The sequence below is a fragment of the Fringilla coelebs genome (genome assembly GCF_963513975.1).
Source record: "Fringilla coelebs genome assembly, chromosome: 10".
Lineage (NCBI taxonomy): Eukaryota > Metazoa > Chordata > Aves > Passeriformes > Fringillidae > Fringilla > Fringilla coelebs.
In genome coordinates this window covers 5,357,680-5,500,603 of record NC_140036.1, presented here as the reverse complement: position 1 = coordinate 5,500,603, position 142,924 = coordinate 5,357,680, and positions in this window count along the sequence as shown.

The window sequence follows — 142,924 nt, the reverse complement described above, 5'->3', positions numbered from 1 at the left end:
TGTTTTATTTTTCTCCCTGGACCTTATGTGAACTTTGGCACTTGGGAAATACCCCAGGATGGGGATGGCCCTCATTCCCAGCTGGACTGTCCACATCTGACAGCAAATGTTCCCACCAGCCTTGGCTGGGAACCAGAGCTCTGTTTCCTCACCTCTGTTTTACAGGACAGTGAACCATCCCCTTCTTCCATCCCCACACAATCCTCAGCCTGCCCACTGAAAGCCAGGAGTGGTTTCATTCTTGTTTTCTTGCCCTTTTGAGCTCTTCTGGTGTCACCCTTTTCTTCTAAAGGTCTTCTAAGCCTTCTGATGTTTACATTTTTGTAATGGAGTTTCTCATGCACTTTTCATGTAAATAATGATTGTTTTGCGCTCCTCTCTGGAGGAGGAGAGAATTGATGGACTGCTGGTTTGACCAGTGTGGTTGGAGAGGTGACAATTTCACCCTCCAATGCAGGGTCACTTTTGGAACTCTATAAATATCGAGGTCCTGAAATAAACGTGCCTTTTTTTGCCTTGGGCATCTCAGGGTGTGAGTGTCGTTCCTTTCGTGTCCTGTTGCAACTTCCTGGGAGTGTTGCCATCCATGATGGAGAAGGATCCCAGTTGGAGCTGGCTAGGACTGGGAAGGATGGGCTGGTTTGATGGGAGCACCAGGAAATAAGTGTGCATGGATGTCCTTGTCACCTCTGGGGGCTGGAGAAGGAGATCCCTGCCCTTCATTTCGGGTCTGCTGAGACTGATTTTGGGGAGAAAGGTGTAAAAGAGACCAAACCTGCTGTGGGAGGGCTCTGCTGGTTCACCCAGGATCTCTCCTTCCTTCCTTGTTTGCAGCCAAACTCCTGTGCAGTGGTGGACGCGTTCAATAACACCCTGGAGAAGGAAGCTGGGATGAGGCACTCCTCATGGCTGGGAGGAGGTCAGGAAGGAGGAGCTGATGTGTTCAAACATACGGGCTGGGATTCCTCTCACCTCCCCAACCACAGCCAAACCAGGTGTGGGCTCAGGCTTTAGCGCTCTCTCTGCTCCATGCAGAAGCAGGTTCCTTCCAGAAGAACATTTTTCCCATCCCAAAGGGTGAGATGGGATCAGGAGCCCTTGAGAGATTTTGCAATCCTGGTGAAAGCACATGCAACTTTGAGCCTAAATACCTGACTTTTAGTTGGGGCTGTTAACAGAAACAAGCCCCATTCCCTTCTGGAAAAAGCACAAATAACTGTAATTTCCCCAAATTTCTGACAGTGAGCCTTCATTTGTTCAACAGCCCTGGCTGGCAGGAAGAGCTGCTGCTCTGGGAGGAGATGGGTGGTGTTGGTAAAGTGGAGTGAGGGAACAGCAGGGCACTGCTGTGTCTGCCTGAGAGCAGGATTGCATCTTGATGGCCTTCCCTGGCTCCAGGGGCAAGGTCCAGACCTCTGGAATTGCTCTGTCCTGCATTGCAGGGCAGGCTGAGCCTTCCTTGCATTTTCCATGGAACAGCTTCAGTCTTATAAAAAACAAACCACCGGGATTTTGTCTGCTATGCCCTCAAATAATGCAGGCAAACAGGTTCAGGAGGCAAGGATGGGTGGGCTGAAAACATGGAGGGCAGAATCTCCTGGAAGAGAATGTAGGGAAATCTTTCCCTGTCCATCTGCCTGATCCATGACTGCTGCTTTGCACAACTGCCTGTCCCATTTGTTCCTTTTCATTCAGAGGAGAGTGCAAACGTGCTGCACATCAGCTCTTGAAGCCCCTGCACTGCCAGCAGCTTGCAGAGCCTGGAGCTGGGCTGGGTGTGGAAGCAGACACAGTTTTGGGCTGGCCCCAGGCTCTGCTGCCACCACAGTGGGATGAAAGCAGCCCTTACTGGGAGGTGCCTCTCCTCCAGGCTGGGGATCCCAGCAGGTGCTTGCTGAGGCTCTCAGTTGGCTGTCTTGCTACTTTTCCCTTCTATTTGGGAACAGAGGAGCAGGGAAAAGGCACAGATGACAATATTTAGCCATTTTTTACTGCTGGAAGCAAGGATGAGCAGCTTTGTTTGAGCAGCAGTGCCTCTGCAGGCTCCTGGCAGGTTGTCCATGGACCATGGTCTGGGATGGTGGTCCTGGGGACTGGGAGGGCTCTGGCTCTACAGGGGAGGGAAAGCTCATCCTCCCCTGGCTTCCAAACATGGATTTGGAAAGTCTCCTCTGTAAAGGAACAAGGGGTCCCTAGGTAGGACAAGGGGGAGTGTCTCTAAGCTGAAAAAGGGCAGGATTAGGTGGGATATTGGGAAAGAATCATTCCCTGTGAGGGTGCTGAGGCCCTGGCACAGGGTGCCCAGAGCAGCTGTGGCTGCCCCTGGATCCCTGGAAGTGTCCAAGGCCAGGCTGGAAGGGGCTTGGAGCAACCTGGGACAGTGGAAGGTGTCCCTGCCCATGGCAGGGGGTGGCACTGGGTGGGCTTTAAGGTCCCATCCATCCCAAACCATTCCATGATTCCATGATTCTATTCCAAGCCCTCATCCTGCTCCCAGGCATGGCCCTCAGGACAGCCTGCTGAGCTGAGGTCCCTCTAGGGAGATGCAGGTCAGGAATCTGGGGCTCAGTAGCTCTCCCAGCTCATCTTGTCTCATTTGTAAACGTGTTTGAATTTAGGCTGCCACGCTGCCAGTCAGACCTGTCACCTTTGGACACCTCCTTTTGAGTCATCAGGGAGAGGCCACCATCCTTGGGTGAGTACAGGCTGGGCAGCTCTGCTGGCACAGCATGGGCACCTGATCCATATCCCAAACCCCCACAGAGTCCTAAAAACCCCCACAGAGGCTCCAACCCCCCTTTTGACTCAGAGCCAGCAGCATCTCCCCTTCTCACCGGGAGCTGCAACCCAGCAGGATTTCACTGCCTGCTCAGCCCTTGCACAGGGCTTTTTTTTGCTTTTTTTTTTTTTTTTTTCTTTTTTTCCCCCACCCTAGGGGTTTAAGCAGCGCAGCAAGTCCAGTAATGAACTGTTACTCTGGAAAATAAGGCTTTCATTAGGTTAGGATTGTGCCGGGGTGTCTGCGTTCCTCGATAATGAACCGTGAGATTGCGCAAAGCCCCGGCGTGGAGCAGGGCTGAGCTGATCTCCTGCTATCATTTACCCACTTATCACCAGCACAGGGCCACTGGCACCGGGGCTCCTGCTCCCTGAGAAGCTTTCCTGGGGTCAAACAGGGGTTTTAAGTGTTGAGCCCAGCCCTGCCTCCTTGCTGCTGATGGCCTACAAAGAGATGCTGATGTTTCCTCTGGTTTTCTTAGGTGTTCATTATTCATCACTCACGGGTCCGTGTCTCCTCTGGTGTGAAAACATTAATAACAGCTTTGGCTAAGCACAGAGAGATCATTTATTTCACAAATCCACTGAAAATTCTGCCAGGCTGGGATTAAAGCTCAGCCTTCCTTTGTAGGTGGGGCTTTCAGGGCATGTTTTACCAGGAGGAAAGATTGAAGGATTGGTTTTCCATGGATCTGCCCTTTCCCAAGCTCGTTGCTCACCCCCCTGCCACAGCCCGAGCTGCTGGTGGCTGGTGGAGAGCAACAGGCATCAAAACTGAGCCCGAGCAAGGCACAAACACAGGGATCTGGAGTTATTCCTGCCCTGTTGGAGGGTCTGGAGCAGCATTCTGATTTTTTTCTGGATCTCCCCTTTGCTGTGATGTGAGGTTGGAGCAGGATCTGTGCCCTGTGGCTCTGCCTCCCCATCCCTGCAGCAGCCCCTGGCACTGCTCACCTCCACCAAGGACAAGGAGCAGTAAATCCCAGCAGCCTCTTAAAAAACATTTTAATTAAAAAAACGACATAACAGGAGCTTTAAAGGACATGAAAGACAACAGCTGTGGAGCTGCTCCCTGCTCCCCCTCCCCTGCCTCCCCCTCCTCTCTGCAGCGCTTTTCAGAGCCATTTTCATGTAAAGCTTCTTGGGTTTCCTGGTTTCTGGCCTCCATCTGTGGTTTTGAGCACGGGCCAGCCCCTGGGCTGGCAGGAGCTGGGCACAGGAGGGGACAGCCTGCTCACCCAGCCCAGAGCAGCAGCAGAGCTGGTGGAGGGGATTGTCCTGGGGTCCAGCTGGAGCTGTGACACCCGGGCTGCAGGGCAGGGTGTCCTTTGGAGATGGCCAGCCATCAAAACTGAGCCCAAAATGGTCCCAGCTCAGCTGGCCCACCCAACCTGGGGCCAGCTGCTGATGTGTCTGAGCCTGGGTTTGCTGCTGGCTGGATGGGAGTCCCAGCTGGCAGGGCTGGCACAACACAGGGGCTGCCTGGATGGGCTGCCCTGGCCCAGGAATGCCCTGGCACAGTGGCCACCGTGGCTGAGCTGCTGCGGCCTGAAATCTGCCCCCAGTGACTCTTTACCCTGTTTAGATGGGAAATTGGGCAGGAATTGTTCCCTGGGAGGGTGGGCAGGCCCTGGAAAAGTGCCCAGGAAAGCTGTGGCTGCCCCTGGATCCCTGGAAGTGTCCAAGACCAGGTTGGACAGGGCTTGGAGCACCCTGGGATAGTGGAAGGTGTTCCTGCCCATGGCAGGGGTGGCACTGGATGGGCTTTAAGGTCCTTTCCAACCCAAACCATTCCATAATTCCATGATTTTACTTAAAATCTATTTCCTGGGACCAACACTCTAATCCAGAGTTGGGGATCAACACAAGGTACCCCCAAGACCAGCTGTTCCAGCTGTTCCAGAGGGGTTTCCCAATTCTGTAGCCAACACTAATACATGATTTAGGTAAAATACAATGTGGCTTTAGTGATTACAAGGAATATTTGGATTTTTTTTAGGAAATCTGATGAGAAGGAAGAGCTCTGACACCATGTTGAAGAAGGAAAGATTTTGCCACGTCCTTCCTTTGATGTATTCACCCCCTCCCACCCATCATGTCCAACATCTCAGGCCTAAAATCATCAATCAAACCAACAGAGTGAAGGCAGGAGCAGGGCCAAAGTCTTCCCACTGGGATCCTCCACGCTTTGCATTTTGCAAATGTAAAGCCCTCGCCGGTTCAGGGCTTCCAATTAGAGCTGGGCAAATGAAAACCTTCTCAGCTCACTGCCCAATCCTCCACCAGAAATTTAAATGAGGAATGGTTTGGATCAATGCAAAGTACAGACCCTTTCATTTTATTTTTTTTTTTCTCCTCCCAAAATAAACCCTTCTCCTTCCCACCCTGATTAATTTTAGATCCCATGAAATGTTTTATTCAATTGCAGAATGAAATGTCATTTCAGAACATTAGCTGGAATAATATTCCTTTTTAAAAAGTGCCAGAGCAAAGAAGTTCAACTTTTAAGACCTTTCTTTTCCTCCCTGCATGGGTGTAGGAACAAATTTTTTTTTTCTGATGACAAAAAGACGAGATTTTTGAATTTTTTGGTGAGCACCCAGTGGGATTTTAAGCCCCTGGAGAAGGGATAGGACCAAACCCCACTGGGGCTGATTTTGCTGGAAGCACAGGTTGGCCAAAATCATCTTCATTCCCAAGAGCTCTCCCTTGCTTTCTCTGACTCTGCTGACTGCTCTTTAATCAAGCATTGAAAACCCAGCTCCGAGACTTCCCATCAATTTCCAAATCTCTCAGACTTTGTGAAAAAAAAAAAAAAAAATCAAATAGATCAGGAAAAGGAGCACAGGGGAGGCTGGAATGAGCCTGGCTGGAGGGATGGGATGGGATGGGATGGGATGGGATGGGATGGGGTGGGATGGGATGGGATGGGATGGGATGGGATGGGATGGGATGGGATGGGATAGGGTGGGATGGGGTGGGATGGGATGGGGTGGGATGGGGTGGGATGGGATGGGATGGGATGGGATGGGATGTTCCTGGCGTGGGGGGAAGAGGGAGGTCTGGGGAATGGGCAATAAATTGATTTTCCTGTGTTCTGGGGCCACGCTGCCGTTTCCAGCATCGCAGGCGGATCTGGAGGCAGGGTTCTGAGGGGATTAGAAAAGATTTATTTTCCTTTTTTCTGGAGTGAGATGAAAGGGGGGAGGGGGAGGGAGAGGCAAGCAAGGAGTGCTACGGAAAGGAACTCATTATTTTTTATCTTTTCCAATGACCTTGTTTATTTTAGTCCTGCTTGAAAGCAGCTTCTTTCCTTGAGAAAATTTGGAGGTATCTGGAGACTGAGGCTAGAGAGAAAGGGAAAAAAGGGAAAAGGGAGCTGGGTGAACTGAAGAAATGTGGAGAATAAACATAGTAAATGTAAACTGAGCTGGAGAAATACCCACATGGGCTTGGTGCTGTGATGAAATTCCATGTCTAGGGGAAATGTTCCCCCTATCCAACCTGGCCTCAGACTCTTCCAGGGGTGGAGCAGCCACAGCTTCCCAGGGTAACCTATGCCAGGGCTTCTCCACCCTCACAGGGAAGGATTTCTTCCATATATTTAACTTAAATTTTCCCTATTTCTATTTGAACCCATTGCTTCTCGTCCTATCCCTACAGATCCTGATAAGGAATCCCTCTCTGTCCTCCCTGCAGCCAGCTCAGGTCCTGCAAGGTGCTGGGAGGTCTCCACTTCTCCAGGCTGGCCAGAGCTTGTAGGGAACAGAGGCATCAACAGTGGACTCCCTGATCCTTGCCCAAGCTGCATCTCCTGAAGGAATTCCCTCAGACCCATTGCAAGAGGGATTTCATTTGGTTTTTCCCTCTCTATTTCAGTGGGCTTTGATATTGGCTGGGAAGCAGCAGAAGCTCACGGACGTGTATGAATCCCTCCTCAGCCTCCTGGGCACTGGACATTCCCATTGCTCAGGGTTTGAAATGCAGCACCCCATTCATTTCACCCTGCTGGGTTGGTTTTGGTAGATTTTCTGGTTTTTTTTTTTTCCTTGAGCATCCTGTTCTGTTCTCCCATTATCTTCTGCACTGGGATCATCCCCTGGGAGGAGATGGCTGCACCACAGAGGGAACGCCAGAACTTGTGGGGTTCCAAACCCAAGGACCAGCCCTGCCCCAGCTGATGCTGCCTTTGAGGGGTGAGCAAAGCTCCCCAAACCCTCAGGAGATGCTCCCCAATGTCCCCTCGTGGTCCCCATAGCCTCCAAAGCAGCAACGTGTCCATGTCCAGCTGATCCTGGAGCTGCACCCACAGCCTCTCCCTCTGCATTACACCAGGGTGATTCAACCTCCAGCTCCTGGTGCTGGAAAAATCCACCCTGGAAAACTCCCAAAGTGCAAGGTCAGCTGGGCAAAAAGCCCCTGGACCAATTTGAGATAAAACCAAGCTCTGCTTTAAACCCTCGTCTCGGGTTGGGCTGCGCCGGTTACTCAGAAATGCTGCTGAAAATTCTCCAAGTGCTCAATTTGCATAGCTGTAAAGGATCATAAATAATTCGAGGTGCAGGGATTTAATTAGTTGACCTATACCAGGGAGGAATTCTGGCCTCATTTATGGAAATCAGAGTTGTCTGGAGGGAGCCCAGGGCGTGAAGTGGCCGTGGAGCTGCTGTGGGAGCAGCCACGGTGAAGGAAGGGATGGGCCCAGCCCAAACCTTTACCTGCAGCTCCTCATCCATCCCAGCACTCATCAAGGATAATTGAACTGCAATTCAGCCATTGGGACCTGCTTTTTCTCCGGGAGAAGTCCCAGGGAAGCCCATTTACCGTCAGGGTGGTGCTGCCCAGGAAAGCTGTGGCCCTTGGGATGTGCTGAAGGCTCTGCTCTGCAAGCTCCAGGACCCTGTTACCTCCAAATTCTGGGCTTGCAGAGAGGATCCTGGCTCTTGATCCAGTGCAAAAGCCAGCCAGGCATGCCTGGGAAGCTCCAGCTAAACTCCAGGGGCTTTAGGATGGCTTTGATAAGTGTTGTGTTCAGTGGGAAGGCTCCTTCTCTAGATTTAACCCTCAGACTTCAAAAGCAATAAGAAAAAAAATCCCATTTTTTTTGTATTTTAACCCACTGCTCTGAGCTGGATCTGAAGCCGACTGAAGAGAAAAGGAGTGAGTAAAGGTTGGGCTGTGGGGAGCAAAGGCAGGCAAGAGAAATGCGAGATGAAAAGGTCTTTGTAGTAACTGTGCTTCCACAGGAGACTTCCCAGCTGCTGGCTGGGGTCTTGTGTGATCCCACAGATCCTCCTGGGCTGCCTCTGCTGACAGGGATGTGTGGATAATCCCAACCCCTGCCCCAAACCACAGCAGCACCGAGAGGCTTTTAAACAAAATTAGCCCTCACGCAGGAGAAAACACTTTTTTATTCCTAGGGGGAAGCGGTGCCAAAGGGCTCCGTGTGGATCCAGCCCTCACTGCGGGTATTTCACCCTTGCTGAGGCAGGCAGGGCTGTGCCCAGGGCAGTGCCTGGCGCTCCAGAGGGATCCCGGCACACTATCCCACATTCCAAGCCGTGTCTGAGGCAGCAGGGCTATTATAAATAATTTATTCTCTGGGCAGAGGAGGGAGGAAGAGAGAGCGAGCTTTTAATTAAAATGATATCTTACAGATCAAATAAATATGAATAAGATGCCAAAAACAACTGTATAAATCCCAAACATTCTCCTGTGTTTTAATTATTTGTGTTGATAAAACAAGAGCGGAGGCATTTGGCTCTGCTCGGAGGCTGCGGAGGCGAAAGGTTACCCTGGCATTTTTTATGTTCTGTGCAAGGAACAAATGTTTCCAAAGCCCAGATCTGACAAACTATAATTCATATCAGGAATTAAATTGGAATTTAGAGAACAATTGTTAATATTTCAAAGTAATTGTTTAAGAAATTATCATTTTGGTATCTGCCGCAAAAATAATTACCCACCGCTAATTTTTCTTTTTCAAAGGCTGCTATTTGCTGGGATAATGTTGGAAAGATGAGGAGTTTGTGCTGGGAGCTATTTATGTAGTTCAAATGAGAAGATAAATAGGAAGGGACTTTCATGTTCTCAGGCAAATGAGTCTGACTAATGTACAGCTTCGAGCTCAAAAGTGGGCCTCGGATTTATCTGGAAATTGGGGGGAATTTTCTGTGGATGGGACGTGCAAGAAACAGCAGGTGAGAAAATAATCAGAAGCTGTGCATATTAATTAGGAAATGATCCTCAAATAAACGCTGAGGGCATGGAGAGGTTGGTGAGAGGTACCAGCATCTTACCTCCTGCCTTGGCAGGATTCTGGGGTGCAAAAGGACCTGCATTCCTACTTCTGCCCTTCACAGGGCATCTGAAAACTGGAAAGGGGCTGAGAATGTGAATGTTTAGAGGATCACAGGGAAAAAAGTGGACTAGAAGGGATCTAAAACAGTTGCATCCCACAGCTAAAGGATGTGGTTATCCAGATCCTGTCACATCCTGCTCCTTCCCTCTGTTGTGCTGGTGGAAAATGCATCCCCCTTCCTCGGAAAAGGGCTTTCCTCAAGGGATGGAGAGAGGGTGGAGCAGTGGCAGCCCCAGGAAAGGTCCAGGAGTTCCAAGGAGTTGCTGTGGACTTCTCTGTTCAGACAGCATCTGGCGAAGGGAAGTGATTTCCATGAAAATAGTTTCAAGTGCAAAAGGAGAAATTATTTTCTGGGGTTTGTTAAATTTTTTTTTTTTTGCAAAATTATTACTCCATCTTCAGTGGGAATAATCCCCAGCTGCATTTTGAAATATCTCCCTTCCTGCCAGACTCTTTTTTTAATGGGTGACTTTTTCTCCAAGCGATGCTGATGTCGATGGCGACTTTTAAAGTGCACAGGGAGAAGCTGCATTTTTTACCAAGTCTTCTGGGAAAGGCTTTTTGTCACCTCAACTCCCATTTTTTTCCCTCTGAATGGTCACCTCTGGTACCCTCTGGGCCTGCCCAGTTTTGCTGTTGGCCACTGGGATGTTTTGGCTGAGCCAAAGGTTTGTCCCTCCAGCCTGAAGGACCCAATGAACCTGCCCAGCCACCTCCAGGGTGGGGGAGATCCTTGTGGATGTGTCTTCCAGCCCCTCCATGCCACACCTCCCCTTCCCTTTGACCTCCACACCCCCACGAAGACATTGGTCCCTAATGAGGGACACACTTGATGTGGTGCTTAGAGATCCCTGGAGAAGGAAATAATCCCCCTTGGATCCATCCTCCCAGCTGGCTGTGAGCACCCCAAATCCAAAGCAGATCAGAGGAAGGTGCTGGTTATCAGCAATAACCAACATCTTCCTGTTGGTTATTGCTGATAACCTGTTGGTTGTGCAGTATTTACCCTGGATGCGGCTGTCACTCTCTGGGAGCTTTCAGATCCGGGGTCCCCTTGCACCCCCAGAGTTTGGGATCCTGCTGTGTCCAGCTCTGGATTGTCCTGTCCATGCCATGGACTTTGCTGTGGCTCAGGAATGATTGGTGGTGGTTTCAGGTGCAGGACAAAACACAGACAAAACACTCCTGGTTTGTGTCATCCCACTGCTGCTGTGCCCCACCGAGGGACCTGTGAATCCCAGCTGAGGATGGGTGGGAGAGATCAGAGAGGGAAATGTTCTCTTTCCCCATGGGAAAGGGGGAGGATGATGGATTCACACCCTCCCAAGCCTCCTGCTCTTGCAAGGCAGAGGGTAAGTCCATGGGAGCTCTTGCTGGAGCAGAGAGGTTGTGGCAGCTGCTCCTGCATCCCTGGAAGTGCTCCAGGCCAGGTTGGACAGGGCTTGGAGCAAGCTGGAATAGTGGAAGGTGTCCCTGACCATGGCAGGGGGGGCACTGGATGGGTTTAAGGTCCCTTCCATCCCAAACCACTCCATGGGACAGTTTGAAGGATGTGGGGCAGGAATGAGCCCTTTTCTGTCCTGGCCCCCTCTGTTGTGGAATGCTTTTAGTGGCTGAGGGAACAGGGTTTGGAGCCCTTCCTTTGGGAAGCTCTTTGGTAGCATCGATCTGTTCATGGTATCAGAATAACAGATGTCTCTGCCAGCGAGTTTATCCTTAATATTAAGCCAAATTTTTTCTATTCTTGGTTTCATAGAATGGGTTGGTTTGGTTGGTGGGACCTCAAAGCCCCACCCCCTGCCATGGGCAGGGACACCTTTCACTATCCCATCCAACCTGGCCAGGGACACTTCCAGGGCTGGGACAGCTCTGGGCACCCCGTGGCAAGCCTAACCACCCTTTGAGTACAGATTTTCTTCCCAATATCCCACATAACTCAGGCTCACTCTCCTTCTTCTGCATCTGTGGAGACATTAAAAAAAAAAAAATCTCCTTTTCCTGCTGTTTATCATCCCTAAATATCAGAACTAACAACCCAGGCTTCCTTTGCTCTTTCCAACCTGCCTCATAAATCATCCCTACACCACTGGGAGCATTTCAGAGCTCTTCCCTGCCTTCCCTGGCCATGGGAATAGGCTGCAAATTTCCATGTGGATCAGATCTGAATTAGTTGCCTTAACCCAGAGGCTAAAGAAGGAGTGATTCCTCTCTCCTGCAATGCATTGATTTCACAAAAGTTAAATGCTGTTGGTTTGGGTTTTTTTTTCCTCTGACACAACACAATAAATCGGATTTAGTGTTTTCCCTCCCATGAGGTTTGTTATGGGAAAAATAAGGGATGGAAGTGGAGAGGGAGAATCCAATCCCCTCCCAGGTGAAGCTTGCCCCATCACATCCTGGGGTACAGGGAGTGGGGTGGTTTCCTCTCAGAGTCTGCCCATCCCACAGATGTTCCCAGCAGGGTTCTGAGGCAGGATTTGGCCCCTCACAGGTTCCCAGCCTGTTTCCCCAGGAGCACAGCCTGTGCTGGGAGTCCTCTCCAGCATTGTCCTGCTGCCCAAGGACACGTGCAAGGATGCCAGGACACATGGCAGATGCCCAAGGAACTTTTCCCACTGGTTTTCCAGCATGAAACATGCCCAGCTTTACCTGAGAGGACTCCTTGGCATGACCACCCAAAGCTCTCAACTTCTTGGTGGGTTTTTTTTTGTCTTTATAGGCTTTATAATAATGCTAATAACTATATATAATAACTAAATTACTGCTCATAATGAACTGATTTGATTGGTGCCATGTTAGACACAGAAAATCCCCCCAGGGAACAGAGGCAGGGCAAGATGAGATGACCTCAGGTTGTTCCAGGGGAGGTTCAGGTGGGATATTGGGGAAATTTCTTCACTGAAAGGGTTGTCCAGTCCTGGCACAGCTGCCCAGGGCAGTGGTGGCATCACCACACCTGGGAGTGCTCAAAAGCCACGTGGATGTGGCTCCAGGGGACAGGTACCAGTGGTGGCCTTGGCAGTGCTGGGGTGATGGGTGAGCTTGAAGGTTTTCCAACCCCAATTCTTCCACAATTCTAAAGCCAGGTGGAAAGTGAGGGATCGTGGTGTGATGAAGGGAGGAATAGGCACAGGGACCAAGCTTTCCCTGCTGGAAAAGCTGTGTATTTGCTCTGAGAGTACCCCAAAGGAGAGCTGGGTGTTTGTCTGTGCTGCAGAGGGTCCCAGGAGGATCTCTGGGCAGCCAGGGGGGTGTGGAGATATTTTTGTATCCAGGGGAGCTGCTCTGAGGAAGGAGCTCTAATTAGAGGAAAATATTTGATCTCCATAGGCCTTTGGTGAAATATCTCAGAAAGGCAGCAGATGTTGCTGAAATTATTTTGTTCAACTGTTTCCCCCCCTTTTTCTCCTTCTTTCTCTTTTTTTTCCCCAAGGCACATTGAATTAAAATTCAGTAAACAGATCAGGGCACTTTGTTGAGGGGTGCCAAAAACTTGCTCGAAATCAAAGCTGATGCCTCATGCAAAGCAGAGCACATCCCTTTGCAAGCCAGAAGTTATCCTGGGAGCTGCCAAGGACTCCCCAAAACATGTGGTGGCACAGCAAGGACAGGCTCCTGTTCCTGGTGTCACCCTGGCTGGCACAGCATCCAAGTGGTCTGCACTCTGCATGGTCCTGCCTGGAACCACTCCTTTCCCAGGAATTCCCCTTCTTTGATGAGGCAGAAGGGTCAAATCTGACTCCTCAGCCCCAAAAGAAACTCTGCATAAATAAAGGGCTGCCTAAAGCTCCTCCAGAAGGTCTCGTGGGGGCTTCTCCAGGGTGGGTTCAAGAGAGCCACTCTTAGAAGACGGCATCAAACCAGGTCTGATCTTCGGTTTAAGGAGGTTTGGGACACTAAAAGCCCCATTTTAGAATATTTTGCAGTCCTCTCACTGGCAGCATTAAACCAGTTCTGAAGTGGTGTCGAGAGAGCACCAGCCATGAGCTCCACTGGGCAGGTGCAAAAGTGGAAAAAATTATTGTCCTGGTGCAGGGGAGGAAATGCAGTGCGTGTAGAATCATAAAATCCCAGAATTTCCTGAGCTGGAAGGGGTCCATTAGGATTGAATCCAACTCCTGGCCCTGCACAGGGCGCCCCAACAATCCCACACCCTAAATACCATCCTCTAAGCACAGGCAGGTGCATTGAAATTGGGATTAATCACCTTGAATTGTCCAAGAATCCACAGAGAACCAGCTACACAGGAAACATCACCAGAAACTTTGTTTGGATTAGAGAGTCAAAACAGGGGCCTCGATAGTTTTGCTTGTCTGGTGTTCTCGGGTTTCTGTGGTTGAAATGACCCCTGAGCTGTTAGAAAGTCTCTTTTTTCCCAGCCCCATGATCAAGGGAGAAGTTGAGATTCCTCAGCTCTGCTTTTCAAGGCTGTTCATTTTCTCTTCTCTCTCACATTCTTCCTCTGCCCTGCTGAGATCTGTCCAGCAGGTCGGGTTGTGGCACAGTCCCTGCCCTTGGGGTGGTGTTGGCTTTTTACACTAAGAACTACATGTGCTTTATTTACAATAATTTTCCATTACCTATCACCTATGTCAGACAGTCTGTCTCTACCTTAAACCAATTCAAAAGTGTCACCACCACAGCAGAAGATGGAGGAGGAGGAGGAGAGAAGAAGAAGAAGAAGAAGAAGAAGGAGAAGGAGAAGGAGAAGGAGAAGGAGAAGGAGAAGGAGAAGGAGAAGGAGAAGGAGAAGAAGAAGAAGAAGAAGAGGGCATGCTCAGATTACTCCATCTTTCCTCCTGAACCCCCATTCTAAATCCCCAAAATTCTACTTTTTCACCCTGTGACAAATTCACTATCATCCTACACAAACTCTTGTGGCTTGTAAATCTTCTCACAAGGTTGGTAGTTTTTTCCATGGGCTAAAATGGAAGGCACAGGTGTCTTTGACTCTGTTCCAAGGTCTCTGAGCCCCCTGCCAAAGTCTGGAGCCATCCAGGGCAGCCAGAGGAATGTCCTGGGTTCTGACACGGCGTCACCCCAAAAGCATCTGCAGCACTCCCCACTGAGCCCCACAGGACAGGTCACTTTGTGGCACTGAGGCAGCCAGGGCATCGATCCGTTCAGCAAACGATGAGCAGGGTTTTGCTTTCATCAGGGCGGTGAATATTAATTGGTTTGACAGGCTGCAGCTTGGTAGAACACGAGCAGGGGCATCGGGGCATCGCTGTATTAATTAGCAATGGTGGAGCCGCTTTTAGCCGCTTCCGAAGTTTAATCAATATGCTCCATTGGAGTCCCCAAAGGCTTATGGAAACAGCCTTTGAAATCCTTTAAATTGTTGTTTCTGTGAGGTTTCAGGCTCTTGGCGTGTTCTTGTTCTGCAGATTTTCCTCCCTCCCGGATCCCACGGTGACCTGCGAGGACTGGTGTGGGAGGGGTTTCTGATTTGGATCTCTCATTTGCCTTGGCCAGGAATAGAAACAAATGAAAGAGATGTTCTGTTTTAATCCAATAATAATAATAATGGCAGACACTAATGAGCTGCCCTCTGCTCCCAGCTCCTATCTGCAGTAAATTACCTCCGTGGGCTCCGTCTGATGTGAACGGGCACGGCACCATTGAAACCGGGTTTGGCTGAGCCCTGGCGCACTGCTCAGGCTTTGATTTAATACAAAGCAAGGCTTGAGCTTGTTAAGGCATTTTACTGAGAGGGAGGGAGGGAGGGAGGAGGAGGAGGCAGAGCTCCAAATAAAGCTGGGAGTGAAATTGTGGAGAGAAGGGGATGGAGGAAACACGACGTGGGAATGGGGAGGGAAGATAGGGAAGGCAGAGATGGCACTGTGCTCTGAGTGCTGGTGTCTTCCAGGAGGTGAGAGGAAAGACAGCTGGAGAGGACAGCTGGAGCTTGGGGAGCAGGAGGAGGAAGGCAGGAAAGCAGGGCAGGACTGGAAGAGGGCAGGAAGGCTGGCCCACCACTGATAAGGCTGCTGGGGACACCAAAAAGGAAAGGCATCCAGGGAAGGGGATCAGGGCTCATCCTGTAGAGTTTGGGAAATTTCTCTGACCTTCAGGATCTAAGACAGCCCAGGGAGGACATGGTGTCACTGTCACCAGTGGCTTTACAGGGAGGTGTGAGGAAGGGAGGGCTGTGCACCCCTTGCAGAAATGTCCTGGTGTCCTGGTGTCCTTCCTTCCTGAAGCCTTTGCCATGGGTTGTGATGAGCTCAGTGCCCGTCCCAGAGCCCAGCTGAAGCTGGGACAATGCCTCTCCCAGGGGACACCTGAGGCCTGAAATCTTTGTTATGTCACAGAACCACAGAATCACAGAATTGTGGAATCCCAGACTGGTTTGGGCTGGAAGAGACCTTAAAAATCATCCCACCCCCTTCCACTATCCCAGGTTGCTCCAAGCCCCATCCAGCCTGGCCTTGGACACTTCCAAGATGAAGAGTCCCAAACCTCTCTGGGCAATGATGTCTCTGTTTTTAGTCACCCCTCCAGCAGACCCCGGTGCCTGCTGAGACCTGAAATGCATTTTCCTTGAGTTTCTGACTTTATAATTTGTTGCACTTTTGGCTTCTCATCCCTCCTCCAGACAAAACCTGCCCAGCTGTGCCCACAGCCGCTTCCCCAGCACGCTTCCCCCCGTTCCTTCAGCAATTCCAGTTGTGTGACATCCCGAGGTCACTGCTCCAGATGTCACCCCAGCGAGGGGACACGGGGAGACCAAACACTGCTCTCAGGGCCCCAGCATAATTATTGCAATCCCAGAGCCAGCCCTGAGCTGTGCCTGCTGCTGCTGCCACACAGATTGCTGGCACGGGCGCATCCTGCTGTTAATAAAGGAAGATCCCCAATCTCTCTGTGGGCAACGCTCCTTGCTGCAGGCAAGGCACTAAATCACAGCTGAAGTTTCTAGGCCAGAATATTTTCACTTTTATTTTTTGAGGAATGAGCTTCCTAAAAAGTGTGAGGTGGATTTCCAGGCCTGCCCACCTTGGCTCAGGGGGCAGAGAAGGACCCAGCAGGAGAAGGCTCAGACCATCCTAAAAAGATGCTGCACAGGTGATCAGGTGAATTAGGGGAAAATAGGGCTGAAAGGGACCCTGGGCTTGTGTGCCCCAGCCCTTCCCTAGGCAGAGTTAACCCTTTCCTTATCACTACCAGTGCAATGAGAAAACTTCCTGCAGCAACATCTGTGGAGGCACCAGGCACTCCCCAGCTCTTTCATAGGAACCTGGAATGATTTGGGCTGGAAAACACCTTAAAACCCATCCAGTCCCACCCCCTGTCACGGGCAGGGACACCTTCCATTATCCCAGACAGCTCCAAGCCCTGTCCCACCTGGCCTTGAACACTTCCAGGGATGCTGGCTCCAACACTGACCTATGACAAACCCTTTCCAGTGCTTGACAACCATTCCAATGAAGACATTTTCTGTAATTTCCAATCTAAACCTCTTGAGGCCATTCCCTCTCACCCTGTCCCTGTTCCCTGGGAGCAGAGCCCGATCCCCCCCAGCTGTCCCCTCCTGTCAGGAGTTGTGCAGAGCCACAAGGTCCCCCCTGAGCCTCCTTTTCTCCAGGCTGAGCCCCTTTCCTGCTCCCTCAGCTGCTCCTGGTGCTCCTTGCCCACCTCTGTTGAAGATGAATGGGGGCACTCTGATGATATCCAGGCCAGTGAGCCTCTTCCATTCAGATCCCTCATTCATCCCTTCCCTCTATGCCTTAAGCCAGAGAATCAAGGATCTTGAGCACATCTCAGACCCCTCCTCACCCCCCCAGCCTTGGGCACCATCCAGCTCTGCCTGTGATGGGTGGCAATGTCCCACCAGGTGCCCCTTTCAGACACCCTCAGGTTCAGTAAAATGGCAAAACCTCCCTTTTCTCTGTGGGATGGGGGTTTGGGATTCAGTTGTGCCTCCTGGCTGTGGTCATCAACACCTCTGTGGGTGCTGCCCAAGGTCAGGACTCCTGCTGGGGCAGGGACAGGGCAGGAGCCAAGGTCAGTAACTTCTGCTGAGGGGGAGGCAGTGTGTGATCTCTGCACACCCAGAGATCTGCTGGTCTGGGACTCCTCCACAGCCCCCCAGAGAGGACAACGCAAGGACAGAGGTGTCAGGGTGGAGAAGGACACAGAGGAGGAGAGGGGGCTGGAAATGCAGGTCCTGCAGCCAAGGGAGCCTCTGCTGGCTCACTGGGATTTCCCTGGAGGACTGTGGAAGGGTTGGGTGGTTCCCTGGCTCCCAGCCCCCAAAGCAAGGGGTGGGATGAGTGGGACAGGGGATGGAGAGCCCGAGGCTGTGCTGCAGGAGAACATGAAGAACATGAGCCCTGTGCAGGCACATTGCTGTCTCCATCACTCCTCCCTCTTGCAGGAGACCTGGGAGTGTGAATCTGATCAATAGCTGGGATTTGTCCAGGAAAAAGAGCAACAAAATACAGGTCCCTTGCCAGAGGAGCTGGGGTTTATCCTGGGGAAGCCTGGGGAGTTTCTATGGATATTTAGGTACACTCACCTGCCTTTGCTCTGCAGCACTGGGGGCTGCCTGCCCCACACCCTGCTCATCCCAGCATCCAGTGATGCTCTTCCCATGGGATTGGTGCACACAGAGACCCACCTTGACTATGGAATGAGGGATTCCTCTGCAGGAATTTGCTGAAGGGGAATCACCCACACCTCGTGCCATGGTTGGTCTGAAAACTCCAAGGGAAACCACAATCACCTCCCCATCTCCCTGCTCCACTTCATTACAAGGAAAATGTGCTAATTAAGGCACGGATGGGAGGAGGAGATGAAGTGCATTGATGAATTGGCACTTAGACAGGGGGTCAGAAATAATAAACTCTTCTCAAGAGCCACCCTGCAAGGGAGGCTTTCTTCTCTGGGGGTTTTCTCAGCTGGTTTTCCTTCCCTGGTGCTGAGGGTCCCTCACCCAGCAGTGTTTGCCATAGGAACAGAGTTTTCTTGGTGCTGGCACTCCCAGAAAAGGAACAATTCCTTTCACAGATAAGGAGGGGGTTTTAGTGTGCACGGGGTATTTAAGTGGAATTTCACATCACCCACTTTTAGTCCTGTATTTCAGTCCCGTTTCTTTCCTTGTCAGTCGTGGCTTTGTTCTGACCACTGCAAAAACCCTTCAGGTTCTGATTTCATTTTTCAGGTCAGGTCCCACTGTGTGAACAGAGAAGTGAGTAGTGAGGGGCAGGAGAAGGGATGTTCCCATTCCCTGACCCCAAATCCCTTTTGCTTTGGGATATCCTAGTGCCCTGGGCCACCCCAGGAGTTACCCTGGGCAGCAGGGAGCACCTTCAGTGAACTCACTCAAAGCCAAAGCTGCTTCAAAACCAGCAGAACAATGCCTATAACCCACACATCCCAATTTTAAATGTATTTCCATCCAATTTCCAAGCTTTTTTTTCCCTGCTGGATGGCCTTGAGCCAAGACTCTGGGCCTGCCGTGCCCACAATTGCTACAGAGTCAGTAAATCCCAGCCCTCCTGTAATGAAAACGTCACTAATGATAAATATTTAAAGGGATGTGATGCTTATTTTTATATTTACTACCCTGACCTTTATGTATTTGGATTTTATTTTATGTTTTATGGGGATTCCCTGGGCCTTTTCCCAGCCACACACACAAAAACCCCACAAGGGCTCCTGGAGTGTTGTTGCATTATAAACACACATGGTCCCTACAATTACTGAACTTTAATGCTTGCTGTAATTACTGCCTGCACTTTGCATTAATGGGTGATGGAGTGAAGAAGTGCTCAGACACCGAGAGATCCACATCCTGAGGGAATTTCCAGGGGGAATCATTGCTTCCCATCCTGTGATTAATTGTTGTGCCTCCTGTGTGGGGGCTGAGGCTTCCCCGAGCTCTTGGCACCCAGGGTGGATGGAAAAGCCACCATGGGAACACTCAGCTGTGCACAGCCTGCTGTGTCAGCAGGGAAGAGCCTTCAGTTTGATTCCTGCCATTCCACAGGGGAAAAATCAAGGAGAACAGCAGGCACAAGGAGGAGAATGTGAACATTTACCCACAGCTCTTCTCCTCGCGCTGCCTCTCCCAGGAGGGTGCTGGGGGCTCATCCTGCTGCAGAGGGACCTGTCCTGGGCTCCTCCTCCTCCTCCTCAGCCCCAGGAGCAGGGACAGGATTTAGGGATGCTCAAATATCCACATGGACACGGCTGCCCAGGAACTGGGCATCATCTCCTGCAGCAGCACATTTGGCAAGGCTTTGCCTCTGGCAGCCTTGGCTGAGCCCCACATCCCGTTTTCCCTTCAAGGAGTGGGGGAAAAAATGAAAGGAGGAGTTAATTGGCCTGATTGGACTTTGCTGAAAAAGTTTCAAAGGAGAGGAAAAGAAAATGCTGAGGCAGCTCCTTTCTGTGTCTTTGAACTTTAGGCTTTGAAAAGAGATGGGGAAAATCTTAAGGAATTAACGAGGACTACAGGGAAATTATTGAGGAGGAACTTTCAGTGCTCACAGCTTGGAAAGAAATTTTAAAAAAAACCCTTTATATAGAAATATATATACAGATACAGAGATATTTGCATGCACGTGGATGTGAGAGTGTGACCCCTTCACCCAGTTGTTCATCTTTGTCTCTCTGATTTGATTTTAATGATTTTTTATGAACTATTTGATTTGCTTCCACGGTGCCTGGGAAGGGTGAGAGCTTCCCTTCTCCCACATCAGGAGCTGTGGAAAGGCAGAGGCAGCTCAGCAAAGGCCTTGGGTTTGCCACCACTCTGGCAACGTTTGTGGAATCTCAGCCTGGACCAGAATTCACCTCTTTCCAGGAAATATAAACTCCTTCTTTTTTTTTTTTTTTGGTCAAAAAAAGCCTCAAGATAAATATTCTTAGATGAAAACCTATAAAAAGCTCAGACTGACAAACTATTTTTTTAGGCACTTCTTTTTCTCCCAACAAGAATATATCTGTCAAGAGAAACAGATGTTCTCAATGAAAAACCCTCTTTAATTACAACTCTGTCAAAAAACCTGCAGACAGATTTCTCTTTTTCCCCCCAAGCCCATTAAAATGTGTGCAAATGGCCAAGGTTTGAAAGCCACAGCTCCTCTTGTAATATAATATTTAAATAAAACACTTCCCCATTAAGCTAAGAACCAGCAAAGCCACAAGGCAGAACTCATGGACAAATCCAAGCTTAACGTTTGCTTTTACAAAATGAGGTGTTGAGCTAAAACCTGAGCTTTGCACTGAAGCGCTGGGGTGGTTTTGGGGCCCTGAACAACCTGGGTTTCTTCTGTGATCAGGTGAGCTGAATCCCCCTCTCCAGAGTTTAGGACTTCTGCCAATCAGGCCAAATATTTGCATTAAAAACTCGGAGTTGAAGGTCTGGCCATTAGCCAGGAGTTCCTTCAAGCCTCTCGTTATTTCATCACTAAATCTTGCTGTGTGCCCAGTAAATATTTTCTTTAGTAAATACATGAAAGCCTGGCTGGAAGCTTTCCCTCTCCCCCCACTCCTTGCAGAGGATGGCAATGTGACATAAATGTTAAAAGAGGTTTCTCCAGCACAGCATTCCCTGAGGCTGACACGCCACGACTTATCCAGGGGAATAAAGTTCTGCTGGAGAGACTGGCAGGAATGCAAGGTTGATATTTCTTTATTTATTGGTTACAGTAATTGGCTAGAACATGGCTGAGTAGTTGGAGGAAAATAATCAATAGTTCTTGTCCGCTAATGAATGATTTTTCAGCAGTCGCTGGTGTAAATAGGTTTCATTAAAACAGCAAATCCTCCCAAACAAGAAAATTAACGAGGGCTTATGAAACCTATGAAATTGCACAGGTCTGAATGGCTGACAGCCATGACAAATATCTGCTATTGTTGGGGTTGGGAAGCAGCTTTTCGCTTCAATTTTCACTCTTGTCGCTTAAATAATATCAATAATTAGCAAATCCATTATGCCTTTCCCAGAAATCTTCCAGAGCGAAACGTGTTGGCCCCAACTCAAGACAATGTCCTGTTCCTGAGCAACCTCCACGTGCCTGGGCTCAGCTCCTGCCAAATCCATGCCCTGAACTGCACCAATAAACTGGGAATTTTAGGGGTTGAGCCCTCAGACTCACCCATTTAAAAAGAAGGGGACAGGGCACGATGCACTCATTGCTTTTCTTGACTTCTGGGAATAAAGGGATGTGAAACCAATCTGCCACTGAGGGGCTCCAGCCCAGCAAACTGTGGTGTAGGGCAGATGGAAAAACCTGGAAACCTGCAGCAGTGCTGCTGGGGGATCCAGGGGTCAAAAGGGGGTGGGATATAAGAGCTTGGACTGGGGGGTACAACCAATTTTGGTATTTGTCTCAAACAGTTAACTCTGTTTCTTCCATCCAAAGAGGAAAGCTCCGGAAAATGATTTGTTTTGGCCAGCCTGGAGCAGGACTCCCTATGCTCCAGAGGAAAGGGAAACTCTTCAGCTGCAGCTCCAAAGACCAAAACCCCAAAGCCACTTTCTGGAAAGTTTCCCAGCACCTTTCCTCAATTTCCCAGTTACTGCTGGAAGAGTCAGGGGCTCTCCGGAGCACAAGGGAGATTTTTGCAAGTGGCTAGGCATCCTTCCTCCTTCTCCTTCTCCTTCTCCTTCTCCTTCTCCTTCTCCTTCTCCTTCTCCTTCTCCTTCTCCTTCTCCTTCTCCTTCTCCTTCTCCTTCTCCTTCTCCTTCTCCTTCTCCTCTCCTACCCCTTTACTTCCTCTTCCCAGTGTCCTTCCCCTTCATCTTCTCTTCCCCTTTCCCCTTTCCCCTTTCCCCTTTCCCCTTTCCCCTTTCCCCTTTCCCCTTTCCCCTTTCCCCTTTCCCCTTTCCCTTTTCCCCTTTCTCTTTCTCCTTTCCCCTTTTCCCCCTTCCCCCTCTCCTCCTTTTCTGCTTCCCTGCATCCCCCTGGATCTGTTCCTCCCCTTGCCCTTCCCTCCCTCTCCCTTCCCACCCAGGAGCACCGACCAGGATCTGTGATTTGATGGCAAATTGTGCTGGTAATCTCCCTCCGAGGGAGTTCCTCCCATTTTTCATGGTGGTGAGTCCTTTAGGGACGTGGATGAAAAGAGAAAGTGTTTCATTTGCTCTTTGGGAGCTGGAGCTATAGATCAAGGCCCAGCTCATTCCCCCAAGAGCAGAAATGGGTTTTTTTCAGGCAAGAACTGAGGCTCTCCCCAGTGCAAACTAAAACAGTTATCTGCACTTTCATCCACAGGTCAGCAGCAAAGATTTTTCTCCCACAGCTGGATAAATCCAGGCTGTTAGTGCCTTTCCTTCCCACTCTCCTTAGTTATTGCATTTTATTTCATGAGAGGTGAGGCTCAAGCAAACAGTTCTGACTTTGTCCTTGTCTGCTTGTGGGCACTGCCCAAACTGGGGGCTGATGCTCTGTACCTGAGCAGCTTTGGTGCCTGGGATGTTCCTCTGAGTGCCACAATCTGGATGCAAATACCCAGGCAGAATAATCTCTGGGAATTCAGAGCACACAGCCCAGGCAGAGATGGACACTCTCCTCTCTCATTAAGCTGGTGTCTTCTCCTTCAGTCTCCTGCTGCCTTCATTTTCTGCTTCCCTTGGGCTGATTTTGGGAGATATTCATCATCTTCCATCTCCACCATCCTCTTACCCTGGAATGCACATGGAACTGTAGATGTGCTGCTGAGGCACATGTTTAGTGAAGGACCTGGCAGTGCCAGGTTAGTGGTTGGAATCAACAATCCCAGAGGGCTTTTCCAGCCCCCAGGATTCCATGGGAGCTCCCCAGTGCCCACCCAAATTGGTGGGCAGCCAGCAGAGCTCTTGGGCTGTGTTGGGGTACCAAGGAGATGTGGGTGACCCTCAGCTCCAGCTCTGGGAGGAGATTGCTTTGCCATGAGCCCTCCCAGATCTGGCACTACCCAGCATTGCACAGGAAGTTTAATTCCAGGCCTGGGGGATTGGGAAGGTGCAAGACAAAGCTGGACAAGTATCCCAGCCTCTTTTCACCACACCAACCCCAGCACCTGGCAACCCAGCCAGAGATCCCAGATGGAGCTGAGGCATGGCTGGAGCACCAGGAAGGCTCTGCTGCAGGAAGCCACTTCCCAGCTGCTTCCCAGCTCCTTCCCCTCCACCTCCCCAGGGCACCATGAAACATTTAAGACCAAAAAACACCATTCAGGTGACCTCAGCCAGAGCCCCATGGACTTAACTCTTGACTTTATTGACCTTGCTTTGGTTTCACCATCATGGACAGTCTTGGCTACCAACACTGTCCCTGTCCCTGTCCCTGTCCCCCCTCCAGTCACCTGGCACAGGTGCCATGGGACTGAGCTGTTGGTGTGGTCTGACTCCAGTATCTCCAGAGATAAGAGCTTTCCAAAGCTGTGCTGCCCTCCCTTGTCCGTGATCCTCGTGGACATAAATCCCAGGCCTCTGCCACCAAGACTGATTGAGCTTGTCTGGCTCAATCTGGAATAATTTATTCCTTCTGAGCCCAGGAATTCCTGGCAGAGATGATCACCTGCTCAGGAGCCGTGCTCAGGGGGCAATCCTCCCCTTTGGAAACACTCAGCAGTGTCCATAAGGCACCAGCATCGGCTTATCCTGCATTCCCATGTTCCTCCTTCCCTGTGATGCCCCCATCCCAATTCTAACCCTTTATCCTGACACCACGTCTCTTTGCTCTGCTGCAGCTGAAGAAGTGCAGGGCTGGACTGAATTTTGGGGGCTCAGCAGCTCTGCTCACACCTACAGCCTTGCCCTTCCCATCCCATCAGGGAGAGCTCCCAAATTCCCATGGCTCTGCAGGGCTTTCCCTGCCGGCACCTGGAGAGCTGCCCTGCCCAAACTGTGAGATCAATGAGCTTTTCCTGGGAGAAAGCCCCTCTGCAGTGTCCCTGCTCCCCCAGCCCCTCAGAGCCGAGTGTGAAGTGTGTTTTATTGTTTGTCACCCGAAGCACTTGAAAAAATTACACAAATCCATCAAAGTAATGAATCTTCCCAGCAGAGGCAAACAGACAGAGACAGGCAGGCGCTGAGGCGAGCCCAGGCAGCTCTCAGAATTATTACCAGAGAAATGGTGTCCTTTTGCTCTCCTTTTGGGGCTGGCTGCCTGCTCTGGGTGAGGGGACCTGCAGGTGACAGCTTTCCACAGGGGATGTGTCCTCCTCCAAGCGCTGTCACCCTCCTGGTGTCCCGTGACAGCAGCATCTGGCAGCCCTGGGGATGATGGAGCGGCACCACGGGTGATGCTGCCTTACACTGATGAGTGCAGACAGGGCACTTAGGGAACAGCTGGATTTTTGGGAGTGCCAAAGCCTCGTGCCCTTCCTCCAGCCAGCCTTAAGTGGCTCCCTGCAGCCCTCTGGGCTCTCCCTCCGGTTTGTCTGTGCCTGAGCAAGCTCCTGAAGTCCTGAAGGGGGAGGCTGCTGCTGCTACTGCCAGGCCTGTGCATGGCTTGTCACATCCTGGGCTCCATAAATAATAAATTGTGGTGTTCCTGGCTCCTCCAAGCTTTCATTTTGTTTCCAGGGGCGATATATCTACCTGTCTGTCTATTTCTAGATGTACATTTTGTGTGTGTGTCTAAAGACAGACATATATATACATAGACACAGATTTGAAGGTTGGGCTTGGTGATCTTGGAGGTCTTTTCCAGCCTTAGTGATTTTGTGCTTTTTTGTGTTTCATTTATCATGTCTCATTGGTTATATGAATTTCAGGCATATATTACCAATGTATGGGATCAGAGGGGACAGGTCTGAGACCGTTGTGCAGGATGGTTTTGCACCAAGTGCATCTCAGCTCCTCTGCTCCTGTTCCATCCCTGCATCCACACCCACATCCCAATTAAATCCCATCACCCTGCATTTGCTCCCTCCTCCAAAGCCCTCCTTATCTGGATTTTTTCTCCCCAAAAAAGGCTGACATGGGAAGAAAAAATAGGAATGTGGGATTTCACCAAGGATCACAATCCTGCTCCAAGCACAAGGAGGGAAAGCAGCAGATTGAGAAAGCAAATTGCTCTGGAGCACCAGAATCCCTCTGTTTTTCCAATCCTGAGGGGTTTTTAATATTTATTAGTCCACCAAGCAGTGGCTGCAGCGGTGCCTGCAGGGCCTGGCCTTGTCCTGAGGAGAGGAGAGGGGATGGAGAGTGGGAAGGAAGATGGATGGTTCTGGAATTGTCTCCAATTTACGGGGCTCCGTGATTCCTGCTGCTGTATGTCTCCCAGAAATGACACCACTACTTCAGGAGCAGAGATTCATCTGAGCCAGCAGGAGAAGGACAAAACAAATCATCCACTGCAGGAATCTCGTTCAGGGCCTGTTGGGAAGAGCCCTGGGATGAATGGCTGTTGTGAAGACCGCACCAGCACATGGATTTTCCCCCTTTCTCTGTTTTCCTGCGAGTTGAGGTCTATGAGGTGTGGGGTGGGGGCAATCCTGGGGTGCTTTTGGCTGTGCAGGAGTTGTTGCTCCGCACAAAACACCTGGGAGCTGCATGGGGCTGGATGAAACTCAGAGCTGGGGTAGGAAAGCATGGAGAGCTGGAAGGTGAAAATCCACAGTGATCTCTGTGTACAGGGAGAGGTGGGATCACCCTGAGGGCATCAAAGCCCTCCTTATAAACCCTGAGTTAGGATCAGGTTGGGAAGAAGGGGTTGGCATCCTCTGGAATTGCAAAATTTCTGGAGGAGGTGGGTGCACACCCTGTACCACCAGAGGGTCACAGATGGGCACCCAGCCATCGGAATTGGGAATTCCAGGACCAGCTGCTGCCCCTTCATCACCACAGCGATACCTGAGAGAGCTCCCACCCCCCAGATTTGGGTGCTGAGACTCTCCTGAAAGGGCCCCATCCAACCACAGAAAAGTTCACCCTTTAGGAAACAAAAAAAAGAACAAATCCTGGAACTGGGAGAAGTGAGCAGGGTGATGGCAGGCTGCAAACCCAGCTGGGGACCTGCAGCCTTTCTCCATCAAATCCAGCCCAGTGCCACTGCAAACAGCCCTCATCCTTCCCAAGGAGTCCAGCAGGTCAGGGAGCAACACCAGCACAATTCCAGCTGTATCTCAGATTGATACAGAATCGATTGGATTGATTTTTTTTTTTCTTTTAAGGTGCAGCCTCGGAATAGCTGAGACTGGAAGGAGCAGCTCAGCTCGTACTTCCCCAAAACAATTTGTCAGGCCCCACTGTAGGAGCCTAATGACGGCTGTAATTTATGGCTGACACACCGTATTTATCACCTCAGCATCCTCTCCTCTTCCTTCTCTCCCTCTGCCTCGTTAGGGATGGCATCAATAATGTTTATTGTAGCTTTTAATTTTTTATCGTTGCTATTCTTACCTGTGCTGCTGGAGATGAAGAAAGGCATCGGAGCAGGCACAGCCTTGGGGATGTGTTCCAGGGGAAATGATGGATTTAGGATGTGGGAAATCCTCCTGGAATTCCAGGTGCAGTGAGCAGGGGGAAAATCAGGTGTTCTTCCCAAAAACTCACCCTCCCATCCCCACTGACTCTGTGGAAGCTCAGACCTCAGCTCTCCCACATTGTGGGATTTCCTCCCAAATCCCCCAAAATTGTGCTTCTGGCCCTACCCTTGTGCCAGGCAGCTCCCATGGCTCCCACAGGCTGGTTTTGCTGCTCAGTTTGCAGACACAGGAGACACCTTGGGGTCAGTGGGGTTTCCTTGGTTTTCCTGCCCCGTTTCCCTCTGCCCCTCACCAGCAGAGATGCCTTGGGAGGTGTCTGCATTCCACAGCCTCTTCTCACACCTGGTAAATGATGCCCTGGCTGTGCTGGATCCTGTGTGTGTCCGGCAATTCCTTCTCTGCAGGGGATTTCTGGCTGCCTCCGCTTGAATATTCTGGTGTTTGGAGTGGCTGACACATTCCTTGCGAGGGATGAAGGATTTATCCCGGGTACTTCACCCATACCTGATGCCCAGCAGCATCTGTTTACCCTAAGAAAAGAGGTTGCAGAGGGTTTTGAAGCTCCTTAAACTGCCAGAACCAGGTTTTGGATGGGCTTGGAGCAACCTGGCATAGTGGAAGGTGTCCCTGCCATGGCAGGGGGTGGAGCAAGACAATATTTAAGATCTCTTCTAACCCAAATCATTCTGGGATTTTACGATCAACAGTTCCCAAAGGGGAATTTTTCCCCCCCACCTCCTTCCAGACATGAATAATTCCCAAGCCAATGGTTGTTTTAGCATCATTACAGGAGCCTCTCAGACGAGTTGGTCGTTTACAGATTAGGCAGACATTGCTCACATTGTTCATAACCGATTATGGAATTGACAGTTTGGCTCCCACCCAAAATCCAGAGTCCCAGTTTAGCCTAATTGGAACAGAACAGCAGAGCAGGCTGGGGGAGGGGAGAGTGGCTGCTGACAATTTAGTTAACGTTGATTTTATTGATCCCTGAAAAGCCTCTGATGTTGCAGGTTCCTCTTTATAGGGCAATAAAGTTTATAGCTGGGATTGTCCCAGGGGAATAACAGCTCCGTGTCTCCAGCTGCTCTCAGGTGATCACTGCCAGCTCCAGCCCTAATTTGCTGAGGAATAATCAGAATCCAAGCAAAAAAAACCAACCCACAAAATTCTGTTCAGGTCTTGGAGTCAAAATGCCAGAAATACAACGATGACCAAATTAAAAGACAATCCCTCCCAAATGCAGGACTATTGCATTGAAAAAACCTTTTAATTATTCTTATTCTACTCTAATTCTGTTTTTCTAGACTATTATTATTCTATTCTATTCTATTCTATTCTATTCTATTCTATTCTATTCTACTCTATTCTATTCATTCTGTTTATTTTATATCCTCTTCTATTCTATTCTCTTCTGTTCTATTCTTCTTTTTTCTTCCATTCTCTTCTATTTAATTCCCATTCTTCTGTTTGCTTCTTCTATTTCTTCCTCCTTGTTTTGTCCCACAAAACGTTGCGATTGCTGCTGTCCACGTTTAATATATTCCCAGCCTTTCCTATATTTATCCTCATGAGACCTCTCTGATGTCGCCTGGGATAAAAGCACAAAATGCTCACAAAATTTTCCCAGAACAATAAAATAAAAACATGGAAGGTCCAGGATAGATCCTGGGTCCAGCACTAGTGGTGGAGCACTGAAGTTTTGGTCAGATCTGTGGGCCCTGGCTGCTAAAATTCCAATTAAAGGCACCTCCTGTGGCAGGGGAGGGGCAGCTGGAGCAGAGGCAGCCCTCAGACATGCAGCAAAGGCACCGGCACAGCCAATATTTGAGCAAGTCCTGAGCAGGCAGAGTGGATCTGAGTGGTTTTCCCCTCCCAACCCTTTGCTCCGAGGCTCTGACCGCTGGATTCTCCCTGATGTGCTGGCAGAGCTCTGGTTCCAGGCCTGTGGCTTTGAGCTCATTTGTCAAAGGCAGGGATCTCTATGAAAGGCTGTTAGCAGAGCATTTACTTCCCATTCCTCATCCTCTGCTGTCATCACCTCCCAAGATTAATTAAGGAAAAAAAGAAAAGACATCTTGTCTCTCCTTTGTTTCCCCATTCCTTGCATTTTTTAACAGCCCCTTTCTCTCCATTCATGTCCTGGATACTGCTGGGGAGCAATCCAAGCAAAACCCAATCCTTCCCTCTTCCTTCTTGTGGTTAACATATCAATTTCTTCTGCCTCTCTGTAGGTGGAAGGGATTGGTTGAGCTTTGTCCAGGACATCAATTCTCTTCCACGGCCTCAGCTGCTAAAGCTAAGCCAGGAAAGATCCCAAATCCATTGATTTAAGGTTGTTTGAGGTTCTTGTTGCAGACTCCCAGCCCCAGTGCTGGGGTTGGTGTCCTGTGCCTGAGTCCCTTTGGGGGTCACACCATGCCATCAGTCCTGCTCCCCGTGCCACAACTGGGGGCTTTTGCTGGTGTGTGTGTGCTCCTTGCCCCACTTCCCTCTGTCAGGAACCATAACCTGTGCTTATCCTGGTGCCATGGGCTTTTCCATGGCCATTGCCATTGGTCCTGTCTGATCTGCTCCCAAGCCCATCCGAGTCCCACTGTGTGTGTGAATTATGGATAAAACCAGAGCCCCCCTGGCCCTGCCACCTTCCCAGCCCTGCTCCCTCCTTCCCTGCTTGATCCCCGTGCTCCCCTCAGCCCAGCCCCAATGATTTCCATCCTAGGAGATCCCTCTCCACCCCTTTATTCAGAGGTTCAGCGTGAGGTTTCATCCTCCCGGTCTGACCAGTTCCCCCAGTTCCCTGGCTGATCCCGAGCTGTGGGTACCAGGATGCTCCCAGGGATGGTGCCGCCGGTCCCTGTTGGTGGCAGGTGGGGGAGGCTGGCTCCTGGCCGTGTGTCACCGCTGATCCATGAAACCCGACTGGAAACCTGCGGGAAGGCGGGGGAGCCGCCGGGCAGCCGGCGCTCCTTCCCTCGGGGCCTCGGGGATTTGCCATCTGCTCTCCGGAGCATCCCCAAAGCCCAGCCCTGATGGGAGGCAGCCCTGGAGGAGGAGGAGGAGGAAAACCCCGCCAGCTCTGGCTCTGTCCTTGTCACGGTGGCTCCCAAGTGCCACTCGCTGATGTGTGTGACAGTGGGAGACGCCCCCGCCCCGTGTCACCGAACCCATGTCGCAGGAGCCACCGCTGCTGTCACAGGCGTGGCGCTGGCTCCTTGCCAGAGGAGAGGATGAAAACCCTTTTTTTTTTTTTTTCCCTTTCTCTTAGCTCTCCCAGCAATTCATCCTAAATTCACCCATCCCAACTGAGAGGAATAGAGGATTTGTCTTTACAAACGGTCTGTGGTTCTGCTGGTAGATAAAACCAGCACTGGGGGATAAAAGAAAAATTGGGAAGGATTCCACTGACTGATGAATGGAAAAAGATATTTGCTTTTACAAATAAACTTTAGGTTTGCTGGTAAATGAAATTAGACATTGAGAGATGAAAGAAACAATGGGGAAGAAAAAACCCTAAATTCTGTAAGAATTAAAAATGAAAAGGGAGGGTTATACATTAGAGGAGAATCTTTGGGATCAGGTGTTTTGGGAAGTCTGTACCTCTCAAGTCCCTCAGCCAATGGGGAAAGAGAGAAGGGAAATGTGGCCGGGAAATTGGGATAAAAAGGGAGGCTGCATCCTCCAGAAATCCGAGAGACCCCAGAGGAATGCCCCGTGGCCTCTCCCTTTATTCAAATAAAGTCAAAAATGACTCCTCTGTCTCCTTTTTGGACATAAATCTCCGGTGTTTGTGGATTAATTTCCCCAACCCAGCTGAAGTCTGTCCCTGCTTTTCCAGGGCTTCCCCGCCCTGCAGGAGCACGGCCCCGTGGTTTTTGGGGCCATCCATCACCGCCATCCCCCGAGGCACAGGCGGGATGGGGACGGAGCAGCGCCTCCTCAGCTGGCCTAAATCAGCTCGGATCTCCCCCCCTCGGCCGAGCCAAACTTCCACCCAGCCGGGGAGGGAACCCAAGCCACGCTGCTCATCGCAGCAAAAGAAATTTCGGCGGTAATTAGATCTGGAGCGTGATTACCCAAAGGGAAACGCAAAACAAATGTGGGTGACAGATATTTCCAGGATAACTGGAGTTATTAATGCTTTTCTCCAGCAGTGACAGGCACAGGGGATTAGTAGTGCCTGAAAAAGTCTGGTTTAGTGTGGGAAAAACTGAGGGCTGGAAATGAAGCAGGGAGGAGGCCATCTGCCGCTCGGTGAGCTCGCGGGGCCCTGCGAGGAAAGCTGCAGCCAAAACAACAAAAGGCAACGATGGGAGGCATATGTGAGGAGAAACACCGACCTGTTGCTCCTAAGTTTCCAGTTAAAAAGGAAAAAAAAAAAAAAAGAAGGAACCTGTTGTTTGTTGCACAAGCTCCCCTGGAATTAGTGGCACTGCTGGGCACAGCAGAGCTGGGGATGTTTCCAGCTAAAGCTTTTCCTTCCTGCTGGCTTGGGTTGGGTTGTTTGGGTGGGAGAGGGAAGGACCAGCCCTCCCTCTGTCATCAGTGAGGGGTTTAGGGCTGCTCAAAGAATCACCATCATTAGCAAAAATACTTTAGAGATGGATTTATAAAAATACAACAAAGCGCAATGGCAAAGTTGTTCCGTTACACGGATATAAGGGAAAATTGGTGTAGAAATGATTTACACAGAGTCTGAAGGTGCAAAAGGGTAAAGAGACCCTCCCACTGAGCCATGGGGTTCAGAGTACAACCCCTCACTTTCTAAACTCCTGATGGGGCTAAAACACAGCTAAGCCCAACCTTAGTTCCAGACTTGGACAACAGTTTAGGTCCGCAGGAATGAACCACGTGGATTTCTGTGGCGCTGAGTCACCTGCTACGAGCAGCTTACCGTGGATATGGAAGCACAGAATCTCTTTGCCTGGGCTGAGGAAGGATTTCTCAGTCCAGGCAGGGAACCCTGAGAGGTGTCCCAGCTCCAGGGGAGAGTCACTGGTGTGCAGTCAGAGAGGACTGGAATTAGACCCATCCAAAGATCTGCCATTAACAGAGAGCTCTCTCAGCCTCAGCAAACAACCAGGAATGTCCCATCCCAAGGGGAGATCCTGGCCATGCTGCCCAGCAGAGCCCACGAGGGCTCACCCAGACAGCCAAAATTGTGGGCCAAAGTGGTTGGCTGGTGGCCAGATTGGACACAGGGGGAAGGGTGTCCATGAGACTCCTAGAACCCTTGAGAAAGGAATCTTGGAAAAGTCACCGCTGTTCCTGTGCTAACCACAGGACTGGGGATCCAAGCTCTAAAGCACCAATGTTCTCTGCGTCTTTCTCCCCCTTTTGGGGGCTTCCTAAAGGAATCCTTGGCCCCCTTTGGAGCCTGTACCAAGGTACTGCTGCTTGGGTTGAGGGGGTTGAGTGCATCTCACGCCCTGCACACCCCAGAGGTGCCCATCCCCTCTTCCAGACCTTCCTCTCCACTGGGGATCTGCTCCTTCCAGCAAGGGAAGGGGAGGAAAAGGCACGAGCTGTCCTCCTGCACAGCTTGGGCAGGCAGCCATGGGCTGTGTGGGCTGGGAATGGCTTGGGAATGCCATGGACTAACCCACCTTAAGGTTTATTTTTGGGTGTGTGTGCACTTACAAACTGCTCCAAGAGCATCCCTCAGCAGTCTGGATACCCCGAACCAGATGTGGTCCCTCAAACCCATCCAACCCTTCCTTAAATAAAAATTTGCAAGAAAATAGGGCTAAAACAATATTCCAGTGAGGGAAAGGATGACTTTCTTCTTTTAAATATAAGGAGTGCTGACACCTAGGAAGTACCAAGATGAATTTCTAACAGGGTTGTTCGTCAATATACATAAAACATTTTCTCTTCTGCTCTGTGCTCCCCTTGGGTGTTGGAAAGAGCCTGGAAAACTCCACCCAGTCCCAGCCAGATGCTTCAGGGGAAGCTCAAAGACCTTTACAGCAGAGTGATAACCTCACCATAATTAAAGCAGAAATTTTAGCTAAAATTCAGGTATTTAATTGACAACCCAAAGTACACGGCACCATCAGGGCTGCTGGCCACAACCTGCTGCAAAGCCACTGATAAATTCATTTTCCTGCGGGTTTGACACACTGGGAAGCTCCCCAGGTGGGGTACAGACCCGTGGCTCTGCTGAGACCAGTCTAACTCAGGTTCAAAGCCGAATGAAAGCCCATCTGCACAGACCCAGCCTTCCCCAGGGAAGTGGGAATGCATCCCCGGGTGGAGGGAGGGGAGGACCCCCGTGGCTGGGCTGATGAGGTGATGAGAAGGTGCGAGGAGCTCCTGGGGAGGTGGGAATTGCCAGGGCTCCAGGCAGCACCAGCACTTCCCATGTGGCCCAAGGCAGGGAAGTGCATAAATGAGAGGGAGGGAACATCCCACCGGGCTTTGCAGGCGCCACCTGGAGCTGGATGTCCCTTCAGATGTGTAATTTTGGGTATTCCTAACTTCCTCCTTGGACTTTACCACCAGTAGCAGCAGCCCCACATCCCACAGGATGTCTGTGATCCAGCCTTTTCAGGCATTTAAGGGTATTTGGCTTTCTTTACAACAAATTACAGCCTGCCACAAATTGTCACTCTTGATGCTCTGGTTCTCTGCAGGATTCCTGGCCTGGAAATGAGGGAAGGGAAGAAAGCACCAGCGGGTTTCCACCTGGCAGCTGGGTTGGCTTTCACAGGACATCCTGGATGAGACAATGAGCGACACTTTTCTGCTCTCTGTGCTTTAAATGGGCCCTGGAAATCCCTCCAGGGATCCAGGAGATGCCAAAGCCTGGGCTGAAGGAAAAGCAGAGCCCTCTTCTGCTCAGTAGAAGCCAACCACCTCATGAGCAATATCCAGGAATTCCCAAACTCCAAAACCACGATGCTGAGAAGGACAGCCAGAAAAAGTCCCCTTCCCCAAGTCTGGGAATTGCTTTTGTACATGGCTGGAAAAATCCTCCCGTTGTTGCTTCCTAGCAGAGCATTCCATTAAACTCAGGAATCCCTCCCTGACTCCACTTTGGAAAATTGTGCTGTTCCTTTTTTGACCTGAACACCGAAAGTCTCTGGCTAGATGATAACCAAACACAGAGGATGGGGAGTGCAAACCTCCAGAATGCTGCCCTGGGTGTGGCTCTGCCTGAACCCCCCAAAAAATCCCCCCAAACCTCTCCCTGTTTCCTCAACATCCCGACAGAGACAACTCAGCTGGAAAGATGTATCCCGGGTAGGAGCTCCTGGAATTCTTCCCATGAGAAAGGCAGCTATTTATTTAAAGATGGGACTGAATCAAAACAGACATGGGGAAATGTCAAAATATTCCATAAGCAGGAAGAGGAAGGAATACAGTTGTCTCTCTACCCTGTGAGTGAATAACTTCCATCTTGGGAGAAGCAGGAGTGGGAATGGAGCGAGTGGAATCGGTTCTGCTCCGTCAGTGTTGACAGAAGGGAATAGCTCCTCCTGCCTCGGCCAGAATGGATTCAGGCAGAGTAAACTGAGAACTGCAGGGGCAGGGAGCAAAGGAAAACAGAGGAGATTGCTTGGAAAACATGAGGAGGGAGAATGAGCACTGAGGGGACGCAGGTCCCTGAGCGTGGTCACGAGGAAATGGAGCAGCCTGATGAAGCGAGAGCAGAAACCAGTGCTGCTCTGGAATACAAGGGAGCCACTGAGTTTAGTGAATTTACTCCTAAAGCCTCAATTTTGAATGGCTGAAATCAGGGGAATGACTGTGGAACAGGGCTGGAAAAAGATGATCTTTAAGGTCTCTTCCAACCCAAACCTTTCAATGGTTCTGTGCTGTGGGAATGACTTGTGGCAGACCAGGGGGATTAAAGTCTTTTAATTCCTGCTCGACACCATCCAAGAACTGCTTCCCAACACAGGGTGCATTCTGGGGAGGATGGCAGCATTTAGGATTTGTTTGCAAATCACAGCTGAAACTTAGGACTGAATTTTGCTGCATAAAGATTTGGATAGTCCTGCCAATTCCCATGATAATGCCTTGATTTATTAGCTCCTTCCTAAAGACAAATGTGAGATAACTTCAATAGGCAAAGTTGGCCTCGACTGCCACTTTTAAAAATACTTGAAAAGAGACTTAAATTAGGGGGAGAAAATGCAGAAAGTTCTCTAAAAAAGGACGGAATAAATTTAGAAATCAGCTTCAGAACTGGCTGGATTCTGCAAATGTCTAAAACTAAAAATAGAGGGGAACAGATGATTTTTTTTTTTTTTGCCCTCCTTGATCACTTTCTCTCTTTTTTTCTCTCCTCACATCGGGGTCCCCTCTAAGTTTACACTGAGCCCACGAGCCAGTGCCTGGTAAACAATTTTGGTGTTATTTTTGTCTAAGTGACAGCCCTGGGTGGCATCCAAGCACAACTACAACAAACTCGAGTAAGCCAGAGCAATGTGAGCACCAAAAAAACCTCGGAGCAGATTGGGAGCAATTGGGAGCAATGTCCCTGCAATTCCATCCTGGGGGACTGCCACCTGCATGAGGTCCCCAAACCACAAAGCCTCTGCAGGCTTCTTGACTGGGATGTGGCAGGAGTGAAGCTCTGGCACAGGTGTCTGTTCCTGCTGGAAGTAGGGACTGGAAAGGGGGAAATGGGCTCCTCACTTCCCACCTCCCTGTTTGCACATTTTGGATCTCACACAAGGGAATGTTGCTGCAGCACCACAACCCAGACCGCAACCCCTGGAAGATGGGGGGTGGAAATTTTGTAAATTTTGTGACCCTTTGACTTCAGGGATGAGGATGACAATGACAAGAGCAGCAGGGTCTTGGCACAGCCTGGCTGCTTCCTGGCGCCTCAGCAGCTGGAAAGGTTTCTGCTGTAGACTCACCAGATGCTTGGCATTTGGGAATAATTCAGCGTCAATCAAAGCAGGATGGATAAAAAAAAAAAGGAAAAAAGGAGAACCCATGATGAATTCATCCTTCACTGTGGCATTAGCACAGCCCAGCCCTGTCCCCCTCCTCCGTGTCAGTGGTGAAAAATGCCTCCTGTTCCCCAGCAATTACCTGGCTGGGCTCACCCTTGGAATGCCGATCCTCCGGGAAGCGGCAGCGGCCGCCCCGCTCTGTCGTGCCAGTGATGGATGAGCCCCGGCTCAGCCCTGCTGCCATCTGCCACCAGGGTCCCCTCCCCGGCCCCCAGCAAGTGACATCCCCGTTCCTTCACACGGATCAGGGGCCAGCGGGAAAAGTGGCAGTGATGAAAGGCTCCTGCAAAAGCGCGAATTCGCTGCGGAACGGGGGAGGAGAGGGAAGAGGCGTGGGGTGGGAGGGAAGGAGAAGATGGAAAATGGAAGGGGAGGAAGGGAGGGATCACCTGACTCCTTCCCACCATGGACCCCCTGTTCATGAGGCTCCTGATGGTTGGGTTCCTTGCTCATGGCGAGCCCTTTTTGCTAGGATGTCCCTAGGAAATAGGACGTGTCCCAGCTGGCACGCCACTCACATCCCACCATGGTCCTCAGGGCACGGCAGAGCAGGGAGCTGGGTTAAATCAGACAAGGGGCAGTTGTCAAACCAAAATGAACTGGATGGGCAGTTAAAGAAAACTCCTCCTCTGGGGCCAGCCTGACCAAAGGTAAAGTTGACTTGGGAGCCAAACCACCTCTGGATGTCACGGGATGCAACGCAGCGTCTGAAGGTGGGAAGCTTCACCTGGAGTAGTTTGGGAAGTCTTTGGAAACCTCCCCGCTTCCTCAAGGGAGATGCAAAGCTCAAAGAAAGCCCTGCCTTGCTGATGGCATTTTCCAGGCCAGGTGGATCTGTTCCACTTCTGGAACAAGCTGAGAGGGACCTGGTGGTCAAACCCTGCCATATTTCTCAAGTTTATCCTCAAAAACTTCAGCTGGGGCCACTCTGCTTTCAAGCACAATCACTTTGCAGAGTACTTGGTTATTGTCACCAAAATCTCTCAGTTAAATTTATTTTGGTAATAAACCTGTTTCACTTCCTGGGTTTGATCCCAAGTTTGCCCCAAGCTGCTCAGGTCAAAGGAAGCTGGAAGTTGGAGCTGAAATCCCTCCTCAGGCAGGATTTACAAGGGGAAAACAAGAGGCAAAAGAGGCTGGCACTTCTAGAGATGCTCTGAAAATGCTCACCAAGCAGAAAAGGACCCACAAGAATTATTCCCCCCACTCCAGCTATCCCAAACTCCAGGACATTGTCCTTGCCCATCTGTCAGCTCAGCTCCAATACAGAACAAATCTCATTAACAGGCACCAGAGATTTAGGGAAGGGCTGGAATATGGCAAAGCTTTTTAAAACAGGAGATAAACCATCCTCTGCTCCAAGGAACAGAGGTGGTAGGAAGATATAAACACCAACAATCCTCCTGGGAATGCTGGAGAAAGGCCAGGACAGCAGCACATCAGCACAGCTACGTTGGGATGACCCCACAGCAGTGAAAAAAATTCATTAGGACTGGTGGGGGAAATAAAAGAAAAAGCTTTCCCCAGCCTAAGGGTACCACCAGGATCAGTGCAATAATAATAAGTAACAATCAATAAATCAATCAATCAATCATCATTGTCATCATCAGGATCCTAGCTAGCAGAGTTCATCCTTTTTGGGAGTGGGAATAGCTGAGTTTACTCTGCATCCCATCAATTTCCAAGTGGATTTGGCAATAAAGCTGAAGGCAAGGTTTCCAAACCTGTAAAGTCAGGACAGGTAATGGCTTAATGTCTTTTGAGGAAAAATATCAGTGGGAAAAAGAAATCACAATCACAACGTATTTCTTTATTTGTAATATTAACTTAGAATAATATATGAGGATTTTTCTCGTTCCAAAACTACATATTGGAAAAAAAAAGGCAAAAAATTCGTCCTAATGTTTTGCAGGTTTCAAGAATTTTGTCTACAAAGTGTGTTCTCCAACAGGCAAGAGTTGGGAGACAGACAGAAAATGGTGCCAACGAGGAGAAAGTGACATTTCCCTATGTCACTCTGGGTTTTTACACCCCTGAATTTTTGCAGCCACCTCAACACTTGTAAGCTGAAATAATAATTTTAAAATAGAGCAAACATTCTCCCCCTCCTTCCTCCTCTTCCGCCAGTGCTTTTCTCACACATTTTTCTCCAATGGAAGGAGACAGATAATCTAATTTGACGTTTTGGGATAAATTCCCTGCAGGAAGTGTGGAAATGCCACCTGCTACCTGCGTGTTAGATTTGATCATAAATCACCAGCACCCAGCATTCGACAGGATCTCCTGATATTTTAATGGCCACGAAAGGTCTGGCCACTGCTGGAATTAAAGCCTAAATCGCAGGTTTATGTTTTTCTGCAAATGCCAAATGCTGCCTTGCTTCCTGTATCACTCTTAATTGCCCTTCCTTAATTACAAGGAGTGAAATCATTAATTATATTCAGTGGAAAGGGACACAAACGCTTCTGCTTCAGGCTTGGCCCTCTTGGAAGTTCAGAATGAGCCCTGGGAGGATGCTGGGCGCTGGAACAGGAATATTTGGGCAATGCTCTCAGCCACAGGGTGGGATGGGTGGGATGTCTGTGTGCAGGGTCAGGAGTTGGAATTGATGATCCTTGCGGGCCTGGCTTGGGATATTCTGTAATTCTACAGTGCTTAAAGCACCAGGAGAAAGTCCACACCTTGGGTGGCTCCTCTGGTCTCCTGAAATCCAAGGTCAAACTGTTGGAAATCTCAGAGCAGGTTATGGGTCCAGCTGCAACATCTCCACCAGAGACCTCCCCTAACCATGGGCTACAGCCCCTATGTTTCCAGGGGGTTCTAAAGCACCTGACACTGCAAGGAGGTCAGAGATTTTCTGCTGTTCTGCTGGCGAAGCCAAGTGGCCAAAATGTCAGAATCTCTGCTCAGTCTTGCATGGATGGGAGAAAAACAGGTTCAGCTTCCAGCCTTCAAACTGGGAAGGAAAAAAGAAAAAAAAAAAGAAAGAATGGGTCGGGTAATGTTGGTTTAATCTCAAATTTGAGCACCACAAACACACCCAAGCAGCCCTGTTTGACAGCAGAGTTGTTGGAAATATGTCCAAGAGGGACACAACTGCCTGGGGCTGCAGGAAGATCCCAGACAGGAGATCCACTACAACACCTTGGGTTTCCACTACTTTTCTGTCACCCCAGTTCCCTGAGGACCAGGAGGGAATGGGAAGTCCTGAGTACAGCTCTCAGTGCCCAGCACTGACACTGGGAGAGGAGCATCCTGACTGTGTTTGGGCCAAAGCTGGATCAGGAACAGAGCCAGAATCCTCTGCAAGGCTTCAAAGTTTCCGCACGATTATGCGAGCAAATATTTGGGCTGGAAGTGCTGTTAGTCATTATTTGCAGTTCATTTTCTCTTATTTGTTCTCTGTCTTTTAAATAATAAAAGAGAGAAAGCCAAGATGACAGCTCACAGCATTCCCATCCAGGAGCGGAAACAACAGCTGGGTTTTTCTGCTGAACACCTTTGGTTGTGCACAGCTTCCCAGGAAATGCTGTGCCAGGGAGGAATTTGGGACTACAACTGCTGTGGCACTGATGGGTCCGGGTCATTCACCTGGAAAATCCCCACTCCTGGCCTGTGCTGCTTGCATGAAGAGTTTTTCTGGGTTTACACCCTGGGGCAGCACAACAGGAACCAGGAACTTGTTACTTATTTCCAGGCCTTCCTGGGTCTGGGGGCTTCCCTGCTTCGTTGCTCTTTGGCACCTCATTTGGAGGTCTGATCATGGCAACAGCTGTTCCTCAAATTCAGGGCTCAGCACCATTAATCACATCAGTAGGCAGCGGGGTTTCCTCCAGCAGGAAATCCAGGAACAGCTCCAGACTCGCTCCCAGTCAGGGAAGGGTTTACACTCATCCATGGAAGCACAAGGCTCCCTGGGCACGGAGGCATGAGGAGAGGAGCTGTGCCACAGCAGAGCGGTGTAACTGGCATCAAAAATGACTTGAGGTGCAAAAGCACCTCTCCAGGTCTCACATTCCAGTCCCAGGTGTCTCAGTGCCTCCAGCCCATCGTGCCTCTGCCGTGCACAGAGTGGGATGGGAAGGTCTGGGCAGCAGCACTTCCATGTAAACAACCTGGCATGGAAAGAGTGGGATTGCTCCCTTGGTTCTCCGTGGCAGAGGCCTCGTGCCTTGCTTGACAATGGGCTCCTCTTCCAGGGACCCATGCTAAAATCTCCTAAAACCCCAGAGGAGCTGCCCTCGTAGCAGTAATTTTGGACAGGATGAGCCAAATCTCATGAGTGTCCCAATTCCTTCCCCCCAAAGATTTCAAAGTGGTGCCACATGAAATGCTTGGATTTTTTAAGGGATAACATTCCATTGACCCAGCAGATCTATCAGGGTGGAGGGGGTGGGGGGAAACAGTAGGCTTGGCATTACAGCTGCAATTTTACTCAGGCCATCATTTTGGAGCTCAGATTTTCTCATTCTGGGGTTCAGGGCTATCCTTGAAATAAATTATTGCTGCCGAGAGCTCCTACAGCTTGCACGCTGCATCCAAAGGGTGGAGAGCAATCCATTAACATCACTGGGCAAAGAGACAAGCAGCACCTCAGGGGAAAAAAGAGTGGAAAAAAAATCACAGTGCTGCTCCCAAGATATCTCCAGATATCTCCAGTCAAATCAGAAAATCAAGGAGAGAAGCTGGGAAAAAAAGATAAAGGAGAAAAGAAATAAAGGTAATTATTAAGTGCTGCAACTTCTTTGCTTTGGGATTTTTTTCTGCCATTTTGCTCATGCTTTCTAAGTCCACACACGATATTTAAAAGAGCTGAGTCAGTTTAGATGGGTTATTGGGAAGAAATTCCTCCCTGGGCACAGAGGAGCTGTGGCTGCCCCATCCCTGGAGGTCCCAGTGCCTCCATCCTGCAGCCCTGGGAGAACCTCCTCCCTGCTGGAGCAAGCATTCTTTCATTAAATTGCTCCACACTCTCTCAGGAAAGTCTCTTTTGCCCCAAACGTGCCTTAATATCAAACAAAACACATGCTCTGAGTTTGCAGCCTGCTCTGTTACCATCCTTGATGAAAGGAACACTTTTTCTTCCACCTTTTGAAATGGTTTTCCATCCCCTCGGCAAGACCTTGGGCTAGAGATAGACTGAAAAAAGAACAGCTGCTTTTTTTTTTCCCCTTTTTTTATTTTTTTTTGGCTTGTTTTTCTTTTTTAGAGAAAAGATTTTCCCCCCACCTGTAGAATTCTTTCCCTTCTGCTGCATTTCAAGTTTTGCAGCTCACTCTGATACTGATCAGTGCCAAGCAGGGCTGCCTGAGCAGGTTTTTAAAGATAACTGGGTGATCTCAGCCCCTGTTTTACTGCCAGCCTCCCAGCCCAGTCTGGGATCAAGGCTGCAGTTGGAATTGTGCATTTCCCACATGTCCTCCCTACACTGATCCAACTCTTTGGCTTTTAGAGCATGCCCTCCTTTGCTTGTACCAAGGTGATGTGGGTGAGAGGAGGGAGAATGCTCCCAGCAGGATGGGCTGGTCCCCATCCCACACCCAGCCTTGCTGGGCACCCCCAGACACCCTGGAGCCAATCCTTCAATCACAGCCTCCTGGAAACCCAGAGCCACCAGCAGCCCAGGAAAAACCATCCTGGGTCAAGCAGGGGAGGTGAAACCCCAGACATCTCCCACCCCACTGCTTTACACTTTGTCTCTGGTGTGCTTTAACAAGTGTAGGTGATTTCTTTGTTCTTTCAAAAATTATCAGCAGTGATTGAGTATGAAAGGACATCAGGAAAAAGAACTTGGACCTGCTCAAGCAAGATACAAGCAAGACTGGGGACAAGGATGGAGGGACAGGACACAGGGAATGGCTGCACACTGCCAGAGGGCATATTTAGATGGGATATAGGGAAGGAATTCCTGGCTGTGAGGATGCTGAGGCCCTGGCACAGGGTGCCCAGAGAAGCTGTGGCTGCCCCTGGATCCCTGGGAGTGTCCAGGACAGGCTGGACAGGGCTTGGAGCACCATGGGACAGTGGAAGGTGTCCCTTCCAACCCAGACCAGTCTGTGATTTCATGGTTCCCAGTCTTGCAGCAGCAGGACCATGGTGCTGCCAGCAGGACTAAAGCTCCTGGTGGGGACAGGGGATGTTAGGGACACCCAGGAGGTCAGGGCAGGAGCTGCTCCAGCCAGGCCAGGGAGCAGCAGGAGGATCCAGGCTCACCTGGGTGCACCCTCAGCTCCCCTGGCTGGGGCAGGATGTGCAGATCAGCATCAGAGCAGCTCTGGCAGGGCCCTGGTGCTCCTCTGTCTGCTGTCCCTGTCCCTGCCAGAGCTGCCTGAGGGCTCAGCTCAGAGCTGCAGCTCTGAAGGGCTGCCAGGAAACCCTGGGGCTCTCCTGCTCCACTGCTCCAGCAGCCCTGGTGACACCAGGGACAGGAGCCACCTCTAGTGACCACATGGCAGACAGCTCCATAGGGCACTGCTGTGATCCCTGCTCTGCTCAGCCCAATTCCCACACTGTGGCAGCTCATCTCCCTCTTTCCTGTTTCCCCTATGGGATGGAGCAAGAGCTGGCAAAAATCCATTTTTTCCCTCTGTGGGCACTGGGATTGCTCCAAGCTTATGTCTTTATCTCTCCATCACGAGCTAACATCAGTGTCTCTGAGTTCTGCTCTCTCCATCTCTCTTCCCCAGCTTCATCCAGGCATTGGGATTCCCTGCCATCCCAAGAAACATCCCATATCCCCTACATCCCCTTTGGGAATGTGTCTGGAGAGCCAGGATGAAGAGGAGGTGGGGGAAGGGGTTCTTCAGCATCTTGGGGACTCCCTGGCTGCTCCTCATCCCACCCTGCCCCAGGAACACTGCTGGAAGTGCCCAGGAGCTGAATTCCTGTCCTGATGGAAGCTCAAGCTTGCCCTGCACCGATCCATGGCTGTGTGGCATTCCAGCTGCACCCCTCAACAAACTGAGCCATCAAAATTCAAGGCACCTCCAAAGTGTTTCCCCCATTAAAAAACCCCATCCCTTCCAATTCCTAACATTTCTCCATTTTCATCTGTTTTTCAGTAAAGCTCTTTTTGGTAGGACAGTTGTGGGAAGACAGGACCTTAAACCAGCCCACCACTGATGGCAAACCCTTTTGGCACCCTGAAAATAAGATTTTCAATAATCAAGGAAATTTTGAGCTTCTCTGCTTAAGTCCTGGCAGCTCCACTCACGCTTTCTATGGAAAGCCAGAATTGGGTGGGTTGATCCCTGAAAATATTGTTTGTTGAACTTACTAGCATCTACTTTTCTCCTAAAATAATGTCTCCTAAAACAATGCAGCAATAATAATGCAAAAATAAATCATTTTTTTCTAAAATAATGCAGCAAAAGGACCCTTCTGGGGAGCACAGAAACAGCAGCACCAAATAATTACCTGGGGTAGGGAAGGGAATTTTTGTGATGATGCTGCAGAAGTGTTCTGCTACAGGTGAAGGCATCACTACATTTCAACAGGGAAGTCAAAGAATTCCCATTGTTGTGCCCCAGCAAGGCCTGGCTGAATTCCCAGCAGCAAGCAGAGACCCACGAGTGAAAGAAAAATCCCCTATTTCATGTCCTCACTGTTAAAATTACAGATACAGGAGTGATCCTGGGTGTTCAAAAGCCAAGCAAAACAGCGTGAGAGATCAAAATAATGCATGTGGCTGAAATCCAGGGTACATGAGGCAATCCTGGTGGGATGGAGCAGTTTATCCTGACAGAGAGGGGGAGGCTGGATGAGGCAGCCACAGCAGAAGAGGGTGAATGGTTTTATGGGCTTTGATACTTAATGGTCCAACTGGAAATGACATGAAAGTCCCCGATTTTCAAGGTGACTGATTTGAGCTGTCTCAGACCCTCTGTTATCAGCAGCCACTCCTGAAATCCTCCCAATCTGTCCCTGGAGGCCCCTGAGCCAGGAGGCAGCAGGACTCCAGGGCTGGCCCTGCTCCAGACCCTGCAGGCAAAGGCTGATCTTGGCAAAGTTTCTGCTCTGCAGTTTGAAATCCAAGAGCTCCTTCATGCCTCCTGACCTAGGATCAGAAGCAGTCTCATTCAGGAGCTTCTTTTGCTGCTTAGTCCCAGCTTTTGGGAATCTGCGGGATTTTTATTTTTTTTCCTAAGAAGTTTCTGTTTAACTGGAAGAAAGTCTACTTATTCCATGTCATGAAACCTAAGGATTGAGCAAAACCTGTTCTTCCCTGCTGGGAGGACAAAGCAGATTCCCACTGGGCTTTGCTGTGATGTAGCTGACAGACTCCAGGGATAAGTGGGAGTCACTCCTGGCTCATCCTTTCTGCAGGGATGTTCTCTCTCAGGAGGGTACCCCGAGCCTCTCTGCACCCAGGGGCCTTCAGACCTCAATCCCTGGGCTCTCCAGTGCCCTTGAGTGAGGCACAGGGAATTCTGGGCTCAAACAGCTCAGCCCAAAGGCCAAAACACCCCCAAAGCAGTGGGATGGAAACCACTGGAAAGGCCCTCTGGCTCCTCCTGTGCTAATTGCCAGCAGTCCAATTGATGGGCTTAATTGCTGAGTGCAGAGGAGACAAGTGACCTATTATGGATCATTGTTTACAGCAAATTAGTTCAGAAGTTCCCATCGTTCTGCCTGTCATGCTCAGGGGCAAACTCCTTCTGCTCTGCTGCTGAGCCAAGGGCTTCCCTGGCACTGGAACGCTCAGCCATGAGGAAAAGCTGAGCAAAGGCACGGCCAGGGCACTGCACAAGCCTGGCTGGGCAGCAGGAGGAAGCTCCAGGGTGAAAGGGGTCAGAAACCAGCAGCTCAGAGGGGAAAATGCCTGTAAGAGCCGAAATGAGAAATGCGGGACTCCAGGCGGCTCTCCAAAATGCAGTTTATTGTATACAAAATGCAGTTTATTGCATACAAAATGCAGTTTATTGCATACAAAATGCAGTTTATTGCATACAAAATGCAGTTTATTGCATACAAAATGCAGTTTGTTGTATACAAAATGCAGTTTATTGCATACAAAATGCAGTTTATTCCATCCAAGATGTCACAGCAGCCCAGTGCCATGGGTGACAGAGCTGTGCCCACAGCTGCCAGCTCCAGCTGCAGGCAGGCCTGCAGACCCTTTGGTTTTGGTCACAGTGCATTCTAGACTTTTCTTTGCTGGGCATCTTCATACAGTGGAACCAATCTATCCCTTCACTTTTATCTCCAGCCCATCATAACTGCTGTCATTACCATATTCATGTTACTGCTCTCCAATCACTAAAGTCAGTACATTGCAGTTTAAGCCAGAAGTTGTTTTTCAGTTTTCTTGGCAGTGGAAAATTCTGAGACCTTTTTTCTACTTGCCACATCGGCAGGCTTGTTTGCCTGTGCTGTGTTTCTGCTTGGTAAAAACATCTTCTTGTTTGGGGTGGGTTTATCCTTTGCTCTAAGCCATAAAACCCCTTCTAACTCACAGACCCTTTGCCTCCTTGGTTATCCAGTGAGACTGGCTCAGCAATTCTTTTCTTCTCTATCAAAACTTGCTTCCATCTCTATTCCTTCATCAGACTCTACATTTAAAAATCTTTCTGCCAAGCACACATAGCTGTGAGACTTTCTTGTCCAACTTTCATCCTTCCCAACAAATGCCCAAGGAAAGGCACCACAGGGGTCCTGGAAGAGCAGAGGGGAGAGGAGGACACGGAATTCCTCAAGCACGGCTCAGACATGGTTAAGTGGAGCTGCTGGGGCAGTGGGTGGAGGATGGATGGGGATGAGGGGTTCCCAGGTGAGGGCAACTCATCCCTGGAACCTTTGGAGAGGGGAACTTTGCTTCCTCAGGAGTCTCCAGAGCAGTGTCAGAGAGGAAAGGTAAAGGATCTCTAAGAGCTCTGGTATCTGGGGGTAAATAAAAGGAGTGGGGAGGGAGCATCAGCAAGACACAAATGGGGCTGGGCTGAGAAGATGCTCGGGTGAATTTTGCATTTTTCTTGGAAAACAGGGTTCTCCCCACCCTGGGGACAGCAGGGTTGATTATGGACATGGTTCCATTGTGCATGGGCAACATGGAACACCAGGACAGCATTATCCAGACTGTTACCTGGAGATAAAGGGAATTAAAGCAGGGGAGCGCAAGAAGATTAAAACCAGGCCTGCCCTTGACTTACACAATATATTTCAACAGCCCCATAAAAAGATCAGGGAATTCAGTCAAGCATGAATAGTTACAAGCATAAAAGAATGGTGGTATTATATTTATTATTAAAGCCCTTTGAAAGCCCCCTTATTGCAGATGGATTCGGAGCCTCTGGGGAAAGTCAGGGACAGGATATTTAGCAAAAATGTTATTAAAAATAGAAATTGTTTCCTATGACTTAACCTTACTGCCTAGGGGGAAATCACTTAGGTGGTGTTAGAGGAGAGCACGCAGTTATGAGGCTGGGGCTGTTATGGAAAACTGTGCACAAGGTTTCTGGAGCAGCACCCATGGTCCTGCTTCCAGATTTACCTGTGCCCCCCTCCCACTGCCTGCATCCTCAGCAGGGGGAGGATGGCTTTCCCTTGGACCAACCTGTGGAGCCCTGAGCTCCAGAAGGTGCTCCCAAGGATCCACACTGTGTGAGGAATGAGCAGAGGGAATGTGGAAGGGTGGCATCCTGCCAGGCCAGGCTGGATGGGGCTTGGAGCAACCTGGCCTAGTGGAAGGTGTCCCTGCCCATGGCAAGGGGTGGAATGAGGAGACATTGAAGTCCCCTTCCACCCCAAACCAGCCAGAGACTCTATGACATTGTTCTGTGAGTGGAATCAACACCCAGCAGAGTATCAATTTCTCAGTTTCTCAATTTATCACCGTTCTGTATCAATTTCTCAACACCCTGCAGCTCCCAGATGCCCCTGGTTCCCCCTCCTTGGTCTGGGGGGGTTTGGGACTGGCAGCACATGGGATGCCACCACATCTTGCAGGAGCTTTACTTCCAGCCTGGATAACAGAGAGCCTTTTTCCCAACTGAGGCTGTTCAGCACCTGCAAAAAGGTTCAGTGATGACAAATTGGTGTTTTCTCTCAGGAAAGCTCCTCCATCCCACAGCCAAAGGCTGCTTATCAAAGCAGCATCAGGTGTGATCCCCCCTGCAAAGCTGGCCTGCAGCTCTTTGAGAAACGCAGCTCCAGAGGCCATGGAAATGCCAGGGAAGCGTTGAGCTGATCCCACTGTGTCCTGTCCTCCTCGTGGGATCCATCTCTGGGAAGATGGGCAGGTATCAAACATTCATCACAGGCACTTGTCCCTTTAGCAGCTGGCACTGGTGCAGCAAAACAGTTTTTGATCACTTGAGCGTAATGTCACTGCAATCATTGCTTGGAATGTAATTTTGCCTTAAAAAAAACCAAAAAAAACCAACAGGGAAGGAGGAAGAAAAATGTGACTCAAAGGTCTCCATGCTTCAGAAAAGCTCTGAAGCTGTAAGCATCAGCCCTCAGCAAATTCTGTAAACTTCCCCCCTTCCCCCCCCCGCCTGCATTTGGACATCTTCCTCTTCCTTAATGATATCCCATCAATTACATAACTCCACGCATCCCTGGGATCAGGATGAGGGAGTTCAGCTTCATTATCAGTGCGGTTATTGTCCTTTGGAGACGGAGCTAGCGGCCATTTGTCTTCTTCAATTCAATTAACAGCAGCCCTCTCTGGACACCACATCAGCTGCACTCGGTGACACTCTGGGACATCCCCTCCTCCAGCAGGACCTGACCCCCATCTCCTCAGACGAGCTCTGGCTCCTCTCTTGCCAGCTCCCTGCTGCACATTTCAGCAGCGCGTCAGGAAATGGCACAGTAAATTACCCAAGAATTAAACCGGGCAGGGTGAGAGCCAAGAAAAATCCATTTATCGATGGCCATTCCCACTCTGAAGTGCTTGAGGAGGTTGACAAGGCAGGAACATATCTTCCCTGACCAGCCAAGAAGACTCTTCCCAAGAAGGACAAGGTCACATCTTCCTGCAAAAGATGAAGGTGGGCACAGACTCTGGGAAGAGTTTCAACATTTTCAGAGAACAGAGCAGCTCCAGAACATCAGCTATGACATTGGGGCACAGTTTTGGAGCATGGAGCCTGCATTTCCCCTTATCCTTGGCCTCTGCTCTAGGAATGCTCCTGTCACTAAGTTCAAGGACCCCCAACACATCCCTCTGTGGCATTCCAGCATGGAATAACCCCCTCACATCTGCAGAGATGTGATCCTTGGGGGTGGGGGTGAGGGGTGGACCTTGGAGGGGTTTTCCAGCCCTGATGATTCCACGTAGCTCTGCAGCAGTGCTCCATGCAGAGCAGAGGGTGGAGGGCAGCCCACTGCCATAAGTCCCTCTCTGCTCCTGCCATGTGGTGATTTTAATGGAAAGCATTAATTGCTGGCAAACCTCTCTGGTAGCAATAGGACCTGACAAATGCCTCTTTGGAACAACTCCTGCACTCAGGGGAGGTTGGCTGATAATTCATGGATGCAAGGAGCACCTGGATCGCTGGGAGTGGGCAAGAGGTTGGGGGTGTCTCCTGACCAGAGCTACCAAAGCAGGCAGAAAAGGTGGCTGTGAGCTGAGGACCTGCGTCCTTGTGGGACTGAGTCTTTCCTTGGAAGTCTGTCCATCCCCCCAGGAGGTGACCATCCAGACCCACTGATGGCACCAGCAGCCCATGGTCAGCCTCCCTATGGTTTATTCCTGAAGGGATCCAGTGGAACCCAGTGTTTGGTTTGCCAAGGTGTCCTCCTGCTTTAACCACAGCAAAATCCATCCTCGTGCCCCTGGAGCAGCGATGGGATGGCTGGGATGTGACAGGATTTATCACCTGCTCCTGCAGAGTGATTGCCTGCTCTGTGTCCCCAGTAAATAATGTTCTGCTGGAGTCACCTGGGACAGCATGAACCAGGAGAGAGAGTTTAACCCCCCGTGGGCTGCCCAATGTGTCTGGGTACCCAGCCAGTCCCCCCAGGGACAAGGTGGGGCTGGAGTGCCAAAATCCACCTGGGAGAAGGAGGAACATGGTTTGGTACCCTGCAGAAGGTGATGCCATGCTGAGGGGAAACCCTGAGCAGCTCCACCTGAGCGGCCTTTGGAGGGAACCTGTCACTGTGATATTTTCTGAAAAACCCCTTTGCCAGGATTTCTTCTCCTGGGAAGCTGAGAAGCCTCAGAGGAAAAAGTAAATAATAATTACTTGATTCGCTTCTCCTGTTTTTGGCTGCTTTGGAATGTGCTCTGGAGATTGTTTATCCAACATGTGCCTGTTTGATTGGTTTCATGTGAATTGTTTTTACTTAATGACCGATCGCCATCAGCTGTGTCAGACTGAGGAGTCAGTCACCAGTTTTTATTATTCATTCTTGTTAAACCTTCTGTCTGTATCATTTCTCTTTTTTTAGTATCATTTTAGTATAGCATTCTTTAATATAATAAAATACATAAAATAATAAATCAGCCTTCTGAGAACATGGAGTCAGATTTTCATCTCTCACCTCATCCTGGGGACATCACAAACACCACAGCGACCTGGGGCTGGCTGGTCACTCTGGCACCAGCAGGGGTGGCAGGTCACAGGTTCCAGCTGTTCCAGGGGCACATCAGGCTGTTTCCCAGCTCTCATCCATAGCCATGGCTGCTCACAGGGCTGGAGACAAGCAGAGCTCTCCCCACGTGTGATCTCCTCCCTTCCCAATCCACCAGCACATCCACCCCAGTGACTTCCTCAGGGAGGGCCTGTGCCAAGGGCTCAGGACTTGGACTCCTCTGCTCCTGCCTTCTCACTCTGCTTAATAACTCCTGACTGCTCCTTCACCGCGTCCGTGCCTGAAACTTTGGATTTATTAATGCATTTTTAATTAGCAAACTCATTCTCCAGGGGAAGGTGTCTTGCATCTTAACCACCCTTGCCTTGAACTTTTGCCAGAGAGAGTTTTATACCATGAACCTCAAGCTGCCACCAAGTTTCCTGGCCCTCAACTCACATGCTGAGCAGCCAGGGCAGGGATTTGCTCGTGGATGCAGTCCCGAGTTAGACCAAGCTGGTGGGAAGCTGCAATGCTCACGGGCAATAAAACCCTAAAAAAGCCTGTGCACAGTTATAGAAGGGCTGCAGGAAAGGCTTGCTGGACTCAGCAGCGGGGTTTGGGTGGTCCCAGGAGATGGGGACAGGTCTGAGCACGTGTGTGGGGACAGCCAGGAGCCAGCCTGACTGCTCCCCCCAGCCCTCTGCTCCTCAGGGTCACAGTTTCCCTTCCCTGGAGTCTCCTTCCAGCTGGTTCCTGACCCAGTTGCTCACTGAGTTTCTCCAGGAGGTGCCTCTTTTCAAGCCCCACCTTCCCACAGCAGTTCCTTCCATTAGGGGCCGGCAGAAAGGCCTGGCTCTTCCTAAGAGTTTGTGACATTTTAATCAACTCTTCTGGATAGAGTTACACATTTAAATGCTGCGCTGTTCCCTCCGGATCTCCCCAGGCATTTCATGGTTCCAGCATGGTCTGGGTGTTCTCTGTGCTCCTGCAGCCCCAGATTTCCTGCCAAACCAGCCGTGACAATTGAGATGTTCCACGTGATCAGTGCTGCAGGAGCCCCCCGTCCCCAGCCCGGTTCAGAATCCATTCCCCACCTCTGGGAGGAGCAGGAGCTGAACCCATTTCCTCCCCTCCCGTGCTTTGGGAAGGGTGGGAGAGCTGTTGACAGCTTGGTAGTTTATTTCCACACAGCTCCATAGATCCAGACCTTCCAAAGGCGTTCCGCAGCGCCAGCTGTTCCTGGGTTTTCTGGCTGCTCTGCCACACAAGCTGCTAGTGATGCCATTTGTCTCCAGCCTCCTCTGAAAGCACATCCCAGTGGCACACGAGTCCCTACAGCAGCTCCTTCCCTGCCCTCTCCCACCCTGGAAGGGAATGACACAGTCTCCAGAGGAGCAGGACCTGGCATGGCAATCCCTTCCTGGGAGAGAGTGGCAGATGCTGAATGTTCCTGCAGCTACTGCCTGTGCAGGAGGCATTTAAGCTCCACTGAGTCTCCTGGTGAACATCCCATCCTCAGCTCCTCTGGATCACCATGCAGAAGGAGCAATGTGTGTGTGGCTCCCTCCCACAGCAGGACATGCATTAATCCTTTCTTTCTTTCTTACCTACCTACCTACCTACCTACCTACCTACCTACCTACCTACCTACCTACCTACCTACCAGGTGCCCCCCTTGCCATCCCCCCAGCCCCTGGATCCCCTGCCTATTGTATTTGCAGGGTTCCCAGATGAAGGGAGGAATGATGCATCTGACTCCATGTTCTCAGAAGGCTAATTTATTACTTTATGATACTGTATTATATTAAAGAATACTGTACTAACTCTACTAAAGAATACAGAAAGGATATTACAGAAGGCTAAAAAGATAATAATGAAAACTCCTGACTCTCTCCAGAGTCCCCACACAGCTTGGCCCTGACTGGCCAAAGAGTGAAAACAACTCCCAGCAGAATACAATGGAACAATCACCTGTGGGTGAACAATCTCCAAACACATTCCAAAGGGGCAAAACACAGGAGAAGCAGATGAGAGAAGAATTGTTTTCCTTTTCTCTGAGGCTTCTCAGCTTCCCAGGAGAAAATTCCTGGGTGAAGGGATTTTTCCAGGGAATGTATATGCCACACCTGCCAGCCTCTGTTTGTCAGTGATTCCTCCTCGTGCTGCTGGCCTCGCTTCACTGCCCTAAGCTGTGCTTTAAGGACTTGGGAAGCAGCTTAGGCGCTGTTGCATGACTTGATCCTCCCCTTCAGCTCTTGCCTCTTGGAGGAGAAGCCTGAGCCTGGCCCTGACCTCGAGCAAGGTCCCTCACTTTGTGCTGCAGGTCCTCTGAGGCAAAGACCACAGTGTTAAGGACCAGGGAACAGCTGGAGCTGTGTCAGCGGGGTTTAGGTTGGAGATCAGGGGAAGGTTTTTCCCCCAGAGGGTTCTGGGGCACTGCCCAGGCTGCCCAGGGAATGGGCACAGCCCCAAGGCTGCCAGAGCTCCAGGAGAGTTTGGACAGGGATCTCAGGGATGCACAGGGTGGGATTGTTGGGGTGTCTGTGCAGGGCCAGGAGTTGGATTGATGATCCTCTGGGCCCCTTCCAGCACAGCCTATTCTATGATTCTATGGAAGAAAGTGTTTTCAGAAGCCTTTTCCCTCCCCTCTTCCTCCAGGCAAGGGGGAGCAATCATTTTACAGCTCAGTTTCCCGGGATCTCCCAATCCTTCATCAACCATGTCACTCTCCACCTTGTCCCAGCCCCACTGACCAGCAGCATCCCTGGAAATGGCAGCAGGTGCAGGCGTCCTGCAGAGCCCAGGCAGAGGCCACAGACCAAACCTCAGGGCCCAGAGACATTTCCCATCTCCCTGTCCAGCCTGGGCAGCACGTGGTGCAGAGGCAGCATTGCCAGGCCTCTGAGAAGGAGCCATTTATTATGCCCCTCTCCCTTAGCACAGTCTCCCTGCTCTCCTGCACCCCAAGTGCAAGATCCCGTGGTTTTTCTGATCCAATTTTTCACTGGGCTGTTTCCCCCAGTCAGCAGATCCCTGTGCTCAGGCTCCTGACGGATCGATGGATGCCGAGCCCTCCGAGGCGCCCCTCGCCAGGTCCCTGGGCTCCAATCCCCCTCCTGCCCCACAGAGATGAGGGAAGGGGAGGGCAAAGCCCAGAGGGACAGGGGCAGCTCAGCCCTGAGAGAAGGGCTGGAAGGGCTGTCAGGACAGAATTCCTGAGCTCTGCATTCCTTAGGAGTTTGGCACCATGGCAGCTGCCCTCCTGCTCTACCCACCTGTTGGGATTGAGTGGATCCCCGTTCTGAGCTGGCCCCACAGCTCCCCCAGCAAGTCCCACTCCAGCCCTGCAGTGATCCCACCCTCAGCCTTGTGTCCCCACACCACATGCAGTGGGAAATGCCTGCAGGAAATGCAGGAAGGTCTTCCCACTCCTCCGTGCCAAGAGATGCATCTTTGCTGCATCCTCACTCCACTCTGAAAGGGGAAAGGTGCCCAGTGAGCCCAGGGGAGCCAGGGAATTCCCCACCAGTGACTGCCTGGAGAACCTGATGGGAGTTACTGGCATCTGAACAAACAGCAAGGACAATTAGCTCTTTTCTCTCTGGAGGCACCGTGGCAGGCATTCCAGAGGAGGAAAATACCTGGGGTCACAACGCAGCAGTATTCTCACTTGGGGTCCTTAATGGATTTCTTCCCACCCCACTCACCCCCTGCACACACAGTTGGTCCAAGCTGTTTTCTCAACCTGCAAGAGCCTCACTGAATCCTCAGTTAAGTACAAAACCTCTTAAGGAGTGAGACAAAGCTCCCAGAAGAGGTTTTATGGCTTCCAAGACACAAAGCTCTCCTCCTCCAAAGCACTCTCCTGACAAACACTCCTTCCCCAGCTTTCCAAGTTCATTTTCAAATCAAAGCTGCAGGTGTGAAAGGTGACCTGGATCTAGGACTGGCCTCCTGCCCCACTCTCCTGCTCTGCTTGGAGGAGACCTTCAAGGGAAACAAAAGGAAATTTATGTTTGTGTTCCTTCTCCCATAATGAAAATCTCCTCACTTTTAGGGAGGTGAATATGTGGAGGGGCAGGATACCTCAGGGGTGGGAGAGATTTCCTCGTCCTTGTCAAGGAGGAGGAAAGAACCAGTACTAGCAAGGTCTCACAGCTTAGTCTCTTGTTGAAGGACAAAACACTCATCTCCAAAGGGAAGTAGCAACGAGGAAGAGTCAGGAAGGAGACAAAAGTTCAGCTTTGTCATTGGGAAGATTGGGACAGACTTCATCAGCCCCGTGCTGGAACTGCCACCTCTCAGCAAAACGCGGGGAGATAAAGAGCCTTAGTTATGCACTGTCATGGTGCATTAAATAAAGGTGGCTGCCCTCGAGCCCTCCTTCCTCGAGCCCTTCACCCTGCTCCCCTTGGGAACATCATTAGAATGGCACAGCAGCCTCAGCCCCCCAGGGTCAGGGAACCCAGAGTTGTGAGCTCAGCAGAGTCCGACAGCGCTGCGGAGACGCGGCAGAGTGACAGGTGAGGTCCCTGCCCTTTGCATTAGCTGGATTTTAATTTGGAGCCGTGCTGTTCATTACTTCCATCACATCCAGGCTCCTCTGGCTGGCTCGGAGCTCTGGAGTGCTGCTGACCCTGGTGCTCCATCCCTGGGTGTGTCACAGCACAGACACCCAGGCGCTGCCTTTGGCCCTGTGCAAATCCCAGGGATTTGCTGGGACACGGATCGGATCCTCCACCATGGCCAGCCACACTTGTGCTGCTGGGGCTGGGCACACTCGGGCATGTTCCACCCATTCCCATTCCCTGGCATGGAAATGGTTTAATTCACTGAAGGATGGAGCCAGTGGGATGTGGACAGGGAGTTTGCCACCAGAGAAGTTTCCAGGAGTCAGTTCAGCTTCTGGAAGTTTATAGAACCATGACAGTAGTACCTAAAAGTAGAACCTTATAGAACGTATAAGTAGTCCAAGGGCAGAGGTTTGATATTCTGGATAAAAAGGAATGAGCTGGAGAAGCTGGAGTATCCCTGGCTGGCCTGGAGTCCCTGGCTCAGAGCTATTCCAGTGGCTTGTCTGCCCAGCTTGCCAAAGTGACTGGAAAACTTAAGAGGAAGTACTTGGATCAGGAGCAATGTCTTCTCTTCCACCCAGAGAAGCTGTGGCTGCTGCCTCCCTGGAAGGGGCCAAGGCCAGGTTGGATAGGGCTTGGAACAAGCTGGAAGGTGTCCCTGCCTGTGGCAGGTGGGTAGAACAAGACTGTCCCTTCCAACCCAAACCATTCCATGATTTTATGATGCTTAGCTCCTATCATAAAGTTGGGGCTCTCTTCCCAACACTCCCTGTCAAAGGGATGCTGGGAGAGAGCTGGAAATTGAGGTATTTTTCAGCAGTTTCTCCCCATGCATTTAAGCACCTGCTCCCATCTTTCCCTAGCCCTTTTCCTGGGAATAAAGCTTGGGCAGGCAGTCCCTGGTCTGCTCAGCACCACAAAGTGATCACTGCAGTGGGACAAACCAGACCAGGAGCCTCCCACCAGAGGTTCAGCACTGTCTGGGGTTCTGCTTATCCAAGGGGTCATTTTCCAGTGGGTTAGTGCTGGAGCTGGAAATTCCTTTCCAAAAGGGAATTAAGAAGCCCTGCCTCCAGCTGGGAGGCTGCTGGAGAGAGCAAACACACAGCACTGCACAAATCAGGAGGAAACTGGTAGTTGGACCTCGACTTCCAGACAGGTTGATGTGAGAAAGATTTTCTGCTCTCCTTCAATACAAAAGAGGAAGTTTTGAAATCTAATCTTTCCTTGGGAGAAAAAAAGCCCTGGTAGTCTGCAGCTCCTGCCACTTCTAGTCCATATATTTACAAGGATCCTTGAGCAGAGACAGAGCAATTTGCTGGGATGAACATTCACAGAACTGAAGGAGCAGGCACATTATCATGCCCTCCACATCAGCCAAAGGCCACTGCCTTGGATTCCCACTCCTGTGGGGAGCCAGAGGAGACTCAGGAAGGCACAAGGATTGTGCCTATGGAGTCAGGGAAAAGCAGAAGGCAGGAAAGAGCCAAGCAGGGCGCAAGGAGAGCTTGGACAAGGATCTTTGGCTGCTGTAAACATGACACAGGCATTGAAGTATCCACATAAACCCTGCATGAAAAGCTTATCCCAGGAAAACCCTGCTCTTCCTGCAGCAGTGCTGGGAGAGCTGAGCTGCCCATCACACTCCTCATTTCCCTTTCATGGGAATGGGATGTGGGATGGTTGCACTGGACACCTGGCTGAGTCACCTAAAAGGGTGTGGAGCAGTGGTGCAGCCCCTCGTGCAGATTTTCCCCCAACACAGAAAAGAAACCAGAGCTGAAGCCCTAAACCCAGTGGGGGAGATAAGAAAGGCTCCTCATTGCAGATGGGTCTCTGCTCTGGATCAGCCCTGGAGAAATCCAGCTTTTCATCAGGACAGGAACTGGGAAGAGCCTTTGAGGAGCCCTCCCTAAACCTTTGGGCCAGCCTGGAGTCCTGCCAAACAGGGAAGACCACAAAGCCATTAAAATGAAGGATTAGAGCCCAAATGAAACCCCAGGAGCTCAGCCCAGGCCTGTGCCTTGTGCCAGTGCAGCCACAGGGACCCCGAGACTCAGCTGGTGGCTTGGGGTTCAATGCTGCAGCCTCACCCGTGGTGCTGTGGAGCAAGAGCACTGGTCCCAGTGGGGACAGCCCTGCTGGGTGTGCAGATGTCCCAGGCAAGCCTGGAACGCCTGGTGCTGCAGGGGGATGGGCAGGGAGGACAGTCCTTGAAGCTCCTTGGAGAGGAGGCTCAGGGAGCTGCTCAGAGCAGAGCCAAACAGGGAATTTGGAGATCAATGATTCTGTCTGCCGAGAGCAGGCGTGAAAAACAGCCTGCTTTAGTAAAACTTGCAGGAACTTTTGGGGGGAAATCAGTTACACTGGAGCAGCTGACAATTAAAGAGCATTCTCCAGTAACTATTTTTCACCCAAATTACTTTGCAGACCCTCCACTCAGGCACGTAAGATGTATGTTCATCAATAAAGTAAACACACAGATTCCTTCCCTGTCCCACCAACACTGCGGTTTCTGGACAGGCCCCCCAGCCAGGGGACTGGGAAGCACTATAGCAGCTCCTGAAATCCCCCAGATAACAAGGAAAATCCTCACAGCTGGTGTTAACAGGATTGCAGTTGTTTGGTTTAATATGAATGTATTTATGTATTGTTAGTGCAATTTGGCGAAGCTGTTTCCTTGCTTGCAAAAGTCTGGATTTAGCAAATATTGGCTGGTTAACTATGTTGTTTCTTAGCAACCCTAATTGGATTTCAAACGGGAGATTTTGTTTTGGAAATATTACCTGTATCACTTAGCACTGTGAAATAAGTTCCTGCCTTCCTCGTGCAGATAAACCCAATCAGCACTCCCCAATCCACTGGGGTTCCAGCTTGTTTACCCTCTCCTATGGCAGGAGCTGACAGATTCCCTCCTCCCTCAGCCAGGACCTGCAGTTTTTTACCAGCACTTGGAATTTTAAGACCAGCACGAGCTGCTGCTGCAGCCTCCAACTCGACTGGCAGCCCCATGGTGACACTGTCCCCAGGCACAGGGGCAGCCACGCAATCCTTTAGGTTGGAAAAGCCTTTTAAGATTAAGTCAAATTTATGTCCCAGCACTGCCAAGGCCACCATTAAACCATGTCCCCAAGTGCCACATGCACTTTTAAATCCCTCCGGGGATGGGGATTCCACCACTGCCTTGGACAGCTGAGCCAGGGCTTAACAGTGAAGAAATTTTCCCAACATCCATCCTAAATCTCCCCTTTAGGCCCAACTTGAGGCTGTTTCCTCTTGTCCTCTGGCTTTTCCCAGCTCAGCTGCTGGGCACAAATGTGGGAAGATACCCCAGCTGAGCCAAGCTGCCTCCCATCACCCCAGTGCTTCTGCTGGTGAAGCGCCAACACATCCCAAGGACCTTTCAGGGGTGTGGAAAGTGAGGTGGAGTTTCATTTCTCCAGAGCCTCTCCCCTTTCACCACGTCCCACTGGAGTCAGAGTAGACAATGGGATGCCCAAAGGAGCAGCTCCAAGCCTCTGTGTGGATGGGGAACGGCCCCGTGAGCAGAGCACGGTGACAACTCCAGCAGAGTTTTCCGTGTGTGCGCAGTGTTTTTTCTGGAAAGCAGCTGCTGTCGTGCCATTTAGTGATAGTGAAGGGGTAAGCCAAGCATTCAGCCAATTACAGCCTCCAAATCATTGCACAGCCATGGGCCAGTGACTGCGGGGAGAGCCGGGAATGAGCATTGATCGGAGCCCGGGGCTGCGCTGGCCCCGCCGCTGCCGCTCCTGGTCCTCCCGCAGCCCTGCGAGCCACAGAGCTCCAAAAGGTCAGCAGAGAGCACAGAAGGGAGCTCAGTCTGTCAGGATCAGGGATCTGGGGCTGTACTGCACCAGGCTTCCTGTGCAGGAAGGGTTATTCGGGGTGGACAGCTCCTTCTAAAGCCCTTCATCTCTGCAGAGATGCGGTGGCACGGGAGCTGAGCAATTAAAGAGGTGCTGATGTCCTTGTGCAGCACGGAGGGAGGAGAGGCAATTCCAGGGAGGTGGCAGCCTGCAAAGCAGGCTCTTTATGCTCTGAAGATGTTAATCTGCATTTTCAGGAGGAATGAAGCAGCGTTTTCCCTGAGGGCTTCAGGGTATGAGGAATGGGAAGAAGTGTGGTCCTGAGCCACTCACAAGGGGACAAGGCCAGTTCCCCCATGGCAGGGCACTGGCACAGCTGGGCCACAAAAATACAGCCTGCTCAAGGACAGGCACCTTTAAAGAGATGCTGGACCCAGAGGCAAACTTCCCAGACTCAGTTGTAAGCACATGGATTTGGCCTTAACCCCAACTGGATTTTCCCAACAGGGAAAAACTTCTGGGAGTTTCATGGAGCAAACTCTTTGCCAGCTGAACAAAAGCCATCTGAGCCAGGCTGGAGCCAGACAATCATTAAGTCTGGAAAAGATCTCCATGACCATGAAATGCAGCCATTCCCCCAGCATGGCCAAGGCCATCATGAACTCACATCCCCAAGTGGCACATCCACAAGGATTTTAAATCCCTCCCTCCAGGGACTCCACCCCTGCCCTGGGCAGCCCTTCCCAATGCCTGACCACTCTTTCCATGAAGGAATTTTTCCTAATGTCCAATCCAGTTTATTTCCACAATGGTGGCATTAGAGGTTTCCAGTCTGATGCTAGCCCTAGTTTAGGTTGGCAGGTCAAGCCTGGGAAATGAGATACAGATTTTCTGGACTCTGTCCCAGAAGAGTTTTCATTTCACCTCATGGCAACTATACACACCCTTGAGATGAACCCAGGAGATGACAGCACCTTCCTGGTTTTTTTTGGGATACTCCTCCACAGCAAAAAGGGCCTCTGCAGGATTTTGAATGAGAAACTCAAAAGCAGGAGAAGATAAATGAAAGGAGAAATAAAATAATCTCCATGGAGCCCTCTCATTATGAACCAGGCCAGGAAAATGCCATGGATCCTTTCCTGGTGTTGGAAGCCAATCTGGGGGTGACTGTGCTGTACTGAGGGGTGGTTTCCTTCAGGTGGAACCAGCCCATGCGTCCAGAGGGGAAACAGGCAGGGAAAGGCAGCCTTATCCTGATGAAAATTTAAATGAAAGTCGATTTATTTTGTCTTCGCTCCAGATCTCGGGGGACGGTGTTGACTTACATGTTGGAAAAGCAATCCCTGCAAACAGCAGCTCGGAATTGTTGTATTAAACCTGCCACCTCCCGCCAAAACCCTCCAGCAAACAAAAACCTGGTGGAAGCTGCTGATTTCTTCTTGACTCAACCCCCAGCCTGTTTGTCAGATTCCAGATGCATTTTACAGCGGTTGAGAGGTTTGGATTTTTTTTTTTTTTTTGTTATTGTTGCTGGCTGGTTTTAGCAAACCAAATGTTGAAGAAGAGCAGCCCAGCAAGTGAAAACATTTCTCCGATAAAACTCGGGGTTGAAATGAAAATTGTCATTTCAAGCAGGATTAAGCTACAATTATCCGGCATCTCTTTTAACTGAGAATTAAAGAGTGCTGAATAGAAATGTTGTTGTGTTCTGTTTGAACACCCACAGCCCGGAGAACATCCTTTATCTTGAGACTCAGTAGTTTTCTTCCCTTTTATTATTACCTGCAAACCTCTGCTTGGTTACAGCGGAGGCTTTGCATGGGGTGATATCTGCCAGTCGATCTTCCTCTGCAAAGCTCAGCCTACCTAGACAGGGACTATTTTAAGCTCTTCAAGTGATATGAAAAATCAAATGTGAAGAGAAAAAGTGAGGCTCTGTGCTGCCTTTACAGCCCCTGAAATCAGCATTCAGCTCGGCTCCCGAATGACCCTGACTGGAAACAATTCTGCATATTCCCACAATTAAACAAGGTTTGAACTTGTGTTAATGGCAACAGAACAATTATCTCAACAGCCATCCACGGGGTAAGCAGGCTGCATCAGCAAGAGTCAAGCCTGGTGCAAATAAAGGCTCAGCCTTGCAGAGGAAAGCCAGGGAAACCTTCAATGAGAGGAATAAAGATTCTTTACTTTATTCCATAAAATTGGCACATGAACAATATATTGAATGTCAGGAGCAAATGTCTGCTACAATTTGGTTGCTTAATTGTAAACCTTGCTAACTATTTCCACTTAAAAATCAAATCTTTAGCGTTCTGAAACTGCAGAGAGGCATTTGCCTGGTCCTGGTGTCAGAAATATTCTTATAATGTTGGAGCTTTGTGTGGGAAATGCAGAAGCAGCACAACAGAGTTTAACAATTGGGGGGGAGTAAGAGGAGGCTTTAAGGGCCTGAGTTTAGTCTTAGTGAAAGAGATTTTGTTATGTTTCTGGAAAATTTAGCAATAAAGAAGTAGGGGACTCATTTAACAGGAAAATCCATAAAATCATAAGATTATGGAATGATTTGGGTTGAAATGGAACTTAAAGTTCATCTTGCTCCACTCCCTCCCCTGCCGTGGGTATGGACGCCTTCCAATATTCCAGGTTGCTCCAAGCCCTGTCCAACCTGGCCTTGGACACCTTTCCTTTCCAGTTTCTTCTGTGTCTCATGAACAGATATATTCCATGTGAAAGGGAAGGGCCAAAAAAGCACTTTTGATCAGATCTGATGCATTAGGAAATCACCCAGAGCAGCTGTGGCTGCCCCTGGATCCCTGGCAGTGTCCCAGGCCAGGCTGGACAGGGCTTGGAGCCACCTGGGATAGTGGCAGGTGTCCCTGCCCATGGCAGGGGCTGGAAAGGGATGATCTTTAAGGTCCCTTTCAACCCAGTTCTATGATTCTATAAAAGTTGTGCTGGTGGAGTGACCCTGCAGCTCCTTCCAGATGGGAGAGCACCAGCAGATCCTGGGGTTGTGTTCACACAGCATCCTGCACCCGGCCAGGCTCTGCCTCTGCCCTCATCCAGAGGGGCTTCTCCTCCTGTATTTCTCCCTTTTTCTCCTAATAAAGCTGCTTGTTCATTCCCAGCTGAAAGAAGACATAATAAAAATGATGGCAGGAAATTGCAGGCGAGCTGGGGTTAAGAGAGACAATAACAAAACTGCTTTTGCAGGGTAATCTCCGAGCCTTTGGTAGCTCATGCTAAAGAGGGCTTTGAAATCAGCAAGAGAATTAAAAATATTGAGATCAGCTAAAACACTCCTATCCTTTGCACATCAAAGAGGATACCCACAGGGACCGATTTGCTGCCATGGAATAATTTCCACCATTTTTACAAGAGAAATGAGAGCATTTGCTGCTTCTCCCCCCTTCCTTCAGCACGAACCCACTGTACAGGGGGAAATTACCTTTCTGTGCTCCCTAAAAAAATCTCCTCCTGATGCAAAGAGCAGCGTGGGGAGAACAGGTCTGCAACCCATTAGCCATGGCAGGGAGCTGGGGGAAAGGGGGAAGGAGGAATCTGCCTCCCAAATCTGCTGACAAGGCTTAAAGCCCAATTTAGCCCAGAGGTAGCCCAGGGTCCTCCAGCTGGGTCCAAGCCACCCAGTTGCCCACTGATGGGTTTGCTGGTGTCACATAGCTGGGCACACAGGGTGAGCTTCCTCCCAGAAAGCCCATTCCCAAAGAAAAACAGGGCTGAATCCAAGGAAAACCTGCCCCGAGTGCTGCCCTGGGGATTTAGGTGTGATGGAGCATGAAAAGCATCACAAACCTCAGCAGCAGGCCCAGCTGGGAGCCTGGTTACACTCACTTGAGCTTGGAAGAAAGGTTTTCAGGGCTTCTCCAGAACTCCCTGAAAGCCAGGGTGGAAAATTTACACATGCAGGATTGGAGCGGGTCTGTGTGCGTGGTCCTGGCCTGTCCATATGCCTGGAATAGCAGCTGTATTAATAAACTGGAAAAAATTAAACATAACTCTGTCATCAATCAATGCATTCCCTCTCTTGCCCCTGACCTGCTGGAATATCTTCTGCCTTTCCTTGTTGAAAACCTGTTTTTACAGCACAGTCTGGCTGGAAAAGAGGCTTTGTTACAGGGAAAGGTGATTAACCAGGCAATTGGAAGATCTGGGGTGCAGGGCACTGTGAAACTGCAGAATTCCTCCAAATCTTGTGTCAGGAATCTGTCTGGAAGCACTTGGCTGCTCACCACCAGCCCTTCCCTCATACATGACTTCACCCTTGTGTTCTCTTCTCTTCTCTTCTCTTCTCTTCTCTTCTCTTCTCTTCTCTTCTCTTCTCTTCTCTTCTCTTCTCTTCTCTTCTCTTCTCTTCTCTTCTCTTCTCTTCTCTTCTCTTCTCTTCTCTTCTCTTCTCTTCTCTTCTCTTCTCTTCTCTTCTCTTCTCTTCTCTTCTCTTCTCTTCTCTTCTCTTCTCTTCTCTTCTCTTCTCTTCTCTTCTCTTCTCTCTCCTGCCCTGCTCCTCATCCCCTGCCTCCTGGGGCTGTGGCACAGCTCTGGCTCGGCGCGGGGGGCACTGAGCCCCCGAGCTGGGCACAGCCTGCAGGGCAGGACACCAGCCAGGTGAGGCTGCTGGGACACAGGAGCCCGTGTGGCTCCCTGCAGGGATCATCCAGCACCTGCCTTTTCCATGAAGAAGGACAAGGGAAGGCCAGGGCTGTGCTCTGATGGAACCAGACAGCCCTGGGGTACCCGCTGGAGTCCGGGCTCAGGAACACGTTGCCTCTGCACGGTGTGGCCATCCCGACTCCCGGGGAATGCCTGCTCCTGTGAATAACTCTAACTGAATAAAAAATTCAGTTTTTGGGCTGTGAGGGCCAAAGCAGCACGTTCCTGCCTGCCCTGGCCCACCCAGCCCGGGTGAGGGTGCTGCTGTGGGTGGGACAGACGTGGGGCTGTGTGTGGGCTGAGAGGGGCTGCATTCTGAAGGTGGGGTCCACAGTGCAGAATCCAGAGTCCTGCAGCATGGAGAAGACTTCCAGGATCATCCATCCAACCATTCCCCAGCACTGCCAAGGCCACCACTGACCTGTGTCCCCAAGAGCCACATCCACATGGCTTTAAATCCCTCCAGGGATGGGGCCTCCCCTGCTGCCCCAGGCAGCCTGTTCCAATGCTTGGCAATCCTTTTGATGAAGGAATTGTCCCTGATATCCAACCTAAATCTCCTCTGGCACAATCTGGGGTCATTTCTTCTCATCCTGTCCCCGTTCCCTGGGAGCAGAGCCTGACCACCCCCAGCTGTCCCCTCCTGTCAGGAGTTGTGCAGAGCCAGTGAGTCCCCCCTGAGCCTCCTCTGCTCCAGGCTGAGCCCCTTTCCAGCTCCCTCAGCCTCTCCTGCTGCTCCATTCCCTTCCCCAGCTCCGTTCCCTTCCCTGGACACGCTCCAGCCCCTCCATGTCCTTCTTGCCCAGAACTGTCCCCAGGGCTGGAGCTGTCCCAGCAGTGCCAGCACAGAGGGACAATCAACAAGTCCTGCTGGTTCCACTGTGGCTGGCACAAGGCAGGATGCCCTTGGAGGTGTCCTTGGCCCTGTGGGCACACTCTGGCTCCAGCTTGTCCTCAGAGCACACAGACAGAGCTTGGGAAGCTGGAGCTGTGCCCCTCACAAGGGGAGGGGGAGGTGGGGTGGGTCCTGCTCCCTGCCTCCATGAACAGCTTCATTCCCATCAAAGTCTGGCCCAAAGTGGTTCCAGGGCACCTTGCCAAGGTGAGGGGTGAGGAGGGAGCAAAGCTGGACTTGTGGGGGGCTCTTTGGTCTTTTGGACATGCTTCTGCTGCCCCCAAGGCTGAGCACCTCTGACAGGGAATGTCCTGGTTTGCTCCAAAGCCCCCAGGCAGAACCAGGAGCCAGCCCAAGCAGGGCTGGAGCTCTCAGGGCTGTGCCCACCCTGCCAAGCCCCTCGAGGGAGCAGGAAGGGGCGAGGTGCACACATGGACACACCTGGCTTCTTCCCAGCTCTCAGAAGGGATACTGCCAAGCCCTGTTTCTCTCCCAGCCCTTCTGCTCTCTCCCTTTTACCTGTCCTCCCCCTCCAGAGCGCTGCTGCCACTTCTGTTTTACTGTCCCCAGAGACACCAATTCTGCAACCATCACGGCCAGAGACGCTAATTAAATTGTTCGAAAATCCAATAAAAATGCTTTATGAGAGTGTCTGTCATTGGCAAAGGTTTAGGGAAGAAAATTAGGCTCTTCCCAAAGCAATGCAAAAAAAAAGTCCATCCTCCCTCATTAAACCCTGGATGTATTTCAGTGTAAAGGGTTGCTGGGTGCAACAAATTGCAACTGGTCCAGTGGGGGCAGTTTCCCAGTGCAGAGCTGGTGGGGAGGGCTGGGGAGGTTTTTTGGTGAGTGTTGGAGGTGCTTGCTTCTGTCCCTGCTCTGAATGACAACTCGGGCTCAGGCACAGGCTGGGCTGGACAAACCAGACCCCTTTATAGATTTTCTCATTCCCCAGCCAGCGCCAGAGAGGATCAGTAATGCAACCAATTAAGAGGATTAAAAGCCATATTTTTTATTTATTTTTTGATGACAGAAGCACTGCCAGGTCCCGTGGCTGTGATCAAGGTCCCCATGCTGTCCTTGTCCCAGACAGCTCAGGGATTGATTCATACAGGGGATTATTGTCCTGCACATTCCCCCAGCTCTCAGTGATGTGCAGCAAGAGGCCAAGGTCTCCTGTAGGTCTCCCCAGCCCCAGGAATGCCATGTTCTACCTCATTTTCTACCCTCTGTGCCCCAGAGGATGCACATTTGCTCTCACAGGGGGGAAGAGTGTCTGTGCTCACTCTCTGGACCCAGGCATTTACTGGCAATGCTGGCAGATGGAATTGCCTGGCTTGGGAAGGGCATGGCTGGGCCACTCTGGGAAGACTTCAAAAACCCAAATACCACAAGGCTTGTGATGCAAACACTCCAAGCAGGCCAATTGCTCTCTGTAATTTCTCTTAATTATCCAAATAGCAGAGAGGAGAAGCTGTCAGGGAGCACATTTCCCACCCAGAGCAGGGAGCACTGCGAGCATGGGACCTGTTGGCAGTGATGAGGCAAAAGCACCCAGCCAGAGCTCTGAGATGGAGGTTCCTGCTCCTGTGTTGCTGCTCATGTTGATGGAATGACATCTCCAGAGGGGAAATGTCCCAGAGAGAGCCAGGGCTTCCCATGGCTGCTGTCAATTCAACAGATGAAAGCCAAAAAGAAGAGGGTCCAGCCCTGGGGCTCTCCGGTGACCTCATCCCAGCAGAAGGTGGGATTCTGGATGCAGGGAGAGACAGACACTCCACGGATCCTCACTTCATCTCACAAGGGTTTCTGCTCGCTTCCTGCAGGAATTTGGATGCGGGGTCACCCCTCTGAAGCCCCTGGGAATAGCTGCTGAAATCAAGCTGCCTGCTGAAGCCCTTTTGTTCAGCGAGGCTCCTGCTAGGAGAGGCTCTGCTTTTATTTCAAAGACTCAGCAATTTGGATCGGTTTAACCTTTTCAGGGTTTCCTGAGCACAATAGCACAGATGAGCTTTAAAGCCTCTTCAAGAGCACAGGTTGAAGCCAGAGACTTGGGGGGAGGGAGAAGAAGCCACGTCAAGCCCAGGAGCCGATGCTGTCAGAGCCAGACGTGATTTGCCTGCCAACCCCCCCCCCCCCGAGAGCTTCTGCTGAGGCACAGGGAGATGGGTTTGCTGTGAGAATCAGGGCAGTGCTGCTGGGTGTCCTTGTCCCGAGCAGAGGCTGCTCCAGTGGGCCCCGGGGACCACGGAATTGCACCCAAAGCCACGGCACGTGAGAGCCAGGAGATGGGAGAACAGGCAACGGATGAACCAACAGGGAGCTGGGCAATAATCCCCTGTATGGATCAATCCCTGAGCTGTCTGGGACAAGGACAGCATGGGGACCTTGATCACAGCCACAGGACCTGGCAGTGCTTCTGTCATCAAAAAATAAATAAAAAAATATGGCTTTTAATCCTCTTAATTGGTTGCATTGCATCCTCCATCCAACCGGGGTGTGAGGAGGGCAACAACACAGCCCCAGCCCCTTCAGTCCATCCAGGGCCGTGTCCCACTACCCCGGTGACATCTCTGTGTCCCCTCTTACAGACCCAGCTCCCAGCTTCACCCCGAGGCTTTCCCAAGGAGCCCAAGTGCATCCCAGCCTCCCTGGGTGGAGAGAGGGGCTGGAAATGCCCTGGAGAGCAGGGGCTCTGCGGAGCAGGGCAGCGCGCCTTTGATGTTGGAACAACAAAGGCGGGTGCGGGAGGGAAAGGTAATCGGGATGCTGGGAACAGCGGGATGCATTTCAAACGGAGCAGCGAGAGCTTTGAAGATCAATTCCTCCCAAGGAAACAAGCTGCTCTTCCCGGGCTCCTCCAAAGCCCCCGTCCTGCTCTCCCTCTGCCGAAGCTTCTGGAGCTGGCCTCTGTCCGCGGCAATCTTCGGGAAGCTGTTTGTCCGTCCCGGGCTGGATGCTGCTCCCCGGGGAGCCCGGTGGAGGCTCGGGCTGCGAAGGCAAGGAGGGAGGGCAGGAATTATCCCGGGTCACATCCCCCTCCTGGCCCCAAGGTGAAGGGGAAAGCCGCTCAGAGCAATTATTTACAGAGCAGCTGATGAATGTGCTCCCAAGGTGGATGCAATCAGGATGCCTTGCAGAGGGAGGGAAGGAAGGGGACTGGGGCTGGGGTGGGGGAAAGGAGGAGACCCCCGGCACCCCAAGGACACGCAGGCACCGCCGGGGTGAGAGCTCAGCTCTCGCGGCAGGATTATTCCGTTCCCTGGATTTCCATCACCAGGAAAACCACAGCTTTTGTGTTGGAGTGTTTTTTAAGCAAAGCTCCAATTCTGCATTCTCAGGACTCCCGGAGCCAGGGCTTAGGAGCAAGCAGGGAATGCTCTCATTAGCTAAACCTTTGTTAAGGCTCACTCACGTCACCTCGTTTAGATTCACATCAACGGAATTGGCTTTTTTGGAACAGCTCCTTGAAAAGGGGGGGAAAAAAAAAACAACCTGTTTTGTGTCAATGTTTTCTAAGCAAAATATTTTGAGCTTTCTGCTTTGGTTTATTTGCTTTGTGTGAGCTTTTAAATCAGACACAATTAACACAAAAAACAGCGAGATCTTGTAGCTGTCAGGAAACGCTTCAGTTTTCCCTTTTCATCTGCTGAACATTGATACATGAAAATAATCTGCCCCTCCTTCCACTGCTTTTTTTCTTTTAAAAACCACCAGCAAGCTACAAATAGGCCCTGGGAGCTGCCCAGGGAGCTGCCCCTGCCCAGGTGCCCCCATCCTTCATCCACACCTTGGTGGGGACATGGCCAGGTTTACACTCCCCCAATTGCATTATGTTTGAACGGTTTATGATTTGGATTTTCATGCAGAGCAGCCTGTTCCAGCTCCTCATAACAAAGACAATTATGCTAAGTTTATTGGATTTGCATTCAGGGCTGATTTGTCAGAATTGTATATTGGTTCTGGGAGATGGAAGGGGAGGAAGAGAGGGGGCATTTGCTTTTCATGAGGACAGAAAAAAAAAAAAGCCCAGTATAAAATTAATTTCTCTGTTTCACAGCCCCTTCTTGATGCACAGATTCCTTCCTTCCTTCCTTCCTTCCTTCCTTCCTTCCTTCCTTCCTTCCTTCCTTCCTTCCTTCCTTCCTTCCTTCCTTCCTTCCTTCCTTCCTTCCTTCCTTCCTTCCTTCCTTCCTTCCTTCCTTCCTTCCTTCCTTCCTTCCTTCCTTCCTTCCTTCCTTCCTTCCTTCCTTCCTTCCTTCCTTCCTTCCTTCCTTCCTTCCTTCCTTCCTTCCTTCCTTCCTTCCTTCCTTCCTTCCTTCCTTCCTTCCTTCCTTCCTTCCTTCCTTCCTTCCTTCCTTCCTTCCTTCCTTCCTTCCTTCCTTCCTTCCTTCCTTCCTTCCTTCCTTCCTTCCTTCCTTCCTTCCTTCCTTCCTTCCTTCCTTCCTTCCTTCCTCCCTCCCTCCCTCCCTCCCTCCCTCCCTCCCTCCCTCCCTCCCTTCCTTCCTCCCTCCCTCCCTCCCTCCCTCCCAGACTCTGTGCCCACCCCCTGGTTAAGGTCAGGTGTCACCAAGGCCAGGCCACCTCTGAGTGCACATTTACAAAGAAATCCCCTGGATGCAGTGAGGTGGCTGCTCCAGGATTTTGTACCCCACTGCAGCGCAGGAATTCCCACTGCCAGATCTTCCAGTGCCAGGCACTGCAAAGTCCCCCTTCTTCCTGGGGCAGAGAGCCCATGATCCTGGAGAACATGCCAGGTTGGCTCCTGCCCTTTTGGAAAGGGCTTGGGGGTGTCTTTGTGTCACCTGTCTTTGTGTCACCTCCCCAGAGCAGTGCAGAATGTCACCTGGCAGGGAGACCATGGAATCATGGACTGGTTTGGGTTGGAAGGGGCTTTGAGGCCCATCCATCCCACCCCTGCCATGGGCAGGGACACCTCCCACCATCCCAGCCTGGCCTTGGGCACCTCTCACAACATCCCACCTGCCTCTCCCATGGAAAACCACAGTGCTCTGACAAATGCAGGTGCCTCCTAACTGGTTTCCTGAGTCTCACACAAATCCCATTTTGCTTTCTTTTAATTTTCCCCATTCCCAAGGCCCCCATCCTCTGTTTGCACAGACCCTTGCTGTGCACTTATGGATGCCATTGCAGCGGTCTCCATGGCAACCTGGCCCCTCACAAGGCAGGAGATTCCCCAGGTCATGGCAGCAAAGTGGGAATGGTCACCCATGGAAGAGAGACAGAGCTGGACTCATTCCCTTCATTAGAACATTTTTATGGCCATCTCTCTCTCTGGCTCTGAAGGTGGGGTCCACAGTGCAGAATCCAGAGTCCTGCAGGAGGGAGAAGACCTCCAGGATCATCCATCCAACCATTCCCCAGCACTGCCAAGGCCACCACTGACCTGTGTCCCCAAGAGCCACATCCACATGGCTTTAAATCCCTCCAGGGATGGGGCCTCCCCTGCTGCCCCAGGCAGCCTGTTCCAGTGCTTGGCAATCCTTTTGATGAAGGAATTGTCCCTGATATCCAACCTAAATCTCCCCTGGCACAATCTGGGGCCATTTCTTCTCATCCTGTCCCTGTTCCTGGGAGCAGAGCCTGACCACCCCCAGCTGCCCCCTCCTGTCAGGGAGTTGTGCAGAGCCAGAAGGTCCTTCCTGAGCCTCCTTTGCTCCATGAAACCTCGAGTTTCATGGATGGGTCTGCAATGATCACACTTAGAGCACACAGCCTGGGAGACCCCAAACAGAGCCAGAGAAAGAAGAGGAGCAGGAGAGATGATGGTACTGATATCCTTGGCTAGGGCAACCCAGGAATTTTAGGACATGAAAGCATAAATGTATTGCCATTCCACAACCAAAATGCTCAGTGGAGTGCACAACTCTCTCTATAGAGTTGATGGAATCACAGAATCATAGGATTCTGAGTTGGAAGGGACACTCAAGGGTCAACTGCAGCTCCTGGCCTGGCACAGGACAACCCTAAAAACCCCACCATGGGCCCTAGCTCCTGCTCCTGAAGCATTTCCCTTCCCCTAATGAAAAGGAGGCCTTGGGAATGTGATTTCACAGCAGCCTGGGCAAGCTTTAGGCAGGGGCTGTAGGAAGGGGTTAAGTGATCCGAGTGAGTGATGTGAATCATTAGCGGCAGTGGGTGGATCCTATAGCGGGAATTAGAGCCGGGGCTGTGCAGCCCACGGCTGTGGGGGCTGAACGCCGTGGATCTGCCCTCCTTTCCCAGGGGATCATCCCCGGGGCCAGCCCACACCTCCTCCCCCTGCTGCAAACCCCAGGGACAGCTCCCTGCGCTGCCACAGCTCGGTTCTACCAACACCTGGAGATGCTTCCCAGCAGGCCTGAGGGGAGCACTCTGACTTTTGGGAAAGGACAGAGTGATCTGGTTGCTCCAAGAGGAACAGAAAAGTTTCAGTGGTAAACAGCATATTTTTTCTGTTTCAGCAGATATTCCCATGGACATCTGTGGAGCGGGGATTTGGATGTTCTGGTCCATCCCTCCTTCCCCTGGTGAAAGCCAAGAGGCTGCCTCACAATCCCTGCTCCAATCCCTGCTCCCACAGCTGCTGCTTGGAGCAGCTGGCACGAGCCCTGAGATGCCACCCAAAGAAAGGATCTGAGGGAAGAAGCCTGGCTAAAGAAGACCAGCAGGGATGTAGAAAACTTCTGGGTACTCCAGAGACACCTTGGGCTCGTCTTTAGAAGCTCTGCAGGTGCAGGAGGTGTGAACAAGGGGAGTGAAAGTGTTTTCCAGCCATCTGTAAGGCTGTAGCAGCACTTTTATCCCTTCTGCCCTGGGGCACTGTTCCTCTGCTCTGGCTCAGAGCAGCCGCTGTTCTCAGAGGCCAGCGCTGGAGCAGCTGAGCAAAACAGCTGCTGGAGAAGTTCTGGGTGCTCTGCCTCTGGCATCCTGCTGAGAATTCCTTCTGTGGAGCTGTTTCCAGCTGCTCACCTGCATTAATGCAGGGATCCAACAGTTTGGCTCCGCGGTTTATTAAACTTCGCCTCTTCGTGACAAGGTGTGAACCTGTGCTCTACAATAATTTTCCAAAGCTTTTACATGCCAGGGAAATTACCAGCCATGGAGCCCTGAGCAGCAGGGGAAAGAGCAGGCTTCACATTAGGGGTGAGCAGATGGAAGAGGCAGCAGTGTGTGGGGAGCTGTGCAGTACAGAGCCTGAGGAAGCCTGGGACGGGGACCTGTCCCCTGGATCACTGTGTGTGCAACTCAGCACCTGCTCCTGTGCTGCCCAAGCCAGGTGTGCCTCCAGAGGCTTTTCCCAGTGAAGATGTGGCCCAAGGCATGGCTCCAACAGCACTTGGTGGTTCATTTATTCATCTCCACACTCCTCTCTCCTCCTGCTTCCTGAGTCACGCTGCCCTGGTGCTGACAGGACGCTGATCCACAGCCTTGGCTTGCTCCTCGCAGCTTCCAGGTGGGTGTTGGAGCTGTGGGACTGATCTGCGAGTGGCCACCAGGCAGATCAGTCACTGTGCTGTGTCACACCTGCAGGTAGGGTCTGTGGGTGCCTCTGAGCCAAAGAGCCCCTTTGTCACAACCAGCCCAGGAGCCAGCCCCTCCACCCCCTGCAAACACCTCCAAAGGGTGTCTGTGCCAGAGCCATACCCCAGCTGGACCCTGCTGATGGATGAGAAGGGAGCAGAGGCAGGAGCAGCAGGAGACAAGGAGAAACAAAGCATTTCAGAGCAAGCAGGGAGGCACACAGTGAGTAAAAGCTGTGTTGGAGGTGGGAAATGACTGATTCAGGGCTGGTAATGGCATAGAAACACCTGCAACCTCCTCCTCCTCCTCCTCCTCTGGAGCCCAGGAGCTGGCACTGCTCAGGGAGAGAGAGGGCTCTGTGTTGGATACAGCTGGCATAGGTGGGTGGAGAACATGCTCCCTCCATAGGTGTTCACAAGGAGGGATGGCAGAGCTGGCTGGAGCTGTCCTGTGTCACCTCTGGCCTGTGGGGGACACAGGAGGGTCACAGGGAGTGGCTGAGCATGGATGCTCAGCTGTTTGTTTCCAAGCTGTGCTACATGGAAGGATCCTGCTGACTTCCCAGCACTCAGAGCTGAGCAGTCTGTCGGGAATCCAAGCTCCAAGATCAATCCATCACTTGCCCAACTTGTTGCTCTCCTCAATTCTCTGGTCCAGGCCAAGCAGCAGCATGGAAATGCCACAGTTTGATCAGCAAAACCCAGAGCAGAGGGAGAAACGTGTCCTTTGGTGGAGCAGGAACTCAGCTGTGGGGAGGAGGAAGAGGAGGAGAAGGAGAAGGAGAAGGAGAAGGAGAAGGAGAAGGAGAAGGAGAAGGAGAAGGAGAAGGAGAAGGAGAAGGAGAAGGAGAAGGAGAAGGAGAAGGAGAAGGAGAAGGAGAAGGAGAAGGAGAAGGAGAAGGAGAAGGAGAAGGAGAAGGAGAAGGAGAAGGAGAAGGAGAAGGAGAAGGAGAAGGAGCTCCTTGGGCTCTGAAACATGAAGGTGTGAAATCCAGGAACCACATAAACGTCACAGGTCTGTTGTGTTTTTCCTGTTCCACAATAAGACCTACTCAGGTTGGCTCAGCACAATCCAAGGAATGCACCAGCCATGGACTCAAGGCCCTTCCAGTCAGGAAGCAGAGACCTCTCCAGCTTCATCTTGCTGCTGGTTTAGCCAAAACAGCCCTGCAAGATCCCTGCTGTGTCCTGGGGGACTTTCTTCCTGGCTTTCCCCACCCTGGATTAGTTTAATTCCATTCTGGCAGTAGCAATGATGGAGCACAAGCAGTTTCCTGATGTGGAGCAGGGAGGGGTGGGATAACATCCTCACCACAGGCCTAACTCCCTGCTCAGCCATTAGGAGGCATTTAAGTCAAAAAATGGATCCTGGTGACCAAGAAGGGACAAGGAAGGGGGAGTGGGAAGCAGTCAGTGCTGTACAGTCCTTGTGGCCACAGTCCTTAAAGAGAGAGAGCAGTCACCTCTGGAGAGAGACTGGCTCAGGATTCCTCTGTGGAAGAAGGACCACCACCTGGAGCTGTCTATCTCCAAATACAGGAAAACCTGCTTTGCCTGGAAGTTTAACTTTAGGGGAAAAGGTAGGTGAGGTGGATCCAGCTTCACAGAATCCCAGACTGGTTTGTGTTGGAAGGGGCTTACAGACCATCTCATTCCATGGGCAGGGACACCCTGCAGCATCCCAGATTGCTCCCAGTGCCCGGAGCAGCTCTGTAAAGGTCAGGCAGTGATTTCCTCAGGGACGAGGCACAGGCTGTGTTTTGTGCTGACACTCCCTGAGTAGCATTTGCCGTGTGAGTCAGGGGATATTTAAACTGCTCATTTACACAGTGAGCTCCAAGAATAACCCTTCCCAACAAAATACCAGCAGGGAGAGAGGCCAGGAGGAGACAGGTGGCTCCCTGCATCCATCCTGTTGTGCTGCTCTCTGTTTGCCCAGTGTTTCATCTGCTCCCCTGGGCCTGAATTGACGCCCGAGCCCACAGCCCCTGCTTATGTTCCACTTCTGTAGAGAAGTGTCTACAGCTGAGGGCAGAAATGAAAGCTTCTGTTCTGGATGAAATCCTGGGAACACATCCCTGAGACCCCACGAAGCTGCAATGTGCCTGACAAGTGACATTCCCCTGCTCTGGGCCACCACAGCCCGTGAGTGCCATTAAATATCTGCAGCTCATGGGGCACCACACCCACCCTGTGTCTTGGACAGGGGTCACTGCAAGGACAGCAGGACTCAGATGGCTGTACAACCGTATCCATTTGGTCACAATGCTCAGGACACTTCCTTGTGACACAAAGACTTTTGAAAGTCCACTCCCCATGGACCACACATTTTTTCTTGAGCCTTTGACCTCCTAGAGCTTATTCAGTCTGGTCTCCAGGAAATTACCTGGATTGGAATAGTTTTGCTGCTGCTCAGGAATTAAAATGAATGAAGTGTCAGCAGGTAGCTGCTGGGAGTGCTGCCTGTTTCCCCACAACTTCTGTTTATCAGGTTATTTTGGAAACCTCTGCAAAGAAACACTGATCACTCCACCCTCTTCTGCCTCATTTTGCCCAGTTTCTGCTCATAGCAAGTGCTTTGGCAGCTCCATTTCCTTGGCAGCCTAATCAGATCCACTGGGAATTACAAAGGAGGATTCAAGTGAGGTGAAGGGCTAGAAGTTCAGCTTCCCAAGTGGCTCCTCACAGGACATGTGGAGGAATCTTCTACAGCCTGGTCTTCTAGGCCTGGGATGGATAGAAATCCCAGGAGCTGCTGACCTTCCATGTAAGCTCTGGATGTCCTTTCTCCACAGAGCAAGCTCTGAGCAGTGGGGAGTGGAGGCTGTGGAGGAAGAAGCCAATATGTATGTGAATGGAAAGGGCTGGCTGTGCTCATGGAGCACGTGATGGATTCAGGAATATCACTGAAGAAGGGAAAAAGGGTTGAAGGAGTCATTCTGGCTGCAAAGAGAACCAGCCTGCTCCCTGTGTCTGCTCTGCTGCAGCAGAAGGTGGCTCTGAGGAGCCTCACAGGCCAGCCCCTGACATCACAAAATTCATGGAATGGTTTGGGTTGGAAGGAACCATAAAGATCACCCAGTTCCAACCCCCTGCCATGAGCAGGGACACTTTCCAGTGGACAGAAAGTTCAATGGGATGAGCTCTGTGGTTCACACCAAGCCAGGATGGCTCTGGAGCAGAGAGCTCTTGTTGGTGGACAGCTGTCCCACAATGTTCCTTCCAGCAAATTCCTCCTGGGACGCAGCAGGAAGATGTGAATGTGTGAAGGATGGCAAAGTTTCAGAGAGTTTCAGAGGATGGCAAAGTTTCCCCTTCCCCCAACCCCAAAGGCTCAGCAATAAACCTGGAACAATTACTCTGCAAAGCCGGCCTCTCCCAGGCCTCGTGCTGGCATCAGCAGAGAAGTCTCTCCTCCATCTCTGGCCACCTGCTCCTGGCTGATGGTGGCCAGCCCACAGAGAAGCAGATGGGAGAGCCTAAAAATAGAGCTCATGGAAGCAGGATGCACTATCAGTGCTGCTGGTGAAGGGCTGTGCTGTCCTGCAGGGCAGCACGGATCCGGCTGCTCTGCGGGAAGCTTGGAGCCTCCTGGGGGATACACCCAAACCGTGGCAGGAACCCACAAATGGCTTCCCACACGCCATTCCACAGAGCCTGCCTTCTCCAGAGCTGCTCCATCACCAGCACAGCTCCAAGGAAAACTTGTCAAGAAGCTGGATCCAAGTGCCAGCTGTCTCCAAGAGCTTCCTGCCTCCCCACACGGCTGCTGTCAGCATGGGCCAGGCTTGGCCAAGAGCAGCATCTGCACCAGGGCGGGCCAAGCCAAGCTTTGCTGGCAGGGGGAAAGGCTGGGAAGGGCTACAGCCACTTTGGAGCTGCTCAAGCACAATCCCTGGGGAACATGAGCAGTCATGACCAACCTGTTTAGATCAGCTCGCAGAATTGTTGATCGCGGAATGGTGAAGGTTGGGAGGGACCACAGTGGGTCGCCCTGCTCCAGCAGGGTCATCCCAGAGCACAGGGGTTGCATACAGATGGTTCTGGAATGTCCCCAGAGAGGAGACCCCACACCCTCTCTGGGATCTGTTCAGTGCTCAGTCACTGCACAGGAAAGAAGTTTTCCTCATGTTCAGGTGGAACTTCCTGGGCATCAGTTCCTGCCTCTTCCTCTTCTCCCATAGTTGAGCATGACCAAGAAGAGCTTGGATCCAACCTCTGGACACCTTCCCTTCTGATATTTACTCTCTACAATAAATTAGGACAAGATTTTACTCTTCTTGCCCCACAGTGAGGGCACTGTGGTGGGTTCTGCAGGTGGGTGAAAGCCTGTCTGTGCCACAAAATAAATTCCAGGGAAAGAGCCCCTCCAGGAAGGCCAGTCCCAAATGCAAGGAATGTTTCCTCAGCGTGATTTCTGTAACATGAGCACAAACCTGTGTAGACACTGTGAATAAATAAATTGAAATAAAATGTACAGTCTTCTCCCACTTCGGCTCTCCTGCCTTCTCTTCTCCCAGGGAGTGGGTTGGGAAAACAGACCACACAAAGCAGACACCAGTTGGATTGCTCAAGGCACTACCAGGAGGTGTTCAGACAGAAAAATGTTAGGAACACCTGGAGCCAATTGGATAATGAAACGTAGCAAAATCCTGCATTCTGCCAGCACTCAAAATCCATGGGGTAAATCCCTGCCTGGAAGCAGCCTGGCTTGCCCAAAGCTCTGGAGGATGTGAACCAGGAGCTCACAGCTGGTTGTCCTGTGCCCAGCTCCAGGTAGAAGGTCAACATCCAGCTGGATGGTCTGTGTTTCCCTCAGTCCCTGAGGAAGCTTTGAGCAGGAGTAAAAGGTCAGGGGGTGAGAGAGAAGGACAACAAAGGACAGAAAGGACAGTGTGACACACACTAGCTCTTCCTTCCTCTTCCTTCCTTTCCATCATCCTTCCACACATCCATAAGAAGCACTGATAAGAAGGGGCTTTTCACAAGGGCCAGGAGTGACAGGACAAGGGGAATGTCCTTAAGCTGAAGAAGGGAGGTTTCAATGGTATATTGGGAAGGAGTTCTTCCCTGTGAGGGAGGTGAGGCTGCCCAGAGCAGCTGTAGCTGCCCCTGGATCCCTGGAAGTGTCCAAGGACAGGCTGGATGGGGCTTGGAGCCACCTGGGTGAGTGGGAGGTGCCCCTGTCCATGACAGGGGGTGTGACTGGATGGGCTTTAAGGTCCCTTCCAACCCAAACCATTCTGGGATTATACAAAGTGCATTTTCCCAGCCACCTCCAGAGAATTATCTTGGAGAACCAGTTTACTGAACATATTTTGAGGCTGCCCAAGGAAATGATCTCTGCGCCCATCACTTCCTCTTCAGCCCCTCCCTGTGCTCCTGCTCTGACTCTACCCAACAGCACAGTGGTTCCAAGAGGCTCCCACTGTTCTGGGCATGAACATCCCTCCATTTGTCCACAGCCTGCCAAGCTGGGATGAGTCCTGAAAAAACAGTCCATTCCTGCTGCCTGCTTTGGGCTCAGCTTGCTGCTGATCACATTAACAAAAGCAGTGACACAGCATTTCCAATGGATGCCAGGAAAACATTCCCTGTGTTGGAAGAACATGAGGCTTTTTGTGCTCTGTACTTGAAAATCAACTGAAATTTAGTTCTCTGTGATGAAATTTGCTGTTCTCACAAAATCCAATTCAGATTGGATTAAAAGATGTGTATTTTTTTATTGCTGCTTCCATGCAGCGGTGTTTGCGAAGGTGCCTGCATTTTTGGATTTTTCCATAAGTGATGGGAGTTTCCATGAACTGTGGCAGATCTCTACAGCCTGGAAACCACTGGGAGCCAGCAGCAGGTCCTGGGCTGAGCTCCCACTGAGCATCTCCTCCAGAACAGCCCCAATCCTGATCATTGAACCACAGGAATTACCAATCCCCAGAATGTAAAACCAGCTTGTGAAACCCACAGCCTTGGCAGGGACTGTCCCACCATCTCCACCATGGTCCTTTGGAACCTCAAACTGCTGCTGTGGAGGTACCAGGTTCTCCCTGCTGGAGTTGGTTTTAGCAGGAAAGTTCTGCTGTTGCCTCACCTTCAGCTCTAAGTTCAAAATTCCTGGCATGGAAGTGGTGGAACAGAAGAGGATGTTGGATGGGGCTTGGAGCAAACTGGTCTAGTGGAAGGTATCCCTCACCAGGGCTTGGAAATAATTGATGTTGAATTTCCCTTCCAACCCAAACAGCCAGGATGGTACAGCCACCATGCTAAGCAGGCAGGGATCAGGGAAAGTCATGGGAACTGACAACTTGAGGTCTCCTCAATCTAGGAAATACACTCAGGAAAGAAAGCAAAAATTCCCAAAGTGATGATGGGCAAGAAAACCTCCCATCCCTGGAAGTGTCCAAAGCCAGGCTGGATGGATCTTGGAGCAACCTGCGACAGTGAAAGGTGTCCCTGCCCATGACAGGGGGTGGAACTGGGTGATTTCTTCTAAACCAAAGCATTCCATGAATATATGGAATATGATTTTGTGATCTCTCCTACAATCAAAGGTACTCTAAATGACCACGCTTCTTCTTCCAGCCTGATTTTCCTGTTGAAAAAAAAAATAAAATCCCAGTGTCAAAGACCATGATGAAAGGATCAAACTGTCCCTTATCAAGCCTCTGAGCAGCAGAAGGGAAGGTGTTGATTCCCAGGCAGAGCCAACCTGTGGATCTCTTCCAGCTGCTCGATATTCCAACACCCCAGGCCCAGAACTCCTGTTCACGCCCCGCTGCCCCAGATCAGCGAGCGAGAGCCTCTCCTGCAGCAGCTGTGCAGGGTTTGCTGGAGCAGCTTTGGCAGGAGCTCCTTCCCTGTGCCTGCTAACAGCACATCCCCCCCGTGGCGGGCAGCACGCTCCATTTCAGCCCCTCTCCTGCCCCCTCGCTAACGAAGCCCATCCGAAGCAAGCGGTAATTGTGTTTGCAGGTGACAGGGCTGGAAGTGCAGTGCTGGGAAACACATTCTTGGCAAGGAGTCCCGCTTCGGAGGTGAGGGAGGGCAGCCAATTGTGAAATCCCTGGCAAAAGGGTTTGTGTCAGAGCAGTGCTGCTCTGCTCGGCCCAGCTGCTGCAGAAAATGCCGGAGGAGGGTGTCTGTGGGAATGCAGCAGAGCTGGGAAGGGCTGCAGTGGCATGGAGAGCCAGCATCCAGGGCATGGCAAAGCCTCCCGTGACAGCTCTGCTTCCAGCACATCCCCAGGTGTGCCCGTGGCTGCTGGAGCCACTGCTCTGCTGGAAAAATGTCAGAACCAGGACATTCCTCTGGCTGCCCTGGATAAGTCCAGACCCTGGCAGGGGGCTCAGAGAGCTTGGCACAGAGTCAAAGACACCTGTGCCTTCCATTTTAGCCCATGGAAAAAGCTACCAACCTTGTGAGAAGATTTACAAGCCACAAGAATTTGAGTAGAATGATAGTGAATTTGTCACAGGGTGAAAAAGTAGAATTTTGGGGTTTTAGAATGGATGGAGCAATCTGGGCGTGTCTTCTCCTTCTCCTTCTCCTTCTCCTTCTCCTTCTCCTTCTCCTTCTCCTTCTCCTTCTCCTTCTCCTTCTCCTTCTCCTTCTCCTTCTCCTTCTCCTTCTCCTTCTCCTTCTCCTTCTCCTTCTCCTTCTCCTTCTCCTTCTCGTCGTCCTTCTCCTCCTCCTCCTTCTTCTTTTCCTTCTTCTTCTTCTTCTCCTCCTCTATCTTCTGCTGTGATGGTGACACTTCTGGATTGGTTTAGGGTAGAGACAGACTGTCTGACATAGGTGATAGGTACTGGAAAGTTATTGTAAATAAAGCACATGTAGTTCTTAGTATAAAAAGCCAACACCACCCCAAGGGCAGGGACTGTGCCACAACCCGACCTGCTGGACAGATCTCAGCAGGTCAGAGGAAGAATGTGAGAGAGAAGAGAAAATGAACAGCCTTGAAAAGCAGAGCTGAGGAATCTCAACTTCTTCTTTGGTCATGGGGCTGGGAAAAAAAAGACTTTCTAACACCTCAGGGGTCATTTCAACCACAGAAAACCAGAGAGAAAAATGGGGCTGAGCAGAGCCTGCTGGGAGATTTGGGGATTTAGGAAGCCTGGCAGGAAGGTGGATGGAGGGTGGTGCCCAAGAAGGGCTGTTGTTGGGAGAAACGCCTGGATTCGAGCTCTGGGCTCCAACCCTGAGGTGTGTGCTGGTGTTAATCTGGTGCAATGAGAAATAAAAGCTCCCAAATTCTGCTCTGGGATACTGCAGTACTGGGAGTGCACCACCTTTATCAGGTGGTCAGGCCAGGAATTTGGTGTCTGTTTCTTACCTCAGGAATATGCTCTTTTCACAGGAATGCATACCACATGAACACATTCCATGGGGGAGGCACAGACAGAGCTCAGGGAAGGACATGAATGGGGAGCAGAGGTAGAAGGCATCCACATTTCCATGAAAAAAAACCAAACAACCCTCTGGATGAAATTCCTGCAGGGCCCAGACCACAGCAGAGAGGATGCTGCAGACACTCCAGGCTGAGCTTCACTTCTGTCTTGGAATTTAACAACTTTTAACAGCACAGGGTGGTGCTGGCATTGCCTGGCACCAGTGGGGCACTTGGGGCAGAGAATCCATGTGGGAAATACAGAGATCAGCCCCTTGGAGTGCAGTGTTGAGCACCATGGCTGGAAGAGAGAGGGACATGTACCATCCCTTCCTTCCATGTCTTCTATCCTGGTCTTGGAGAGAATGTGTGGATGTGGATTCCCCAGGTTTATTCTCTTAGTTGCATCTCCCTGGTAGTTCCCAGCTTGCATTTGAGTTAATTCCTGGTGTTTCATCCCAGTGGGGACTGAGGCTGCTCCTTCTTCCCTCCCCACATTCCAGTTATTCATCTGTAGCAGGCCACAAGTTTGGCTGGAGTGAGGGCAGGCATGCTGTCACCTCATCAAGGCAGAGATGTTGTCCTGTGCCCTTTCCAGAGTGCCCAGCACATTTATGGTGCCAGAGAAGTAATAAATAACAACAGTGAGTCATCCAGGAGTGCCCCTCGGTGAGGACTCAGATCCCACTGGGAGGAGAAGCTTTCCCTTGGGGCATAACTCTTACACACCAGCTCGTTATTGCAGAACAATTCCCTTCAAGGCTCCAGAGCCTGAACTCCATTAAAATGGATGTTCTGGCAGTGACTGATGAATTTAGAAAGCAAGAGCTGCACTCTGCTTCCAGCTAAACACGATGGAAATCCAGGGTCACTCCCTGGCCTCATTCACACGGGGACAGAGCGATTCCAACTGCAGAGCTGTGAAAATCCACACTGCCACAAGCACAGACTCCTCTTCCACTTGCCAGGCACCGTTTTTGCCCTGAATTCCACCCAAACCAGCTGAGACTTGCAAAGATCTGAAGGCTGGGTGAAAGAAGGGATGTGATTAGAGGGGCAGAGAGGGTAAAACGCAGCGGTGTGAGGTCCTCCTGCCTCCTGCCAGATCCATGGGGGAGGAGAAGGGAAACAGCCACTTTCTGTCCCATTTAGTCGCTACTGAATGTTGCACAAGTGAGCATTAATGAGATTCCAGCCAGCAGACATCCCGAGGAAAAGGCTCTCATTTGATCGTGGGGCCCGGCTGCTAAAGCTGACCTCAGAAAAATGAGAAATATTTTATTAATTGAGGTCTTCCACGTTTGAAAAAAAAGCCTGACTTTCTGGCAAAGGAGACCTTGGAGGCTCTCATCTGCTTTTGTGAGCCTGCTGGGTGAGGGGCAGCAATTAAAAGCGCTTTGAGGAGAGTTACAGTGCTTTAAAGAGCTGTGTGGAGCTTGGGAGGGTGGAATGGGGGGAAATGGGGAGAAAGGGAGCGGCTGTGTCCGTTGGGAGGTGTGCCACACCTCGGGACAGCAGCGCTGAGCAGGGATGCTCCTTGCTGGAGAAGGCAGCATCCCCTCTGGAGCACCGGGAGCCTCTGGAGGCAGCTGGATTTAGCAGCACTGAAAATGAGGTGTCGCAGGTAATGAGCCAGCAAGACACTGCTGTAGGACAAGGGAAGGCCAGCACAGGGTGTCCAGAGGCGTTTAGGTGCTAATTGTATTGCTGGTGATTAACTGCTTCCACTGACAAACCTCTGCTGTTAACACGGCCCTCCCTCTCCGGGAACCTTGCTCCCGCCTGCCTAGCAGGGCTGGCACTTCCAAAGGGGTTTGGCCCCTCACAGCCCATGGTTTCAGGGGAATTTGGGGCAGATCCCAGAGCTGGGTGCCCAAAGCTTGCTAGAAATCCAAATCAGAGTCCATCAGCGTGAAACCCTTCTTTACAAATCCCCTGTGGGAGACCAGAGCAGGGCTCCAGGAATGCAGCTCCGTCCTCTTTCCGTGTGTCCATTCCCAGCTCCACATCAAGGACAATATAAGCAGGGAATTTCTACTGTGAGGGTGCTGAGGCCCTGGCACAGGGTGCCCAGAGAAGCTGTGGCTGCCCCTGGATCCCTGGAAGTGTCCAAGGCCAGGCTGGATAGGGTTTGGAGCAACCTGGAATAGTGGAAGGTGTCCCTGCCCATGGATGGAACTGGATGAACTTTAAGGTCCCTTCCAACATGAATGCAAGTAATCAGTTTTTAACTAAAGGGAGAGGCTAGTGGGGTCTACATGACCTTCAGGACCTCCCCTCGAGCTTTTCCTGGCAGCTCTGAGGAGGAAGGCAAGGTAGAACCCTGTCTAGAAAAGCAAGCACAAGAACGGGGCAGTGGGAACACTGGGCACATTCCTAGGAAAAGGCTGGTACAGAGAGGGAATGAGGCAGGAGGGAAAATTCAGCTTCCAGTAAAGGCAAATTCACAAAGAAACTTTTCAGGATCAATAATAAACTGTGAGAGGACAACAAATCAGTGAAGGGCTGCCCTGGAGGCCAAGGAAGGGAGGGCAGGACCACCCAGTGCCTGCAGCAGGTGCTCATAAACTGCACCTGGAGACTCCAGCATTCCCTGCAAATCAGTGGTGAGAAAACAGGCATGTCACAGCCATGGCTATCAGCCCTGATAATCCATATCCAAAGGAAAAAATATCCCTAATCCAAAGGGAAAAAAATCCTGATCCTCTCTCCTCCTCTCCCTATTAGCTGTGTGCAGGGTTTATAATCCCCGAGCTCTGATGGCGCTGGGGAACCCCACGAGTAGCACTGCCAGGGATAAGGGATTCCTCCTCACCCTTTCTCAGAGGCCTGAAAAGAAGGGAAAAAAGGTGGGGGATGAGAGGAGGTGAAGGAGAAAGGCAAACCACAGGAAACCAGCCCCGTTTCAGTGCTCCCAGCAGCTGGAAGCCAGGCAGAGGAGCGAGTGCTGGCTCTGCTGCAGCATCACATTCTCCTGAAGCAGGAGAGGGTGGGACTCGCAGCAGTTTCCAGTTTCCCAGCCTAACCTTCTGCCACAGCAGGCACCGTGAGCTGGAACAGTCCCTTCTGAAGGTGATTAATGGCAGGGAGCTCCTGGGGGGAGCTCAGCTGTGGCACGGGCTGGCAGGGGCAATGGAGGGAGCGGTATTTACTTTCCAACGGATCGCGGATGATTTCCCTCTTTTCTCTGGGCTGTTGTTCCTAAATGGGTGTCTGGAAGTGACAGGTATCCTGGATAAATGTATGGGAGAAAGGTGTTTCTGCCACTCAGAGGCTGGGCTTTGCTTAAAAGCAGCTGGAGGGATCAGGAGGGGATTCCTGCCTCCCAAAAGTTCTGATTTGCATCAAGACAATGCTGAATATGAGACTCTCTGGAGCTCAGCACTGGGAGGAGCAACAGAGGATTCCTGCCCCTCAAAAAGTTCATATTTGGATTTAGAGAAGAGGCCAGTGAAGAGTGTGGTACTTTTGGAAGCTCATCACTGGGAAGTACTGGTCTCACTGAGCTGGCTGGGAGGGAAGTTGGGTCTTGGAGCCAAGTCTGTCCCCCATCACACCCTGAGAAGTCCAAAATAGCTCAAGTTCTCTCTCAGGGCTGTCTCAGCCCTGTTCTGCTGAGGAGACAATAAACAAAAAACCCATCCTGATTCTGGGCTGAGCTGTATGGTGTCCAAATCTGCATTCCCTGTTCTCTTTCCAGCAATTTCCCTGCTTTCTGTCCTCTCTAAAGACTCTTTATAGAACCCTCCCAAAGCATTGCTGTCACAGGAGTCACACCCAGTTCCCAAGCCCCTGAGGGTCTGAATGACCCCCACACTGCCCCTTTCCCCTGGCACCTCTCTGACAAGGCCACCTGCCTTTCCTGCCCAAGCCCAGGGGCAGGCTCTTCTTCCCCAGAAAAGGCTCTTTCATCCCTGAACATACCGTGCCTTGCAATCCAAGCAGCCTGAAAAGGTGATGACATTGGATGCAGTCCAGCACAAGCATGGATGGATGTCCAAAGAGCATCAAACCTCGTGGCAAAATAACCCATTAAACTGCAGCCAAGAGAAAGTGCACAAAAATAACCTTGGAGTACCCTGATGAAGACTCTGAGGTGAAGGGTTGGCTTCGTTTTGCTCTTGGGACTGAGAACAAGTCCTGGAGCTGAGAGCAGGGGAGGGAAGTGCCATGGAAGGAGGGAGGCTGTGAAAAATCAAGGAATCGTTGTCCACAACGCTTCAAAAGCCCAGCTGATGCCCTGGTTCCTCCTCCACCCCATGCCCTGTTTTTCCCCATGTTCCCCTCCACCCAGCACAACCTTGCTGTGCACTGTGATTATTTCTGGCCCTTTCCCAGTGGCTTGTGGCATTATTTCCCTATCACTTTGTTGGGATTGCAATTAGAGCCTATCCAGCCCTGTAATGGCCACGATCATCCCTGGGGGAGGGGGAGGTGCAAACAGCTTTTCCAGCTCCATGGTTCTGCAGTTCCAGCTCCTCTGGCTGACCCTGGAGGTACAGGCACTTTCCACTTGCTAATCCTGCTGAAGGTCAGGCAAGAGCATGGAATAGCCCAGAGGCTGGAGGGAAAATCACAGGAGAGCGACTGCAGCTCCTGGGAAAGGTGAAAGGCAGGGCTGTTGTGCCAATATGTGTGGGAAGGGCAGGGGATTGATTTAAACAGGGGAAAAGATGGGGGGAGACAAGGAAGATCTTTTTACTCCTTTCATTGAGCTGTTTGACCAAGCAAGCTCCAAAAATTCTGAGGATATCAACCCCCAGCAGTAGGTTTTCTCTCCCAGAGCTCCTTTAACATCTGTTACACGCTGCCCAAACAAGCAGGAAAACTTTGGACCTTCCTCCTTGCTTCCTCCTCTGTCTGGGCAGAGGAAAGAGAGAAGCACTGCTGGTAATGACAGCCTTTAAAGCCTTTGGATAGAGGGCATGGGGGGAAAGAGCAGATGGAGCCATGCTCTGCCACCCCAGCAGGTCCCTGCAGCCTGAGTGCTCTGCCAGGAGTCATGGGAGGGACTGGTTCCTACTGGGATGGTATCTAAGGAAGGAAAATGCTGGTGATGGAGGAAGAGAGATATCTGTGAGGCTCATGGGCCACACAGTGCTCAGGGGAGAAGATGGGATAAGTGGGAACAACACTGTGGGGATTCAGTGCCCGAAAGGGGCCTCTGGAAAGGAGGGGTTTACAAGGAATTGTAGTGATGGGACAAGGGGGAAAGGCTCCAAGGGGGAACTGAAAGACAGTAGATTTCAATGGATACTGGGAAGAAATCCTTCCCTGGGAGGGTGGGGAGGCCCTGGCCCAGAGAAGCTGTGGCTGCCCCTGGATCCCTGGAAGTGTCCAAGGCCAGGCTGGATGCCATTTGAAGCAACCTGAGATTGTGGAAGGTGTCCCTCCCCATGGCAGAGGGAGGAACAAGGTGATTTCTAAGGTCCCTTCCACCTCATTCCATGATTCCATGATAACTCTGGGAGAGCATTTTCTAGAAGGAAAACAGTTGGGTTCATCCGCACTGGGGTGTCCCTGTAATCATCTACACAAGCAAATGTTCTTGGCAAACATGAGGACATCCAAGGGCAGGGACACTCCTGGCTCTGCAGCCTCATGAAGTCCCAGCTCCCTTCCAGCACGTGGAGCTCACCTCCAGCACGTGGAGCTCACCTCCAGCACGTGGAGCTCACCCCCAGCACGTGGAGCTCACCTGCAGCATGTGGAGCTCACCTCCAGCACGTGGAGCTCACCTCCAGCACGTGGAGCTTACCTCCAGCACGTGGAGCTCACCTCCAGCACATGGAGTTCTCACCTCCAGCACGTGGAGCTCACGTCCAGCACGTGGAGCTCACCTCCAGCACGTGGAGCTCACCTCCAGCACGTGGAGCTCACCTCCAGCACAATGAGCTCACCTCCAGCACAATGAGCTCACCTCCAGCACGTGGAGCTCACCTCCAGCACGTGGAGCTCACCTCCAGCACATGGAGCTCACCTCCAGCACGAGCCCTGGTACGAGCACAGCACATGCTTTGAATTAACCATGTGGTTGAGCACCAAGCTGAAGGAAAATCCATCCCAATCCCTGGTGTGGGGAATAAGAGCCCTAAGGTCCACCTGAGACTTTCCATTGGCCCTGAAATCCCTGGGTACAGCAGGAGGAGGCTTTGTGGAAACTGTCACAGAGACCCTTCCTGGAGCAGAGAGAGGTTTCCAGGGGCTGCTTGGGGGCATGGGAGGGGGGGAGTTGTGGATACCTCAGGATCCAGAGAGAGGGAATTATTAAACTTTGGCCTGAAAATGGAGATTTGCTACAGAAACTCCTCATTTCAATATGCAGATTTCCCAAAGCCCATGTTACAAAGATGGGGGAGAGGCAGACTGGGGAATGCTGGAGGGATATGGGGAAGTTGGACTCCAGCCCCTGCTGAATCCCAGCCTGAGGCATGGGAGGATGCAGTCACTTCTCTCTGCCTCATCTGCCTTCTCCACACAGCTAAACGTGGGGGGACAGGGGGAGGAGGATGAGGAAAGCTCCTGAGCCATGGGAGGGAAGGCACAGCACTGATGTGGGATCCTTCACACTCGAGCCTGGTTCCAAGTTAAACAATCAGCTGGAGCCTCCACATAGCTTCTCCAGGCAGGGGCTTTCCCCGAGGTGCTTTTCCACCTCCTGTTTTATGTGAAAGCTCTTGCAAGCCCTGCTAATCCAACACAGAGGAAATGCCAAAGCTGTGAGATGTTTTGCAACCCCCAAATCCTGTTCCTCACTTGGTCCAACCTCCAAGACAAGCCAGACTGATCCTCAAAACCCCCTGAGCAGTGCCACAGGCTACCTTCATCCATGGACTGCAGCTCCCAGCAGCTCTGTGCCCCAGAGCACTCACACCAGCCTAAATCAGTCCAAGATTAATTCAGCAGCACACAGGAGGAAGGAAAAGCTCTGGGTCCAGTCTGGGCCCTGAGCACAGCCCAGTTTTCCATCACCTCCCCATCTCCGAGTCACACATTTCCCTCTCCGAACCAAAGGCAGCTTGGAAAGGAAAGGCACTCCCAGGGGATGGAGGGGTGTCAGTTCTAATTCCAGGAGAGGTGACTTTGGGGAGGGAGGAGGAAGTGCAAGAGGAGAATGATGGCAGCAGCTCCATCCCTCTGCTCGTTGCCACGGTAACAGTGCGGGTACCAGCCCAGGGGTGCACACACCTTTCCAGGCTGCCTTCCAAACCCGGGAGCAGGGTTGGAAATGGAGCTTTTGCATTCCCTGAGCTCTTTAATATTCCCTGGAGCAGGTCATTGTCTCTCGTGTCAGGTAGGAGCCCTTTCCTCCCCCTCCTGTTCTGCTGGTGGAGCCCAATCTGGAGATAAAGTTCCTCGGAGGGAGCCGCAGGGAAGGAGCCTGTCCTGAGCCATTCCCACTGACTTTGCCAAGGTGAAAATGTCCTGCAGCACCCAGAGGAGCAGGATGGAGCACTGGGAGGTGTGGATTAATGCCTTCTCTTTCCAAGGTCAAACGTGGAGTGTTGGGGCTGAGATTTGATTTGGTGCCTTCTGTGGGTGCACAAAGCTGGAGCTCCCACTCCAGAGGAGGATGGTATTTCCATGGATCTTTGCTCCATGCAAGTCACTAAATTCCTGTGCTCTCCCTCCTGCAGCTCCTCCCAGTTCTTGGAGCAGCACTGGCTGCTACAACGGGACAAACCCAAGGGGCTGGAAAAGGGGAAGGAATTTTCTTGAAGAGGGAAGGAAAATCTGCAGATAAACAAATTCTCCCTCTTCTGGTTTCAGTTAACTCGCTGCGAGTGAGCAGCACACTTTAGGGGTTATTTGTGGTTATATTTTCCAGTTTGTCTAAATAAATAGCTTGGTTTTCAAAACACAAACATGTGAAGTGGCAGGAAGTTTTGGCTTTCTCCGTGTTTGTTTAGCAGCTCCTGCTGCCATGAAAACAAACTCCAGCTACTTCTGTTTTCTGGGAAAAGACAAAGTGCTTTCAACAGGGATAAGAAGAGGCAGCCTTTTACCCCAGGAAAGGTAAGAAGGGGGCATGAAAGGGAGTAAATTAAGATTTTCTGTCGATCATGGAATCATGGAATGGTTAAGGTTGGAAAGGACCTCCAGGATCATTGAGTCCAACCCATGACCAATGTGCAGCTTGTCACCCAGACACATCCAGGCATTCCTTGGACACCTCCAGGGATGGGCACTCCAAACCTCCCTGGGCAGCCCCTGCCAGGGCCTGCCCACCCTTTCCATGAAGAAATTCCTCCTGGTCTCCATGCTGAACCTCCCCTGGCACAGCTTGAGGCCATTCCCCTTGTCCTGTCCCTGTTCCCTGGGAGCAGAGCCTGACCACCCCCAGCTGTCCCCTCCTGTCAGGGAGCTGTGCAGAGACACAAGGTCCTTCCTGAGCCTCCTGATGTTACAAAATATCTCTGGAGCTTCCCATTGCTCACAGCCACCTCTCCTAATCCTAACCCACCTGTGTTCATACCCAGAGAGACACAGGGAGGGGTCCAGAGGGCACTGGCATCCAGCAGAAAAACCTGAGTGAGTGATTTAAAGGAATTTTGTGATGTTTGTGGAGCTAAGGGGGCTTTGATGACTGTCCATAGCCCATTCCCACAGGGATTGTCACACCAGGTGGATTTAGGGAATGGTTCTTCCAGAGAATAACTGAACCTGGTCTGTTAACCAGGAATTCTATCCCACCATCACTGCACTGAAGGGTAAGTGGAGCCTTGCTCCCATTCCTGGAGGATGGGATTTAAACACAAACAAACCCCTCTGTTCCTTTCCCCCCACAGTGTCATTGTGGGATAGAAGGAAGGATGAGGTACAGCACAATGGAATTGTCAGCACTGTACCTGTTCCTGAGGAAGCTGTGTCTCCCACCTGCAGCCGTCTCCTAGAAGAGACCCCAAGACCATGGCCTGGAGCTGGGAGGACACTAAACATCCAATCTCATTACAGCTGGAAACTCTGACCTGTTTAAAGTCAGCTAAAGGGATTTTTTTCCCAAATCTGCCCTAAATTTCACCCTAAACCATTGCTATCTTTTTTTTTTAACTCTTGTATTTTGTTAGACCAGTTTCAGCACTTTTTTTTTTTTTCTGACTGAGAAGGGAAAGAAAGAACATAATGTGGATTTATTGGCTGTTGGGTGGGCTTTATATTCAAATTGCTCTTTCTCCCTGTGGTGTCCCCACAATTCCCATTGCAGGCAAGCTGAGATCCTGAGTTTTTCTGGTACCACCCCCGTGTGTGATGGGGGAGCACCCCAAACCCTCTCCCTGTGACCTTAGACCTGAATCACAGCCTGGGGTTTTCCTTCAAATGATCCCATCAGCCTGTGGAGCTTTGGGAAGGGCCATTCCCACCTGCAGCTCTGGGTCTCACATTCCAGTGAAGCTGACCTGGACCCACTGGGGACTCTTTCTTCAGATGCCCTCAGGGGAATTTGAGTGGAGTTTAGGGACCAGGAGAATCCCCCAAAAGGATTTTTGGGGCTGGCCAGCTCCATGGCCACTTCCTGCCTGTATCTCCTCATCTCCCTTGGAGGAATTTTCTATCCAAACTGAGTGAAGAGGAAGAGCACCCACAGCTCCTGTCTGTTTTTGCTGAGGATGGGGATATAGAGATTTAGTGCCTCCCTCAGACTGAGCTGTGTCCTCTGCCTCCCTGAGGATGCCCAAACACGGATGAATTTTGGAGGAAGCTGCTGGGAAAGAGAGGGATCATGGCTCAGTCTCCAGGCTCAAGGCAGGTGAGCATGGAGTGACAAAGTCACCACAATTAGAGGAGGGAGAAGGAAAAGTTTCCCCATTGTGACTCCATGGCTTAGGAGTGCTCAGAAGAAAAAAAATCCCACTGTTTCTAAACTAGATAACAAGCATGTCACAAAATCCATGGAATAAAACAAAGCAAATGTGCCTGGAATGGGAATGACAGCCCAGGATCTCTCCTCTCCCAGCAGATCCTTCAGTCCCTCCAGGCAGCAGAGCACAGAGAATACCCCAGGCTGGGTCTGTGCACTGAGAGCCTGCCCAGACTCTCCTTCCTCAAAGAACAAAAGTTCCTCTCTGCTCCTTTGTGCAAATAATAAATATTTGCACAGACACGCTCGGAGTGAGTCCTGCATGGAAAGAGCTGCTGGTTGTGGCTCCTTTATTGCCACTGCTCAGCTGGGTGCAACTGGGGCTCACTGAGCACTGACACAGCTCAGCAGCCCCTGAAAACACTGGGAATTTACACCTGGGCCTCCTCCCTCACTCCTGGAGAAGGGGTTATTTTTACAGAATGATGGAGCTACCAGCAGCAGGAATAGCAGTGATGATGATGATGATGATGGTGGTGGTGGTGGTGATGTCTTTATTTTGTATAATTCCATCCATCCAAACATTCCCAGGTGCTGAACAGATCTTAATCTGCACAGGGGTCGCTCCCACCACTGCAAGTATCGGAGATATGACAGGTCCAGATAAAAGAATGGTAGGATTTTTAAGCAGAAACACAGTGTTTTTCAATAATGACCCCATTTTTCCTGTACTGGGAGGAAAAACAGCTGGAACAGCTTTTTGTGGCTCTCCACTTTCCCTCTGCTCCTGGGTTCCAGCCCATTTACTCTGGGTTTTACAGACAAGGAAATGATACCTCCTGTTCTTTTCTGACATCCATCAGATCTCTCCTGAACAGAGTTTGGAATATCTCATTGCCTGGGGAGCACTGCCTTTTTAATCTCCAGTGTCTGGGAGAACATCTGACATGCCAGGGACATACTAGACCTGTGTAGAAAGAGGTGATCCCTCCTCAGCTCTGCTTGTTGGGAGACTTTCAAAGAAAAAAACAATTGTGGCCTTTCATAAATCCAGATTTCTCTAAATGCTGCCTGTTCTGACAGCCCTTGGAAGGCAGGGAATCACAGAATCAGGGAATCACTGAGGTTGGGAAAGATCTCCAAGATCATCAAACCCAACCTGCAGCTGAATATCCCCATGCCCACAAGACCATATCAGAAAATGCCACCTCATCTCATTTTTGAACACTTCAGAAGATCTGAGGATGTGAAACTCAGGGACTGCAGGAGATCCCAAGTTTCCAGTGTCCACCTCCCCACATCCTGGCTCCAGGAATCACCTGCTAGAACAGCACTGGATTTTGTGCTGTTGTGCAGAGTTTGGTCTCAAAGCTGGGGTAGGAGGGAAACGCACCAGGTTTCTCTTCAGGGAGAAAAACCAGCTCCACACCAGGAGAGGACAATGTGAGAAAGGCTGTGGGAATCTGCTTCCCATTTTCTGCACTGCCATTCCTGGAAGGCTCAAGACTCCAAAAGATGCTCCTCACCTTAGGATGACCTGTGCCTCACCACTGATGAAAGCTGGCCTGGAGTCTTTGCTGCTGAGTCCCTGAGCACCTCTGTAGGATTTCTAGTGGCCACATCCAGGAGACAAACCAGCTCCCAGGAGGAAGAAATCCCAGGACTAACAGAAGCCCAGCAAAGTCTTCATTTAGTAGCTTTGGGCTACGGTGCCAGATGAAAGATGTGGGATCCACACATGAGTGATGGAGATGCATTTGGGTTTGGAGAAGGAGAGATCTGCCTTCCATCTGCTGGAAGACATCTGTCCACCCCTCAGTGGAAGCTGTGGTGGGATATCTGGTTCCAGCCAGCCAGCCCTGCCCACTCCTGACATCTGCTCCCACCTACCTGCCATTCCCAGAGCATTGGGAAGAGCTGCTCCTCTTCCCAGATAGGGAAATGAGCAGCAGCAGGGCTGTGAGAGCAGCAGCAGCAGCTGCCTCAGAGCAGCAATGGCCCCGTTCCTCTAGGTGGAATTTGCAGGGTGACTAAGAGTGATAGCAGCTATCAGCTGCTAAGTGTGAGCAGCTGGACTAATGACGTGTCCTAGAGAAATTCCAACCTTTTTTTTATTCATGGACCAATGCAAACGGCAAATGCAGCCCTGGCATTCGCTCTAGCTGCAGGGTCAGATCTGCTCTCCTGTGTCCAGCATCCCAGCCACCAGCAGGAGCTCCAGGGAAGCTGAGAAGTTCCTCGGTCCCTGCTGGGGGCAGGAGAGGATCTGCTGCAGCTGCCTGGCGTGGGTTCCTGCCCAGAACACTGATTAGAGATTAAGTGCTGCTCATCACAGTGCTTGGGACCTGCCTGGTGACAGCAGGAGGAAGGCACCAAGAGCCCATGGGGGGTTTGTCCCCAGAACAGGGGACAATTCTGGGAGGGCAAAGTGCTGCCACTCAGATTCCTGCTGCTTCCTCTTCCCTAAGGGAACAACCTGTCAGTGCCTCCTCCCAGGAGCAGTGCTGGAAACACAGGGAGAGCCCTTGCACAGTGTGTATTTTCCATGGATGCCCGCTCCCTTGCTGAGTCTTTTCCAAGCTGTCTCAAAGGGAGGAAGGATAAGTCTAGCTCTCTGAGTGGCTGCCAGCTTCCAGTCCCTCTGGCAGAGCGGGAAGCAGAGCTCTGGCACCTCAGCACCTCCTGAAAATTCTGCTCCATCAAGCCACGAGCAAATATCCCCACCCAGAATGCAAACCCTGAGATATCCAACTGCTGTGGCCAAATTCCAGCAGGTCATTTGGGAATGATGCTCACCAAATCCCGGTGATGCTGCATCTGTCTGCCTCCTCTTTTCCCATATTCTGGACAGAGTTTGTGAAAACATGCATTATACAGCAGGTGTAACACACATAAGGAGACACTGAGGCAAAGAACAGCTCCTGTGTTGATTTGAATTCTCCCAGCCACACAGCCGTTGCCATAAATTCCTGTGACCGAGGGAATCTGTATTTCAAAACACACATTAGAAAAAATATAATTGAAATGGAGAGACCAAGATAAATTTGTGTTATCAGGTGCAGTTACCAAGGCAGTAAATCATTGTCACAGCATAAGCCTTTATCCATATTTCCATATTAACACCAAACTTGGACTCAGGGCTGGAGCTGCTGCACAGAAAAGGGATCAGCACATCCTGATGCTGTCTGGAGCTGGTGGCTGTCACCAGGGACTGAGTGGAGCCAGCGCTGTGTCCTTGTCCCCCCAGGACTTGTCCCCACGCTGGAGCTGCTCTGTGGCACTGTGGGAGGGAATGCTCCAAGCTGTTCCCAAGCTGCCCCCTCTCAGCTCATCCATGGAAAAACTCTGCTCCCAAGGGGGACTGACACATGGTGGTGACCCAGGGTGAGCTGATGACCTTGGTGGCAGCCTCAGCCTGCCCAGGGGACAGACAAAGATCAGCTAAGCTCAAATCTCCGAGCAATCCCAAATGTTTGGCACAAAACTTAAACCTAAGGATCTGTGCTGGCTGCACTCCCAGGGGAAAAGGCAAATCCCTCACCCTTTGTGCCCTGGAATTGCGCTCCTGGTGCCTCCAAGCCCTCCAAACCTCCCTCTTCACAAATCCTGTCCCCCTTGTAATCCCCATCAGGGATTGTCCACGGCATCTTCCAGAGGGTCCCAGCCATCAGCAAACCCTCTGCCACTCCCCAGACCCAACCTGAAAGATTCTGCATTGCTCAGGGAGGCTGGAGGGACCAGCCAGGCATTCCATGACTGCCCTCCTTGCATCCCCAACCCAAAAAGGCCTTTTTTTAATCTCTGCCTATGTGGGAATCCATTATAAATGCCAATAAATGGAGCCAACATTTGGTTCCACTTGAGATAATGTTTTGGCCACAGCTGTGCCTCTTTACAGGCAAGACATAAAACCCTGGTGAAGGCTCCCTAATAAACACCCTCATCTTTAAAGGACTTAAAGCCTCACAAAAAAAAAAGCTGTGTTAGTTACCAACCTGATTGATACTCATTAAAGTAAAGCTGAGATAATTCTTCCCTAAAATGAGTTGCCACTAGGAATGCACTGAGTGGAGCTCGGGCAGTGTCGTCATTTTTCCTTTCATTCCCTTGCTTTTTCTGGAAGAGGAGAACACACACATTTCAACAGAGAGAATGCTGTAAAATCAAGAAATAATTTTTGGGCAAACTGTCAAGGTTTCACTCCAAACCCTAAATCTTCTTGTTGAAATCCAATGGTTTTCCGGTAAAACCTGTTGGCTCCTGACAGGGATTTTTTTTTTTTTTGTGTGTGCTACTGGCTCAGCACTTTCCTTGCATAATGTCCAAGCAAATGACTGTTCTCTGCCCACATTCTGATGCCTTTGGAGGAATGGGATGCAGTCACAGAGTCCATGCTTCCCATGCAGGGCCTGTCCCCACTGAAGAGAGGAGAGGAATAGTGAAGGCACCAGCATAAAAATCATCATTAAAAAATGACAACAGCTGCTCCTGCCCCAGTGTGCTGGAAATTCCACTACCCAGCCATTATTCCATTGCATCCTGGTAAATCTGAAGTGCCAATCTATTCCTAGAGCAGCCCTGGCCTGAGCTGAGACAACCCCTATGATTAGTTTTATTCTGCCTAAACCCAGAAGAAATTGCAGGGGGTGATCCTGCTGGATGAGCTCTTTCCATTACCTTCAGTCATCTCCATAAAATACATGAGGAGACTGCAGGAAGAGATTTTTCTTGTCTGCAGCTTCCTCCTGAGGGACAGTAGAGGGGCAACTCCCGCCTCTGCTCTCTGGGACCAGCGACAGGGACCCCAGGGAATGGCTGGAGCTGTATCAGGGGAGTTTAGGTTGGAGATTAGGAAAAGGTTTTTCCCTCTGAGGGTGGTGCTGGGCACTGCCCAGGCTCCCCAGGGAATGGGCACGGCCCCAAGGCTGTCACAGCTCCAGGAGAGTTTGGACAACACTCAGGGATGCACAGGGTGGGATTGTTGGGGTGTCTGTGCAGGGCCAGGAGCTGGATTGATGATCCCTGTGGATCCCTTCCAGCTCAGGAGATTCCACGACCCTGTGATTCCATGATTTGAGCTTGAACCTGGCATGATTTGAACATGATTTTTAGTACTGAAAGTGGAATATCCATCCAGTCGTGGAGAAACCACAACTCCCTTCCCAGCCAAACCCAGGCAGGGGATGGGGTACACTTGGAATGTCTCTTTCATTTTCCAGTGGACAGCAGAAAACCCTCAGGGCCTGCTGGAACTTCTCACAGCAGAACAAACACGTGGTAGGGGGTTATTTATTTCTGATGGGCTGGATGAGGTCCAGAAGTTCCATCTGTTCTCTTACACCTCCCCATGCTGGAGCCAACCCAGCCAATGCCCCCTTCCCTTCTCTTGGACACTTGGAAAATTTATTCCCCTATTTCCTGCCTGAGTAGAAAAAGCCAAAGAGAAACTTGCTGATTGATTTGAGTCTCAGAAAGTCCCTGTCATCTTGTTTGATGACTTCATTGCAGAAATGAAATAGGCAAGGGAAAAGCAATGTTTTCAAAACAATTTGGAGCAAGAAGAGGAAGGTAGTAGGAGGGGAGCCACGGGAAGTTGATGGCCTTTATTCCTCAATTCCCATGTTGTGCCTGGCTTGCTGCAGGCTACAGAGAGAAAGCAAAATTGTTATGATTCTTATTAGCTTTTATTTTATAAAGCCTGGCCCATGCTCTGTAGGGGTTTCCAGCTGGAGCTGCAAATCAGAGGCATGGCTGGCGCCTGCCTGGCCACCTCAATGTCCCATTAATGTCCCACCTGTCTGCAGGGGAGGGGACTCGTGTCCTGCTGCCAGCCAGGAGCGAGGTGGCTGCTTGGGGGACGGGATGAGCGTGGCTGCAGCCCGGCCCTTTGTTCCCTGCTGGTGAAACAAGCACTAGCAATGACTGGAGTGTGTCACTCACCCAGCCCTGGGAGCAAAGAGGGCATTCCTGGCCCTGCTCCCTGCTGAACAGCCAGCTTGGGTCACCAACATCCAGCAATGACAGCTCTGAGACAGAGCAGGCAGCAGCACCCATGGACAAGGCTCTCCCACAGGACCCCTGGATTCTCCCAGCTCTGCTGGGTGTTTGTGCCCAGCAGCTTCTCTGTCCTACCAGAGGAGGTTTCAGCCTGGAGAAGAGAAAGCTCTGGGGAGATCTCACCTGAAGGGGGTCCAAGAGAGCTGAAGAGGGATTTCATACCAGGCTCTGGGGAACAGAATGAGTGGAATGGTATCAAATTGCCAGAGGACAGGGTTAGGTGGGATGTTGGGAATGAATTCTTCCCTGGGAGGATGGTGAGGCCCTGGCACAGGTTGCTCAGAGAAGCTGTGGCTGCCCCTGGATGTGTCCCAGGCCAGGTTGGATGGGGCTTGGAAATACCTGGGCTAGTGGAAGGTGTCTCTGCCTATGGCAGGGGGTGAGACAAGATTGATTTTTAAGATCCCTTCCAATCCAAACCGTTCTGGGATTTTAAAAGCAGGGTGGGGTTACCCAGAGCACCTGGAATGTTCCCCTGCTGGCCCTGGCAGTGTCTGTGCTCAGCCTTTCCTCAGTGTTTGACTTTCCAGAGTGACAATTCCTGAGAGCTCTCACAGGTGATTTGGGGAAGGGGAATAGGAATAGCAAACCTAACAGGATCCATTATTTATTCCTTGTGTTGGCACACCAGGAGGCAGCAAATAACACAGAGCACCGTGGTGGAAGGGGCTGTGTCCTCCCAGGAGGAACACTGGCTCCAATGAATTAACAGCCTAAATGGATGAGACAGATGTGGGGTGGGAGAGGGAGCAACAGCCAAAAAAGAGCTGGTTTTGTTCAGCCCTAATCTCCAGGCAGGCAGTGGTGGCTCTCCCAAGGAATAGAGATGGGATTTGCACCAAAAGGAGATTCCTGGTTGTGGGGTGGGCAGTAGCTCCTTCCTTCTCCAAGGAGCTGTTCCCAGGAGTGTGGCTTTCATAACAGTTCACAGTGAAAGACACAGCCCTGGGAACACTGGGAGCAGGGTTTTACCTCTGCCTTTGGCATAAACCAGTGATTGCTGTTCCTGAAAATGTGCTCTTCCTCCCCTCCAGGTCATTCCAGAGAGCTGGCACACAGCCCAGATTCCTGCACGGGACTTGCACACAGCACTCCACCAGGGAAATAGTCCTTATCCCCACCTAAACAGTCAGGAACTCACAGGGAGCCATAAATATGCCAGTGCTCCACTTGCTTCTTTAGGATTAAAAAAATCTCAAGAAGACACATTTCTTAGTAATCACTCCTGAGCAGGAGATAGGAGGCAGATTATGCTAATTGCCAGCAGAAGCCTAATGCTCAGCAAATCCCATCAAATTCCAATATGCTCCCAGACACATTCCATTTGCTCACGTGTTCGTTTGGGGAGGATGCTGACAAAGGAGGGAATTTAATTTTTTTTTTTTAGCAGAATTCTTGGATTTTGACTGTAAATATGGCAGGAAGCAAACAGACAAGCTGCAAGGATTTCCTTCCAGTGAGATTACTCAGAACAATTCCCATTCTGAGGGAATGGCTCAGGAGAATGGCTCAGGGGGAGCCCGAGGAAAAGGAGATGTTTGGGGGTTGTAAGAGAAAGCCAAGCCCAGAGCATCAATAGCAGCACCTTTCTAAGCAATGGCATCATGAGAGGCATCAATCCTCACAGGGAACAGAGGGCTGGAGCGCAGGGAATGTGTGCTGTGCCTCCCTGGAAAACTACAGCTCCCACTGCAAAGGGGTTCCACAGCCCAGTGGGGCTGGGTGCCAGCCCTTCCTCTGTGATAGGAAGGACTGTCCTGAGGGCTGGGATCAGCTGGGAATCACCACAGCTGATATGCCCTTCTTCCAAGGAGGGAAAGACTCCTTGGTGTGTCCATGCCAAGTCCCAGAGCTGCTGGTCTGGGTGGAAGAGTATGTTCAGGCAGTTCTACAGAAACATTGAGAAAGGTGTGTGATCCCTGCACTTCTCTGCTCACCACTGAGCCATGGCCCCAAGCACCATGGCCCACGAGTCTGCTGAACAAATCACAGAATCCACAGTCACAGATTTCACAGAATGCTCTGAGTGGGAAGGGACCCACCAGGATCACCAAGTCCAACCCTTCAGGCCAAGGCTGTTCTGGGATCAAACCCACAGCCTTGGTGTTGTTAGCTCCATGCTTGCCTCCACCACTGTGCTGGGCAGAATATCTGACCACTCTTTTAGGGAAGAAATTTTCCCTGATATTCAGTCTGACCCTCCCCTGGCACAGCCAGGAGACCCATAAAGCCCAACTCAGCCCAACTCAGCCCAACTGCAGCCCAACTGCAGCCCAACTCAGCTCCCAAATGATGCCTTGCACAGGGGAGTGGTGATGAGTTATCTCATGGCTTGAGGGGGGAAAATCCATTTATTATTATTATTATTATTATTATTATTATTATTATTATTATTATATCACAGAATCAATAGGTTGGAAAAGCCCCCAAGGTCATTGACTCCAAACATTAACCCAGCACTGCCAAGGCCAACACTAAACCGTGTCCCCAAGTGCCACATTACACAGCTTTCAAACCCTTCCAGGGATAGCTATTCCATCACTTCCCTGGGCCTGTTTCAGGGCTTGGCAGCCCTTTTGGTGAAGAAATTTTCCCTAATTCCCAATCTAAACCTCTTGAGGCCATTCCCTCTTGTCCTGTCCCTGTTCCCTGGAGCAGAGCCCAGCCCCCCCAGCTGTCCCCTCCTGTCAGGAGTTGTGCAGAGCCACAAGGTTCCCCCTGAGCCTCCTTTTCCTTGGAGTTCCAGTGCTGAGCACCCCAGCTGTCACCCGTAAATCCCAGCACAGGTTGTCCTGCCCCAGCACTGAGATCCACCCCCAGCAGTGACCCTGGGGTGCTGAGCTGAGCACTGTGACACACACAGGCCTTTCTCCAGCCTGGCTGTGACAGCAGAGCTGTGCAGCCTCATCCAGCAGCTTTAGGAGAGGGGAGATCTGGTTACAGTGTGCTGGTGTCTGAGGCCCAGATGCAGGGAAATGCACCATTAACCAAGGATGAAATGCCACCATCGCACTCTGCTCTTCCCCACTGTTATCTGCTGCAGTCACACTGGGACTGCTGCTCCCATCTCTGGGTGGAACTTGTCTGCCTGATTGCTGATTTGCCTCTCAAGCATCACTAAACCAATGAAAGTCACTCCACTGCAACCCCCAAGGCCAGTTTTGCTCACCATACAGGGAGCACAAACTCAGATAACAGTACATTGGTGCTGGTTCAGTTCCAACAGCTCAGAGAGGTGTGATGCTGCTTCATATTTAGAGTCATGGAATCCCAAATTAGTCTGGCTTGAAAGGGACCTTAAAAATCATCCCTTTCCAGCCCCTGCCATTGGCAGGGAAACCTTCCACTGTCCCAGGTTCCTCCAAGCCCTGTCCAACCTGGCCTTGGACACTCCCAGGGATCCAGGGGCAGCCACAGCTGCTCTGGGCACCCTGTGCCAGGCCTCAGCACCCTCACAGGGAAGGATTTTTCAGCTGAGGCAATTTATCTTTCTGCTCAGGATTTCCAGCTCAGAGCCTGAGCTGCCGGCATTGAGTCTCCTCTTCTTTATTAAATAATTACTGAACCTTCAGACTCTGAACAAATCTCCCCTGTGCCCCATGTGATCAGCTGGAGGCTGCTGTGCTGGTTCCACCATGGATAGAAACTCTGGAAATAATGCACACCAACACCTCGTGCAGAGAGGATTTTCAAGGCATTTCTTTCCAGAGGGAGAGATCCATTTCCTTTCTCATTACCTGGCTCTGTGTACAGACACAGGGCTCTGCATCCACAAGCAGACCCCACTCCTGCCTCCAGCGTGCCCAAGCTGCTCTTTGGGAAGGGCCATGGGTAGGTGTTTACAAGCACAGCACCACACACTCCTAACAGGACAAGATTGGGAGTCCTTGGAGGATTGCACGGGATGAAAACTTACAGGATAGAAACTGATGCAGAAAACAGAGAGATATAAAGGATGGGTGACCTCCTGATGCCATTGCTGCCACCAGGAACGTGTGGTGAGGGCCTGGGAAGATGCCTTCACTCTGCTTTTACCTCCAGGACATTATTTACAGTCCTCTAGGAATTATCAGGGAGGCTCTAGGATTGTGCTGGAGCTTTTTTAACCTATGGAATTGGTTTCAAGGCAGATCTCCCCTGTGAGGGCAGGCAGGCCCTGGCACAGGGTGCCCAGGGAAGCTGTGGCTATCCCTGGATCCCTGGCAGTGCCCAAGGCCAGGATGGACAGGGCTTGGAGCAGCCTGGGATAGTGGGAGATGTCCTTGTCCTCGCTAAAGGTGGGACTGGGTGAGTTTTAAGGTCCCTTCCAACCCAAACCATCCTGAGATTCCATTATATTGACTAAGGTAAAAATCAAATCAAGCGAACCTTTGTGTGAAAGAAACAGAAATCCCCAGGGAAAGGCAGATTTGCTTTTATTCCAAAAAGCTTAAGGCTAATAGTAGAGGTCAGATGAGCAGTTCCTTCCTTGGACAGTACTTCTGTCCAGTGCACTGGAACAGGGGACGCTGACACTTGTCTTGAAGTGACAGATTTATTTGCCATAATTACTGTCAGCTCCAAAGAGATCGGATTTTTCCTGGCACTTCGTATTCTGGCAGGAGAGGGGGACTGATGAGGTCTGATGCAAAGGCAATGAAAAATGTGAGGGATCTCCATAAAGAGAAGCAGTCAGCTTTAAGGTTCAGCTGGATGAACTGCTCCAAGGATTTATGGTGTGGAAGGCAGAGCTACTGCAGCTTCTGAAATCATTGCTGCAGTCACACAGACAAGGGGAAGGGACCCCAGCCTGGGTGAGGGCAACTTCCAAACCAGGCTCATCTCTCATGGCTCACTCTGGGCACATCCATATGTAAAAGTGACTTAGGAGAGTGAGTGTCATCACCTTGAAATCTCATTAATTACAGACTGAGAATCATGGGTTGGTTTGGGAAGGGACCTTAAAGCCCATCTCATTCCACCCCCTGCCATGGGCAGGGACACCTTCCACTGTCCCAGGGTGCTCCAAGCCCTGTCCAACCTGGCCTTGGACACTTCCAGGGATCCAGGGGCAGCCACAGCTGCTCTGGGCACCCTGTGCCAGGGCCTCAGCACCCTCACAGGGAAGAATTCCTTCCCAATATCCCATCTGACCCTGCCCTCTGGCAGTGGGAGGCCATTCCCTCTTGTCCTGGCACTACAAGCCTTGGTAAAAAGTCTCTTGATCTTTCTTGAAAGCCCCCTTTATATATTGAAAGTCCTCTATAAGATGTCTCTGGAGCCTTCTCTCCTCCAGGTGAACACTCCCAGCTGTGCCAGCCTTTCCTCCCAGCAGAGCTGCTCCATCCCTCTGCTCACCCTGCTGCCTCCTCTGGACTCTCTCCAGCAGCTCCAGGTCCTTCCTGTGCTGGCCCCAGGGCTGGGGCAGCTCTGCAGGTGGGGTCTCACCTGAGCAGGGCAGAGGGGCACAATCCCAATCCCAATCCCTTTCCTGCTGCCCACCCTGGGATCAGCCCAGGGCAGGGTTGGGATCAGTACAGAAATCCCTCTCCTGGCCTCCAGACCCCAAAAACTCCATAATACAGGACAGGGGAAAAATGGTCTTTCCCTGAATCACAGGTGAGGTCCTGTCCTCCCAGCACCTCCACAGGCCCTGCAGGCATCAAAAAGCAAAGGGAACTGTCCCCAGGAGGTTTATGGGGGGAACCCTGTCACCCTCCCTGCCACCCACCCCTGTGGGGCTCCTGGGACACTCAACCCTGCTCACTTTGGTGAGGACACGTCTCAGGACCAGCTTCTCCTTTGGCATTTCATCACATTCCAACCAGCAATGTGAGGGAAAATGAAGAAAATCCCCTATTTTTAGCAGATAAAATGCAAATTTAAAGCATTAGCTAATCCAGAACATTTGTGGGACTGCATTTCATTGGTTGGCTGAAAAACCCTGATGTGGGAAGAAAGATAAAGCCAGTGAGCTCCCCCTTCCCACTTCCAACCACAAAGGTGCATCCATGCATTGGAATGAGGTGGTGAACTGGGCAAACCCAGGCTGGGATAAATAAATGTTTTGCCAAAATAACATGTTTTATAGATCTGCAGATGTGCAAATAATGATGGGAAGTTTTCTTGGAAGTTTTCCTCAAAGTATCCTGAAAGCCCTTCTTATACAGCCACCAATTCCTGGAATGGTTGGGCTTGGCCATCAAAAATGGAAACATGTTCTTGCTCAGGAATTTGGTAATCACCCATGGAACAGAATAATTTAGAAAGATCTCCAAGGTCATCAAATCCAATTTTTGCTTGATCCCCACCTCGTTGCCAGCCCAGAGCTCTGAGTGCCATGTCCATGAGTTCCTTGGACACCTCCAGGGATGGGGACTCCACCACCTCCCTGGGCAGCCCCTGCTAATGGGATACATCCCAAACACATCCCTGCTCCTGGGGGAAAAGGACAAATCCCTGCCGAGGAGGGAAAAAGCTCAGGGCAACTGGTCTAGCAGAAAGTGTCCCTGTCCTCAGCAGGGGGTTGGAATGAGCTTTATGGTCCTTGCAACCCCAATGCTGTGATTCTCCTCCCTCCTCCTGCTTTGGGGGCATGGAAAGCTGTCCCTGTGGTGTTCTGGGTTTAGGATCCCAAGCAGGGAAGTGGCACAGGGGGTTCTGCCACTGGCTGCAGCAGATACAAGCAGAGCAGGGAGGGGCTCTGGGGCCCGAGCACCCCCAGCTCCCCAGGGAAGGTATTTTGTACCTGGCAGCCCAAAATCTCTTCCAGTTAAATCCAAAACCCTACTCAGCAGCACCTGCCAGTTCCCCAATATGTAAATTTTCCAGGCAGACGATATTGATATGCACTGACACTCCACAGGGGACTGGGGGAGTTGGGAATTTGCCAGAAATAGGCAGCTCTCACTTCTGCTTAAAACTCACTTTTCATCTCACATTCAATTATCAAGCACAGAATGTATTTTTAGCAGCTGGCATTAGGAGAGCGCTGTCACTTTTGTTCCAGCCTGACTTGAAAGTTGTGTTTATGGGAAGACTTGGAAGAGTTTGTACCTGTTCCTGTCCCAAAACTGGGAAACAGGAGCAAGGAGAGGCTTGGCAGGTGTCTCTAGACCCCCCAAAATAAAAGAAATCCATGCTGAGGGTGGTTCAGGGAACTGGGGTCTGATGCAGAGCTGGCAGGGATGACAGAGAGGCAGAAAATGAGGCAGCAGAGGAAGATGATGTTGACAGTGACATTTTTAACAGGATATCAGTGCTCAGGATTCAGGGACCTTCCTGCCCCTGTTGCAGCAGCAGGAAGATGAAGCAGTTTGGAAGAAATCTGTCAGAAAGACACGGCTCTAATCCCTCTCTCGGTGCTCCCCATCCTCCTGACACCCAGTGCCACCGCCCCTCAGCCCTCCCCTCACCACGGGGGTCTCACCTGGGGCTTTGCCTTGCAGGAGATGGATGCCACAAGGCTGTTGGGGGAGACAAAGGAAGTTGTTAAAGCCCCTTGTTTCCCTCTCCCTTTCACAATGCACCTTTTATTCCGCTGGAAATATGAACCAGCCCGGTAAATGCTCAGGATTAGATTGGAAAGAAAGAAAACAAAAGGCAGCAGTTGCCTGGGTTAGGAGCGTTTGGAGTTGCCGTTGTAGCGAGTCCCTGCTTCTTGCCAGGTGTTTTGTTGAGTTCAAGTAAAACATCAAAGTCCATTATCTTCCCTGCCTTGCCCTCAGCTCCTCGAGCCAGCGCACAGCACAAAATTAATTTGGTTTATTCCAGCACACGCAATAGCCGCCTATCTTCCCGACTCCCTGGCTGGAAGGAAACAAATTTCCTCCTTAAGCACTTTCCACTTGACCTGCTCTTTTCTCCACGGAGAAAATTGAGGTCAGGGAGCTGCTGTTGTGCAGTGGCTGCCGTTCTCCTGATGCTCCGTGGCCAACAGGGTCCCTGCCCTGCTGCTGCTGGTGGCTCCAGATCTCCCAGCCGGGGCTCCTGCCTGCTCCCTGCTCCCACGAGACCCTGGCAGATTTAGGAAGGCAAGGGCTTCATTTCCCACTTGGTCCAATTATTTTTTAAGCCTCTCCTGTGCTGCTGGAGAGGTTATATCTGGTGAGGCCTGGAAATGAAAGCAGAGCTGTGGTGGGGGCAGAGCTGCCAGGAGGTATCAGTGACTCCAGCCATCCCATTAACAGGCAGATGTTTGTGGCCTGCACTGAGCTGGAAATGCAACAGGAGAGGGATTTGTCTCCACATTTCTTTCCTCCCTTTTTATTTCTTAGGAAAGTGAGTACAGACCTCTGAGTCTCCTCACACCCTCCTTGCCTGGGGGTAGGAGTGCTTGGAGCCAGGAGGAGGGGATGGGTGGCCACTTCCAGCCCGTGGGACAGATCCTCAGCTTTCCTACCTGCTGGATCAGCAGTGCCAGGGATCTGGTGCTGACTCCCATCCCAGGGCTGTTTGCCACAAGAAGCAGAGCAGAACCTCTGAGCCCATCCCCAGTGTCCCCACACAGGGACACGGGCTATGGCCATGCCAGCTGCGGATGCCTGGATTCTCCTGGCGCTGCCACAGGGATTCCCAGCACCACTGACACCACCCACCCACCCTCACCTGCATCCCAGTGCTGCCCAGGAAGGCAGGGAAAGGAGGTCAGAGCTGTCTCTCAGGCACAGCTCTGACAGGCAGCTCATCACCCACTGAGTGACAGCAGCTCCAGCCCAGCCTGCTCCATCAGGGAGCATCATGTCCCCTCAAGCTCCTGCAGACCTGTGTGAGCACTGGCTTTGGAGGATGGGGCAGGGATTCCTCCCTGCCAGAGCAATCCTCCTTTTCTTATAGCTTCCAGCTCAGGGTGATGGTGAGAGGGAAGTGGAGGTGCAGCTCCAAGGGCTGAGGGTGCAGAGGCTGGAGCTCTGAACCACAAGAGGGACCCACACTGTGTGTGACACCTGCCCTGCTTGCAGTCATTCCATTCCTGGCACCTGAAGGGGTGAGGAGAAACCCACAGATGTGGATGGAGGCACTCTTTGGGTCTTCAGTCTCAGGGGGAAGAGCCTGGCCTTGGCAAAGAAAGGGTCCCAGTCCTGCATTCCCCTTACCCACCTCGGATGGATTCATCAGGTGATGAACAACCAGCGTCCCCCAGGCTCTGTGGAGGGACAGCAGGGCTGCTGTGGGAGCCCACAGTGCACCAGGATGGCTCTGACAGGCAGAGCCAGGAGTTTCTCTGGTATCTGTTGCTTCAGGAGCCTGTTAATGTGGATATGCAAATTCCTGGAGCTCGGCAGCGCTGATGCACCGGTGCCAGCTGTGCACCTCTAATGACTGCAGAGCTGCTGGCTCAGCACTCCCCTTACTCCTTGATTACCATTTATTTACTTCAGGGAGGTGCCTGGAGAATCAAAACAAGGCCAAAGTCCTGGGCAAAATCCCCTCAGTGCAGGTCCATCCCGAGAGAGTTCCTGAGAGCTGTGGAATTGTGTGGGATTAGTGGGGTGTCCAGACAAAGGGTTGGACTCTGATTGCTTATGATCCTCATGGGCCCTTCCAGCTCTGGGTGTTGTATAATTCCATGATTTCCTTTGGAAATGGGCAAGATCCACCCCTTAACAACTGATACACAGAGGGGGGGAAACTGGAATATCATGATTTCAGCGTAAGAGAAAAATATGGATGACCAAGGATGCATCAAGCTGAAGGCAGCAGACTTCCTGCCCGCTCCTTGGGTGATGGTGCTGCATTTCACCTGTTCTCAAATAAACTGCTGTATTTCTGAGGTATCAGGTAAGCACAGTTTTCCTTAATTCCCACATTTGATTATTGATTTCCAGGGAAAACTTCCTGCCTTGCCAGTACCTGGAGTAAGACACAGTGAATAATTCCCAAAAAATTGCAGCCTTTTCTCTCTGCTCCTGCAGCACACACGAACTAATTGTGGTTTCTTTGTGCTGCAAATGATTCCACACCTCGGCCGGTGATTTTGAGCGTTTGCTTTTCGCAGTGTGAGCTGATTTTGAGAAGACATCTCCCGTCAGTGCTGGATATTTGCATCCAGATGATTGTGGGTTGTTCTCCTTGCCTTCCTTTCTCTGCTTTCACGGCAAAACAAACCCACCTAGAAGCGACAGCCAGGGAAGCAGCTGCCAAATAGTTCCTGTCTCAACTCGAAAGGATTTGCTGTGGCCACCGCAGTCAAAGCCTCCCCAGTCACACAAAGGCCGTGCTGCCAAAGGCTAATAAAGATGCCTAAGTGGTGAGTGTATTATAATTACCTATCAGCTCGTTTGCAAAAGCTCCAGCAGTTAAAAGGCAGCAAATGAAACGATGCCGGCCTTCCTCGGCTTCCCACATAATGAACAAACACATTGCCCATGGCAAGCTCACAGGAACAGATCTTTCATTACGATAAAAGAGTCTTAACCTTGACCAGCCGCTCCGCTCTGCCTTCATGGCAGTTGTTCCACAACTCAAATAGTTTGTTTTCCAGCCCTTTGATTCCCACAAAATGCTACAAAATCAAGCATTTCTTATTCAATAGATGCACACGAGGGGTTTTTTTTTCACATTTCTTCAGATCTTCCTTGCGCAGTTTAGAGCAGAAAGTGTCTGGCATAAATTCCTGATTGCATTATTAATGTGGAAAAGGGAACATCTGAAGTTAATCTATTCCACTAATGGGTGCTATATAATACATTAAGTCAGGTTAAGCGTGTGATATAATAAAGATCTGCCTGGTGAGATATTCTGAGATTACTGATTTAAGCATAATGGTTATTTTGGTCAATGGTTATAGATTTTTAATAGAATTCCCATCTCAGTGCTGGCTGAAAGGGGAAGAAATCTTGTTCTGGACCACAATGAAACAACCCCTTGTAACAGTTTTGAAGCAGTTTTGGGGCACCACGATAAGGAAAGGAGCTAAAGCATCCAGAGGAGGGATACCAGGGTGGGGAAGGGTCTGGAGGGGCCACAACAAGGAGCAGCTGAGGGCACTTGGTCTGTTCAGCTGGAGAACAGGAGACTGAGGGCAGAGCTCATGCCAACCCACAACTTCCTCCCAAAGGGCTGCTCCATTCTCTGCTCTCTGGGACCAGCAACAGGGACCCCAGGGAATGCTGGAGCTGTGCCAGGGGAGTTTAGGTTGGAGATCAGGGAAAGGTTTTTCCCCCAAGGGGTGTCAGCCACTGCCCAGGCTCCCCAGGGAATGGGCACAGCCCCAGGGCTGCCAGAGCTCCAGGAGCCTTTGGACAATGCTCTCAGGGATGCACAGGGTGGGATTGTTGGGATCTCTGTGCAGGACTGGATGATCCCTGTGGGTCTCTTCCAGCTCAGAATATTCTATGAATATTAACACTTCTGTATTCCCCAGAACAAGTTCCTAGGCTATTTCTAAAATCTTTGTATTAAAAGAATCAAAATGAGAATTCAAGCATCTGATCAAAGTGATAAGAATTTCTTGGTGCTCCTTTCACTCAATTCTAATGTCAGCTTAGAAGGTGAGTAAGTCTACAGGCTGGTCTTTAATTCACCATGAAAAGGAATTTACAAGGAAAAGGAGTATACAAAGAAATGTATCAGTTGTGCTTTAAGACATTTTTTTTTCTTTTTCTGTCTAGATCAACAAAACTGAATATATTTCACCCTGGAGAACGAGCCTCCTCTTGGATTCCATAGGGATGAATAAGGAGATCCATTTCAAGGTCTCCACAGGCAGCAGGATTGCCCTGAACACTGCTGCAGCTCCCATTTTTCCTGCCACAGAAGCACAAGGTATCAGCTCACTTCTAACCAAAGGGAAAAAATTTAATGGGATGCTTGGAGAAAACTTTTCCCCAATTCTACATTCCTTGGGGATTTCCTAAGGGAAAAAAATCAAACCCATTTTAATGTAGGGTGAAACCCCCCATGGGCTTCCTGAACAATGCAGGGAATGTTTGGTTTATTTTGTGCTGAATTTCCCTGTGTGGATCCTGATCCTTCCCTCAGCAGAGCTGCAGAGCAGAGGAGGGATGGATGTGCACAAAACCAGGAATCCTCGGGTTCACTTTTTGGTCATTCCTGCCAAATGCAGGGCTCCCATCCTCTCCCAGACAGGAATATTGATAGGGATGAGCTGGGAGAAGCTGAGGGTTCAGCTCTGCCCTCTGCACCCTCCGCTGGCAGAAGGGCTCTGTGGGGGGACCAGAGGGACACAGCCACAAAGGGGAGCTCTGGGAAAAGGGCCCAGAGCCTTGGGCTGGCTGTAGGAGAGAGGGAATCCGTGTCTGGGATTGCCCCACAACCCCAGGACTGCCACACACCTTCCACTAGCCCAGGGTGCTCCAAGCTCTGTCCAACCTGGCCTTGGACACTCCCAGGGATCCAGGGGCAGCCACAGCTTCTCCGGGCACCCTGTGCCAGAGCCTCAGCACCCTCACAGGGAGGAATTCCTTTCCAATATCCCATTATCCCTGCCCTCTGGCAGTGGGAAGCCATTCCCTGTGTCCTGTCCCTACAGGCCCCTGTCCAAAGCCTTTTCCCATCTCCCTTGTCACCTTCAGGCACTGCAAGGCCACAGTGAGGTCACCCCAAATCCTCTCTCCTCCAGGTGAACACTCCCAGCTGTGCCAGCCTTTCCTCCCAGCAGAGCTGCTCCATCCCTCTGCTCACCCTGCTGCCTCCTCTGGACTCTCTCCAGCAGCTCCAGGTCCTTCCTGTGCTGGGCCCAGGGCTGGGGCAGCTCTGCTGGTGGGGTCTCACCTGAGCAGGGCAGAGAGGCACAATCCCAATCCCTTTGCTGGTACCCACACTGGGGATCAGCCCAGGGCACATTTCCTTGTTTAAGGATAATATACTCAGAAATAATATAAAGATGTGATTTATATATGAATTACCAGTTTTTACTAGGCTGCCTGTAAAGCCTGTGAAAGAAGTCATAAAATGTATCCAAATCAGCAGGAACTTGTTAAGACGCTGAGGGCAGAACTCTCTGAATTTACACATCTCCCTGGAAGTCAGGCATCTGGAATAATCAATGACAGGAAACCTGCACTGCACCCAGTCCCTTTTCAAGTCAGGTACAGATAAACCCAGCCTTGCAGACAAATCCATGATTGAGGAGCTGTGAAAGGGCACCTCAGATGTATTTTTATTCACAGACAAAGGTCCTTAACCACCCATGGCAGCTCTAGCTCTGTTCCTGCTGCTGAGTGGGATCTCCAGAATCAGTTGTTTGGCTTTGTGTGCTGTGTGCCCCTCTGTATCTGTGTGTCAGTGCCTAATGGGGCTCCAGGAGAGCTGGAGAGGGACTTGTGACAAGGACATGGAGTGACAGGATGGCTTTAAACTGCAAGGGGATGTCAGGATTAGAGATTAGGAACAAATCCTTCTTGTGAGGGTGGTGAGGCCCTGGCACAGGGTGCCCAGAGAAGCTGTGGCTGCCCCTGGATCCCTAGAAGTGTCCAAGAGCAGGTTGGATGGGGCTTGGAGCACCCTGGGACAGTAGAAATGTCCCTACCCAGGGGTGGAATGAGATGGGCTTTGAGGCCCCTTCCAACCCAAACCATTCTGGGATTCTCTGATTTGGTCTCAGTGCTGGTCTATCAACCTCCCTGCCCTGTGTGGGGCGGTCATGACAGAGAGCCACTGCTCCAAGAACTCCTGCAGGCTCTCTCTCACCTCTTTTGGAGGAAGGAGGAAAGGGGAAAGATCCATCTTGGCAGAGACCCACAATCCTGAGACAACTCCAGTGCTACCAGCTGGTGTTTTGAGCTGGTGGCAAGTCTCAGTCCTGTCTGCTCAGCCATGAGTAGCTCCAACCAAAAGTTGGCAGACTTTCCAACAGAGTCTGCAGAAGATCACTGGCAGTCCCTGCTCAGAGCTGCTGTCCTTGCCCCACCAGATGTCCCTCCCAGGAGACGGTGGAGCATGGATTTGGGAGCCTGGATGTGGAACACTGAGCCCTGCTCCAGCCCTGGGGTCGGTGGGTCCAACTCAATGCTCTCTCCACAAGTTCAGCCCATTTAAAAGCCCTCCTGGACAGCACCACTGACCTTCTGCTTGGAGCTTAGATCTTATTTCTCAGAGATGTTTGCAAGAGCTGAGCCCCTTCTCCCACCCAGGCTGGGGCTCGCAAGGGAAACCTCTCCAAGCCTGTGCCCAGACTGCCAGTGTGGTGCTCACTGGGATAATCACTGGCACAATTTGTGAGCAGGGAGGAGAGCACCTTCCGTGGCAGGATCATGTGGGATACTATCTGCTCCAGTGATATCACTTACTGGAGAGGGCTTGAGCTGGATCAGCAGCAGTTTTCATTTTGGATTTGCAACCCGTAAAGTAAATTGGACCTGGTTTTTGTTGGATTTAGAGCCGATGGAGAAAATCTCCCCCAGGCACTCAAAACCAGAAAGAGCAAAAGGAAAAGAACTCGGGATCAAAAGGATGAAAGGAAATCAGCAATCCACACCCAGCTCTTCGGCCAGCCCCCGTGCCCTGGGAGGTGATCCCGGGGGATTGGCGGCTCCGTGCTCGGTGCCTCTGAAGGATGCACTGTCCTGGAGCCGGTGCTGACATTCCGGGCTTGCAGAGCTCTCTTGCCCAGCCCAGCTCATCTGTCACCCGGGACGTGTTTACAGGGCGCTGACAGCCCGCTCTGGGAGGTGATTGATACTGATTGGAATTGTTATGCAAATACACTTTGCTACTCTCTTGCCAATAGATTCTCTCCCGGTTGTGACAGCGGCCGTTTTCTCCGGGGATTTTTCCTCCTGTTTTTTTTTTTTTTTTTAATAAGTCCAGGTGAGCTGGACTCTGTGGCCTCAAACATCCTCAAATAGAGCAAATAATGTGACAAACGCTGAGGATGAATCTTTATCAGTTCCAGGCAACAGAAATGTCTCTTTTACTTTCTGTGTTCTCACCTCACATATTCCTTTGCAAGGATCTGTCACCCTCTGTTGACAGAGACAATTTTCAAAGGTATCAGAGCAACTTAAAGGCTTCAAGTGCCACCTTTAAAGTCAAATCTGGGTTTTCCACAAACATGGGCTTGTTACAAAGTGCACCACCAACAACAAAGTGTTGATTGAAGTCCAAATGAATCCCTAAGGATGCATCCTTAGGCTGAGCTGGGAGAAAGGCGCTGTAAAGGAAAACTGGGAAGAGCTCATGCCTAGAGATTACACTGTCCTTGTAACTCATGAAAAACACCTGAATAACACCAAGATGTTATGTTCTGGTGTCCTCGACAGCCACCTGACTGCACAATGACATTAAAAATAATTTTTAAAATTTGGGGGATATTCCTGCACTACTTTGCCACTTCTACCTGCCCAGAGCTGCTTTGGAGTCAAGAGAAGACCTTTAGTCTGAAATGAAAAGCTTTGCTCATATTCACAAGGAACCTTTTAATTTAAACCCAACTTTTGAGTTAATGGAAACCAAACATTACAGATTAAGTTTGACTGGCACTGAGACCAAATCAGAGAATCCCAGAATGGTTTGGGTTGGAAGGCACCTCAAAGCCCATCCAGTTCCACCCCTGCTATGGGCAGGGACACCTTCCACTGTCCCAGGTTGCTCCAAGCCCTATCCAGCCTGTCCTTGGACACTGCCAGGGATCCAGGGGCAGTGCTGGTCCACTGGAACCTGCTGTGCAGGGAGGTTTGGAGTCCCCATCCCTGGAGGTGTCCAAGGAACTCCTGGACATGGCACTCAGAGCTCTGGGCTGGGTGACAAGGTGGGGATCAGACACAGGCTGGACCCAGTGATCTTGGAGGGCTTTTCCAACCTCAATGATCCCAGGATTCTGTGTTGTCTCCTACTTCCCCTGCTGTCTCAAGTGCTCTCTTCAGCCTCCAGTGACCTTCACTGAGCTGCACAAATACAGCCATGCCTTGAGCTGTCTGCAAACCCAACAGCAAAAAATATTTGGGGTGCCTGAGAAAGGCAGCCACAAGAGCCAGCAGGACCCACTGGATCAGTCCTGTGCCTACAATTCCCATCGATCCACTCCTGCCTCTGCTCTTTAATCAGGCACCTTGTAAAGGTGGGAAGGGACATTTACAGCCACACTACTTCTCCTCCCAAACAATCAATGGTTATTAAGTGCATCTTTGGGCTGGGGAGGCGAGGAGAGAGACAGCAAGAATTCACATTGCTCATCAACCCGGAGAGACTTCATTTTCTATTAGGGCTGATAAACAAGCTGGGAAAATAAATCAGTTACCTGCTGCTGCCTGACAGGCATCTCCAAGGAGCTCCTGGGAATGTGACACAGCGCGGCTGGGTTCCCAGTTCTGCTGGGGTGAGGCAGCAGCACTGACAACTCCCCAAAGGGCTTCTTGTCTTCCTTTTTGTGGAATGAAGCACTGGGAAGCTGGTCTGCTGTGGAAGCATCGAGGAGAGGAGAGGGAGAGGGAGTCCCACTACTTGAGGAAGCATCTGAGGCTACAAAGGCCCATGGAGTGGTTCAAGCCAGTCAAGGAAGACAGCACAGGCAGATCCTCCCTCACCTCAGAGTGGGTGAGAAGGGATTTAAATCTGGGCATTGTGTCCTGATGCTACAGTGAGTCCAATCATGAGACAATAATAAGCTCCAGGACTTTCAGTTTCAGGCTGTCACAAGATGGATCAAGGTGCTGAGGGCCTGGGAACACATTTTTCCTGTTTCCCTATCAGAGCTCGAACCGAGAAAGTGCTGTAAGACAACCTGGCTCCAGATCCACGCCACCCATCCGTGGGAGCATGGAACAAATAGGAGCCTCTTGTTAATGGGAAATTGCAAATGCTCCATTACCCACCCCATTACTCACATATTTCTCCTGCCTTTTGACTCCAGGCAAGCCTGCAGCTCTGAAAGGAAATTTTCAGAAATATCAACATTGTCCCTTAATCACTGCAATAATAAATCATCCCTTGTAACAGGGGAACTTCAGTCTGACCAAAAAATGGAGGTTTAGGAAAACTACTGAATTATTCATGCCTTCTGGTCCTGTGACAGAGAGCAGAGTTACATTAGGATAATGAGAATTCCAAAGAATTTGCAGGATTTTGTGGAATAAGGAGATGCTACAAATCAGTGTTGGCAAAACATGCAGGAATAACCAGGCCTTGGCCAGCACATGGAGTGAATGCATAGTAGGAAACACCTCTGCATCTCCAAACTCTGCCATAACAACACAGGAAAAATGGAAAACTGACTCTGGGAATGCTGAGCAAGGCAAAATAAAGGAATCAGCAACAGGGAGTACTCCAAAATCCAGTTCCTGGCCTGTCCTCAGACATGGAGCAGCCCCTGACCAGCAAATCCCAGAATTCTAGAATGGTTTGAGTGGGAAAAAGCTCATTCAGTTCCACCCTCTTCCTTGGGCAGGGACACCTCCCACTATCCCAAGATGCTCCAAGCCCCATCCAACCTGGCCTTGGACACTTCCAGGGATCCAGGGGCAGCCACAGCTTCTCTGGGCACTCTGTGCCAGGGCCTCACCATCCTCACAGCCAAGAATCTTTTCCCAATATCCAATCTAAACCTGTCTTTAGCCATTGGGAAGTCACTGCCCCTTTTCCTATCCAAATCCCATTTTTTCCCTCCCAACACTGTACCCATGGGTTAATTCCCAAGTGCTGGGTTTGCAATCCAGTATCAGTGGAGTAAAAAAAAGACACTAAATATGGTTAGAAAATTCCTCATCTGTTCTGGTTTCAGGTGCTGTAATGAAGATGCAGGACCTTTCAGCTCAATTCAATCAGCCCCATTCACCAGGCACCTTATGATCCATTAGTTCAGTCCCTCCAAATTTGATTGCAGCGTGTTTTGATTCCAATCAATTGTTTTCAGCTCTTCTCCATTGATTTCCATGGACTCACATTATTCTGCTGAGGCTTCAGTTAAACTTGGGGGTTTGGACCAAGACAGGAGCACCTCATGGCAGGTGGCTGGGCTGGGCCAGCTCTGCCCAGAACAGGGCCAGCACCACCCTGCTCCCAGCAGACAAAGGCAAGGTGACAATTCCAGCTCTGAGATTTTTCCAAACCATGTTCCCTGTCCCATGGTTTCAGGGGGAGCTCAGAACTGCAGCAGGATCAGTGGAAACCTCGTCCATAAAACGTTGGGGCACAAGAGGAAATTTTTCACCGTGAGAACAGTCAGCCGTTGGAATAATCTCCCCAGGGAAGTGGTGGAATCCCCAGCTTTGGACACTTTTAAGGTTTAGCTGGACAACGAGCTGGGTCATCTTGTCTAGACTCTGCTTTTGCTGAGAGGTTGGACCAGATAATGCTTGAGGTCCCTTCCAACACATTATTCCATGATTCCATGAACTGAGACCTAACCAGGTGTGACAGAGTAAAGAAACATTCACAGAGGAGTCTTTAGGTTCTTTTTTTAGAGTCACAAACTCTGTGGAATGAAGAACCAGAACTAAACCAGAACTTTACTCAATCCCAAGCTACTGATCTGATTACTGGTCTAAAAGCTCTAAGGAAAAAAAAGGTCTGAATTAGGGACACCCACTGGAGAAAGCTCTAGAAAATGGGGAATTTGTCTCCTGGCACACTGGTCTGTGTCTCCAGCTGTGAGAACTTCTGGCTGGACAAGTGGCCCATGGAATCCAGACAGGAAAGGACCTGCTGTCCCCAGGAGGCTGCTTCACTCCTCTCCTGCTGACACTTTCTCCAGTTTAATTGACAGGGAATATTTCCTTGTGCACCCTCCCGAGCTAGCCCAGCTCATGCAGAACTGACACCCATCCAAGCAGGACGAGGCAGGAGACTCTTCCTGAGCTTTGTCACAAAATCAGGGCAGTGAAACAAACCCACAGAGGATCTTTCCAACTCAGTGGAAAGGTTGCTGTCAAAACCCCAGCGCTGTGTTTTCCCAGGAAGCAAGTCTGAAATGCAGGCAGTGGCCTGGGGAGATTTTGATGGAAATCCCAGGTGGGAGCAGTGGAAAAATCAGCTGCCACTTTCCTCTGGAATGGCGAAAAGTTGACAACGGCGACATTTGAAACTCTGATGACTTTTCTGAAGCTCGATAAGCAGAGCAGAGGAAAATCCCTGAGCAGTGGAACAGAGGCCACAGGATGTCCCTGTGCACTGCCCTGCAGGGATAGGGATGTCCAGTCCACAGCCCAGCCACCACACTGGGATCCCCAGTCCCACCAGAATGCCTCAGGTTTCACACCCACCTCGGGAAGCAGGCACTGCAGGACATGGTGTGTTCTCCTCATGCTCCACCTGAGAGATGATTCCCTCTGTGCGACTGGGGGGGAAGGAAGTCTGAGAGAGCAGGAAAACCTTCCCGGCAGTGCTGCTGCTTAATGGAGTGCGAATGAATTGGACAGCACTCCTGCTAATGTGTCAGGATTATGCTTAGCAGTGGGAATGACCTTGTTGAAGCTAAAAAATGAACACATTCACAGCTCCACGAGCAGGAGCTGCTGGATGCTCCATGCAAATCCTCAGCGCTGCTGTTCCTATGCTGATTCCGGAGGGGTGGGTGGAATTCTCCTCTGCTTCTGCCCCAAAGCTCTGGAAGAATGGAGCCTTTTTTGGAGGGATTGAGAGCATTTAGGGATCTGCTTTTCCTTTTGCATGCTGTGTTCTAAGGTAAAAAGGCTGAGAAGGCCTGGGAGCGAGATACAGGGGTGACCTTAGACCCCCTTCCAGTGTCTTAAAGGGTTCCAAGAGAGCTGGAGAGGGACTTTAGAGAAGGGATGGAGTGACAGGACAAGGGGGGCTAACCAATGCCAGAGGGGAGGGTTAGGTGAGAGTTTGGGAAGAGATTCCTCCTTGTGAGGGTGCTGAGGCCCTGGCACAGGGTGCCCAGAGCAGCTGTGGCTGCCCCTGGATCCCTGGAAGTGTCCAAGACCAGGATGGACAGGGCTTGGAGCAACCTGGGATAGTGGAAAGCCCATGGAAGGGGATGAGCTTCAAGGTCCCTTCCAACCCAAACCATGCTGGGATTCTCTGATTTTAACTTTGGCCTTGTAAGAAAGCATCAAGCATAACAATATGGAGTTCCAGGGTTGCATGTGCACTAAATTAAGCCTAGGAACTAATGGGAATGGGTCTGACTCCTAAACAGCTCACTGGCTTCAGCTCCAGGTGTGCTCATCAATCTCCAATGTGCTGAAGAAAACTGCAGTGAAGCAGCTACGAATGGAGTTAACTGAAAAATAAAATAAATCCATGTGGTTCCTGGGAATCCTCCACGTGCAGGAGGTCATGGCCTGTGCAGTCCCCTGACAACACAGACACAGCTCAAATTAGACATTTATTTAGTGTGCATTTACAACATGTGATTAACCTCATGTATTTAGATTTTTTTCATGTTGGCTTTTGAAAAGAGTCTCTTAGGAAGAAGAAAAGCAAGAGGGATAAAACTGCTGAAATTCATGTTTTGCTCTTAGTCTTGAGCAAAACCTTTCATTCAACTCTGCCTATTTTGAAGTTCTTTCAAGCAAAGGGGTTATTTCAAGACACTGTCCTGAATGGTCTGTATACTGGCATTGGGAAGTACAAGCATGGAAGAAAGCTTGGAAAGGATGGGAAAAGGAGAGGATAGGCATATACACCATTCTTGTGGGAGAAGGTAAGAAGGAAGATGAATCCCAAAACTGAGTCAGGACACGTTGGCTTGCTCAGACTCAAACTCTACCTGTATCCAACTGCTCTCCCAGCTGTTAAAAACCTTCCCATGTCCATGCTGAAAATCCCAGAGTCCCAGAATCACTGAGGTTGGAAAAGATGGCCAAGATGATCAAGTCCAACCTGTGACTGACCCTGACCTTGTCACCAGCCCAGAGCACTGACTGCCACATCCAGTTTTCCTTGAACTTCTCCAGGGATGGGGACTTCACCACCTCCCAGTGCCTGACTACCCTTTCTATGAAGAAATTCCTGATGTCCAACCTGACCCTCTGCTTGAGGCTGTTCCCTCCTGTCCTGTGCAGGTGGAAGAAGGTGCCCCTGGCACCATTTGCTACCTTGATGCAAGAGGCAAGACAAGCCCCCAAAAGACCACTCCCAGCAGGAATTGCCATTCCCATCAGGTGTTCCTGCAAGGCCTGTGTCCTGCAGGAAGAAAGCACCTTTCTGTCTAAATCAGGAACAGGGTTTAAGGCACAGGAGGACACTAAAATTAGGAAGGGTGGGAAGACTGAGGGTTTTTTTCTCCTTCTCTTTTCCTCCCTGATCTCAAGAGGAAATTATTTTAAAATTACTATTATTTATTATTATAAATTAATGATAGAAATTCATCAGCAGGAAGGCCACCTGGTGCTGGCTAGAATAAAATCCTCTCCCCATGAACAGGAGGCTGCTGCCTCTGTGCCCCTTGTGAACAGGGGAGCTCCCGCTTCCTCTGCTGCCGTGCATCCAAATGCTGAGACTTTCCTGCAGCTTAAGCAGGATTGATTTATGCCCCCTGCACAATGTTCTCTGGATGCTCAGAATGCATTTGTATCCCTGGTCCCTAACAAGTGCTCCTCAGAGCTGTGTTATTTCAGAAGGACTTTCCAATGCCCTGGCACATTCCCGCTTTTGTGCGATAACGGATTCGTCGGCGGAATTGCCTCGCTATCAAAACAATAAAAGCCAACTGGCACGGTGACATTTTGGGGGAATTCGGTTCCCTCTTTGTGGGTTCCTCTCACTTTGTTTTACGTGTGATATCTTCTCTCTGCCTCTCTTTGGAAGGTCAGTGCAGTGGGGGAAGGAAGTTGGTGTTAAAAGGAAAAACTTTATTTGATTTGGAGGAGACTCGGAGCTGCTCAGGAAGATTCCTGACAGGGGGACAGAGGATCAGTAATTTCTGAAGGCGTAGTGCAAACATGAATCCCTTAAACAACACATTGGACTCCTGCTCTTGCTCAGGAAGCTCTTGGATTGTGGATATAATCCCTGAATTTCCAGAGACTTTTCATTGAGTCTCTCCACTCCTTTGCTCACAACAACATAACACAACACTTGCAATTAATTATGGATGCACCCGAGTCCAGACATGAGCTCATGCTGTTGGCTTGGCAAAGCAACTTAATTAATAAATAACGATGATGATGATGAATAAAGATGGGAATAAACAAAGAGGGCTCTATATGAGGGATGAAGCATGAAGTATTCATGCACCAGGCTGTCAACAGACTCGTTCTGCTGAGCCCACCTCACTTGACAGCACTTCAGCACTTTCCAACCACCCCCAAGCTCCTGGTGGTTCCAGGATTATATCTGGATCCAGACAGGAATTCATCAGCTATGACATCAGAAGAGTTTGACTCAGGATCCTTGGATCAACAGTCCATAAAAACTGGGCAACTGGGACAACTCCTGCCATGAATGGCGCTGACACAAACACAGGAGGTGGAGTCAGCAACTGCCACGTTCGCCCAGACACTTTCATAGAGGCACAGAACCAGCAAGGTTGGAAAACACCTCCAAGATCTTCCAGTCCAAACTGTATTGAAAGTTCTACCTCTAAGGAAACTTCTTCAGAATCATTTATGTTGGAAAAGCCCTCCAAGATCCCCAAGTCCAACTGTTCCCCAGCACTGCCAAGGCCACCACTGACCCATGCGCTCAAGTGCCACATCCACATGGCTTTTGAAGCCCTCCAGGAATGGGAACCCCACCACTGCCCTGAGCAGTGACAGAGCTGGACAGCCCTTCTAGAGAAGAAATCTTCCCAATATCCAACCTGACCCTCTCCTGGCAACAACTTGAGGCTGTTTCCTCTCATCCTGTCCCTGGGAGCAGAGCCTGACCACCCTTGGCTGTCCCCTCCTGTTAGGAGTTGTGCAGAGCCACAAGGTCCCCCCTGAGCCTCCTTTTCTCCAGGCTGAGCCCCTTTCCAGCTCCCTCAGCCTCTCTAGGTCCTTTCCCCAGCTTGTTCCCTTCCCTGGACACACTCTGGTCCCTCCATGTCTTTCTCAGAGTGAGGAGAAATGCCAGAGGGTTCTGTTTGGACCAAGCCCTGGGCTCCACATCCAGGCTGTGCCCTCCACTCTTTTGATGGATCAACAGCCACCTGGAACGGCACATTCCAGCACTGACAAGTTCCAGGCTTGAAGGAAGCCGTATCTGAAAGGCTCCTGACCCACTCCAAGGACATCCCAGCCACCCTGTCCTCTCAAACCACACTCACACCCCTGTTCTGTCCCCACTGAGCTCTCCTTGGCAATGGGATGCTATTCCACCTCAGCATTCCCAGGACAGATGGGAGGAGTGAGCAGGGCTCACACCATGGGTGACACAGAGCAGGAAATGGGCAGAAGCTCTGCCAGGCTCAGGGCACCTAAAGAGTCTCTGAGTGTCCTGAAGGGATTTATTTTAGACCACACCACATTAACCACCAGTAAAGAAGAATCAGAGGCTGCTGCTGCTCATTCCTCTCTGGCCTCCAGGCTCCAGCTCCTTGTTATATTTGTCCTAACAGACATATCGACCTGAATAAGAATGATTGATGAGGGAAAACACTGAGCTTAACTGAGCTCTTCTTCCCTTCAAAACAGGACTTGCAGCAGGAGCTCCAGTTCAGCAGTGTCTCTTAGAAGGACAGAAGCTCACTGCATTTTGCCCATTCATGAAGATAATCTGAGAAGAGCAAGGTGTTTCTCCTTCAAAGATGAGGCAACACTCACCGCATCCTTCGTGGAGACTTTTGGATTTACTTCAGCTGGAAATTCAGTGTCTGGGGATGCTAGCCTCTGTTTGCAAAACCAATGACATAAGGACAACCAGGCTAAATGCTGAAAATCACACCAGGAGAGAAACTTGCAGCTGGAAATGACTGCAGTTCCCTCCTTTTTAATGTTTTTCACCATCACCGCTGTTGTCAGTCATTGTTAGGCATTAAATTGCATAAAATACAAGCCCTTGGAAACAAACATCAGTGCTTATCAGCCTATGTCAAAAGTCAATTTTTTCTTTACAGCAATTTCGTCTGGAAATTACTTCTGGGGAGCTGCTCACTGCAGCTCAGCCCCAGGCTCCAGAGGCACAGGAGCCACCCTCTTCTCCCCTCTCCCCAGATCCTGCAGGTTGGCTTTATTATCATGGAAGGGGTTGGGTTGGGAGGGACCTAAAATTTCATCCCATTTCATCCCCTGCCCCTTCCACTAGACCAGATTTTTCCAAGTCCTGTCCAAGCTGATCTTCACTTAAAGAGAAAAATCTCCTGTCAGGTTTGACTTTTACTTTAAAAGGCTTAGGACAGGCCATATGTGAGGTCTAAATTACTGAATTAGCACCTACAGTCACAGGCATGGGGAAATGAAAGATCTTAGGGGATTTATACTGTTAATAAACCCTTGTGAGTGTGTGCCTGACAAACTGCTTGTGAATTAACCTAATAAACAACCACTGGTCGTTGATAAATTGCATCTGGGCTGAAATTGAGGGAGTAGAGATGGGTTGAGCTGCCTCCTGCCTATGGAATTACAATGGACATTATTCCTTTATGATATCAGCATCCACTGCCTGGGACACACGAGCTGTGGGTCGCTTGCAAGGTGCTGGGTTTCCACCCTCTCTGTGTGGTCCAGTTTACATCATCTCCTCACAGAACTCAGGAGCTGGAAAACCCAGACCAAACTTTTCCTGTCAGCTTTGACAGAGATGGAGGTGAGGCATTTCCAAAATGGAAGAAAAGGTGGTAATGTTGAAATATGACATCATTATGTGGAGTTGACTTTTATTCAAGCTCCAGAAAATGCTGCCTTAAATGCAGCAAGGTTGGAAATGGTCCAGGTGAGCAGGTTCATGTTAATAGAACCATGGAAATATTTGGGTGGGAAGGGACCTTAAATCCCATCCAGTCCCACCCCCTGCCATGGGCAGGAACTATTTCTACCACCCCAGGCTGCTCCGAGCCCCATCCAACCTGGCCTTGGACACTTCCAGGATGCTGAGAGCTGCATACAGGTATTTAAAATGCTGAATGGGAGTGGTGAGGAGGGGAGTTCTCCAGGTTTGCCTGCAGCCTGCTCCAGGTGTGGCAGAGCACCTCCTTTCCCTGCCCATCCCACAGCCCTGCTCTGGCATGGAAGGGCAAAGGAAACCTTTGGATAACAATTCCAGACAGGAGGCAATGCGTGAGGACACACATTAGCCCCACTCCAGAAACCTGAGGTCACTTGAGGTCACTTAACCACTGTCCCAAAGCTTGACCTTGAGACCACTGGCTCCAGCTGCAAACCCTAAACAGAATATTTTGGAAACCCCCTGTAATCCTTCCTTCCTCACTGTGCAGTCATGGACCCTTCAAAAACTAAACACTCCTGATTAATAGAATAGAATGTGAAGTATAAACTTGGCTTTCTGGCTATGCTGCCTTCCTACCCTCAAAGCCAAACCCCACACAGCCTTTTGTCCTTCCCACAGTAATGTCCTGTACCAGCCAAAAACCTCCTGGCAACCTCAGGGGCTCAGTTTTTGGCAGAAAAATCCAACGATAACATTTTTAAAGTGAAAACCTCAGAGGACAAGCGGGGCTGTTAGCCCTTTGTGGTTGTTGAATACATCCCAAAAACCCAAAACACCACCCAAAAAAACCCTTACAGCAGAACTTTTTGGCCTAAGGATTTAGGATGATCCAAGGGTCTTTTCGACCTGGCCTTGGCTCCTTGATCTGACCTTGGGGAAACCACTTAGTGCCTGATAATTAGAGACTCTTTAACTGATTATTAGAGATTCTTAAACTCATAAAAGTGTTACGAGATGGCCAAGGTGGGGTGGAGGTGGAAGAGTCTCCAGAAGTACATAAACCAGATTGATTTGAAAATCAATGTGATGCTTTCAAAAAATGAAATGCCTTTGATCCTCTGGCAGCCTCACCACATCTCCTGGATCCCTGTCTGTAACAGCAAAAGCCAAGGAGCAAGCAGGAGACTTCATTCTGCTTGGAATTTTCATTAAATTCATAAAATAGTCCCTGAGCTGAAGGAGAATGGCACTGTCCCTGCAGTGACCCCTCAGCAGGAGGGAAGAAGGGGTTGCACAGACCCAAGGCACACTTGCAGAAGCACCTCTGCATCTTGTCCCCCCCACTATGGGCACAAGCAGAGCACACCCCTCAGGTTGTGCCATCTGCTCTGCCAAAATCATAACTCACTGCCAATAGCCTTAATTAAAAATATTAATGCTGGAAAAGTGTGCCTGGAAAGCCTGCAGCTCCATTCTGCTGTCCCTCCAATTGCTGGGTAATTGCAATAATTCCTGTGTCTGGGGGAGGATCACTCCCCAGGGCCTGCCTTCCCGTGCCTCCAAGTGCAAAATGCTTTATTATTTTCCAGGCTGGCTCTGCCACCAAGGTGGTACCACTTCATTAGGAAGAGGGAGAATAGATATCAGGCAAAACCCATTATGTACTGGGAACAGGGCCATGCACAGGAGCTGCTGCTGGGCTGCTCATCCAGGAGCTTCCCACGTGCAGGGAAGGGAGGGAGCAGAGGATACACATCCCCCTTCCTGGCAAAGGCCTGCCCTGGCAGCAGGAGATGGAGCAAGACATTTCCCAGCAGCAGGCTCTCCCTCCTCCTCCTCCTCCTCCTCCAGGAGCAGCTGGAGCAGCAAGGAACATGCAAAGGAGCAAAGAGGAAAAAATCAGGCTCCCAAATGCAGAGGCTGAGGGAAATGCTAAGGAAAATGCTGCTCCTGCCCACTGGAAAAAGTGGGCTGAGCTATTCCACATGGGAATAACTCCAATGGAGGAACCACCATGAGGAGAGAGGAGCTGCCTATGCATCAGACCTTTAAAATCCTGCTTGTGTAAGAAACGGAGTCCTCCTTGCTGCCATGTGAGGTCAGGATCTCAGCTGGGATAAATCAGGATGCTTATCCTTAATTCTCACCAAAAGACCTCTGAAAACAACCCAAACCTACTCCTGCTTCCCAAATGCCTCTTCCCCACAAAACATGAACCCCACTGATGGATGGGAGTTTTATATGCAGAAATATTTGAGATTTTTTAACTATGAAAACATATGGAAAAGCAAATTAATAGGATCACTTCCCTTAATGCAACTTTTGAATTCTGAGTGTGTCCTCTGCCTCTGATCCATCTTTTCCCAGCATGTCCTGCCCTCAACACACATCAGAAAAACAGAACACGCCACTGAGTGTTTTCCCTTGGCCTTTTCACCAGGAAAGCCAGGGAGACCCAGCCCCTGCAGGGATCTCCCCATTTCACAGAACCCCAGGATGGTTTGGGTCAGAAGGGACTTTAAACACCACTCATTCCATCCGTGCCATGGCAGGGACACTTTCCACTATCCCAGGTTGCTCCAAACACTGTCCAACCCAGCCTTGGACACTTCCAGGGATGAGGCAGCTGCAGCTTCTCTGTTTTGGGTGTTGTCACTCCAGACAGCCCCATTCCCACCTGCACAGGAGTCAGGGAAACATCCAGCCCTAAGGACAAGCTGAATTTCCCTCTGCCAGCGCTGTGGCACTTGCAGGAGAGCACACCCAGCCACAACACATAAATAAATAACTGATAGCCCAAATTAATCCCCGTTCTCACCCAGCCCGTGCAAGCCAAGCCCTCGGTGCTCTCTGGTGGGGTGAGTTAATTTCCACCCTGCCAGCAGATCTGCCTGAATGCTGTCAGGATGTGACAAGCCCCGATGCCAGCACCATCCCTCCCAGCAGAGCATCCCCACCCAGCATTGCTGTCACGTCGCTCTGTGATGAGGCTGTGATGAGCACCCCAGGAGCAGTCCTGATAAAGTTCCCCTATTCACAGGAACTTTTGTCTGCTTTATTACATTACCTATTCCTCAGAGACTGGCAGGGAAAGTAGGAATGATTAGTGCTCCATTTGCAAACACATATTGCTGAGTGCAAAGTGATTGCAGAGTTTGGGCCCCTCTAGCTCTAGGTAAAGCTGGGTTTAACTCCTCAAGGAAATATGGAACAGCAGCATAAGGTATGGAAAACCTCATTCCCTATCCTTCATAATGTGGTGGGGTAAGAATTGTGGCAAAATCGCTTTTTTCCCCACTTTATTTTGGAGTATATTTCCACTCTGGAGAAATTTTTTATCCCAAACGTTCTGAATTTTTCACAGAGATGTGAAAATGTTTGGGGGCAGCAATTGCTCAGCAAAACGTTGCCTTATGGTACAGGAAGAGTCACACAGAATCCCAGGATGGGCCTGGCTGGAAGGGACCGCAGTGGGTCCATCTGCTCCAGCAGGGCCATCCCAGAGCCCATGGCACACATCGTGTGCAGACAGCTGTGGGATATCCCCAGTGAGGGAGGCTCCACAGGCTCTCTGGGGTCTGTGCAGGGCTCAGTCCCTGCCCAGGAAAGTTCTTCTCATGTCCAGGTGGGGCTGCCTGGGCTCAGGCCCTGCCCGTGGCTCTGGTGCCATGGCTGGGCCTGGAGCAGAGCCCGGGCCCTGCTCTGCCCCTCCCTGCAGCCAGGGACAGCCAGGGCTGAGGGCCCCTCTCAGCTGGGGCTCCTCTGCAGGCCGAGCAGCCCCAGCTCCCTCAGCCTTTCCCGGGCACCCAGAGCTCCAGGCCCTCCTTCTCCAGGCTGTGCAGCCCCAGCTCCCTCAGCCTTTCCTGGGCACCCAGATGCTCCAGGCCCTCCCTCTGCAGCCTGAGCAGCCCCAGCTCCCTCAGCCTTTCCCCACCAGGGAGATGCTCCAGGCCCTCGCTCCACGGGCCCAGATCCAGCAGCTTCGTGTCTCAACAGAAATTAATTCCTGCACATTGGCAATGCTTCCCCTCAGGAAAATTTCTTTCCTTGTGAAGATCCAATGTAGCACTGCTCTGTGACAAAAGCCACCGACTCTGCCTGATCCCGAGGCAAAACATCCAATCTGTGCCGTTTGTATTAACTCATTACATCCAACACAAATCCCTTTCTCCCTGAGTACCTTAAGGAGAAGCATTCCTGGTCTGAAGAATCAGCTTTGCAATGTATTTCCAGGAGCTATTTTCTCTACAGACTGCAGCTGGAAAATTGTGCAGGGCTCACCTCTGGAAAGCCAGGCTGGCAGCAGGTGATGCCCAAGCGCTCCCTCAAGAGACAGGCTCAGAGAGCCCTGAGAGCACAGCAGGAAAAGCTGGAATGGGAATGTGAGAGCAGCTTCTGTGGCTCTTCTCAGCTGGGCCAGCAGCTCCCAGAGCTGTCCCCACAGGCTGACTTTCTCAGCAGGAGCAGCAGGGCCATGCCACATCCACAGAGCTGTGTCTTTGATCTTCAGGATCCTATGAATACCAAGCTTGGGATTTGCATTTTTCAGGAGCAGAGGTACAACAGCTCCAGATGCTTCTTAATCCCTTCATGTTACAGCTGTAAAAATGAAGGTGAGCTCCTTAAGTGAGCCCTAAAAAGGGGGGAAAGCCTGACAGAAATCCTGTTAGCCCCAGAGGTCCAAGTGCCCAGGTCTAGGATATTGTTTTCCCATTACATTGGCTCTGTACCAGGGTAGTATTTTTATTTATATTTAATGCACAAGCGAAGTTGGCTGCATATTGCTAAAACACCCCACTTTCAGGAGGCTGCAAAAAGAGGGAGAATCCAGCTTCCCTTTGAATATTCTTCTAATGGAAGAGGAAACAATTTCAGCTTCCATTTGCTCCCCATTAGTGCAAAGGCCCTTGCAGCCCACTGTGAGCAAGACCCTGCAGGTATTGTAATATCCAGGTCCTTGATCCCCTTTCAGCACCTGGAATTTAATCTCTGCATTTCAAACATACCCCAGACCTGCTCAGTATTCCAGAGATGGCAACAGGACCTTCAGAGCAGCAGCCCTCAGGAAACAAGGAAACAAGGACAACACAACAGCTCTTTTCTATGGAAGAAGTTATTCCCAACATCCCTGCTGTGGTTTTGGGGGTTACAACCCCTGGGCCGTGGTTGGGGGACCTTGGAGCAGCTCCCACCGATCCCCGAGGCAGCCGCCAGCATTTCGCAAGATGAATTTACAAATCATCCATCACCAGCAATCCCAACCATTTAATTAGACCCAAATTACTTTATGTCTTCGAAAACATCACAAATCTTGCTGGAAAAGATCCCGTGCATGTGCACGGGCTTGCCAGCAAGGAATTGTTTCCTCCTGCCAAAAGTGCGGGAGCGCAGCATTCCTGGCCCCAGCGGCTGCTGGGCGAAGCCAGCGGAAGATTCCAGCGCCTGCCTGGACCGGAGCCTGCGGGAAAAGGGAGTGACAGCCTTCATCCTCCTCCAGCAGAACCCTCTGGAGCAGAATCCTCTTCCCAGCACGCTCCCCGCCGCCTCTGCGCTCTTTTCCGCAGCCTGGCCGGGAGGTTTGTGCTCCTCGCCGGGAACGGGAGAGCAGCAAAGGCAGCACAGCTTACTCAGTGCCTCGACAGAAACACTACAAAGCACCGGAGGGCTCCCTGATCTGTTCCAGACCGGCTCAGCCCGTGCCAGAGAGCACAAATCCATAAACCCCGCACGGCAGGAGCTCCTCCTGCGGCCCCGCCGGGTGGGCTCCGAGCGCCGGCTCCCTGCTCCCGGGGGGCTCGGTCCGGCCGAGCCTGGGAACAGCTGTGGGGCTGGGGAGAACGGCCCGATGAGAGACTGGGGCTGCTGGAACAATTAACAGAAACCTGAGCCCAGTGGGAACAGGGCTAACGCCGGGATTATACCCTGGCCAGCCGTGCTAGAGGCGGGCATTGATCTGAAAGCTGCGCTGGGATGGTGCAGGCAGTTCTGGTTCCCAAAGAACCATGCCAGGCACCTCCAGGGTGAGGCTTACAGAGGGATGTGTGTCCTGCGTGTGACACACGTGTCACTCATGGGCAGGACTCTGCTCCTCCCTGCCCAGGACAGACCTTTGTAAGTCCTGGTGCTGAGAAAGCCATGATGGTTAAAAGCACCCCCAGCTTTATATGTGTGTTTCTTCAGGAGAATAAAAGAATAATACAGCACCCCAAAGGTGGCAAGACACCCAGAAAGCTTTTCATGAGATGATATAGGAAAATAAACCAGGAGGCAAATGCTCCATCCTCTGCCTTGGAAGAAAATCAGAGGTGCTGCTTTATCCCATCTTGCCAATTGCTGTGGCTGCTCACCCCTGGAAGTGTTCCAGGCCAGACTGGATGGGGCTTGGAGCAACTTGGGATAGTGGAAGGTGTCCCTGCCCATGGCAGGGGATGGGACTGGATGGGCTTTAAATGTTCCCTGCAACCCAAATCCATCTGTGGTTCCATGCAGCCCTGGATAGATAGAGAAAAAGCAGGGGAGGCCCTTGGGAGAAAGGGTGGATTTGAATGTATTTCACAACTCCTACAATACTATTTGGTGTGTCCAACAGGACAAAGAAAGGCCATGAAGACACAGGTGTGGAGACCCAAAGCTGGCTCCAGAGGACCGGGAAGCAGGATGCTGAGGGGTAGCTCATGTCCCTAACTGCATGAACCAGGCAGAGCTGAGCCAGCCCTGCCACAGGCACACACCACACAGCAGGAGAGGCTGCTCTGCCCAGCCAGGCCCACAGCTCCAGGATTCCTGTCCCATCCTCATCCTCTAAGGCACTTCATCACCTGCAGCCCCACAGCTGGTGATCTGATCAAAGAGTCACTCCAGGACAGCTTCCTGTACTGGAAACACAGGCATCTGGGAGAAATTCAACCAAATTCCCTGAGTGCTGAATTCCGGAGCTTCCCCTTAGGAGACAATGTCCAAATAGCTGAGTACAGTCTGTTTTCTCCAAATTCCATAGGAAATCTAGCTTCACACACTCCTGCTTCTGCTTCCAGCTGTGTTTGGGAGCAGGGAAGCCTCCTGGCACCTGAGCTCTGCACCTTGGAAAGACCTTGTGTGCCCGAGTCATTCCAGCCATGGAAAAAGGCCACATTGGCAGCAAAACATTTGCAGGCTTCTGCAAACCCACTGACCTCCATAGTCCTGGGTCCTGCTGCACTCTTTTCTTTTTTTCTCTCTGTTTTTTAATCAATGTGCCTCGTGTGATAGATCAAAGGACTTAAAGCCCAGGGAAGGCGCTCCAGGCTTGGCAGGAGCAGGGAATGAGACAGTCAGTCCCGCCTATGCAGGCAGCCCAGAGGGGCTGCAGATATTCATTTAAAAATCACATTGCAAGGCTTGAACAGTGCCATTTGTTTCAGCCTTTCATTCTCAGCTCTTCCATTTCCCTGATCAATGGCAAGGAAAGAGCCCCACGGCCAAGAAGTCCCACTCAGCCCCAGATCCACAGGCTCTGGATGTTGGGCTGCTCCATCCCTGGCTGCCTCCTACAGATCCCCAGTGCTCAGGGAGAGCCACCGTGCAATTAATTCTCTCACAATAACAGGGCAGCACAAATTACCAAGCAGACTCTTGTAGCAATAAAAATATAATATACTGAGTCTGACTTGCAAAGTCCCAGCACTAAATGTCTCTCTTTTGGAGGACTTCCATCTTTATGTTCCTCTTAGTTCCTCTTCCTCTTTTCTCAGCCTAATATGAGTCTCACTTCCAGAGCATTTGTCCCAGAGCTATAAATTCCTTGTGTGAGCTGTGTCAGACCCAGCAGTCCCTTGGTTGGATTGGGAACATTGAGTTTCATCCATCCAGGTTTTGGCTCATCCCCAGCAGGAAGGTTTTGCTCTTCCAAGACATTGGAAGGAGAGGAAAAAGGTCCAAGCAGGATGATGGGGACCCAGGATAGATTTAATGGAGAAAAATACAGGAAAGGCACAACTCTAGAGGGGCCCTGCCTGGAAATCTCTGCCACAACAAGGTCAGCTGGCACTAAATGGCAGGTCCAAGGAAAAGGGAGTGACTATTCCAGAGGAAGGCTCAGCAGGACTTCCGGGTGAATTGAAGGGTTCCCAGCAGTAACACAGCACTGACAGTGTCTGGAGGGATAATGCCCTTCCACCATCCCTCTGTAAGGCTCACTAGAAAAACTACAAACTGCTTCACCCTGCCTGGGCTTAAGGGATGCTTTAGTCTGGGCTTTATAACCCTGTGCTTTGGTGTAAGCTTCATGCTTTGCCCAGCTAATCTGGGCTCTCAAAATGTGCCATGGTGTCCTGTGTCAGCAGGCACAGGCTCTGGGATCAGTATTCCCCAATTACAAGTCACATCCCACTTTTCTTTCCACTTTGGCACAGCCATCTCCAGAGAAGCCACCTGCGTGCTGTGTGTTTTGGCATTTGTACCAACTTGTCACAGCATATATTGCAGTAGAGATGGCCACAATACACAGAATATCACCACACAATTTCAGAAAGCTTCAACCCATACACAGCAACACCTTACCTCTACAGAAGGCTTCAGTCATCTGCCCATGAACAGCATCACAACACTTCAGAAGACTGCATGTGGCTGCTCCTCAGCCCAACCTTTTATCCCCTCCTGTTGATGCCTTGCACCTGTGAGCCCTCTGCTCTTCTGGTGGTTGGTCAGTGCCCCTGGGCACTCCCTGGCTCATTGCTGTCAGTGCTGCTCACCTGCTGCTCACAGCTGTACCCACTGGGGATGGGGCTCAGCCCCACCCCAATCACCACAAACTGTGTGCCTACTCCAGCTGATCTCCAGAGCCTGCAGAACCCTCACCTCCAGCCTGACCCTGCTGAGCAGGTTTTGGACAAGACCCACCTTCCAGATTTAGTCTCTGTTTGCCAATTCCCTATAAACTCACATTCCTGTGGTCCAGCTTGTTGCATCCTCCCCTCTTTGCTCTGTGCCTCCCATCCCTCAGCTCTGAGATGATATTGCCCTCCCCAGCACTTCTGAATTCCTCAGAGCCCCATGGATTTGCCCATTACAGGTTTTCCATGTCACACCAATGGACACAAAGTCCTTGGAAGCTGTGCACAGATCCTCAGTGGGATTTCTGAGCCTGGGAGAGGCAACACCCAAGACAAAAGGAAGGGATGATTTGTGGTGTTTGTGATGTCCCCAGGACGAGGTGAGAGATGAGGAATCTGACTTCATGTTCTCAGAAGGCTGATTTATTATTCTATTCTATTCTATTCTATTCTATTCTATTCTATTCTATTCTATTCTATTCTATTCTATTCTATTCTATTCTATAATGCAATACTAAAACGATACTAAAGAAAGAGAAATGATACAGACAGAAGGTTTAACAAGAATGATAATAAAAACTGGTGACTGACTCCTCAGTCTGACACAGCTGATGGTGATTGGTCATTAAGTAAAAAATTCACATGAAACCAATCAAACAGGCACATGTTGGATAAACAATGTCCAGACCACATTCCAAAGCAGCCAAACACAGAAGAAACAATCAGATAATTATTATTTTCATTTTTCTCTGAGGCTTCTCAGCTTCTCAGGAGAAGAAATCCTGACAAAGGAATTTTTCAGAAAATATCACAGTGACAATGATCCCCTGTGGCCAAGCAGGGAAGGTGGGGTGTTCCCAGATGGGGTGCTCCCAGACGGGGTGTTCCTCCTGGCAGGGAGCAGGGACCAATCTTTGCTATGGGCAAAAAAAATTGGACTTTTCAAAGCTCAAATGAATGCGCTCTTCAAGTAAAGTCCCTGGAAGTGAAATTCTGATGAGGCTTCAGCACCCTGGTGCCTGCAGACAGCCTCCTGCTCGATTCACTACTCTGTCATGCTTGTTACTGGGAAATGAATTCCCTTCACACTGACATTTCATAGACTTCCTGATCCAGCATATAATGAACACCCCGCCAGCCCTGGCAGCCTCTTGCCAAACTAACTTTTATTACCTGTTTTCTCATTATTGTATTTAAATTTCCTGGTCTGTTGTGCTGTGGCTCTTTTTCTTCCTTTTTTTTTTTCTCTTCTTGAAAGAGAAAGAGCAGGGTAAGATAACAAATTTCCCCAGCAGAGTCCTGCTCTGGGAAGCACAGATTCCCAGTGTCCCAGCCAGCCCTCAGGGCTGCCCAGGATGAGGCAGCAGCACTTGCAGGCAGCTGCAGAGGTTGGAACAGGGATAAATGATGCAGTGCTGAAGCACCTTGCCAAAATTAAGCACACAGCAGTGCTGGCTGTGTGATCCTACACCTTCCTGACCCGGGGCTAATCACATCTCTGCCATCAGCAGGGCACTTACACTTCATATCCCTGACATTAGGATGACTTATTCCACAGTTTTAGACTTATTTGCTTTCACTCTCCTACAGCGTGTAACATAAGAGAGTGGCAGTGCTCAGCAGTGGCTCCCGGGCATTAGAGCTGAATGACTCCTAATGAAAACCTGGAGAAGCTGGAGAATCATCCCTGCAGCACTCCAGCTACAGGTTTGAGCACTAAACTGTCTGCTGGCTCCTGCTGGCTTTATTTTAGGTGGCATGGATCCCTGAGAACTCTTCTGGGCTGAGAATGGGCCTTGGGAGCCCAGAAGCAAGTGGGATCATCCCTGTGGGATCATGGCCATCTAGTGCAAGTGGTCACCTCCTCAGCTGACCTTTCCCTCTGGTCTAGAACATCAAATAAACAGAGCAGAGCACTCTGAAATGCCATGGCAGGAGCCTGAGACACCTGAAATAACAGAGGGAAGTGACAAGTGCTCCCAAGAGGGGTTTTCCTTCTTTCCCTGCTTTACGCTTCACTGATGCCTTTGCACCTTGTCTAATCCCCCTTAGGAAAACCAGAAGCCTCATGGAGAGGGGAACCTGTTTTCTTAAGCTTTTAAAGAGCCATGAATGCAGAGATTAAAAAGCCCAAAACCCCAATGAGCAGCACAAAGTGCCGTGTGCAGTTTCTCTGTTAACAATCAGACACCACAGTAGGAAACAGAAACCTCCCAAGGTGAATAAACATCTCATTTTCCCCTCCATTTCCAGAAGAATGGCTAGAGCACATCCCATGGGAGGTCTGTCAACATAGACACCCAGTCTGAGGGACCCTGCAAGGAGCAGTGTGCAATTATGAGTCTAATTAAGAACTATCATCTTCATTTGAATATTCCCTCTGCTACTGCAGTTGTTAAGCCCCTAATTCTTGTTGGATGAGGCTTGGAGCAACCTGGTCTAGTGGAAGGCATCCCTGCCCACAAAAGGATGAGCCTGCCAACCCAAACCATTCCATGATTCCTCACATTCAAGTTCTCCCCATGTTGCTGCTCCTTGCTGCTCCTCCCAGTGCCTTTCCCAGCTCCTGGAAGTCCTTTATGAGGTGGGTGTGTGGAACTGCCCTGAGCAGACAAGTCACAGAGCCCTGGCTGTAGGCTGTGTTCCATTCCCTGATCCTTTCCCCTGATCCTCTTGCTTTGGGAGAGCTGCAGAGCTGTGCCATGCCATTTCCATAGAATAATTTAGGATGTGCCAGCTCAGAACTCCCCATTGGCATGTGCAGTGACAAGTGCCTGTCCCCACGTGCATCCCTGCCTTTCTCTGCATTGCATTCTCCAGTTTATTCCTGGGCACTCCATCCCACAAGGTGCTTCCCTTCCTGACTACCCCTTCTCAGCATCATCTACCTTTGCATTCCATCTTGACTGACCTCCCAGACCTTTAATGAGCACAGGGAACTGGGAACACAGGCACACAGATCCCTGCAGGGCACCACTGCTGGCCTCCCTCCTTCCCTGGGTGAGGGGCTCTTCCTGCCTTTCTAGCATTTACTCATGGGATGACCTTTCCTCTTAGCCCACAGGGGCTTAGTATCCTTAAGCTGCTCTTCTAAGGAAAGTGATCAAAAGCCTTCCAGAAATCTAAGTGGATTTATTTCCACAGGATTTACCTTGTCTACAAGCCCTGTGATGCCTTCAAAGATTCCTGAGGACATCTGTGGAGCCTGATGCCTGCCCTGTATGAAGGACATCCTGTCCCACTTATCCAGGCACCTGTTGATCCTATCTTTTCTTTCTCCCAGTTATCCCAGTTCAAGCTGCCAAATCTCTAGACCTCCATCAGTTGTGCCACAGGAGATTTCAGTTAGATATTAGGAAAGTTTTTTACATGGAAAGTCTTGTAAAGCACTGGCACAGCTGCCCAGGGCAGTGGTGGAGCCACCATACCTGGAAATGTTCCAAAAATCGTGGAGATGTGGCACCACACGGGTTAGTGGTGAACATGGGGATGGTGCTGGGTTGATGTTGGACTTGTTGATCTGAGAAGGCTTTTCCAACCTTAATGATTCCAGGACTGTAAGGTGGGTACAGCAGGCTCAGAGCACACATGATCAAACTGACAGAGGGCAGGGATAGATGGGATATTGGGAGGGAATTTCTCCTTGTGAGGATGGGGAAGCCCTGGCACAGTTGCCCGGAGAAGCTGTGGCTGCCCCTGGATCTCTGGAAGTGTCCAAGGCCAGGCTGGAAAGGGCTTGGAGCAACCTGGGACAGTGGAAGGTGTTCCTGCCCATGGCAGGGGTGGAACTGGATGAGCTTCAAGGTCCTTTCCAACCCAAACCATGCTGGGATTCTGTGATGCACCCTTGAAGTCACAGCACAAGAACTCTTCCAACACTTTCCCACTGAAAAGACATGTAGATCCCAGGGCTAAACATTCCCACCCAGGCTGATTTTTGCAGCCCCATGACACAGTTTTATCCCACACCCTTCCACCCCTGACACAGAGCACTGCTGAAGGCTGCAGGAGCTGAGCTCAAGAGGGAAGGAACCGGGAGCAGCCGGGGTTTGCTCCCAGCTCCTCCAGCTCAGGTCCCACATCCATCCCCTCCAGGGGCACTGCCAAGGCACAGTGTCCCCTTTGGGAATGGCTCCCACAGGACAGCACCTGAGGGATTGCATCTCCAAAGCAGCCCAGGGAACAGCTCCCCCAGCTCTCTAGCAGAGCAGCGGCCAGTGCTTCCACAGGCGGGGAGCAGTTCATTATCCTCGGGGCTCAGCAGAGCACGTTCCCATGGAAACAGGGAGCCTTTTCATGTCTGTTGACAGCTTTGGAGAGTTTTTTTCTCTCAAATGCTTGGACACAGAACAGGTGTCTCCAAGCCAGGCAGTGAGCAGATAGTGCAGAGCCAGCGCAGGCCGATAATGAGACAAGTGTTTGTCTGAGATGAAACATTTTCACCTGGCGAGGGAGCTGGGCTGGAGCAGCACAATCCCTGCTGCAGGGACACAGAAACCATGGGAAGGGGGGACAGGCTGCCCACACACCCAGCACAGCACACTGTGAGCGGGGATGTGGCTCCTGCTGCCTTCCCTGCACCCCACAAGCACCATGGCAGGGCTGGGAATCGACCTCAGCATCCCAGGAAATTGCCAGCATCCACCAGCAAATCCCCATCACCGCTGGGAGGGCTGGCAGGATGCTCCTTAACCTGGCTGAGCAGCAGGAGTGAGCTGTTTGCAAAGCAGCCTCTCTTGCAGAGCTGGATTTTCAGTGAGCTGGACTGAAGGGAAAGGGTGGAACAACAAATGTGCAGCGGCCACGTCTCCCCTCGCTCAGGGCAGCCACAGTGGCCAAACTGGAGCCAAACACCAAATATCCACCTCCTCTGTTTTGTTTCTCCCACAGCTCAGGTTGTTCCAGGGCCTGAGCTCAGCCAGGAGCACTGAGTCATTCTTCACAGAAAGATCCATAATTGTTAATGTGGTGTTACATCAAAAATCATGTCCAGGACATATCCATGTTTCCATGTCAGGTGCTCCGAGAGCAGCCCATGCCAGATTTAAATTGTCTGTGCAAATTGCATTGTGCTCACACATTGTGCTACAGCCTCATTACCCAATTGCCTCCTATTTTTTCCCCCTCAAACACCTGCCTTGTTTGTGGAATGGATAATTGTTCACTGCAGACTTTTATCACCCTAATTATTATTTACTACACAACATCCAAACCCTGTCTCAACAGAGAACTGCTCATTTCCTCTCCAATGTGGCTCAACTTTTCTGAACAATGTAGTTGAAAATATTTCATTTCTCAGCACATCATGTATAAATGATTCCAGATAGAAATGATTTTATATATAAATTCATTTCCCAGCAATGTCACATATAAAAATGAGAAGCTGAGGAGTCAGAGATTAAAGCTCAAGCTCCTGAATATACCAGGCAGTTGTTTGCTATTCCAGGTGTCACCAGGCTGATGAACTCCAGAGCATTTATCATCCTTCAGCCCTGCCTGCACTGAGTCAAACCTCCTGTAAACTCCTGACAAGTTATCTGCAGCTCCCCACATCAGAGCCCTGGATCTGCATTCCCAAGGTGAGGATCCTTCAGCTCCTTGCCCTGCATCACAGGGGATGCATGGACAGAGATTCCCATCTCCCCTTAACCCCTGGAGGCTGCTCCAGCAGCCCTGGCACCTCTGCTCTCTGCTCCTGCACAGTGCAAGCATCATCCATCCCCAAATCCATCCCAAATCTAGAGCTGCCCCGAGGATGGAGCTGCTGAAGGATGAAACAAACTCTCCATTTCATCTTTTTTATCCAAATGGAATGAGAAAGGCACAGAGCTGGAGCTGTTTTCTGAATGAGAGAACTGCTCGGGGTCAAGTGAAAGGTCTCATTTTTAGATCAACCCTTTTTGTTTCAAACTCCTTAGTGTGAATTTCATTCCAATTCAAAGGAAAATCAACCCCACAGCCAGGGTGCAATGAGGGATGGTCATGGTAAGAGGCCTGTGCTGCCAGGTTTAAAGGTATTTTGGACATCAATACAATCTCACATGGAAAAAAAATCACTTTAATTCAAGCCTTATTTTACAGCAGCAGTTGGTGCAAGGAAGGTTTCTAAGCCTCTCTCTCATTGCAAGCACTGAGCAAGGTGCAGAATAAATAATGTGGGGCCAAATTAATGGAGGATGTACAAGAAAACACCTGCAGAGAACAGATAAAGATCTGTCCTGAGCTGCTTAAATCCAGGCAGGCGAGGCCACACTTTGAGTGCTGTGTCCAGTTTTGGGCATTTCATGACCAGGACATTGAGGGCTGGAGTGTATCCAGAGCTGGGAACACTGGGGAAGGGAATGGAGCAGCAGGAGAGGCTGAGGGAGCTGGAAAGGGGCTCAGCCTGGAGCAAAGGAGGCTCAGGGGGGACCTTGTGGCTCTGCAAACTCCTGACAGGAGGGGACAGCCAAGGGTGGTCAGGCTCTGCTCCCAGGGAACAGGGACAGAAAAGAGGAAATGGCCTCAAGTTGTGCCAAGGGAGGCTCAGGCTGGACATCAGGAGGAATTTCTTGATGGAAAGGGTGGTCAGGCCTTGGCAGGGGCTGCCCAGGGAGGTTTGGAGTCCCCATCCCTGGAGGTGTCCAAGGAACTCCTGTGCATGGCGCTCAGTGCCATGGGCTGGTGACAAGGTGGGGATGGGTCACAGGTTGTACTCAATGGTCCTGGAGGTGTTTTCCAACCTTAACAATCCTGTGGTTCTGTGATTTTAAGTCCCTGCCCTCGATAGGTCAAATTTATAACACTTTTCATCACAGGAGTTCCTTTTTTTTGCATTTCACTGGAACCTTTCTGTATCCCAGCCTGAAAGTCACTGGGAAATCAGAGGCAGAGAGCACAGCACAGAGATCTCCTCCATGTGGGCACCCTTGGAGCAGAGGTTGAGGGTTTCAGGTAGGTGATAGGCCCCACACACCTTTCCTGGTCCCCAGAAGAAGTTGTTTCATGCCTGTTTTGCTTGCAGTGGGGCATCAGGAGGATGCTACACTGTGTTGTTGCTGTCACGATGACAGAGAGAGAATGGAGTCAATGCATGCAAAACATTGGGAAGAGAGAGCCAAAAGTGAGAAAAACAACAAAGTCATCCCTGAAAAAACAAGACTGAAAGGAAGATGAATGGTATGAGCAGTGAGGACATGGAAAAAGAAAAGAGGGAACACCTGGAGATGAAAGATGGGAAGAGTTCCTGTAAAATTGGCTTTTTACTCTGGTTGGGGTAACGGGGGATTTGTGTGCCCTGCACTGACTGCAGAAACCATTTCCCAGCTTTCACCCAAGGGCTGGCAGGTTATCTCCCTCCACCTCCAGCCCCCCAGTGCTCTGGAAGCCTCTTCCCCACAGCCAGGGACACCAGAGGCAGCCTTCTCACAGCCAAAGCACTCCACAGTTCCTCTTCTCCATTTGGGACCTGCTGCACCCCAGAACCTCCAGGGGGGCTCAACCCCACCAGCCCTGCTCACTGGCACACCTCTGAGCAGCTCTGCTTTGTATTCCCACCTGGCTGCACATTCCATCTCCTCCCCAGAGCCTCTCCCACACTGGGTTACACCACAGCTTCCCGTGGTGGGTGTTGGGAGAAGGGCTGGGAAGCTGCTGGGTCTTCAGCACGTCCCAAAATCCCACTGCAGGCTGGTGATGGGAGCTGGTGCAGCTCCACACTGTGCAGCAAGTCAGGAATGTGCTCTGCCTGGAGAGGGATGGATTTGGATTTGTTTTCTCTTTCAGTTCCACTTGGGGATGGTGGGTCCCATCCTTGCCATTCCCAGCTCTCTGGTGACCAAAAGCACACCAGAAACCTCAATCCCACTCTTCTGGAATGAGAGCCAGAGCTCTGAACCCTTTCTAAAGGAGACTTACAAAATATCCCTGGTTCATGAGATGAATTCCCTTCTGCTTATTATTCAGCTCAGCTGTGGTTAAACCAATTTAGACTACACAACATAAGAGTTATTAAAAAAGATCTGTGCCTGTCAACTTTTCATTACATTACTGCTCGACATTCACCTTGTACAAAATAAAAAAAAAAAATAAGGAGAGGAAAAAAAAAACCCCAAAAAACTGAGGAGACTTTAAAATTAAACTATGTAAGTGTAAACCAGGCACGGAAGAGGAAGAAATTAAAACACTATCACTGGAACACAGCTTGCACCTCTCCCCTCTCAAACCCCAGCCAGCCCTCGAAGCCCAAGGGCATCAACAGCGATGCAAGGAACCAGAGCCCTGCCGTGTTGGTGTGTTTGCCTCTCACACAGATCTCTGCTGAGGCATTTGGTGCCCTCCTGGAGGGGGTCACATCCTCAGGGAGAGGCTGCACCGGGCATAACTGGTGCCCTCCACACCCCAGGAGGAGCTTCCCTCCTCCTCTCCTCATCCCAGGCAGCAGAGGAGGAGGGAAGCGCTGCCCCTCTGTGTCCCAAAGGGATCGTTTTCCTTCCGAAGCAGCGAGCACAGCAGCCAAATTGCTGTTCTTTATGGCTCACCTGATGTTTATTGTCTCGCAGAGCACCGCACTAAAGCTGCTGGGCAGGGCTGGGCCATCCCCCTCTGCATCCCTGCTGGAATTGTCCATCCGCCTGCACGGACAGCTGTCTGCAGCTTCCCGGAGAGGAGCTTCAGAGAGGCAGCTCCAATCTCTGCTCTCCGGGACCAGGGACAGCACCCAGGGAAGGGCTGGAGCGCTTTAGGTTGGAGATCAGGGAAAGGTTCTTCCTCCAGAGGGTGCTGGGCACTGCCCAGGCTCCCCAGGGAATGGGCACAGCCCCAAGTCTGCCAGAGCTCCAGGAGAGTTTGGACAATGCTCTCAGGGATGCACAGGGTGGGATTGTTGGGGTGTCTGTGCAGGGCCAGGTTGGGCTGGATGATCCCTGCGGGTCTGACCCAGCTCAGGATATTCCATGAATGTGATCAGCCAGGCAAGGCCAGCCCAGGGCTCGGGGATGGGAGGAGGGGGAGCTCACACTGAGGTGCCTCTCATGCCCTGAAGCTTAAGAGAAGGAAGGCTTGGAGTGCATGCACAGTTCTTCCCAAGCCTCAGTCTCCCCAGGGAGCTCATCCCTGCAGTCCTGGGAGCAGCAGGAGTGCCAACAATCCCATCTTCCCATTCAGCAAGCAAAGCAGAAGGTGGCAAGTGGTTTTCCAGGAGAGAAGGACAAAGTCAGCCCAGCACAGAGCCCTGGGCACTGCCCTTCCCTTCCCTTCCCCTGGCCAGAAGCCACAGGGCCCTGCAAGCAAAGCCTTGCCCTGTTCTACTCAAGGGTTATTTATCTGCATTTATGCCAGATGAAATCCAAGTTTTGCCCCTCTAAACACCCAGGTTTGCAGGAAAAGGGACTCAGTTTGCTCGCTGTCACCTCAGAAGGCAAATGAAGGAGGCGAGAACTGCATATTTTGGTTATTGCTTGTTCCACTCCAGCGAAGCTCCACAATTGGGGAGAGCAGGAGGCGCCTGCTCTGAGCAAACACACAGCTGTGAACACACCGACAGGATAATCCCCGTGGGGAATTACAGCTCTGCAGGGCAGGGGGGAAATCCACACCTCCTGGGGATGAGAAAGGAGACAGAGCAGAGAAATAAAGACTGAGAACTCCAAGCTTTTCATCAAATCAGATCACTCCACTGAGCAGAACAATTCCAAGCAGCCACACCAGTGAGTTTTTCACGGTGATTGTTTCACCAAAGACCAAGACCAGAGCTTGCTTTAAACAGCTCAAAAAGGTTTTCAGGTATTGGATAATGAAGCTACTTACCTGGTGGAGCCTTTCCCCCCTCCCTGGGCTGAATTCAGGCAGCAGGTTTTTGTTGGCACTGCCTCTTACAGGTGCTCACGGGTTTAAGGAGAGATAAAGCCAAAATAAAGCCTTTGTTTGCAATGAAATTGGCCACAAGAGACCTGATCCTCCAACCCTACTGCCTACAAGCAGCTTTTCCTTGCTTAGCAATTCCTGCTGGAGAAGCACGTGGAAGGCTGTGGGGCTGGGATTGTGCTTTTCCCAACAAGGGAGGGAGCACAGGCTTCAGCCAGGGCTGCCTTGAAGGCAGCAAACACCCCAGAGGTGGCATCGCGCTAAATGTGAATCCAGGGCTGCATTCCAAGCATGCATCCAGGATTTGGGATGTAGCAGCACCCACCTGTCCCTTGTGGATGCAGTGGGACAGAGAGAGAGAAAGGGCAAGCGTTTCTCAGTGGCTAGTGAGAATTTTTAGGGAGTTGTAAGGATGTGATAACTTGCTAAGTATGAACAATCTCCACATTGCATTCCGCTTTGGCACAACTCGGGCACGGCAAATGATAAGGATTGTGTTTTCTTTCTCTGATATTCAGAGAATGTGAAACCCAGAAATATTCTTGGGAGGAATTGTGCGTTGCTTTTCTCTGTGAAGAGAAATGTGAGGCTACTGTCCCTCTGCAGGAACCCTGTACCCTCATTTGCAGGACCAAAGCTCCATCAGAGCTCAGAGGACAGAAATGCTCCTGGAGGGAGGGGACAGGCAGGTGCCAGTGGGAATTATGCTAAAATGAGCTGGATTCCACAGGGATGTGAGCATTCCATGGCATCCCATGTGTGAAACACATCCCAAGGGACATCCACAGGAGCTCATCCTGGGCTTGGGGACCCTGTGGGGCTCAGCCTCAAAGGGATGAAGGGTCAGCAGGAGTCTGAAGTGTCACAGGACCTCCATAATTTTCTCTGGTGGGTTTTTGAGCAGCTTTCCCTGCCTTTTGCCTGTCCCTGACTGAGAGGAATCACTGTTGCTTTGTTATCAGGAAAGGTAAGAAAAGGTTTCTGTTTCTCCTCTGGAACAGGAGATGGGGGGTGATCACTCCCCCCTTCACTCCCCAGGAGAGGAACAGATCCCTGGAGCTGGCTCTGTGCCCGAGGGATGAAAATCTGGGACTGCAGCATCCCCATCCCCAACAGCCTATTCCTGAGGGCCTATCCATAAACCAGAGGGACAATTTCTATGGAGAATTAGCCCAGTGCTGGAGCAGAAACAGCAATTCCTCAAGCACCAAAAGCACCTAAAGACTTAAATGCTGCAAGCAATTGCCAGGAAGCACATTTAATTGGAATAATACTCCCACTGAGCAGATAACAGGATAAACTTCACAAAATAAGATAATGAATGAGGAAGATTTACAGCCAATATTTTGGTCGGGTGTTTTGTTGCATTTCTACACAGTCTGTGTGCTCACAAATGTTAATTTTCTCCTATTCTGTGTGCTCACAACTGTTGATTCCCTTAGGAAAGCAGATCCCAGAGTCATCCACAGCATCTGATTAACAGGGAAAGGGCCATTAATGTCTGTGGTTCCACTCCAAACTGGAAAAAACCTGTCCCATTAAAGGAGAGCCCTCAGAGAAAGACAAAGATATTTATGGCCTGGAGAGTTCCTGCCTAAAGAATCAAACCAAAGCTACATCCCAAAGGCACAGATCCACCAGGTTTTCCTCCAAAAAGCAGAACTGGCCTTTGTGAGGATGGAACCAGCCAGAGGTAGAACAAGTTCTCTTAGATTCATCAGATGATTTTCTTTTAAAAGACTATTGAAAATCTGTATTTTAGAGCAAACCCAACATGATTTCTGGAATACCTGCAGCACTTGTCTGGGAATTGTTGCACTCACATCCACACTTGAGGGCTTTGAATTCCAAGAAACCCCAAATCCAAAGGCAAAATCAAGAGGTTCCCTCAGCATCACAATGAGGATCCCTATGAAAGAAAGGAGAAACTTTCCCCATCTGCAACTCCTCACTCACGTCCAGTTGCTCTTGTATTTTCCAGCTTTAGCTGCTTAACTTCAGCTTCCCACCTATTATATCTGTCTGTCTATCTATCTATCTATCTATCTATCTATCTATCTATCTATCTATCTATCTATCTATCTATCTATCTAATTATATTATATATCAAATGTCCCACTATCCCTCAGGGTAGGGAATGGCTGCCATTCCCTGTTCACAGGCAGGAAAATAAAGGATAAATCCACTGCCTTGTGGAGGTTCTGGAGCTCACCATGTGCACAACTACTGCTTCAATCCATCATTTATCTCATCTTGCCCTGAAACTGCTGCTCTTACAGTGCCATAAAGCCACCTCAGCTGACAAAAACCCAAGCACCTGGGAAGCTCCAAGGCTGCTGTGGGAGGGATCACTTTCCAGGCCCCACATAATGCCAAATGTTAAGTGCTGAGGCTGGAAGGGCTTTCCAAGGCTCTCCCAACAAGAAACATGAGTTCAGTAGAGGAACTAAATTCCATGCAAGCACATATCTATTCCTAAGGAATTGGCACTGAGCACCAAAAGCAACAGGTGTGGAAAAGGAACTGGGAAAATTGCTATATAGGAGTTGCTGGAGAGTCAACTGGGTGGGAAAGATTTCCTGATCCTTTCATTCAAGGGGAACATTTGTGCACCTGAGTTCCAGCTGCCTTAATCCCTGGTTTGGTTTTCATCAGCTCTTGGACATTTTTCTGGCTTTAGCATTAAATTTTTCTGGCATTGCCATAAATCCCGGGAATTGTGAGGAATCTGTAAGTGCATGCACAGGAGCCACCTGGGACAGTGGGGGGTGTCCCTGACCATGGTAGGGGGTGGAATGGAGGAGATTTAAAATCCATTCCAACCCAAACCTTTCCATGATTCTGTGATCCCAGGACCATCAGAAGAGGGATGCAAAGAATCCCATCGAACCTGCCTCAGAGCAAACCACGCTAAAACTTTCCTCTGTCCCCTTTTCCCTGCTCAGAATCAGCTGGGTCCTTCTTACTCTGTGCTTTCTGCTGCCTGCAATTCCAAGCACCCAGAGAAGGCTCCAGAAGCACTTGCTATATTTTATCTCCAATGACCAATAATAACCAAGGTCAAAATCAAGCAGCTGACCCAGATCCAACCTCCCTTGTATCTCCCTGCCTCATTGCCTCCCCATTTCTCTCTAATGTCAGCTGGAAATAGATCTTTTCCTGCCTTGGCCACAGCTGTTAATTTGTGTGTGTGTGTGTGTTGTTATTTATTATTTAGCACAGCAAAGCACCTCATGAAGCAGCTCTCATGAAAGGCACTACATAAAAGGAAGCTGCTTCTGAATATTTTAGGAACCCAACGTTCTGCTATTGATATTCTAATTCCATTTGTTTGAGAATCAAGTCAGGCCCCAACAGGTTATCCAACAAATTAATAAATGTTGCGGCTTTTGTCTTCCGGAGGGTTTGCAGCTCCTGGGATTTGCACTTTCATGTTTTTCCTCTGGTAAAGTCTGCTGCGTTTGTTTGTTCAAGAGAGGAGCCCTGATGTTCTCGTGTGATCCCCTGACTCCAACAGCTGGGGCTTGGAAAGCAAACAAACACTGCAGGATACTGAGGGAAATCAGAAAATCAGGGATTGGCCACTCTGCACCTCCCTGTGGTCAATGGATTTCCCATCCTTCTTCTGATATTCCTGGGATCACAGAGTCATGGAATGGTTTGGTTTGGAAGGGATTTTAATCCCATCCAGTCCCACCCCCTGCCATGGGCAGGGGCATCTTCCACTATCCCAGGTTGCTCCAAGCCCTGTCCAACCTGGCCTTGGACACTTCCAGGAATCCAGGGGCAGCCACAGCTGCTCTGGGCACCCTGTGCCAGGGCCTTACATCCCTCACAGGGAACAATTCCTTCCCAATATCCCACCAAACCCTGCCTTGTGGCAGTGTGCAGCCATTCCCTGTCACTCCATGCTCTCATCACTCCACTCATGCTCCAGCTTGGGGCCTTGCAGAATTTTCACATCCCTTCACAACTTGGGAGGACCTTAGAGCTGGACCCACTGTCACAGACATATTTTATGAAAAATTCTTTTGCCAGGATCTTTTCTCTTGAGAAGCTGGGAAGCTTCAGCTTCCCCATGTTTTGCTGCTTTGGAATGTGATTTGGAGAATTGTTTACCCAGCATGTGAAATTATTTCTACTTGATGACCAATGACAGCCACCTGTGTCGAGGCTGTGAGCAGTCACAAGATTTTATTATCATTCCTTTCCTTTCCTTACTAGCCTCTGATGGAATCCTTTCTTCTATTCTTTTAGTATAGTTTTAATATAGCATTTTCTTTTAATATAATATATATCATAAAATAATAAATCATCCTTCTGAAACAGGGAGTCAAGATTCTCATCTTTTCCCTCATCCTGGGACCCCTGTGAACACCACCACAGGGTCACCTGCTCTAGAGGGGGATGTGGGAGCCAGGACATTCCTGCTAGGTAGGCACTGTCCCTGGGACAGCCTGTGCCTGCTGTCCTTGGGCACAGGTTATTCCAGAGCAGGATAACCAGAATTAAGTTGTGGATTTGAGCCTTGGCTGTGCTGCCTCAGCTCTCCCAGATCATTCTCCCAGGCCTTCTCCTTGGTGGGAGCTAATGCCCCACGACTTCTCCACACTTGCTGTCCCTCATTCCAGCTGCTGGGACATTCCCTGCTTTAGGAAGCAAGGTGGGAGCTGTCATCTCCATGGAAATGAGGTGCTGAAAACAAAGAGGGGCCAGTTCTGGGCAATGAGACCTTGGAAAAGCACCAGGACACGCTGCTGATCTCTCCAGCACTCCCACCTCAACCAGAGGGATTTTTCCCACCAAAGGACATGAGATACTGT